The sequence below is a fragment of the Leguminivora glycinivorella genome, chromosome 11 (genome assembly GCF_023078275.1).
Source record: "Leguminivora glycinivorella isolate SPB_JAAS2020 chromosome 11, LegGlyc_1.1, whole genome shotgun sequence".
Classification (NCBI taxonomy): Eukaryota; Metazoa; Arthropoda; class Insecta; order Lepidoptera; family Tortricidae; genus Leguminivora; species Leguminivora glycinivorella.
In genome coordinates this window covers 14,558,752-14,702,930 of record NC_062981.1, presented here as the reverse complement: position 1 = coordinate 14,702,930, position 144,179 = coordinate 14,558,752, and the positions used below count along the sequence as shown (strand labels likewise).

The following is a 144,179-nucleotide window of genomic DNA, read 5'->3' as shown; positions in this document are numbered from 1 at the left end:
AACGCTTCCGATAGTGTCGGATGTAGGTCCGATAAAAAGCATTGTTCCAAATCCTCCATCCAAGTATGATTTTGTATCAAAAAGTATTTAAAAAATGTTTTATATTTAATAATTATAAGCACTATATTCCAAATATTATCTTGTAAAATTAAAACAACGGCATAAAAAATACTCAAGAGTGTCAGGCAAAATAAATAATTTTACATTCAATTATATCTACTAAAAGATGATAAAACTAGTATCCGCAATTCGGACCGATGCATTACAAACTTTTTTTTTCAATGGAAATTGTTCAACTAATTTGAATTTCGATCATTGGCAGCTGTTTAATAGACGACATTTTTGCCACGCACACTACTACAAACGTATACCTACATTATTAACGCACACAAACAAATATTATAGGCCGACAGCTGAATATTCTACGAACACGCGAGCGGGAGCGAGGCTACCGCGATTTTGGTGACGCAATCATAGACTAAAAAGTTAACCGCGCAGATGTGCCATTTTCATTGTTCCTACTAATGTGTTTCACCTCTAATAGATTTGCGAAATATATTTATTTATTTCAATTTGGAAAATTATTAGGTAACTACTTACTACTTTATGAATTATGTTACTATAATATAAAAAAAAAGTTAATTTGTTTATTGATTGTTAATAGTTATTGAGTAAAATTGTATTTTTAGCACGCTCACTTTTTGCTGTTTTCTTTGGCCTGGTCATGAAAAAAGAGAACAATGGACACGCTTTGTCCAAAAAAACTGACCGACTATATATATATATATATATATATATATATATATATATATATATATATATATATATATATATATATATATATATATATATAGTCCTCCTTTCGGCCGTTGTTGATCAGGCTGAAATCCGCATCAATTGTTGATCTGCCTTTACGGGCCTGTTACTAAGGAAGTTTTGATTTTATCGTGCTAATATTGGTATACATTAATTCTCCTCCTTGCAACGCTGTGCCTAAGTGTGCCACAAAGCCTCTAACTCGTCATGCACTGGCACGGCGGTTGTTGATCTTGTAACCGCCTTTTTTTTTACACACAATAATACTTTGTTGATCAATATAAACATTTCTTGATCAACATTTACTGCGGAATCTAGTATTTTGAAAACGGCGCGGCGCAACGGCAACGTCGCAAAAATGAAACGGAAGTATATTAAAGTGCGATGGGGCTACGTACGCAAGTTTACTGCGTTTTCTGACTCGGTCTGTCATTAGTCTATTTTCGTGCAGTGGACATGTTTTGCAGTTGGATTTGGGTTGGTTAGAAAAATGGAAGACACAACAAGTAGGTAAGTAACTTTAATTTGAATTAAAGACATTAAAGTACTATACATATTTTATTGAATGTTACCTTTATTTTCGTAATTTACGAATACAACTAATAAGTAATAACAAACATGCGTTACCGCGCGTGTGTTGGTGTTCGACGCACATCAAACGAGCCAAATAAGTAACTATTAAGTAAACAAATACGCATTAATATTGTATTGTATACCTACTTAGATATACAAACGTATTTTTACAAGCTTTTATTTATTTTCCCCTGTCTCGTTATATGCCTGTCTGTAAGTAATCAAATCTTGCAATTTAAATTTGATACACTTTGAAATTTGACTGAACTTTGAAATTTTGTATGCATGTATAACTAGGATGACAATGCAATATTATTATGACAAAGAGCTGATCTGATGATGGAGCTGGAAGGTGACCATAGGAACTCTGTGATGAAACAACCAAACACCGTCGTGTTTGGGTTTTTTAGAATTGCCTCAATGATTATAAGTTAACCATGGGAAGGAAAGTACAGTCAGCCAAAAAGCTTGTGTCAAAAATGAAATTTCTGTTAAAAAGCTTACTTGTTGTATGAAATGTCTAATTTTTAACCCCCGACGCAAAAACAACGGTTTGTTATAAGTGTGACGTGTCTGACTGTCTGTCTGTCTGTCTGTTTGTCTGTCTGTCTGTCTGTCTGTGGCATCGTAGCTCCTAAACGGATGAACCGATTTAGATTTCGTTTTTTTTTGTTTGAAAGCTGAGTTAGTCGGGAGTATTCTCAGCCATGTTTCATGAAAATCGGTCCACTATGTCGCGGACGGGGGTTTTTCAAATTTTTAATTTTGTGGTTATAATCGCTGTTGCTTTATAATCCTCTTCACAATCGAGTCTAGGTTAAAGATAGGCTTAAATTTTTGCATCTTTATGTAATTGAATAAGATGAAAAAATGTAAACATTTATCTTTGATCAAAAATATGTAGGTACCATGTACACTGCCTATTCGCAATTTCCGACTTATTAAACAGACTAAAACCATTCACTTTTTCTAGGTGCCTGTTCAAACACCAGGATTATGTCACCAATATTAGACCCTGATTCACTATCTGAAACATCTTCGATAGTGCCAATTGCGAAGGAAATTAAAATAAGTACCTAATACAGATAATACTACGTGATTACGCAATGATTCGGGATCCTGAATCTGAAACTGATGTCGATATGCAGGTGGGTACTACCTATTTATGCTAACTAACCTCTTAAAAGTAGGCACAATGCTATGTTGTACAGTTAGTTTGTCACTTGAATAAGAATATTTTATTCGCATATGTAAATGTGGTAAACAAGTGGGTATAGATATTATGGTGCTACCATAGGTACCATCACATGACAAAAATTTACTTTCCAAGTTTTTACATATGTATTTTTGTTCGATCCATGTATATTATAACCAGACATCAATAAAATAATTATAATAGCATTTTCGGCGGCCGGCGGCATTAGCGGCCGTGTTGTGTTAACAGAATAAAATTGGTATATAGACAATTCCAAAAATGGTTAAATAAGGTAAATTTCAGTGGTGGTACGGCCTTACAAGCCCAAAAGCCTGGCTTGTCTTAGTTAAAATGATTATTAACTACATACGTAAGTAAGACTAACAATTTTAAAGTCAACAAAAATGCACGCGTTACTTATTAGACAACTGGCGATGGCGCTAAAAGTTTTGTATGGTGCCATTTGCCTACTTGGCTTGGACTAACAATTTTAAACCCGACTTAAATACGCGCGCTACTTGGTTCGGGTAAATAGATCACAGGCACTGTAAAGCCTGGCAGGCCTATGAAGTTAGGCATCATGGTCTGTGAAATGCGTAATGTTGGCGCGTGAGCGGCGGCGGTGCTGCGCTGCTTCTGTGATTGACTTCGTTTATGTTTTCAGTTACTTGTTGAGATTATATTATTGTCATTATTGAGTGATTAGATAAATAAGTAGAGCATGAAGGAGGTAGGGCATACTGAAGAAGGTAGGGCATAGCGAATGATATTCCGCTTTGTGTGGTAGGGCACAGCACAGCGCATATCGTCTCGCTCGAATCTAGAGCAGAGCTTAACTGGGGTAGTACCTCCGCCTTACAGAAGACCGCAGCCAAATAGCACTAGACCCTACTCATAGTGTTGTGTTCCTGTCGGTGAGTAAGGCTGCCAGAGCTCAACGAGGGTGCGGTGAGCTGATGACGGGAGGACTTACGGAACTAACTTGTTCCGTCTATTGTCCTTTGAGTCGTCGGCAACCCGAACCCTCCTTAGAACTTGTACACTCCTTTTTGCTGTGTACTTAACACAGCAAAAGGGAATGTACAAGTTTCTAATGGGGTGGCAACGCGTATGTGACACTGTTTGAGTTGCAGGCGTCCATAGGTTACGGTGACCGCTTTACATCAGGCGGGCCGTATGCTTGTTTGCCACCGACGTAGTATATAAAAAAAAGTGAAATAAATGTTACAATTGATGAAGTTCAGCGTGATGAGCTTAAAATGTGTGCACGTTTTTATTAACGGCGAAAGGGTACGTCAAAGTTGGTATTTTTACCAAAACCAACGCCTGACTTGACTTCCTGGATATTTCTTACAGTCTCAAAATCCAATGCATAAAACACATTCGTTGTACTTACAGTCTTCATCAGATATATCAGGCCCCGTAGCCGAATTGTATTTCTCCGACGCCAAACGAAAACGAAACGTAGTCCGGCTCTGTCTCGCCAATATGCAAGAGCGATAGGGATAGATATCTACTAGCGTTTCGTTTCGTGAGCGTTTCGTAAGCGTTTGTGCCATTAGCTACGCAACCAGAGATGCAAAGGCCCTCACAAGACTCTAAGGCAGCGTCCACACTCATGAGACGCATGTCTTGCGGCGCGGAACGGACATCTCCGCTACGCCGCCCGAATGTAATTCAAAAAACGTCTCCTCAGTACATTTTGTATAGGAAGGACGTAAGACGCGCCCCAGGCGGCGTGGCGGCGGCCTGGCGTGCGCCGCACCGCCGCAAGACTTGCGTCTCATGAGTGTGAATGGTCCCTAACGCCTTGGTAATAGAGGCGTGTTCAGATATTTTTGAGCGCCTTCACAGCTCTGATATATCTGATGGCGACTGTAGGTTATTCTCATACAATAAATTATATTGTTAGTGCTAGGCTTGTATTGTAGGTACATACATAATTACATATTGTACTTGTAGCATACCTACTGTGTACTCGCCAGTTCACACTCCACACACCGGTTGGTGCACATTACACATTATGAGGAGAAAAAATTAAGTAATTAAAATGAATAACAAAACGATTTTTAGGGTTCTATACCTACCAAAGGGTAAAACGGGAACCTATTTCTAACACTTCGCAGTCCGTCCGTCTGTCACTGCTGTTGTATCTCATGATCCATGATAATTAGTCAGTTGAAATGTTCACAGATGATGTACTTCTGTTGCTGCTAAAACAACAAGTACTAAACACATAATAAAATCAATATTTAAGGGGGTTCCATACAAAAAAAACATTAGTTTTTTTCGCTGTTTTTTTATAGATAATCGTATGGAACCCTTTGCGCGATTTCGACTCACACTTAGCGAATTTTTATTAGGGTTCCGTACCAAAAGGGTACGACCGTCTGTCACCAGGTGTAGGTATCTCATGAACCGTGATAGCTCGACAGTTGAAATTTTTACAGATGATGTACCTATTTCTGTTGCTGCTATAACAACAAGTACTGAAAACATAAGAAAATTTATAATTAAAGGGTCTTTCATACAACAAACATAATTTTATTGCCGTTTTTGTAGATAATGACACGCAACTCTTCGTGCGCGAGTCCGACTCGCACTTGGCCGGTTTTATATTTAATAGTGTGGCTCAGAAATACGAAGCTATATCTTTAGGCTAGCCTTTTTAGGCAACCCTAGGCACGCCACGTAAATATAAACATAATGTTCGATTTCGGTTCGATTCGGATTCGAACTGAGGAGCTTCAGCTTCATAGGCAGCGTCACTACACACTAAGCTAACCGGTCGTCTAAACCCAATTGTTCTTTACTCGTTCATATACCGGACGCTCTCTCTGTCGGTTCCAGCGGGAGAACAACAATTTTAATGTACGAGTAGTTTCTTTTTTTCGAGAGCAAGTTAAATATAATCTCTAATATAGAGATTTCAGGATTATCAATATTTCTAAATTTAGGCGAAGTTTCTGACAATGAAGTAGTCTCCATATCAGATTTAAATTCAATCGACCCTATGCGCCTTGACCAGGTAAAAAATATTTTATTATTAGGTATTACCTATCCTAGACATAACATGGCATAGCAATAAAAAGTCTAGTAATTTAAAAGTGTATTAATACCTACATAGTAATAAATGGTAATTTTTATTTTCAGGGGACAGAGGATTATCCGGAATTATTAAACAAAGAGAAGAAACCAAGAAAAAAGCGAAGAAGGGCATGTCGCACCTTAACTTCAACCCAAAAACTCGATTCCAAAACTGATACACAGGATTTTTCTCCCAGTGATGGCTCAGATTTTGACCCGGATTCAGCCAGTCGATTTAGTGATGACTCAATGCATTTTATTATTACTTAGCAATATGCATTTGTAAGAGAACAACTCCTCGAACTGCTGCATGACACTTGCAGTCGAGGGTACCTTGCAAATGCATACTGTTGAGTGACACCGTCTGCCGTTCCCGCCTGCCGCTGCCATCGCTGTCTTATGTGTTTAAACGTGTTATGCTTAAGTCCATGTAATTACCACTATCCACCGCCCTACTCGGCTGTCAATGTTGGTATAATAAGACCTCAGATTACGACAAAGTTTTTTCTTGCATGTCACTCGGAATGCGTTAGCAGTGGACTGTAGCAAAACACTTAAACATCTACAATGGTAACGTTATGGCGGGTAAAAACACTATTTTTACAGTTTTGTTACATTTTTCTGTGAAAAGGGTGTCTTATTCATCTACATAGTGAAATAATAAAAAAGCACTTTTAAAATTGTGTCGCTAACTTCAAACTCGGGTAAATCCATTCTGCTTTAAGGTTGATTATGTATAATAGTTATTTGTTTTACAAGGGGCAATGTAGTTGTTTAACCGCACGTGCCAATATTGATACCTGAGCAAGCGAAAGATTCCAATATTGAACCGCGAGCGTAGCGAGTGGCTCAAAAAGTGGAATCTTGAGCGTTACGAGGGTATCAAGGCACGAAGGTTAAACAAACTTTGCCACCGAGTGAAACACAAAATTTTTCACTACACCAAGACTATGAAAATGTGCACTGTAAAACATCAAAATAAATAAAAAATATCAATTTATTTACCGTTTATGATTCAAATTCATCATTTATACGTGAATTCTAACACCCAGCTTTAGACATCAAGTTAAAATTTGTATGAAATTACTTTGCACTCTTGTGGATAAAATGCAATTTTGCTATCTGTTTTCGAATAGCAAAGAAAGCCTTTATCAGTTGGTGTGGTGAAAAAATATTTATATAGGTACCTAATCTGAAAAAGAATCAACCTTATAGCAGAATGGATTTACCAAAGTTTGAAGTTAAGCGACACAATTTTCATCCATTCCCTACTAGTAATAAATAAATACATCTCTGAATATTGGGTTAAAATTGTTTCGGTTGAATTGAAATTCTAATAAATTAATAAACAATGAGTAACAAAATTTGTTTTATTAACCAAGGGCCCATTTCTCGAAGCTACAAGTTGCACACAAAGTTACAAACGGTTGTCAATGTCTAATATGACAAGTTGGAAAGAGATCCGACTTCCGCTTGTAACGTGTAACTTTCTGTTTTGAGAAATGGGCCAAAGTCGTCTTCATGTCTAGGTATCTTAACTGTAGACTAAGGGCCAGCCACTGATTAATGTTAAATATGGCGGGGTAGCTCTCACTCCTAAGAGAACAGTTAAAACCATCTATACGATGAATTTAACCACAAAATAAAGTTTTAATAAAACATAAAATTATCTTACAATAAAACTAAACTATTAAATCTAAATTACAATTACAGACGGTTTGGTGCAACGTACCCTTAGGGTGAGTAGCACCAAACTGTGAAAACTTCTCATACACGAATGAAAAGTTTTGACAGTTATATACGGGACGACAGCTGCCGCGCCATATTTGACATTGATCAGTGTGTTAAAGTGTGTTGGTACAACTCGCCCTTATTGACCCATCGTCCGTCATTCCACCGCCGATTTCGTTGCTCGTTGTTGGGCTATCCGTCGTTATAGCAGGCTTGTTGCTCGGCGAAGAGATCGGCCTTTTGCTGGGCTAGCTTGGAATGAGAATGCGCATAGTCGGTCGCTCAGTTTCCTGGGTGGGCTCGTTGAACAATTCAATGATTTTAGGGTTTCGTTCCTAACCTTATAGTTTTGTCATGTCCGTCCGTCTGTCCGTGTTTCATAGCCACTTTACTCAGTAACCATAAAGCCTACGTTGATGAATTTTTACACGAAGGTGTGTTTTGAGTGCCGCTACTAGGATTTGTATATAAATAATGAAAAAAAATTAGGGGAGAGGGGGCACTTCATACATGTAACTAAGTATTTATTTTTTTTGGCAAATATCCTAGTGTGGTAGGTACATTATTAAATAATCGCTCTTTTTTATGCCAAAACTCAAATTACGATGACAATAATTTAGTTTATTTTTTAGTAATGATCACTCATTCAACCTATAAAGGTTCAATAACCTCGCCGAGAAATATTAATCCTGTCAACAAATGTTGATCAGATGGGTTGTGACATCAGGTAATGGTTGATCCGTTGGCAATAGTTAATATTAACAGTTTTTGTTGATCTGATGTATGACTGACTCTGCATACAGATGATGCTCGATCAGATCTGATATCTGATCAACAATAGGTTGTCCCTTCTGGTTAGGTTACGTTAAGTCCAAATAAATAATATTCACCTTTTTAACACGTATCACGTGTCTTTTTATTTTAAATAGTATTTTTTATAGTTTAAAATCCTAGCTAAAAAGTTTTACTGTAGGGCGATTCTCAGGGATGACGTTTGGTGCCTGATTTCGGTGCTGATTTTTATTTACTACTTTATTGATATGTCAGTTAATTTAATAAAATCTAGCCTAAATTTAAAAAATATTGGTGGTGGAGGCCTGCATTAGAACCTTATGGTTTGTAAGAAATCTGACATTTTTATTTCACCGAAATTATGTATGGGCACTGTAATCAATTTGCTCCACTGAATTCAATTTTTTAAACATTATTCCACATTTCAACTTAATATATAACGTATTATTCAATTTATATTTTGTCATTTTAATTCGATGAAGGGTCATGTAAAAAGGCTCATAATCGCGCAATTTTACTAAATTTAACATGGTAATATGCTAGTCATTATTGAGTAGAGAATTTTGTACCCATAGTATGGCTTAATTTGCTTAGAAACCTAGTTATATGTTTTAACAAAGTATATCGTAGTATTTAAGTATGAAATGTTACAAAATAATGAACATTTAATCAGTTTACAACGTGGCAATTGAAGTCGGTGGTCACTTTTTTTGATATCGATGGTCAAAAAATCCACCAAAACCACGGAAATCAACTCCACTGATATCAAATTTTATAACTTTTTTGGAGATAACTGCAATAGCTTGCACGATACAGAGATGTCATAATGACGTAATTACATACTTTCAAGAATTTATTAGTACCGTACATAACGACAAATGCACCTAAACTATGGGAGGAAATTGATCCACTGAATGTTAAAAAACATGGGACCAAACCCTGCGAACGATTGAGAAACCTTCAAAAAGTCCCCTTTTTAAAACGGTACTTCATTTCCTCTACACTGAATGGTTAAAACATAGCTAAAACATAGCTAAAACATACTTTATGTCCCTGATCTACTAATTTGTAAGAGTACTGTCATGTTTAAAAAATTACACCGAAATCAGTCACACACACGGTAAACACCGCCGGGACACATGGTAAATTTGTCTTTGCTCGATGAGTTTAGCTAACATATTATTTTTATGCAGAAAATATGATAGGTTAACTAATACCTTATACGTGAATATCTGTAACAACTGCGATTAACAACTCCATCTTGAGTTATGATTTTTTGTTTTGCAAATTCTGGGTGCGGGACACGCCCACCGACGGTCATTTTTCGCATTCAATATTTTATTACTTATATTATAAAAATAATAAATAAACAATGTTATAGTGCACCAAATAGAATAGAGGCTAAAGATTATGCCTGATTTTATTCAGATTTTTAGAACAGTCCGTTCTGACGTTTTTTGCCCCGGACACGTAAACACGCGCCTCCTGAGAAATGCCCTGTAAATATGACAAATAACATTTAATCACAAAGTAGAAGCCTACTTCCCTTAGCCGTCAGGCGGAAACGAAAACAATTAGCCACAGACTTCCTTAAACCAAAGATTTAGGGCCAGTTGTATCAACCACATTTGACAGTCACATCATCGCATCGCAAAAGGCTTCGTCATTGCTTATCTTTAATTAAAAGTAGGCAAAGGGACGGATGCACCGAATTTTAGCTGGCTCAAACGCCCCCTTCACTAAGTGCTAGTTCAGACACAGCGGAAAGCGCTTCGCTTTTTAGTCACTTTTATTGTTGTTTTGCGTGGGAGCACTGCTGTCCGGAACTCGGCCTGCGGCCTCGCGTGCTTGGGAGCCTCTCAGAGACGCTCCAGGCCTTCGGCCCTATGCGGAGCTCGGCTTTCGGCCCTCGCTGGGTTTCGAAGCTCAGCGTTGGGCCTGCGGCCCGCCGCTTCGCTTTTTAGACACTTTTATTGTTATTCTGCATGGGAGCACTGTCTGACCGGAGCTCGGTCTGCGGCCTCACGTGCTTGGGAGCCTCTCAGAGACGCTCCGGGCCTTCGGCCCTACGCGGAGCTCGACCTTCGGCCTTCACTGGATTTCGAAACTCAGCGTTTGGCCTCCGGCCCGCCGCTTCGCTTTTCAGACACTTTTATTATTGTTCTGCGTGGGAGCACTTGTAGTTGTCCGTCCGGAGCTCGGCCTGCGGCTTCGCGTGCTTGGGAGGCTTGATATATTGTTGGATAGGTATTTAAAAAGGAATAGGGGTTTACCGAAATCATTTTTTGATATTGTTAATATTTTCGGAAATAATTGCTCCAAAAGTAAAAAAAAATGGTGTCTCCCCGCTAAGACTAATATGTATTCTGTGGTTCCATTTATAATTTACGGTTGTGTAGAATCTCTGCTACAACTATTGCTTTTTAGGGTTCAGTAGCCAAGATGGCAAAAACGGAACCTTTATAGTTTCGCCATATCTGTCTGTCTCTCTATCTGTTTGTCTGTCCGAGGGTAATTTCAGAGACCGTTTATACTAGAAAGCTGTTATTTGGCATGAATATACAAACGTCCCACTTTGTCGTTTACCATTAAGGCGAGATTTACTTGTATTTTTATATGAATAAACTCACCAAGCGGCTTTATAGCAATCGACAAAGAGGGACGTTTTGCTGTGCACACTCACAAATAGTTATTAGTTATTAGGTATGTGACTTACTCCTCCATTTATTTGTTTACGGTCTCTCAAAACAAATGACTGGCGCGCCTGTGCTGAGGCACGCACGGCCTCGGGGTGATTATTAGGGTTCCGTACTTAAGGGTAAAACGGGACCCTATCACTAAGTCTTCGCTGTCCGTCTGTCTGTCACCAGGCTGTATCTCATGAACCTATTTAGACAATTGAATTCTTTACAGATAATGTATTTATGTTGTTATAACAACAAATACCTACTAAAAACATAATAAAGTGAATATCATATATATGCGGATAATGGTACGGAACCCTGCGTGCGCGAGTCCGACTCGCACTTGGCCGGTTTTATTACTTTACGATATCGGCACAGAATAAGTAATAATACTACATAATATGGGCATCGGTTGCTGACAGCGTGATAGTAGAGATTACATACCTAGGCCGTTTAAGTGGGAAATGTCTCGGATACCATGTAATCGTCGGCTGAGGCGAAGCCGAGGTGGACTAGCATGTGATTCGAAGCTTTCCCATTTACCGGCCGAGGTTTGTATAGGTACTATTTTTCCGTAAATCCGCCGAACGATGTGAGCTGTAGAGGATACCTACTCGATCAGCTGATCGTAAAAACCGGCTCCATATTGGAATGACAAGGCCTAGGCCGGGAAAGTTGTACGAAATTCTAATGTCCTCTTCTGTTGCCATGCTCTAAATGGGTACTTCCGAGCCTATTTTTAGGCACGTAATGACAACATTTCTCTGCATAAATACTTGAGAATAAGTTATTTTCCCCTCACTAGCTCGGAAACACGTGTTTTGTCCTTTAATACCATCGGGTAAAAACGCATTTTATCCACTAGTGGACAAAGTAATTTGACCTTGAATAGAGGCAAATTTTCTGCTTTAAAATTCGGCAAAACGGAGTCCGTTCGATCTGACTCCTACTTTCCGGGGTGCAGCAACCACTATGTTCAGATTGTGATGTTATTGAGGATGTGTACCACATATTAATGGAATGTGTGCGGAATGAGCCTTTTAGAAGCCAACTTAAAATATCCTGTAATACTTTTACAAATGTTGGTGGCTGTAATAGTGCCCTGGCTTTTCCATTGTCGGACGAAGCCCGAGCACTATTCAAGCTAGTTAATATAGGCCTTATTAATCGTAAGTAAATGTAACTATGTGGGTTATATGGAGCGACATAATCGCTAAGCGATAAAGCTCTTTAATAAAGATTAAAAAAAAAAAAACTTTGGCACCTTCATTGAGTCTAAAGCACAAACTGCGGCCAGAAAGCTGGGCATCCTAAATAAGGTGAAGTGATACTTCACACCTGGACAGCTTCTAACACTCTATAAAGCTCAAGTCCGATCCTGTATGGAGTATTGCAGCCACCTGTGGGACGGCTCAGCCAAATACCAACTCGCTGCTTTGGACTCAGTGGAGCGCAGAGCCAGGAGGATGATTGGCGACAAGAAGCTAACGGCCAAGCTACAGTCTTTGGCCCATCGGCGGAAAGTCGCTAGTCTGTCGATGTTTTACAGGTTGCACTTCGGGGAGTGTGGTCAAGAGCTACACGAGCTTATTCCACCGTCCCCATTCTACCATCGGACTCTTAGACGCACGGCCGGTCTCCATCCTTACTTGGTTGATATTCCACGAATCCGCACGAAGCGCTTTGTTTCTTCTTTTCTTATGCGCACTGCCAAGGAGTGGAATTCCTTGCCGGCGGCTATATTTCCGGGCTCATATAACCCGGCAACCTTCAAATCAAGAGTGAACAGGCATCTTCTGGGCGAGCTCACTCCATTGTAGGCCACGTCTTTGCCTTGGGCTAGTCTGTGGTCAAGAGTAAGCCCATTTATAATTTAAAAAAAAAGAAGATAAAAGTGGGTTAATCTAGTTATATGTTTTACCACCTGTAGAACTACTGGAAGCAGTGATAAACGCGTTTTTTGCGTTGTACTTTCCTCGCTATAGTGAGGGAAAAAGTTTTTCCTCTCATTAGCTTGGAAACACGTGTTTTGTCCTTTAATACCAGCGGGTAAAAACGCATTTTATCCATTAGTGGGTAAAGTAATTTGGCATTGAATAAAGTCAAATTAACTGCTTTAAAATTAATAAAAGTGGGTGAATCTAGTAATAAAGATGATTTACCACCTGTGGAACTAGTAGGAAGCAGTGATAAACGCATTTTTTGCGTTGTAGTTTCCTCGCTATAGTGAGGGGAAAAGTTTTGTGTTACACTCTGGTGCAAATGTATTTTACTTCTCGAATGTTAAAAAACTCGCAAGTTCAGGATTCTATTCTCGAACCACTCCCTTCGCTCGTGGTTCAACTATTGAATCCTTTCACTTGCTCGTTTTTCAATTCCAATTTGCCCCCTTGTATAACAAATAACTATTGTGTTACACACGAGTGCAAATGTATTTTACTTCTCGTGTAAAATGTATTTATTTCCACACTCGGCATTACAATACAACTTTGCACTCTTGTATAATAGATAACTATTTCACCACCCCAACTGGTAAAGGCTTTCTTTGCTATTCGAAAACAGATAGCAAAATTGCATTTTATCCACAAGAGTGCAAACTTGCAAAGTAATTTCATACAAATTTTAACTTCATGCCTTAAGCGGGCTGGTATAATTTACTTATAAATGATGATTTTGAATCATAAATATTGAATTATTCAATGGATTTGATTTAGTTTCATGTTTTATAGTCAGTATTTTGTTCGTGTTGGTGTGGTGAAAAAGTTTGTGTTTCACTCGGTGGCAAAGTTTGTTTAACCTTCGTACCTTGAAATCCTCGCAACGCTCAAGATTCCACTTTTTGAACCACTCGCTACGCTCGCGGTTCAATATTGGAATCTTTCGCTTGCTAATATTGGCACGTGCGGTTAAACAACTACTTTGCCCCCTTGTAAAACAAATAACTATTAGGTACGTAAATTCTATCAGCAACATAGATAGTAAGTTAAAATGACTTTGCACTCTTGTGGATAAAATACAATTTTGCTATATGTTTTCGAACAGCAATGTGAGCCTTTACCAGTTGGTGTGGTGAAAATAACTATTTTGGTTGTTACCACTGTCGACTACATTGAACACTGCGTAAGAATTTAAAAGATTTTTTTATGGCTACGATTCTAACTACATATTAGAAGGTGACTTAGTATGTACAATAGAAGGATATTGATTGCAGAGAATAGTGGCAACAGCGCACAATAGCAAACAACCAATCGTGGAGAAGGTGTTCCCTGATTGGTCCATTTGAATCAGATCAACAATTGACGGAGTGGATTTGTATAAAAAATGCTATGAATAGTTCGTAATTTTGCCGGCAGATGGACAGCAGTTGTTGATCCGATCGGAGCCACATTTGTATGCCGAGTCATACATTAGATCAACAAAAACTGTTGTGATCAACAATTGCCAACGGATCAACAATTAACTGATGCCAAAACCCGTCTGATCAACATTGACCGAGTGGAGATATCTATATATATATATATATATATATATATATAATATATAATATATGAGTATATATTTGTATTTTAAAGAAGAAGATAAATCTTCAAGAAAAGAGCGTACACCCATCTTAAAGGCCAGCAACGCACCTCCAACACCCCTGGTGTTTCGGGTGTCCATGGGCGGCAGTGATCGCTTACATTGTATTTTTTAAGTTGTAAATAAATAATTTTGACAGGCGGAATATAATAATGTGCCACATCTGATGGTGGACTTACTACTCTACGCGTAAATTACCGCTTCGCGCACTCCGCGCATTTGTCAGCTTGTGCAGAGTTTCCGTCTGGCAACGTCGCCTATTAAATAGTACGTAGTACATATATCTCAATGAACGGAACGCACACAATCGCACCGTTTCGTTGGCAGTATACTGTAGATAGTGTAGATAGTGGCAGCTCCATCTAGTGACAATATGCAATAAAATTTAGGTAGCTCGATACTGTCGCGCGCAGGTTGTTCACGTTGTTGCGTCATAGTCAGTAGCAATATATTACGTGATATTATTTCTTTGAAAATTTCTAAAATAATGCATTAAATTTGTGTTGTCATCGATGTTTGTATTTAATTTATAATGTACTTAATTTATGACGCTTCAAATACCTTTAAATCTATTTGATAAAAAAATAATAATCGTCAATCGTGACACTTGGCGCCATCTATGATTTCTATTTGGAAATAATTTTGCACTGTTCCGGATGAGACCCCATGCCTGTGTGTTGATGATTGATTGATGAACGCTCTAAGGAATAAGGGCTCTTAGTGTAGTGGTTATGCCAGTCGACACTAGATGGCAGCATTAAAAAACACTGGGTTACACTGTATGACATTTTTTCATTTCAACATTAAGTAAATAGCATTCGTTATATTATAAGTAAATAGTATACGTTAATTCGTCGCTCAGTTTTGCCGTGAAGGACGGACAAATAAATAGACACACACACACTTTCCCGTTTATAATATTAGTATGGATTAAAATAAACATTAAGTTAATAAAAACAAAATGCAGTATTATTGTGTGCTACTTAAAACTTTCCTTGTTAGTATAAAACCCGGAGTTCTTAAAAAAAATAAGAAAGTAGAATCTTAGAGAAAGAAATAAGCAGGTAAACAAAATCAAATAATCCATACTGATTAAACTGGAAAGTGTGTGTGTGTCTGTTTGTTTGTCCGTCTTTCAAGAGAAGCCGCGGGCAAAAGCTAGTAGAACATAAAAGAAAAAAGTAAATAAAAATGAAAAAAGATTGCGTGAGCCGAGATTCGAACTCACGACACTCATGGCGCAAACGATTCCACCTAGAAGTCAAACCCGCTAGACCATTTGCACATTGTGGAAGACGGCGAATCTTGTGATTCTAATCACCAAAATGCTAGTGCCGAAGTTTCGCGCGATGGATACGCGATGACCTTGAGCCATCGCCGTCGCATCGCGTCGCATCGCGTCGCATCGCGTCGCATCGCGTCGCGTCGCGTCGCGTCGCCCGTCGCTCACGCAAGACGGAGCGTTACAGCGTTGATCAATCTCATGTTACAGGGAAAAGTTAACTCAGATATCATTAACATTTTATATGGAGCGAACCTGTGTGCACTCACAAAAAAAGACGGTGGTATTAGGCCCATTGCGGTAGGTACCACCTACCGCCGCCTGGCGGCCAAAACTTGCTGCAGGGCTGTAACAGATACACTAAGGACTTACTTCCAACCTCTTCAGTTAGGGTTCGGCTCAAAAGGCGGGTGTGAAGCAGCGGTACATTCCCTACGTGCTTTTACCTTAAGTGGGGAAGGCGAGGTCGTACTGAAGGTAGATGTTCGAAATGCCTTCAACTCAGTCGATCGAGGCGCCTTGCTGACACAGGTTAAAGAAGAAATTCCTGAATTATATAACTTTATCTGGCAATGTTACCGATACCCCTCCAAGCTACTATTCAAAAATAACCTAATATTCTCTTCTGTAGGATGTCAGCAAGGCGACCCCCTCGGTCCAGCGCTTTTTGGTTTGGTCATCCAACCAATCATTAAGCGTTTAAATTCAAAACTTAATGTTTGGTATCTCGACGATGGTACCCTGGGTGGCAAAGTCGACGAGGTTGTAAAAGACCTCGAAACTCTTATAACGGAATTCGCACAGATAGGTTTAACGCTAAATTTTTCAAAATGTGAGCTTTTCTGTTTAGACAATTTCCAAAAAGACACAGCGATTCGAAAATTCCAAAATTTCGCTCCTGAAATTAAAATTTTAGATTCAAGTTCTCTTTTCTTGTTAGGCTCACCCATTCTCGACGACGCCATCCCAGGGTACATCAACGATAAACATCAAAATTTTAGTTTTTTCGGACCGTTTACTTCAAATTAACCCCCACATGGCTTATACTATTATTAAATTTTGTTTATTTGTCCCTAAATTTTTGTATGCGCTGCGATGTTGTCAATTTTGGAAAAAATACCCCCACCTTTTGGCAAAACTGACACTGGTTCCCTGGAAGCTGGGTCGGCCCCTCGTCTGGGATGCCACGTGCGTGGACACTCTCGCGCCGTCCCATCTTCCAGGGACCTCAGCAAGGGCTGGCGCTGCCGAGGCGGCCGAGCAACTCAAGCGGCGCAAATATGCAGCTATCGACAGTGGCTGCATGTTTGAGCCGTTTGGGGTAGAGACGCTTGGGCCGTGGGGTCAGGGAGCGCACGGCATTTTCACAGAGCTGGCCAAACGCCTAATAGACGCGTCGGGTGACCAGAAGGCTGGAGCATATCTTGCCCAGCGCATCGGCATTGCTGTTCAGCGCGGCAATGCCGCCAGCCTTCTGGGCACTCTACCGGCCGGCTCTGACTTAGGTTCTATTTTTTATTTATAGGGTTTTATTTTATAGGTAGATTTAGTTTAGTTATAGTTTAATTTATTAGTTCATAGTGTAGTTTTATTTGTATTAGTTTAATATGTACTTTTAACGTGAAAAAAAGATATTTCAAAAAAATCTTTAAAATCGAGGTTCCGCTCTCGACTCTTTCCTCCTTCAAAACTTAATCAATCGGAACGAAATTTGAGAATCTGAATAAAAATGTAATAATCTATGTCGGACCGTTTAGCTTTTTTGGTTAATTGTTACCAATCTTGAGTATCACACCTTTTTTTGCGCCACAATGAAAAAGGCCGTTTTTGGAAATTTTTGATTGGCTCTAGAGTCATTAAAAAGCAGAATATCAAAAAAATCAAAACGGTCCGACACAGATAAAAATAATAACAATCTGTGTTGAAAAATCATAGCTCTATCTTCAAAAACCTGGGAGGAAATAGTCGAGAGCGTTTGTATGGAGAATTGACCCCTACCGTATCGTCTTATCTTTTCTCTGTGTGTTTCAATTAATACCTTTGTTATATTACTTAACAGTAAACAGGCTGGTTATTATTTATAATCTCCTAAAACCTTTTAAACTTAAAATTTCGCATCACCAACTAAACAGTCCTCTTTGTTCCTTTCAATAAATACCAAATCCAAATGTAGTCTAATTTTACATTCTACACTAACAACGTGAATAATATTATGTATCTCGCTGTACCTATCATTAATCGGCCGTCAGCCAAACACGCCAGGACAGCTGAAGCGTGAACTCATTACAGGCCTGAAACTACATCTTATCGGCACTTATACTCGATTACAGTGACATTACAGCGAAGGGAACGGAGCGACAGAGTGCTTTCTTTATAAACAGTTATCGAAATATTGTTCCCAAGTACAAACGAGATAGGTATTTAAGTCATGCTGAGCATCTTTTAGTAAGTACATATACGTATAGAAATAGGAGTACCTATAAAGATGTAGTGCGAAAAGGGTTACATTCGTATTTTTCCGGAAACGTTCGTATTTTTCATGCTAGTTCAGTCAATGTTAGTACATCTTGTATTGAGACTGACTGAAATATCATGACACGTTCGTACGTTTCTGTAACAATACGAAGGCAAATCTTTTCGTACTACATCTGTAGGTACCTAAATATTGGCTGCTTCAAAAATTACTGACCTTGACACTTTTTGCCGCATAATGTGGTTTCGTCACACTTTGCCTATGCTCCTTTGCATTCACCATATAAATTATTGCATTTGACTAAATAAACACCCTGTACACGAAAGAAGGAACAGCTACCCTGAGTGCTTTCGTTGCATCGGAAACACTTACGTGAATTCAAAGTTCGTAGATAGGTTACTGCATTCTAACACTTGTAACTGTGGAGGGAGCGCCCAATAAGTCGCCTAGAGTAGAGTACAATGCGATGCCGACGCGCGTAGACGCGACGGAGCGCGCGCGCGCTCCTCGCGCCCTTAACTTATCACTCCTTATCTACACACGTTATCATTTACTCATCGCGGACGATCGATTCACTCGCGAATATCCCGCCTAACATGTGAGATTTAATTATGATCATGATCAGGAATATTGTGTTTAATTTGTGTGTTTATGTGCTATTGGAATACGCGAGTGGACAAGGTGAGCTCTGTTGATAGTGATAAGATTTTCTTTGCTGAAATTAGAACGTGATAAGAACTGAAATTGTGTTAGGCGTGTTTGTTTAATGTGATATTGACATAGTTTAATGAAAACTGGTAAACTTTGCGCTGTTTATCTTTTTTACGAAGCGTACTTATTTAGAATAACAAATTTTGATATTGTATTATTTATGTATTACATCGACACTAATTTTATTGTAAGAATAGGTAGGTATATGATTAAAGTCTGAAGAACACGTGTTCAAATAAGCATCTTTAATCGGTTTTACAGTCTGAAATAAAACTCGTTCTTATCTACGTTGCTTCAAAAGGAGTGATTTATTTTACACCCATGTCTAAACTAAAATATACCAAAATAGACGAGACGAGGCGCCAGGGCACCTGCCATGGGCATTCGTTTACGGAGATAGGAGAAATGCTAATAGAGATTGACAGTTATTTATAAAATATGGAACTGGAAGGGCAATGTGCTCGGCCTATGAAGGGTTTTATTTCCGCGTAAAAGATGGAAAAATACGATGAAAACCACAGAACTTTATTTATATAGAAGAAACAAGTTCATCTATTTGTCCGGGCCGAGCGTGTCAAATTTTGTACTGAATTTGTTTCTTGCCTGTAATTTTAAATATGTCTCAGGCTCTTGATTGTTCATAATTTTTGTGTTGTTGCAATTGAATATCACGTAACGAGGCATTTTTTATGTTTTGATTGACTTCAACTTACAAAAATTACGCCCGAAAGCTAAGCTGCGATTAAAGCGGACAACTCAGTGGATACTGAGTTCATAAACACGCTAAGTACTTATACGTTTGCGATATGGTTATATGACATGTGTGATGAAAACTCTATTTAATATCATCATCATCATCCTCCTTGCGTTATCCCGGCATATGCCACGGCTCATGGGAGCCTGGGGTCCGCTTTGACAACTAATCCCAAGATTTGGCGTAGGCACTAGTTTTACGGAAGCGACTGCCATCTGACCTTCCAACCCGAAGGGTAACTAGACCTTATTGAAATTAGTTCGGTTTCCTCACGATGTTTTCCTTCACCGAAAAGCGACTGGCAAATATCAAATGACATTTCGCACATAAATTCCGAAAAACTCATTGGTATAACTTAATGGGTATCGAAAAACTCATTCCTTAACATATAGATAAGATATGTATGTACAGTTCATGGTCAGAAATGTCAAAATTTAGCTAATAAATATTTTCTATGTAATAGACACTCTTCTCTTTTTGTTAAGCGGTTACAGAATGGTACTTACTTCTGAAACGTTATTAAGTTCCGAAAAATTCATTGGTGCGAGCCGGGGTTCGAACCCGCGACCTCCGGAACGAAAGTCGCACGCACTTACCGCTAGGCTACCAGCGCTTCTTTTAAAACTCTATTTAATATGTAATCATATATCTGTATTTTTTTATTGGGTAATATATCTAAGTAGGTACCTACCTATTTTGAAAGTTTGCGTAATTAAAAGTAGAGGCAGATATAGTAATGAAATGGACATCGTAATTTGTTATTTTTAGAGAAATTGTAAAATTTTCTCATCGATACTAACAAAAGTAATCAATCAAAATATTTGTTGTTAGTCATGAGTCTTTACAAAAATGTTATTATAACCAGAGAGGTGTCTTAAGAGGGCTTTCGTGTTAAAAATAGTGAAATCGCAACCGAGCGCTCGATCATACCGTGTGTGGTATCAAATTAAAGGGCTTTGCGAGTAGTTTATAAATATATATCACATTATAGAACTTTTTCTACTTGGTCTAACAAAATATGAGAAAATGTCCAAAAGTGGTAATAATTGTACCGGTGAAGGCTCGTTTTCAAAAAATTGGCAAAAATCAATAATAGCAATTTATAATCACTAAGGCATAACAGCAATTTAAGTAAACGTTGCAGATTAATTTAGTACAAAACTTACTTCGATGTGATGTAGATTTTCAAAGAAATTGTCACTTAATTTTAGGTAATTTCTGAAAAAAATTTAATTCGTCTTAGGCTAGTTTACTCTTTTTCAAAAACTTAAAATAAAAATCTAGTCCGAAATGATTATGGTACAGGATATACGAATTATAAATTTACCCGTTTTAATATTCAAAATTGTCCAAATTTTACAAATAAGATCGACTGATTCAGCTCTATACGTGCGTTTTTCTAAACGTGCATTAGAGAAAAAATCATAAATAATTTATTGAGTTAGTTTTCAAAAATCCAGTCTTATAAAAATCAAGATAATAAGATGCTCTAACTGGAACTTGAATTAAATAAATCTATTGGATAACGGAAAGTGTAGTATTTCACCGACTAAAACTATCAATTTTACATTCTTTTGACTTTTTTTTGAAAGCAGCCTTAATGCTCAATGAGATCAGTATAATTAATGTTACACAATTAGACATTACAAAGCTGTCCTACGTGAGGCAGGTACTAAAACTACTAAAAGCTACATAAATACGGAATACTTTATAGAATATGGCAACTTCATGACGAACCTCTTGAGATAAAAGTGGGACGGACGGTGACCTACGGTCCGCCTCAGAAATGCACCAACTTTAGCAGCTTTTAGGTGAAGGTGAGGTTTAGGCTTTGGTTTAGGTGACATTTGTAGTTTCGTAGTGTATTCCCTTGTCATACCATCTAAGCCCAAAGGGTCCTATCTGCAATAAGGACGAACTTATGTTGTAAGTTCAGAAAACATCTCACCTCGGGCCCTCCGATATACACCGTGTTTTTTTGTTTTCCGTTAAATTCGACACGTAGCTAGGTTCATTATCAGGAACCACCCTGTATGTCACTTTTAGTTAAAAAAATATATATATAATTTTCATACAATAATAAATGTATTTATTAGTGTGAGAGACCCTTAAGAACAACATTCAAGTTAGTGTCAAGTGATTGACGGCACATTATTATTATAGGACATTCTTACACAGATTGACTGAGCCCCACGGTAAGCTCAAGAAGGCTTGTGTTGTGGGTACTGAGACAACGATATATATAATATATATATACATAGAAAACATCCATGACTCAGGAACAAATATCTGTGCTCATCACACAAATAAATGCCCTTACCGGGATTCGAACCCGGGACCGCGGCGCAGCAAATGTCAAAACAAATAACATTAGGAATTGGTAAAGGCTTGTCACACACGTGTTCAGTAATTATCTTTTTTTTTAATAACTCGATAACCGTAACAGTTAAGACGCTATTAGTTTCTTAAAGAAATTAATTGTATTTGATCTAAAGAATCTTCCCTTAAAGTTAACGGAATTCAATAAAAACAGGTTGTATATGATGATGGCGACTGTAATGGAGAGACTCGTGTAACTGTATAATAATTTACTGCTCAATAATTTTGAAGCAACAGTACGCGACAACAATACGACCATTATTGATTGTTATAATTTACACTTTTGCCGGTTAAAACAAAAGCAAATCGATACTCGATAGAACATCTGGCCAGTAACAATAATTAAAAAGAGTAACAAAATGAACAACTAACACGTAACACACAAAGGAAGCCTGTTTAGTTGACTAACGCACATATAGGCGATAGAGAGTGTGAATGAAAGAAGACGCTCGCTATTTGACAGTTTTTGCCACGGGGCCGCGAGAAGAGGTTGTGTCATACTGACGTGTGACGCTAAACCTAAGTGAACTCCAATCTCATTTAGTAGTTTACGTAATAATTATGGCAAACAGGTGAAAGTTATGCATTTCAAATTATTGTTTATAGTTTTCTACATGACTTCTGAGTACTTTTTACGTATTGTTTAGCCTGGAAATGTGTTTAAAGTGGAAATTAAAAGACTGCGGTGAAAGGCGCCATTTCGTGAGTAGATTCTATTACTGTGGTATACCACGGTAATAGTTAAAGTAGTGATATTAGTTCTTTTTGCTTTATTTTAAGTATATGTGATCAGTTATATAATGTCTTACAGTTGTTTCAATCTTGATCTATTCACGCTATCAAAGAACTATTTACGCGGTATGAAAATTATTCAACAAAACCTTAATTTTTAGCAAAAACTTCATGACTGATTTCGTAGTTTCTATGAAAACCGTTAATTTGTCAATTTTTTAAACATTGACATAAAGTCTGATGCTTACTTACCAGTTATGTAAACTTGGTTTTAATATAAGGTTGCAATATTTTATTTTGATTTGTAATGAAAATACATCTGTATGACTTTGTTTTTATGGGTCGGAATTAGATTTTATAATACTCCAATTTATGCCTATTACCGATGGTACGATCAGATAACCCTCGGTAATAGAATATATAAGAATCTATTACCGATCCATGCAATATTTGTTTGGGTCGGTAATGGGTTCCTATAGAAGTATCTATTACCGAGCGACATATTAGTCTTGTATCAAAATATGACATTTAGTGTACCGTAAGTACAGATTTCTTAGGTGAAACTGAGTCTTCTGTGGGTATTCATAAAGGAGGATAGTATAGGTATATGTATTTGTCATAATTTGTATATTCAACCATCGGTATTAAGCTCCGAATTTTGAGATGGGTTTCTATTTACCGATGGCAGAAAAACACTGTCATTCATACCCTCGGTAATGAAATCTCAATTCGCGTTAATAGAACTGCAACCTAGTCATTACCACGGTAATAGAAAATTTAGGTATGTTGGCTTCAATAATCATTTTATGACATATAATAAACTAAAATGATCCTAAAACTCTTCAAAACTAATAGTTCAATAAATACTCTTCCATAAAAAAAATATTTGTGGTCGTTAATGAGCTTTGATACCCTTAATTTTTTGGTATCTTTTGAAATCTGCCTTAAGTACCACGTTAATAGGCGCCATTACCTTAATTGACGCGTTTAATGAATCAATGGGTGTTATCACCCCAATCTAAACCTTGTACAAGCCGTATGGGGCACGTGTTATGTTTCAATAAATTATATCTATTAGGTATACATATGATACATGTATTATTTTTATGGTTTAATTAGGTAGTTACTTTATGTTACTTTATGATTAGGTAGTTGTTGGGCAGTTTCCGCAAATATTGTGCTTATTTTTGTGATAACGAAATTAACGAAGTAGCGATACTACTCTAGCTCCTCTACAAAATCTAGCAATGTCTACAAGTAAATAAACAGAACGTTTATATCCAACAGGTTTAACTACAGTTCAGTCAGTTTGACTATTGCTCCTCCTCCTTAAGGCATAGGTACGAAATATTGAGAGCATGGTTTAGGTTTCTAAGTGCCTCCTTTAGTGTATTTGGTGACCCTAGATATACTTATTCCTTTATCATTCTACCTGTTTCCCCTTCTTCCATGCAAGCTCTGCACATGGTGCTATTTTAAATAGGTATTTAGGCCATTTTTTTAAAGTTGTCCACCCCACTTTTTTTTTGGATTTGGAAATTTTTATGTGGTTTCCACTCAGAATCGCGAGCTCATTCAATTCTGATAGGAGAAAAAAGTGTCCCAAGGTTTTTTTCCCATTCCGTTACCATTTTTTCATACGTTTTGTATGGCGGTAACGGAATGGAAGGTTCGAAAAAATGTATGGAAATCTTGGGACATTTTTGTCATGTCCTATCAAGATCAAAAGACCTCGCGATTCTGAGTAATAATCGCGTAAAAAATACCCATGTTACAAAAAAGTGGGGTGGACAACTTTGAAAAAAATGGCCCATTTATATTATGCCGGTGTTTGTTTAGTGGGCTATGTTCGGGCGACTGAAGTCTAAAATTCTCACGATGCTGAATCTCTCTCGGCATTGACTCTGTAATAGTAATAATTGAGAAGACAAAAAGAAGATTAGAATTATTTTAGTATCATTGAAAAATACTACACACTTAGGTATATCCAAATATCGACGTTATCAAAACAATTGTAGATACACAGTCATGTGTGAAAATAAAGTGTGCACTCAACCGACACGAGAATATTTAACGGCGACCTACTTGCACCGGTATTAAGCATTGTTAAATTACATTTAGAAGTAAGTTCAATATGTGTAAGTAAATTAGATATTAGGTATTTAATTAATGCCAAAAAGGGTCAATCCGCGGCGAAAAGTAACATGAGTCATAATTTTATGGCATTCAATTTATTCACGATACAAGTTCAAGTGATAATCTATCTCTAAATTAGTGGTAGGCACTTTCCCGTTATATTATGCATAGATCCTTGCATTTCCATATGGACGTAGTTACGCAGAAACGTTCCAATCCATCTGAAATTGTCATTGAAATGAAAGTCTTTTGTTTTTCATACAAGGTCTAAAACTTAATGACAATTTCATGTGGATTGGAACGTTATTGCGTAACTACGTCCATATGTAGTTCAAATAAACAATCAATGAAGTCGTGATTCACGTTACTTTACATTGTTTCACCTAAAAGGTTTTTCTATCAATTAACTACAAAACTGGAGCCATGATGACAATAGTTGATCAATTTATTGATTATGGAAACATTTACGTGATTTTAATTTATCTTTTTGTAGCGTTTGTAATCTTGCTTAGTCCACTAGACTGAGTAAAACTTGTAAGCTTCAATCAGTCCAGGCCCCGTAGCCGAATGGCATTTCTCCGACGCCAAACGAAAGCGATACGCCGCTGGCTCTGTCGCGCCAATACGCAAGCGCGATAGAGATAGATATCTACTAGCGCTTCGTTTCGTGAGCGTTTCGTGAGCGATTGTGCCATTCGGCTAGCCACCCAGGTGCCGTAGCCGGATGGCATTTCTGCGACACGAAACGAAAACGAAACGCCGCGAAAGGTAGTCTGGCTCTGTCGCGCCAATACGCAAGAGCGATAGAGATAGATATCTACGAGCGTTTCGTTTCGTGAGCGTTTGTGCATTCGGCTACGCACGCTGTAACTTTACTCAGTTTGTCATAACAAGGCAGTTTTACGATTGTCAGGTTTACTAATCCAATTGAGTGAAACTACAGAACTAAGGCTTACAAAGCATACGAAAATAATTAGAACAGTGTTGTTCACCACTAAAGTAGAGCCGCAATTACCTGTCTTCGGTTTTGTCGTTAATTTGGGACGCCCATTTAACGAACAATTTATTGCTTTACGCGATGTCGTTAGCTCCCAATAGAGCTTCACTTTACCATCGTTTAGGCTGGTTTAGTACTAAGTGGTGTAGTACCTACTGGCAATGATGTGTTATGATAATTTTTATATTCTTTAGGAATAATTGGTATTTTAGAACTCTCAAACTAGATTTAGTAATTTTACTCCGTTATTTATTTTTAGCACATCCCAGAATAAATATATGTAATAACAAAAGTTTATTTTACAAACCGCAGACACATAGCTAAGGAAAGACAGTTTGCGGCCTAGATTTGATGAATTTGTCTTTTTTATGATATCTATCCAATCTATCCATCCAATATAATTTGCTTTACCGTAGTAATATACCTACTCGATTTCATCGCCGTGTGGCAACAGGCCCCGTAGCCGAATGGCATTTCTCCGACGCCAAACGAAAGCGATACGCCGCTGGCTCTGTCGCGCCAATACGCAAGCGCGATAGAGATAGATATCTACTAGCGCTTCGTTTCGTGAGCGTTTCGTGAGCGATTGTGCCATTCGGCTAGCCACCCTGGCATCGCATTTTACACGCGCGTATTACTACATTGTCCATTTGTCATTTGCCTAGTTTCTACATTTCGTACGAAATCTTTTCACGACAAGTTATCTCCTCGAATACATTTTCACTAATAAATCTGTAAAAACATTTCTTAGATGGGCTCTGTACATTAAAAATAATATGTAGCGATAAAAATAAACTTATGGAATCAACCGTAAATGTTAATGGCAGATGGCAGCCGTCGGAATTAATTTGACTCCTCATGATGTAACATACAAAAAAACCTACAAAATGAGGGCAGCACCAGTCATGAACCTGGTGGATACTAACGCTAGTTCTTCATTATAAGAGTACACAACTACACACTGGTAAAAGTAAACACAATGCCATCTGCTCGCACGACAGTCGCCGATTGGTGACGTCACCGTCTGCCAGTTACTGGATCAATCATTAGCCTCGCACCGAGCTCGCACCTCACCCCGTCCCCGTACGCCCACACTCGTACCTACCGATTTATACATTTGAAGTCAAATGAAATCGCAATGTAATGAATCTTGCTTACGAGTTCTCGTACGGTGTAAATGGGCCCTGACGCAGGGGTTAGTAGCAACTGGGTCTAAGACGCAAAATATCCACAATATTTTTTTTATCTTACTTTAAAGCGATATCGACGGAGCCCCGCTTACGGGGCCCCCACTCTGAGCAATTTGGCCTTGGACCGTTAATATTTTGAAGATATCAATTACCAACGAACCTAACCTAGCTACCTATATCTGGACATTTTGCGTTTTAATACCTAGTTCATATTAAAGAGTACTTATGTACAGTACGCCATCTTCTTGCACGAGTCGTCGATTTGTGACGTCACCGTCTGCCAGTTACTGCATCAATCTAAATCATCCATACACCTCACCCCACCCACACTCGTAAATTACGGTGACGGTACGTAAACAACGTTACCGCAACCACGTGCACGTATACCACTTGTGGATATACACGGTGTAACATGAGGTAACCGAATAATTTTAACAGCGTATTCCTGATCATATTAGAAGACTAAAATGCCATAAGCCGCGCACGCTGCAGAACGCCATCGCGAGTGCAGACTTCTGGCAGTTCTGGCCGAAGGGTGTGGTATTTCGGTGTGGCGGTTCCGGGGCAACCTGCCGAATCCTACATCGAGTCAGACGACGCAACGGAGTCACGCTGTTACGTTGTCGCCCAAATCTAATGTTTAATTTGTATTATTTATCGTTTGTGTCTTGTTTTGTATTTTGTAGTTTCACAGTGCATTAGTGTAAACTGTAATGCTGTGTTACTTTTTTGATTAAATAAATAAATAAGTAGGTACAAACTTTTCTAGATTTCGCCTACTTTCAGAGTTATAACAAATAACAATTACTTATTATTTCTCAGAACGAAACGCTATGTTGATGGCGATGATGCCGTTATTGGACATACCTAATCTAACTATCCTCATTGATAGATGTCAAAAAATAACTAGGTAGTAACTTATTCCAAAAAAGTTTTTGTTTTAGAAAAAAAAATATTTTTTATGTGCCACTTTTAGTGATAATATAATTTACTTTTTATGCGAAAATACATTTTTTTTGGCGAAATTTGCTTGTAACATTTTATTTTTATTTTGCCCTCGGAAATGCGTAGTTAAAATCTTTCGGTTCACTCATGTTACACCGTGTATAGGGTTTACTTATTTAACCCTTTCGCTGACAGTGCTACGCTAGTCGACGTACTGTCAGCGAAATAGGTTAAGTTGTCGATATTTTTTCCTCGCAAAGTCTGTAAACCTACCAAGCGAACAGATTTCATTGCCGATAATTATTATTTTTTTGTATCGTACCTATTATATCTGCATTTTACCTGACTGGCTACGGAGGGTTATTAATGCATTTTGTCACTTTATCAAAATATATTAGTACTTAGTGCATTTTCACATTATCCGATCCGATATCGGATGTCGGACCGATATCCCATATATTTATGCCGCCATCTTTGATTTTTTCCTTTGAAATCCTTCCTACATCCGATATCGGATAGGATAATGTGAAAACGCACTTAGATAAGTAAGTCTTCATATTATAAATGTAAGCATTAAATAAAATGTAGGTACAGTCAGCCAAGAAAGTGGTTTACCTGGTTTACCTGGCCAGGTCGGCCAAGCTCACCCATGTCATGGGGCCCGCCGTTTACAACAACTTACCTGACACCATCACTAGCGCCCAAAGTTTAAGCAGTTTTAAATGTCGCCTAAGACGCTGGCTTGTTGAGCACCCGTTTTATGATTATAACGAGTACTTAAATTATCACGTAAAGGATAGTACGTAGCTTATTAAAAGTTTATACTTTATCATTAAATTGATTGTAATTAATAATTATTAAGGATATATTTAAATATATTATGTTCTGTATTATAACGTGTAAATCGGCTTTACCAATAAATAACTTATGACTTATGACTTATGACTTACCACTTTTCGACTCTCTATTTCAAACACAAAAGGTCGAAAAGTGGTAAACCACGTTTTTGGCTGACTGTACACATTACTAAAACATGCTAAGGTATGAAATGAATATTATCATCTTAAAGTTTTAACTGACTCATATTTATCATTCTCAAAAAATATTTACCTAAAACGACTAAAGCCACGTAAGGTTAAACTGCCTCTGTAACTGTATTAATTAATTTAATACACATGATATTTGTTATCTCACAAATTGCGTGCATACGGCATCTATTAAATATATGTCTGTGATCACCACACTCTATTCGGTGGTTGATTTCACTTCCGCGCGGACATCAAGTGGAGACGCGGCTAAAATAGACAGTCCATATATAAACAGTCTAATTTAGAGAGAGGCGACATGCCTTTCTCGCTCCATTGAAACGTTGAATTTGGTTGGGATTTGGCTCATCAGCTTTACACATAAAATAAACCTTTTGCTGATGGATCTAATTTGGTGGAGATTAGAAAGTGTCTTGTAGTTTGTTTTAACTACATGGTTATTCATGCCGGTTATAATTTATTAAACAGTGTCTTCAAAAACCCAGTCAATTTTAATTGAGCGAAGTAATGTTTTGTTTAAATACAAAATATTTTTTTTTTTTAAATAGGTCATGAAATAATCTGTGTTTGCTATAGTAGAAATTCTGTCTTGTAGTCTCATAAAAGCTGTTCAGTTTAGGGCCACTTGCACCAACGAAAATGGAGGGTTAACCCGAGGGTTAAACCACCATTTTATATGGAATCTGACAGATAGCCCACTAACCCTGAGTTAAGTGGTTGGTGCCAGTGGGCCTTAATGTTGCAGTCTTCGCAGCCGCATGGTTTTATTGCAATATGTTTGTTTCAAACGAGAATTATCACATCAATTATTAGTATTATTACTCTAATGTCTTTGAGATATATTTTCTATCTCTATGAGAAACAGGACAATACTTATTGGTAGGTCGATGTTATTAAGTACTAAAAATACTAAATTAATTATAAATTACCGTCAAAGGCCCGTCTTATTGCTACTTACTGCCTGATCCGGTAACCTTATTGCGATGAAAAACAGTAGATCAGCGACCAGTGAAGAGTACTGAGACCACAGATGTCATAATACAGCGCGTAAACGTAATAAGGGCGATAAATGAAACCAGGCGTATAGTTCAATATTGTTATCATTAATTAAGAGGTGTTTTTGATTTACTCTTAATTTTCACCCCATAATGAATTTTTGAAAAAAATCTCAGCAGCAATGTACTGTAAACGTGGTTGCGATGACAATCAATGACAACTGTCAACGACCGTTTAACAGGAGTGTGTTTGCATTACGTTGCGGGCCGAATTAATTTGTATGTATAAAAAAAATATTTCAATTTTAAGTAAAAGTTATCTAATTATATTTTATACGTCATATACTCACCACCGTTAAGAGGTTCGCCCGTATTAGGTTTACACCCTGTATACCATAGATCAAGCAAACGTAGGTATCTACTTAGCGTGTCAAATGAACTCAGTAAAATCAACTGAGTTGTCCGTCTTTAATCGCAGCTTGCAGCTTTCGGGCGTCAAGTTTTGTAAGTTGAAGTCAACAAAAACATGAAAAATACAAATAAAAATAATTAAAATGTAAATCTTAAGTATTACCTACTGTTAACAATCTTTATATTCAGTAAATTATCTCCAGTTCTTTTTTTTTTCCCTAATTACTTAGTACATATCTACATTGTAGTACACCAACTCATTTGTTTATGTCACTGTTTGTGTTCTAAATATATAAATAAAAAATGCCTTGTTACGTGATATTTAATTGCAACAACACAAAAATTATGAACACTCAAGGGCCTGAGACGTATTTAAAATCACAGGCAAGTAACAACTTCAGTACAAAATCTAGCCGCCATACAAATAGATGAACTTGTTTCTTCTATCTAAATCTAATTCTGTGGCTGAGACTGCTGACTGAGGTATTAAGTTCAGTCGCTTTCAACTTTCAAATATATCGGAGCAGTGAAGTCGCTCACAAATATCCGAACATCTCTATTGCCAAGAAGTTAGCGTGCGTGTTCCGATATTTCTGATCACCTTGTCCGTTCCGTTATATCTGATGCCTTTACTAGAAAGCAGACTTCGTTTGCTTAAAATTAACGAGTGGACTTTGTGATTTACATTTGCAAACACATGACGGAAAATGTAGGTCTACGCGTTAAGTCTGTGGCCAGTTATAGTACCTACTTGGCTTGTGACGGAGTTCAAGACAAAATTGGTCATAATTCAACTAATTAACTTTTATTTCTTTAGTTATTTATAATATATGAACTATAATATATGAACAGACCAAAGTTTATACAGTAAGGTAGTTATTATCACTACAATAATTACCTTACTGTATAAACTTTGGTCTGAAATAAAGATTTTTTTATTAGTTATTATTTCAAACAAGCCAGCCAAGAAAGTAGTTTACCACTTTTCGACACTTTTTTAAACACATAAGGTCGAAAAGTGGTAAACCACTTTTTTGGCTGACTGTACATTACAGTACCAGCACCGGTACTTTAGCCAATGACACAATACGCTTCGTATTCGCAAAGACATATTATTATATAACTCCGTATAGACAGATAAACTCTAAGAAAAAAACGTACCTCAGTGCCATACAGGAAAAGGTACGGTGGCCAAGATGGCGTTACACCTTTGGGGTACGCTCAGCTAGATTGCACTAATATTAATATTTGACATTTTAACACATATTATCAAGCTAAGAATATGGGCCAAATTGTCAAAACTGAGGTTCAAAAGTTTTAAGCCTGTGTCAAGAGATGGCAGTATATGCACTGTGATTACACATTTTACTTCGACAGTAACTCTCTATAATACTCGATCTTCTTTGGTATTCGTAAGCGTTTGTAATAGTTCCCTCGATATCGCTCTTCTAGGTACAGTCAACCAATCAGAATCCTAGGCCACTGTAGAACCCTTTCACAGTAAAAGTCATACTGACTTCTATATCACATAAAGCACGGTGTCAATACGACAGGGTTCAAGAGTGGCCTAGGATTCTAATTGGTTGACTGTACCTAGCCAACGTCACAATTAGTAAGCGTATCGTAGCTAGCTCTCGCTCTTCTGCGGTGGCGCGAAAGAGCCAGAGTGCGTTTCGATCACCACGTAAAGTCAACGATTGTCTCGTCGGCTAGGTCGGCTATATTATTGTGAAAATACTGTGAATGGTAGTTTATAAGTTTCTCCTAGTTTGCGTAGCACATGAATATATGGCAAAATAGATGGCATATGAATGGGCCAGGTACTTTACTATGCACTTCGGAAGCATTGCTCACGGATACGACGTACGTATAGGATTATTTGCATATAACTAGACCCTTAGTTTTGATAATGCTACAGTATCTCCCTAAGGATGAATGAAATGATAAAATAATGTTTGTTTATTGAATGTTGTCCACTAGGTATGTGCCGATTTGATTTAGCTATGTATTGTAAACCTACTTTTTTTTCTTTTTTTTTAATAAATATTATAGGACATTCTTACACAGATTGACTTGAGGCCCATGGTAAGCTCAAGAAGGCTTGTGTTGTGGGTACTTAGACAACGATATATATATTAAATAAATACTTATATACATAGAAAACATCCATGACTCAGGAACAAATATCTGTGCTCATCACACTAATACGAGTAAATGCCCTTACCGGGATACGAACCCGGGACCGCGGCGTAGCAGGCAGGGTCACTACCGACTGCGCCAGACCGGTCGTCATACTTACTCTTCTATTTGACAAGCTTTTTGGTCTCTCGACATCGGCTCACAAAATGCTACCTTGATGGAGCATCCAATCCATTATACTCGTATGTTTACTAAAATAAAAAATAGGTAGTTTGGTAATAAATAAAAATCAAAGATTGTTAATAAATAGTTATTTGTTTTACAAGGGGGCAAAGTAGTTGTTTAACCGCACGTGCCAATATTGATACCCGAGCAAGCGAAATATTCCAATATTGAACCGCGAGCGTAGCGAGTGGTTCAAAAAGTGGAATCTTGAGCGTTGCGAGGGTTTCAAAGCACGAAGGTAAAACAAACTTTCCCACCGAGTGAAACACAAAATTTTCACCACACCAACACGAACAAAATACTGACTATAAACATCAAACTAAATCAAATCCATCGATTTATTCGATATTTATGATTCAAAATCATCATTTATTGGTAAATTCTATCAGCTGGCTTAAGGCATCAAGTTACAATTTGTATGAAATTACTTTGCACTCTTGTGGATAAAATGCAATTTTGCTCAATTTTGCTATCTGGTTTCGAATAGCTAAGTAAGCCTTTACCCGTTGGTGTGGTGAAAAATATTTTACTAAGTATTCAAGGGTCTGAATGCTTCCATACAGTTAATTCAATGATTCCAATAAGCATAGCTAGATTCTAATATAGCTTTGAAATCGAAAGTAACGATATTGCCACTCCGAACATTGCGCATACCTCACTCAATCTTGCCTTTATAGATTCGTATCTTTGTCAGCATTTCCTCTTTACTAATAAATAGAACCATAATATAATCAGTTATCATATACCAATCTACGCAGTGGGGACTGGTTCTAGAATACTTTCCAAATGTAATGCGATGCTTGAAAATGTGATCTAAGTACTTTATACCTACGAAAAAAAAAACGGGCGTGCTCTACTGTTTTACGGTAATTGGATGGTGCTGGTAGTCTTCGTTTGTTAGTCTTATCATTTTCGTAGATAGGTATCTACGACTCTTTGCTCACTTACCCCGTCTCTGTCTTAGTAAAAAGACAGCCTTACCTACTGCGAAGATGTAAGGGCGTTATCATATTTGGCGAGTTGCGAACTCGCTGCGCACTCGCCTTGTTTTCAATTTTCAACTCGCCAAATGTGATAGCGCCCTAAGAATCTCCGGTTCGATGTCCAAAGAGTGTGCTATACGTGATATTTACTTACTAAGACACCAGGACACCACAGTTTCCCGTAGTCTAATCGGAACATATATTTTTTACAGTGCCTCAACAAATACAGAACAAACTAGTCTGCATCGAGCATGACTCTTGCGGGGCTTGTCTGTCCGCCGCCTCGCACTGCCGTTGGTGTGCGGACCCGTCCTACAGCGCTCCTGCCAGGTGCAACGATGATGAGAGGTTAGTATCCTTAGGCCTAATTTAGACGACGTGCGAACTCGCATGCGATTTTAGTTAAACATTGCGGGCTTTTGAGGTTACATCGAATTTTGCACAGCCATCAAATACGGCAACGTAATAAAACTCGTATGCGAGTTCTCGTACCGTCTAAATGGGCCCTTATACTGTGAAACCCTGCAGTTTTGTAATAAGACATGTCGAGGCATTAGACAAGGAAGAAAAGAATCTAGCGCTCACCAAATTGTACAAATGTTTTCAATAGGTACCTAATGTTATGAACTTATGACGATTTCGGGATCCATACTAATATACTTATACCACCTTATACTAACAATAATATTATAAATGGGAAAGTGTGTGTCTGTTTGTTTGTCCGTCTTTCACTGCAAAACAGAGCGACGAATTGACGTGATTTTTTAAGTGTAAATAGTTGAAGGGTTGGAGAGCGACATAAGCTACCTTTTGTCTCTTTCTAATTCGAGCGAAGGCAAAAGTTAGTTATAAAGGAAACTAAATCCTTCTTTCACAAATCTAAGGATGAACACATACTTAATGTTGACGTAATTAATGAACTTAATTAAATAAATGCAGTCATCAACATCTGCTGTGCAGTTTGCAAAATTGTTTATTATTTCAAGTGCCAAAAGCTTACACTTATTCATGAGTAGTTAATAAGCCGTGTTAAAAAAGATGTTTGAGTTTGATGTATGATGTAAGAAATCATCTGCAGAGACCAAAGTTTTTGATGTTGTTACTTCTCCAGAAAAGGATTAACTGCGCAAGATAATTCTATTAAGTAGATATGTTATAATTATAACGGTACCACTATTTAGATAATATGACCTTTCTAAAGCTTATGTCAAACCTTTCTGTTATCTTTACGAGTCTCTCGTAGATATGTTGAGGATACGACCTTAATATTTTTAAGCTTTTTCATCATCATGCATCTATTGTAAGTACAACATTACATTAGTTAGGTAAATTGATTTCGTGATTTATAGCAACATTTATGTTTTACCAGATCTAATAAAAAAAAGTGTTTAGGTATTTGTATTTCGATTCTTTTTCATCTTTGTTCTGGGAAAAATGAAGCCATTAACTTAATTTGTTAACGTTGACCTCAATACCTATCCTCATTACCATTTTATGAGTCGTATTTATGTTTAGTGGCCAATTATCATCCTTTTACTTACTAACGTCTACATATTTGGAGGTGACCATTTATTTGGATATGTTTCCGGTTTCTACTTTTCTAGATCCCACAGCTTTTATGCTAATTAGGTCATTAAATCCGGATACTAATATTATGGGAAAGTGTGTGTGTCTGTTTGTTTGTCCGTCTTTCACGGCAAAACGGAGCGACGAATTGACGTGATTTTTTAAGTGGCGATAGTTGAAGGGATGGAGAGTGACATAGGCTACTGTTTATCTCTTTCTAACGCGAGCGAAGCCGCGGGCAAAAGCTAGTTGGTATATATTTTATGCAAACGAATACGTATTAGATCGTAATGATTCATCATCATCACTGATCTGACAAAGAATTAACCAACGGTGAAACGGATTTCTTTAGCAGACTTTGTTCATTTATCATCTGTACGGTCTTTCTCTCATTGAATCAGTATTGTCAGAGTAGGTATATTACCTGCTAGTTCTTGCCAATGACCAGCCCCGGTGCCTGCTGTAGTCGCAGGATCTTGGCTCGGCAGATGACACCACAGCGGCAGCAGCCGTTGACTGACTGCCATCTGGATGGTCTTTAATGAAGTTGCGCTAGCAGACCACACTGCTATGCGGGCATATTACCTGCCAGCTCTTGCTAGTGACCAGCCGCGGCGCCTGCCACAGGATCTTGGCTTGGCAGATGACACACCGTAGCGGCAGCAATCGTTGGCTGACTGTCATCTGGATGATCTTCACGAAGCAGCGGCGGCAGACCACACTGTGATATGATGACATATTACCTGCCAGCTCTTGCGAGTGACCAGCCGCGGCGCCGCAGGATCTTGTGAACATGAAGAACCTAAGTTAATAACTGATGAATTATAGCAAAAATGTACAGTCAACCAATTGGAACCCTAGGCCACTGTAGAACCATGTCATTGTGACGTTATACATCAGATTGTAAGAAATCTCTTACTGCTTGTCATTTTGACATGGTTGTAGAGTGACTTAGGGTTCCAATTGGTTGACTGTACTTATCGTATCGACTGTTTAATGAAGGTGGACCACGCACGACCACTCATGACAGCATAGTCATGCAAATCAACATAATTAAACGAAACGCAGTCCTTTTTTATTCTCAAAGACTTAATCAAGGATTCCCGACAACACTATGTTTAATTAACATTGATAACTCCATGGTCTGAAACAGCAGGCGGGCACAGCGGGGGAGTAATTACCAACACTAATGGTCAATTTGTTATTTAGTATTAAGCTTTTAACACGTTACGTTTGTCGACGACTCGTTATCAGATGAAAAAGCTGCGAGATAAGAGTTACAAAAGCGAGTCTTTTATTGATTTGATAAAGGTTACATTAGCGTTGGCGCATTCTTTGGATCTCCGGTGAGGTTTGATTGTGAGGTCCAGTTTTGTTCCCACGTTCGTCGGACGATGTTCGCTGACAGTTGAGCTGGAGTAGTGATGGGAATTATTTTGGATAGGTATAAAGTACAGAAATGTAAACAAAATGTTCATATCCAAATTTGACGATATTGTTTTTTTTTAATATATATTTTATGTGGTGGGTACTTGTTTTAAATCTACGACTGCTACTACTTGGGTATTTATTAAATAATCAGTCCACAACTTTCACTGTGAACTGCAGATATTTTTGTCATTTTTTTTTATGCTGTCATCGTATCAATATTTTCTACACTTTTGGGTGAACATTTTGGGACTTCCGGTGCGAACGCCATCTTGTTTCGTGCCGTGAATAATTTATTTTTCTTTTACTCATTAATATTGTTTAAAGATATCTTATTATCGATAGCTTATTATGGAGTAAACTAATGTTGTAGCGAGAAGCTGATGAAGAATTAATCTCGGAACGCGTTTAGCCTCTTTTTTGTCGTCAACGGCCGGTAGTCCACGTGCTCTTGTAAAATCTAGCTATCAATTTACAAGTGCTAACTCACCGTACACTGTCGTACTTACCGTACAAAAATTATTAATAATTAGCTCATATCACCTTGACACTGGCGAAATAGTCCCAATGGACTGAAGCCATTTAATTTTAAAAACTGAACTGAACTGGGTGAACATTTGAGGATAGCCTCAGGAGCCCACTTCGCTATGTTTATTCCGATATATATGTTCTTAACTCTTGTACCCACAATCACTGTGAATGTTTTCAACTTTTTCCCTTAAATTTTCTGATCCGAGGTAGCATTTTCGCGGGAATACCTCGAGTTTGTCGCATCACTAAGTTAACTTTCCAAAAAGGCAGCATCTCCCGTAGCCGTGATCAACGTGATTGATAAATGGCTGTATGTTACACGCCTTAAGTATTCGGAGTTTCCGTGACATACGTGTAAGGCAATACGAGTCGGATGAGTAGTTTGGTCGTGAATAAAGTACGTAGGTACCAGTGGCGGCTGGTGAAAATTTCTGCCAGGCAACACTGAGCAAAAAGAAACGAATCTTTACATTAGGTACTTTACTAAGTAATCAATTTTAGGCAAGCCTGTGGGAATCGGCTTGTATGTATCAGGCACTGCTGGTAGGTATGCTACAGTAAATAACAATTTTTGAGTTGTTACTCCAGGTTACACTATTGAGAAGTAAGTGGGATTAGAGTGCTCAACAGCTCGTCTTATACTTACATACGTTTTTTAAATTTTGATTCCCTTTTTTTCGACGTACCGGATTTGACCGCTCAGGAACCCCTTAGGGACTGGTACATCACTATTCCCGATGATCCAAAAAGGGCCACGAACAGCGTGATTGATTATTGATAGCGCTGCTTACACGGCGGACTCGGATGAGTAGTTTTCAATGGTTTGTTCTAAACACCGTGGGCTCATCGTTTCGTCATGAGCCTAATTTCTGTTTGTCTGTCCGTATCGTTGGAAACGTGAGAATAAATTTGGATTTTGTGGCTTCATCCATCTTCTGTCATCGTGGCTACGGTTTTATAATATAAATAACTTGGACCACCATAAAAGTATATTGACTTGAAGTTATTTAAATTGTTGGGAATTGCTGGCTTCATTGGTTGTTGATTGAGTGAGTGTACAGTAAGGTAATAAAGTAAAAAACATAGTACTTAAGTATGTCTTAAATTTGTTTTTTTTCTATCATGCAACAAACGTCTGCAAGCTATACTACATATTTTTAAATTAAATAGGATGTCTTAAATGTTTGATGCCGACTCTACTACAGCTCTACGTGTAGGAATATTATACAAGAGGCTTGTCATAAGTACTCAGGTTCCCACTGTTCCCAGTACATTGTTTCTATTAAAAATAAGTGTCACCCTGTTAAAAACCTCTTTAAAAACGAGTAATTAAGTATACTTTAGGAGCATGACTCAATAGCTTCTTTTCCCTACTTGAGCAAGGTTACCTGCATCTGTGGCAAAACACTTGACTCACTGCCTTTGACACATTATTTTTTAGATAAGAAGAAAAAAAACAGACGAGAGAGACACTTTTTTAATTTCAAATATTTTAATGTCTTTCTTAGTGTTGGCTTTGTTTTTAAGATGGCTTACCTACTTTAGACATCGGTGTCAGGTTGAATAGGTACCTAGTCCCAAGAATTATCAATATTTTATGCATAAGCGACAGCTATTGATCAATATCAATTGATGTTTCTCACTCCATAAAACTCAATGGTAGAGCCTAGGTTCAAACTCACGACCTCAGATTTGAAAGTCGCACGCCTTGCCGCTTTTCTACCAACGCATGCCCCCAGGCTCTATGCAAAATTGATAATGCAAATTACTCAATGCTCTCTTTACCTTGCATGGAATCAAGGATAGTCACTATGGAATCGAGGTCGTGTTTTTTTTTGTGTTGGATGGTTTTATCATGGTGCGAGAACTCGTTTCAGTTATTCATATTTCGATATTTTATTGGTGGGCTGATTGTATCTAAACTCAATTTTACAGTCCGCAATATATCTAAAATCTTATGCGAGTTTGCACGAAATCCTAAGACAAAATTTCACACATATGTAAGTGCGGAAGCTAATGGGTTTTATTACATATATCCCAAGCGGTTACCGGTTAGTTTAGTAATAAAAAAGTTCTCATTATAGGCCGTCAGGAAAGTGAAGAAACGCCCAAATATTTATTAATTACTAGAATAAATTGGTTGGTCGATTTATAACCTACCTCCTAACGAGCATTGATACCGGAAGCGTGAATAGATTTTTAATTAATTGTTAATTTATGAAAACTAGTAACGATCCAATCGAGCTTTCATTAATTGTTAAAGTTTCATCTTAATGTGGGCGGTTAAAAGCCTTTTGAGGTCTTTGGCATACTGACGAAGGGTCTTTACAATTAAAACACTCATAAAATAAAAACAAAGGTATGAATTAACCTAATTGCTTACCTTTTTATGCCTCTAAATGCCGTGCCGTTGAGAATGTTGAGTTAGTTAACACGTTCACTGCGGAGCCGGATTTTGTGAACTCCCTCTCAGTGCGTTACAACCCACGAGAGTCCTGTATTGAGCTTTCTCTCTGTGCGGTACAAGTCAATTACAGCTTGTAAGGAGGGTTTCATATTTTACCTAAAATACCTTTACCAGATACACATTTATTAAATTTTATTGAAACCATATTTAGTCTAATAACTAATCTATACAATACTGTCTTCGCCGAAGTTGATGACTGTTCGTTTAGATTTTATAGACGAATTAATTAACAGGTCAAAATTGACTTGTACCGCACCGCCAGAACAGGCATAGGTAAAAATGTCGATGATTTAGTAGTGATGTGGAAAGTAAACGAAACCGGCCGCTCTAGGCGCCAAACCATAGGAGGGCGCCAAATTGTCAAATGATAAAAAAACGGCGTTATTTGCGAGTTTGAAAAAAACTAAGAAAAGGCGCTCTAAGTAACTAGGTACGTTTCGCTTTACCCTGATTGAGTAGATCGGGCCGGCGCTGCTCATCATCAATCATTTTGTCTTCTGCTTCCAGTCTAGTGGCCAGCGGCTGCAAAGAAGACATGATCCAGAAGCCAGCGAAGCCAGTATGGCAGGTGGCCGAGAATCGATCCCTGCAGGATGTGGACTCTGATGACGTGGCAGCTGTGGTGCAGATACAACCGCAGAGGGTACGGCTGTCGCTCAAACCTCGTAAGTTAGATTTAAGTATTTGAGATTTTACTTGTGTGTCAAATCGAAAGATATCCTAACTCGTCATCAGTAGGTCATAACAATGTAGTTTAATAGGGAAAAACGTCTTATGTGAGATTTGAAATCACGGCGACTGTTTCAAGCCTCATCCAAGTAACATCGTTCATAGAAGTTTCTCCTTGCCTTGTTAAAGGTTAATTTAAATTTGGTAAGTGTTTTTCGATGTTATGATGTTGTAGTTAGAAAAAATTGCCATAACAACACCTGCCGTTACTCTACTCCTTAGGTACAGTAGATGAAGTCTTACTTATCTTATACACAGATTTTACTTATTTTATTTTTCCTTTCTGCAAATTTAGAGTTCTTAAACCATCAAACTTTTTGGTTAACCCTCCGCGGAAGTTGATACATATATGTAAAAAAATCTTATTGCTTATAGGAGAGACAGTGAAGGTGAAATTTTCATACAGACCAGCGAAGAACTACCCGCTGGACCTGTACTACCTGATGGACCTGACGTGGTCCATGAAGGACGACAAGGAGACGCTGGTGTCGCTCAGGGACGACCTGCCGAGCATGCTGAAAAATTTGACTGATAATTTTAGGTATGACCTTTGACACAGTATAAAACCAGTATTTAATCATTCTTCTAACAAATTTTGCGCCGCGCGGTTTGTCCTTGAGTAGCGCTCGCACGCAGTGAGGTTCAGCGAGTACATGCGAAACCGGAGGATGCCGGTCGCGTCAGTACGGGCCGCGCTGTCGTGTCGCGCGCGGCGCGTGCGAGAGAGCCAAATACCGATCGCGTCGCCGCTGCCGGAGATTAACTACTGAGTCGTCCTTATAATGTGCCTCTGAGAACCTAGCACACTAGCGCACGAATAGTGCGACCGCTAAAGTTTACTAAAGACAGCCAGTTGGCCATTGGTTTGGTGGGCCACTCAAAAACTATCCCGAATAATTTAGTCCTTTAACTCGATTTCCTGCGGTTATCGATTATACCAAATAATGAATTATTTCATAGGAATAGAACCAAAATAGAACTCATTTGAATCATAGTAAGAAATTTTCTGCTTTGTCGGTCCTTCATTACTGAGGATCGCGACCATTTTTCTCCATCAGTGTCGATATTAGGTACTATTTAATACTTAGACCAAGTACTACGTAGTAGGTACATAATTAATATAATTACAAATGGCGCTATAAAATCTGCCATTAAATGACTGGCCCTAGAATCATAGGCGAAGGTAAGTAGGCAACATGATGTCATCTCCTAGAAGAACAATTACTCATTAATCTATTTATTTACTCGTACAATGAAGTACTTAGAATACTAATCATCCCTACTTTGTTGTGGTTTTCCTTGTGTTTATAAAATATCACCGTAAATTTTTCTTTATCATTATCACGAAATCATGACGAATACGTGAATGACTGATTCTCTGATTATTTTTAGTGTACCTACCTAATCTACCTATAGCACAAATTTTTTAGCCTACATTACTTTTAGGTGTTTGAAATAAAGTTTAGGTACATCATCACACTTACCCAAAAGTTTCACCTGCTTATTTACTGTCATTTGACTTATTTATTTGAATTGAATTGAATTGAAAATTTGACGACCGGTCTGGCTCAGTCGGTAGTGACCCTGCCTGCTAAGCCGCGGTCCTGGGTTCGACTCCCTGTAAGGGCATTTATTTGTGTGATGAGCACAGATATTTGTTTCTGAGTCATCGATGTCTTCTAGTTCTATGTATATACGTATATGCATTTATATATTTAAGTATGTATATCGTCGCACTCATAGTACAATCTTTGCTTAGTTTGGGGCTAAGTTGATCTGTGTAAGTTGTCCCCAATATTTATTTATTTATATAGAGGTACCATACACCAAAGAAAAAGCGATCAAGGGCACTGGTGGCAAACAAATCAATTTTTTTTTATAAAATAGGTACTTAATTTGATTCGTTCCTTAGTTATTATTTTGAATTTTACTTTCAGATTAGGTTTCGGCAGTTTTGCAGACAAACCAGTGCTGCCTTATATCAATATCGATGAGAAACGTCGAGAAAACCCTTGCAACGTGGAGGAGGAGAAGTGCGAACCTACGTACAGTTACCGGCACCATCTTTCTCTTACTAACCAGGTAAGTAGGCACCTAGTAGACGTGATATTATTACATACAAGGTCCTAATTTATTAGTTGCAGATATTTTAACACATGATACTTTACATTAAAATAATTAACTTTAAATATAAATTAAGAAATCTTTTCATGTAACTTTTTTGATTTCATTTTCCTAACAAAAAAATTAATTATAATTTCGTCTAAAAAAAATCATCATGTGCATTATCACATGTCACAATAACACTGTCTGTCATGTCAACAACTGTTTGTTGTAAATGTCGTAAAGGTTCGGCGGGAAAACTGCACATGTCATTGAAGTGGCCAGTTACAGTTAAGTGGTACGTAAAAGAGGTACTAGAATCTGTTCAATGAGTTTTCATTTAATAATCACATAAACAGGGTGTTTTTACGTAGCAAATTTGTTTTTCCGTTTTCTCCAAAAAATTCGAAAAGTGGAAATAAAAACATCGTAAAAGCTATAATGTTTCACGGTTTAATATACTCCAGAGACCGAGTACTATCAGCTGTAAAAATATCTGCATCTAATAAATTAGGACCTTATATTTTTCTATGATATGTATTAGGTTCATAGGCCGGTTTCTAGCAAGAGCACAGTCTGCACAATTGATCAACATCTTCCTTGCTTTATCCCGAATTTTTACCACAGGGAGCCTAAAGGCCGCTATGGATATACTGTGTCTTATTTACTTACCATTAAAGGTCCTACCACAATGATGTTTGCCATAGCAGCCATATGTAGAGCATGCGATAAATTCAGTAAGATACAGCGGGGAAAATCTCTCTGGGGGGCAATTGTAACTGGTCCATTTTTTCCATTATTACACTATGATGTTGAGTTCTACATGTATCCACTGAACACGCCTACCATTAACTCTATTTCATAATGCAAACATTGTAAAACATCTAAAAAATGGACCAGTTAGTTACATTAATATAGCCCCACAGTCGAGATTTGCCCCGCTGTACCTTACTCACTGTGATTTCCTAACGATTCTAAGCAGCGGGCCGATTTTTGAGTCTCACGCGTTCGAATTCAGAAAATTGTCACTGAAAATAATAGGCAAGTCACCGTCGTTTTCAACCGGTATTTTAGTGACAGTGAGACTCAAAAATCGGCCCCCAGCGCTGTCATGTGGTCGGACCTTAAGTTTATGCCGATATTGTCGATGATGCTATAAAATATCTCAAATAACTGCTTAGGTACGCAATGAAGTTAGAGAAATGAATTTTATATTGAATTATTTTCTACTATGTCTACTTACTCTCTGGATTCCGGTAGGTATGTTAAGCGTTGCACTCGATGACTCGACACACTCGCTATTTCAACAAAAATACCTTTACGTCAGATTACGTCATGTCAGTTTCTTATTCAATTATATGATATTGTGTGCACGTGCTCGAATCTACTATCGGAAGAAGTACTTAATTCCCATGAATGTAATCAAATAATTGAAATCCATTTTATCAGTTACCTGACATCATAGAGTCTAAAACGGGAAGGTAATGGATAGACGACATGACCAAAGAACTCTTTAAAAAGGCTCGCTCGAAGTCACGCACATAGCTATCAGAATTTTAATCAGACAACTAATTTATAAGCCTGTCTAGCAGTTTAGCATGTGACGTCCCTTATTAATAATATGGAGTACACGCCAAATATAATCTAATTTATTATGAGCTGCCCCATTTGGCAACGGGTCAGCGGTTCTGTTTAGAATTTTGCACTTTCGCTAACTAAATATTAATTTCATCAATCCTTGTAGGTAACGTATATGTTTGTATATGTGGCTTATAAGTACGATTTTATAAAACGTACACTGAGAGAAATTTGCATTGTGAATTTAACAAGTTCGACTTGTTGCGGGTTTATCCGTTTGAAACAAAGTATTTTAGTAAATGGAATAAATCACAATATTGATAATAAATATAAGTTGAATTTGTTCGAACAAGGTGAAACTTGTTAAAAGATATTTGATTGAATCAGCCAAACATATCTTTAAAACAATATGCGTCATGTTGCTTTTATAAAATCGACTTGTTGATTCAAATATATTGTTGATTCAAATTACGAGTAGGTAACTTATAGAATGTACTAGTTAAACTCTGTACCCATCCTCTGTACAATGGTCAAAAATGTATAGCGTCAAAACTTTTTTTCTGACCAGAACTCGATATATGCCCTAAACGACCCACTTTAAATATTTTTTATTACCCAGGTGACTGACTTCATCAAGAACGTAAATGACAGTAAAGTGACAGCCAACCTGGATGACGCGGAAGCACAACTAGACGCCCTAGTCCAGGCTGTAACCTGCGGAGAAAAAGTCGGCTGGTCACTACACAGCAGGAAAATAGTCATCCTGTTGTCTGATGGGCTGCTACATACGGCGGGAGATGGGAAGCTTGGTAAGAAGCTATTTGAACATGAACATCTACAACATCAAGGTTACAGCCACCTTAGATGATGCTGAAGCACAGCTAGACGCCTCGGTCCAGGCGGTGACCTGTGGGGAGAAGGTCGGCTGGTCGCTACACAGTAGAAAAGATAGTCACACCGCGGCATAGATACCATAACGATATCATCGTAAGAGTTTGTGCATTTTGCTACGTACCCTGGACTGGTTGTGACTGCAGGGGAAAGGCCGAATTGCTTGAGTTTTATTCATTAAGGAGTACTTTAGATCAGTTACTGAATATAAAAGTTACGGAAGTAGGAAACGTCTTAATACTTTAATAATCGTTGCTCGTTGAGAATAAACCACTCGATGACCCTCTGTTAGGTCAGCTTTGAATAATATGACGAGAGCTTTTTCTCGTTCATTAGAAAATGCATTAGAGTATAATTTTCTAAGCTAAATATTAGTCATGTTAGCGTAACGAAAACTAAATATTAATTCACAATCCAACACGTGAGGGATATGCAATCGTTCAATGAGGGAAACTAATAATGAGTGGTAACGTTACTGTCGCCCGCTTACCTTTTGTACTTTCCAATTTCAAGCCAGAGAGCAGAGTGCAGAGTTCCTCGAGCTGACTTATTCTAATGTTTGTGTGTTGTGCAATATTCTATAAATCTCATTGTTATGGTTTCTGTGCTTGCTCAACCTAGAAAAGTCACCTGTATAAGATCAAAGTAGGTACAGTAACAGAATGCATTATAGGTGCAGTCGAAGTCAAAGACAATTTGGCGCCTTAAATATTATTGCAAATGAGTAATTAGGTACGAGAGTACTTGCGTTTTCACATTATCCGATCCGATATCGGATGTAGGACCGATATCCCGTACATTTAAGCCGCCATCTTTGATTTTTGCCTTTGAAATCCTTCCGACATCCGATGTTGGATCGGATAATGTGAAAACGCACTAAGTTGTTAACTTTTAGACTTAGTTTTGATGTCAACGGTGCATAATACCTATTTACCTACTCAATAAAACATTAGTCTAAAATGTACAACAGTATAAGTCTATGATAAGCGCCACTAAGTTCCCTAGCTGTAGCTTATTATGCTACCGGCTTTTATAGATGCTATAAAAAGCTGTATTTGAGCCGCTTTCTCATCAAGTAACATGACACTAATCTGAAATTATATTCAGGTGGAGCTATCAGGAAAAACGACGAACAGTGCCATTTGGACGATAATGGATATTACACCGAGTACTCCATTTATGATTATCCGTCGCTCGCCCAAGTCTATAGACTCTTAGATAAGTACAAGGTAAATAATGTTTCCTCTCCGGATTAAAGCTTTAACACAGAGACCAGCCAATGTAAGCAAACTGAGCCACTGTTTACGTCGTTATTATCTCGAATAAAGATGTGGTTATTTTTAGGTGAACGTAATATTCGCCGTGACGGAGAGAGTGAAGGATCATTACGACAGCATTCACCAGCTGATGGCCGATTTCACGTACGTCGCTAAGCTCGAGAGCGACAGTTCGAACATATTGAAGCTAGTCAAAACGGGTTACGAAGACATCGTGAGCGTCGTTGACTTTGAGGACGACGCCAGTGCAGGGCCCGTGAAGGTCAAGTACTTCACGGACTGCGGAGTGAAAGGGGGCTCGCTTATAGAGTCCACGCGGTGCGCCGGCGTCGAGTACGGCATGACGCTCAACTACGAGGTCCATGTCACATTGGAGTCATGCCCCGAATACAAGAAGGTACTCAATTAATTACCATCAAGTAGCGCCTCTGCTTAAGTATTCTGTGGCAGAACGCAGCGCATTATTGTTGCCGCGTATCAGTTCCGTTACATCCCTCACGTGCGTGCGTATGCTTTGAAGATGCACTCGAAATGCACACATCAAAATTATTCTATTCTGTTATGCATTAACGCGTAAGGCCGTTTTCACATTATCCGATCCGATATTGGATGTCGGACCGATATCCCATACATTACAGGCGCCATCTTGGATTTTTTCTATTGAAATCCTTCCGACATCCGATATCGGATCGGATAATGTGAAAACGGTATAAGCAGTAGGAAATGTTTCATTTCAAGACAGCGCTAATTATGTATTCTTATCAGACATATCTACGTGCTCTTTCGAAATGCAACTGAGGCTAAGGACCCTACTGCATAAATATTTGTAGGTACCTATAGCCTTCCCAAATCGGAATAGTGGAGCCATGAATAGTTCACTGCGCCATAAAAGTCTCAACTCCAAAAAAGGCTCATGCATGTAAATTGCGCTCATAGACCAAACATAAAACGGGGCCTCTTAAACTATTAAATATTCAATTTTACATACAATGTAAGTAGTAACAGTAAAATGTTAAATGCAAGCTATGGCATCCAGGAAGCGTGGATCAAACCATACGGAAAAAGATGCACTAAAGTTTACGATTGGGTGTTAACACAGATTGCCCAGACACACTGTGGCTCAGTAGAGTATTCATATGTTTGTTTTATTAATCGCCGTAAAATTTCAGTTAGATACAGTAAATCATAGCTTTTTGTTATGACAGCTTTATAATGCATGTGTATACGACTAACAACAGAGGCAGTATTTTTCTTTTGGATCAGTTGAAGATTGCTTATTGACTACACGTGATATCAACATCTTGTGAGATGACTGGGTGGGATAAGTGCTACCCATAAAAGATGTTTTTTTGACACCTACAATTTCGAAGTTTGTGTGACTCAACTTCGTATAGATAAGTGAAATCGTATGTTTTAACCGCCTATTGCAGATCAATCTCTTCACTAAAGCTATTATGAACATTATGGTACGAGTTTGAGCGCTAAGTCTCAACATAACTAGCTATATGAGAGTCACAAAGCCATCGATAGGTACCTATAGCATGTTGAATAGGATAGAACAAACTAGTACAAGGTATACTTCGATATTTTTAATAAACACCGTGTCGCTTCATGAGTTTGACATTGTACCTACTCAAAAATTATATATTAAATAAAGATACATTGTATAATTGCAGTCAAACCAAATGATACGCATATCGGAGAGTCAGCTAGGGCAAGACTCACTGACGCTGGATGTGGAGATCCAGTGCGGATGCGAATGCGAGACCAACACGGATCCGGATTCGCGGACTTGTCCGGCCAACTCGCACCTCGTGTGTGGCGTGTGCCAATGCAATAAGGGATGGTGAGTACCTACACAACTAGTCAACTACACAGTAGTAACAAATGTTTCGCATATCGGAAAGTCAGCTAGGGCAAGACACAGATACTGGAGGTGGACATCCAGTGCGGATGCGAATGCGAGACAAGCACAGATCCGGATTCGTGGACTTGTCCGGCCAACTCGCACCTCGTGTGTGGCGTGTGCCATTGCAATAAGGTATGGTGAGCATACAATAGTCACACATGTTACGCATATCGTAGTAAGCTAGGGCAAGACTCGCTGACACTGGAGGTGGAGATTCAGTGCGGATGCGAATGCGAGGCAAGCACGGATCCGGATTCGCGGACTTGTCCGGCCAACTCGCACCTCGTGTTCGGCGTGTGCCAGACTGCCAGTGCAATAAGGGATGGTGAGTACAAATACACGTCGTCTTATGGGCATGTCCAACATCAGCGCTAGCGGCGGCCGTTAGAACTAATTTGACACTAGAGGTTTTATTTATTTAAATATAGAAAAGCCGACACGATGAGGGCAGCATCAGTCCTGCACGTAGCGAATAGAGAATCACTGTCAAAGTTAAATGTGTATAATGAAGAATTTATTATATTATTTGTATGTGCAAGATCGATAGAAATGCTGATAAGTTCATTTTTAAACGGTTACGCATCTCATAAAATACATATGTGGAATGTTGATTTATCAATATTTATTTGTCCTCGTACCTAATTGTTTATGTCGAGGTAATGCCACTAATTAATTACCATCCTGCACGATAAAACATCAGGCCGTCCCTATCGCACTTAGAAAATAGTGCGCAAGGGACGGATGTTTTATCATTTATCGCGCGACCATGCTTGCCTGTCTGATGACAGGATCATTCACGGTCAGTAGCAAAAGTAGGTATCTAAGGGCCATTTGCACCACCCGCCCAACTCAAGGTTAGTGGGCTTTCAACTGTTAAATTCCATATAAAATGGTGGGTTAACCTCGGGTTAACCCTCCATTTTCGTTGGTGCAAGTGGCCCTAAGCAGCTGAAGATTTACAATTACTTTACTGCCAAGTAATAAGGTTAATATTCTGAGCTAAGATTTTGCATAGTTTTAAAACGATATTCTGCGACCTAGGGGATCCAAAGCCCTACAACGGGAAGTACTTACAATGTTACGACACAATTTTCTTTCATGCTTTAAAGACTGTATCGTTAAGTATGAAGACAACTTTGAGTAGCCGTATTTATTTGCTATTATTTTTTTTTCTTATAACAAGACATGGGCTTAATAAGGCACATAATAAGGTACACATTTTGTCCTAGAAACTCGACGTAAAGCATATGGTTTAGACAGTATTGACTTAATCCTCCCGAGTACCAATTACGATTCCGGACAAATGCTACTAGAAAATTCACAAAGTGCGTAAAAGACGATACAATTGTGAAAAAAAATTGTACGGTGCGAACCTCAACGACACATGATCCACAAAGCAGAATATCTGGACATAGTCTAGCCACTGTTATTTTAAAAATATAAAGTTCAGGATCTGTGTATGGCGGTCTTTTAGAGAATGTGGCATGGTGCTTACTCTAACTCCGACTTTGATGTCGAATTTGACTATCATACACTGTTTATATCGATCTGGTTTAGGCACTGTTCAAACACCACGAATATCAATTAGACTTTGGCCTATGGCTAATTTTTTTATCTGTTTCTCTTATCCTGCTCTCATCAAAAATTTACGGCAATCCGGAACGTTGCTCAAAAATGCGTTTTTTTAAATTATATAAATTCACCGCATTCATTCTGCAAGTACCCAATTGAAAAACCACGAAGAGGACTCTTAAAGAATATATTTTCGCAGCATATTAACCTCTGTTTGTTGAAATCGTACAAAGAGTCATTGAAATATTCTCAAATTAAGCCAGATAGGGGTTGTCCGAAATTTATTTGCTAGACCTTAATGAAAGTACCATAAAGTCCCTAAAATAAAAAAAATATCAGACCTTCTTATATTAAATAGTGCTTACCAATACCTTCAGATCATACTCTCGGAACATAATAATACAAAATTATGCACATGTCAACATTTAGACGAGGTTTGTTTTGTCCTTATACTTAACGATACAGTCCTTAGTAACAACTTGAGTTCTTGAAAGACCACAGTACGAGTTGGAATATTAGCCTTAAGTTTGAAATAAAAGGGTTGTATTTTAAACTATGGTAGTGAAGCTAAACGCTTGTGAACGGTTTTGTTAATTAGACAGCTTTTGTAAACAAGACTGGTGGGCACGTAAATTTCACATAAGCACCAATAATTTTCTGGCTTACAGGATTTTCTAACACGAAACAAAAGATTTACTTGATAATATCAAGAATGTTTGTTTAAATTTACATATGTATAAGGTTAAAATAGAACCGGATTGTTTGTATACCTAACCAAAAATCCTACTCTTCACTATCCTAATTGTACGCTTCCGCCGTCAGTCAGTGCCCTAACATAAGTATACACTTGTCTACACAGTTACTAAATATCACAACATAAAGGGTTAGTTTGACACTTATTGGAAGTTGGGCACTTGACCACAGTATAATAAAGAGTACTATCGTACAGTATGGCCACTCCCGCTCCCCGCTGAAAGTGCCGCCCACCCCCTGTCGGTTACCTGACAGTTACCGCCTGTCAAAAACGCGAACAATCGACCTGTCATATCTCACTCATACAAGCATGGTACGCGTTCACCTACACGAGTTTAGAATGTGTGCTAGGAACGCGCCTCTTTCATATATTTGATCGCCAGTGTCCGAGATGTGACTTGACACTCTCTACTTTTCCATTTTTGTTTTTTTGCTCAGATTTCCTAATATAAGAAACTACTTATTCCAACTTATCCGTATTTTTACTACACAGGTCTGGTCCCTCATGCGATTGCTCAATAGAAGATGAGGAGAAGTCCATGGCTCTGATCGCGCAGTGCCGCGCTCCGAACGCGACCAACTACATCCCGTGTTCAGGAGCTGGCGACTGCATCTGCGGCATCTGCAACTGCGACCGCGGCTTCCACGGGAAATACTGCGATTGCAAGTCTTGTGAGATTAGCAGGTATGTATCATACTACACTAGCTAGCCTGACTTTTTCCGCTTTATAGAAGACGAAGAGATCATGGCTTAGATCGCGCAGTGCCGCGCTCCGAACGCGACCAACTAGAGGTACATCCCGTGTTCAGGAGCTGGCGACTGCATCTGCGGCATTTGTAACTGCGACCGTGGCTTCCACGGGAAATACTGCGATTGCAAGTCTTGTGAGATTAGCAGGTATGTATCATACTACACTAGTTAGCCTGACTTTTTCCGCTTTATAGAAGACGAAGAGATCATGGCTTAGATCGCGCAGTGCCGCGCTCCGAACGCGACCAACTAGAGGTACATCCCGTGTTCAGGAGCTGGCGACTGCATCTGCGGCATTTGTAACTGTGACCGTGGCTTCCACGGGAAATACTGCGATTGCAAGTCTTGTGAGATTAGCAGGTATGTATTTTTATCTTACACTAATCTAGGTCCTCATGCTTTGTTGAAGATGAGAAGTTCCATAGACGTCTGCTGCGAGACGATGATGTATCTGTCAAATGTGGTTGATGCAACTGGCCCTAACAAAAAAGAAGCCACTTGTTTGCAGGTTACATCTACATGACATGACACACATATGAACTCAATATTGCTCATAAATTTTCCCCAGGCGCTTGGTTTTTAATCATTTTATTTAACTAGACGATCAGCCAAACATGCTCATGAATAATGTAAGATGTATGAAAATTCAAAATCAATGAAGATCACCACTTGCTTAGTTCAAAACATTGTGAGGTAAACTCTTTCACGCTGTATTTGGTAATAATCTCAAGTCAATTAAACCTTTATTTCCAGAGAGAACGACATGCCATGTGGCGGCGTCGGTCGCGGCGCCTGCGCCTGCGGCCACTGCGTCTGCGCAGAAGGCTGGACGGGCAGCGCGTGCGACTGTATCGATAGGAACGACACCTGTATAGCGCCGGGGGGAGGGGAGGTGTGCTCGGGGCGAGGGGAGTGTGTTTGTGGTGAGTAAGGGTAACTTTATGACCTGAAAAGTTACGCGTTTCAGAGAAAAATCTAATTATGACTAACGAAAATATGGACAAACGATACATTATGACTTAAGAGTTTATGGGAAACTGAAAATGAAATGAAAATGAAATATTTATTTTTCAAGTAGGCATATTACAATGCGCATATGAACGTCAAATAAAGCTACGCCGGCTCTAACCCTACGCCTCACTCTCGAGAAGATTTCAGTCCCCCCTCGTTGGGAGGGGGGTATCCACTATGGGACCGGCAAGAAACTCGGCGGGTCACTTCTTTTCAAAACATTACATCTTATAATTAACATGCATTACTTAAATAACAAGATAAAATTTAACATGCAAAAGTATTCATCAAAAAAATATTAAGAGACTAAGTAGGTAGGTACTCTATGGAAATTAATTTCAATAAATTATATTGTAGGTAGTTTAATAATACGTCGTTCTTCTTCAGAGAAAACATATCAAATTGTCACAGAAGAAAAGATAATATAAATAGCCACAGTAGGAACCAATAGAGACCCGTCCAAAGCATACTGCATAGAATGTTGAGGAACGACATTTGTTCGTCAAGCAAATATCTTCCTTCGAGGTGACGGCCTTGGGACTTGGAACACGAGAAATGGGCTTGAGGTGACTTAGAGAGGTGCCTCTGTGAAGGCTGGACGGGCAGCGCGATCGACTGTATCGAAAGGAGAGCATTTCTTTGTTTTTGCCATTTTAATTTTTTTTTTACTAAAAAAATAGGGAATTTTAGGTCAATTGTACTAACAATCACGAGTACTTTCAATCTCACTGTGAGACAAAAAGTGTCCCAGAATTTCCATACATTTTTGTTAATTTCCTCTTTTGTTACCCCACACAACATGTATGTAAATGGTAACAAAATAAGAAAAAATCGTATGGGACAATTTTTTAACTACTAGGATTGAAGAAGCTAGTGATTCTGAGTAGAAATACCATAATTTTTTTCAAAAATATCACATTTCATAAAAGTGGGCACTTGCATCGTGCCGGGGGGGGGATGTGCACATGGCGGGGGGGGGAGTGTGTTTGTGGTAAATAATATCATGGACTAATTACACCTAGACCGCCAATTCCCTTGCGGCATCTAGCTACATCTATCGTTCAGTAGCAGAATTAGTGATCAAGGTGGTGTACTAAGGGAGGAGGTAGATGATATGAGTAAGAGACAGTTAGTCGGACATTGGAAGAAAAGTGGTCCTTGTAGCTGGATCAAAATCCTCAACTGAACTTAATGGTTATTGGTTATTGTAGATTTCTAAACCACCTCGAAGTTTGTAATTTATTGACGAAATAATGAGCATTACTCAAATTTTTCAGGACAATGCGAGTGTCAACCGTCGGAATCAGGCAGCAAGTACACTGGCGCGTTCTGCGAAACATGCGCCACGTGTGAGAACCCGCTTTGCGCAAACGCAGAACCCTGCGTCACCTGTTACCTGTCCAAGAATTGCACTGAAGTGTGCAACATTAGAGGCAGCAACTATACTGTGGCTGACAAAATCTCAGAGACAGGTATAATTTAACCGACTTATGTTTTATTTTGGCGTATTTTTTTCACGACTGTACAGTAAGCGAAAACCCATTCTGCGCCAATGGCATACTATTCAAAGACCTGCGGGAATAGCACCTTTGTGTGGTATAGGCTATCGCATCGGTGAGTCCTTATCGCGCTTATAAAACATGCGAAAAGGACGCAGCGACGCTGTAGGCCATATCACGCGACCGTGCTTGCCCGCCTGATGATATAACAGCAGAAATGTCAGTAGCAACCAGTATTTCTGAGTCAACAGGCCCCGTAGCCGAATGGCATTTCTGACGTAGTCATCAATACGCAAGATGGGATAGATATCTACTATCGTTTCGTTTCGTGAGCGTTTCGTGAGCGTTTGTGCCATTCGGCTAGGCACCCTGATGTAAGTAATTAGGTGAAGCTACCAGACATGGCAGGCATTTCAGTTTGCCTACCGATGTACCGACACGGTGATATTTGTTAATATACTTATACTAACGCCTTACTAGAAACTATTAGCAAAACCGCGACAGTATTATATGTGAGTGTGCACGGAAAACGTCCCACTTTGGCGATTGCTATAAAGCCGCTTTGTCAGTTTATTCATATAGAGATACAAGTAAATCTCGCCTTAATGGTAACCGACAAAGTGGGACGTTTTATACCACAGTATAATAAAGAGTACTATCGTACAGTATGGCCACTCCCGCTCCCCGCTGAAAGTGCCACCCACCCACCCCCTCTCGGTTACCTCACAGTTACCGCCTGTCAAAAACGCGAACAGTCGACCTGTCATATGTCACTCATACAAGCATAGTACGCGTTCACCTACACGAGCTTAGACTGTGTGCTAGGAACACGCCTCTTTCATATATTTGACCGCCAGTGTCCGAGGTGTGGTTTTACTAAACAGTTAATAAACATATTCATGCGTTGATTTAATTATAAATTCATATATTTTTCTCTGATAAAGTGGTATTCCTGCTAATCCCGACTCGACCCGATAAAAGCCTGCAATGTTCCAGTTGCTATTACCTCAGTCTCAGTGAAAATTAATTATCTTCATCACAAACTTATTTACTGACTAGTCATCTCACCATCATATTTTTTATAAACAAACGTTATCAAGAAAGTGTCATGCACGTTTGACTAATGATGGCAGAAAATAGGTTAATTATGATCAGCTACTCTGTGGTCACGTTAACGAGTCGAGACCCTCTTTAATCGTCACGGTAGCATAATGCGGTTTGTGGTGAATAACTGTTACATTAACTACCTTTCACACTATTATAATTAACTTCATTAACGAATGCTGAGTTGATCTTGAGAAAGTTACATCTGGATGTGGTTGTATTCGTATGTGGTGCACATCAAACACGTAGATATTTTCCATTTTATAGAGAGGCACTTTTTGAATACTAGGGTAAACTTGCCTCATTCAGTGACATGCTTAATTCGGTGATACAAGCTTTGAAGCACTATTCCAAAAGACGATTTTTGGTTGTTTCACCGAATTAGGCGTGTCCTCGAATGAGGCGAGTTTAACCTACGTCAGTAAGCAAACGAGAAAACGGTCTGCTTGATCCTTTAGTTGCTCCAGAGGTGTTAAATACTCGTAGCCGACCCAGCATTCGTTGAGCTCTAACAACCTTACTGCTAGGAACTACACTGTGCACTACAAGTAAGGTCTAATGTTGGGAGTACTTTCCCAAATGGCGTTTTCTGCAAGTTTCCAATCGTAGAAAATGGCAAATTATGTAATGTAATGTGTTAACATTTCTTTACAGTCACAGAAAGCAGCGACCAAGTCTCCTGCATTCTCCGAATAGAAGAGGGCAGTCAAGAATGCGAATACAGGTACACCTACACTGCCAGCACCAAAGACATGGTTGCCATGGAAATAGTTATCCGTTCCAAGCAATGCGGGCAGCTCACCAGCGCCAAGCTTATGACCAGTGCTCTGATCATCATGGCCTGCGTTATAGCGGGCGGTATAGTCATCATCATGGGTATAAAGAGTGCACAAATAGTTTCAGATAGACGGGCGTATGCCAAGTTTGTGCAAGAAGCGGAGATGAGCAGGTTGCATGCTCAGGAGTTGAACCCCTTGTATATATCGCCGATCACTGAGTTTAGGTTACCGGACAGTTTTCCTAGGGATAAGAATGATTAGTTTTAGAATTTTGAAGTATGTGATGGATATGGTTTGAGTATTATTTTATGTAAGTATTCTGTTTTAAAGTTACAGATACAGGAGAAGGATGTATAAATTGCGCGTTTCAGTTAGAATTTAAGTACAGAACAATAATCATTAATTTCTACAAAAAACATCAATTATGTATGTACCTAGTATTAACGACGTACAATTATTTATCAAAGTGACTATATTCTTAAGGGTTTCGAGATTGCCTTTCTGTGTACTTACATAATATATTTAGATTATAAACATATTAAGTTGGTCAAAGACCAGCTCAAGAGTACTTATGGAACCAAAAATATGTACCTATTCAAGTTTCAAGTAAGATATTTTAGAAATAATTTTAATGTTGAGAGTTAAATCCTTTAGGTGCTTACAATTAATAGGTTATAGTTACGTGTTACATTTGAGTCAATATTAAAATAATATAGGGTAAACCGAGGTGAAGAATACGTTAGCTACGGAACAATTTGGCCAGAAAACATGAAGTAAAGATTCTTTGCTTTCTTGATAAACACTATGTACCTATACGAAGTAAGTCGTCGATCAACTGACGGAAACACTAATTTTCCCCCCGATCCCTCGGTGATCCAGATTGCCCCGGTCTACCCTATGTGTTCAACGTATTTTGCTAGTCTTTCGCATTATGTACATAAGATGATTTATTGAAGTATTTCCTAGTTATGCCATATTGTTGATTAGCTTTAAGACTATCCATTTCATTTCGAGTTTGTTTCATTCATTTTGAATGGAAAAGTATATTTAACGGAACGAACCACAATACTATAGAACAGATACATTTGTATTTATTGAAGTATTACTGCTTGTTACAATATATTTTTCCCCTCACTAGCTCGGAAACACGTGTTTGGCGGGTAAAAACCCACTTTAATACAAATTAACAGCGATAAAAGTAGGTGAATCTAGTAATAAAGATGAATTACCACCTGTGGAACTACTGATTTAGTGAGGGGAAAAGTTTTGTGTTACACTCGGGTGCATCCACTTCTCGTGTGTTAAAAAACTATTCTATTGTGGGTAAATTCCACACTCGGCGTTAAAATTTGACCCACTAGTGGGTAAAGTAATTTGACCTTGAATATAGCCAAATTTTCTGCCTTTAAATTGATAAAAGTGGGTTAATCTAGTGATGAAGATGTTTTACCACCTGTGGAACTACTGGAAGCAGTGACAAACGCGTTTTTTGCGTTGTGCTTTCCTCGCTATAGTGAGGGGAAAAGTTTTGTGTTACACAAGGGGGCAAATGTATTTTACTTCTCGTGTGTTGAAAAACTCGCCAAGTTCAGGATTCTATTTTCGAACCAGTCGCTTTGCTCGTGGTTCAACTATAGACTCCTTTCACTTGCTCGTTTTTCAATTCCACACTCGGCGTTAAAATACAACTTTGCACCCTTGTATAACAAATAACTATTATTGAAGTTGATAGTTTATGATCGTTACATTTATCGGTTAAGAGTTACCTTACTAATTTAGATATATGCGGTATTCTTAATCTACATATGTACTTAATGACAATTTTAACTCTTAAACACTTCACCCAGTTTCTACCAAAATGTAGATAATTTGTTTAAAAATAAAACACGCTAAAACATTTAATTTATATTTTATTCCCTTTTTTCATCATATTACAAAAATATTTTATATTGAACAAACAGTTAACAGGTTTTTGCAATAAATGCAACTTTACAGGTCCCTCTACTATGTAGATAAACAAAATTTACAGCAAAATGTGTCATTCAAAGAACAACCCCCCCTTTAGCACAACTTGCCTTGTCGCGCGCGAGTCCATACATCAAGCGCGACTTCAAGTATGGTATCGCGCGCGACAAGGCAAGTTGTGCTAAAGGGTCTGAGAAGCATAACATGACAGGGGCTAGTCGAGATGAAAATGAAAACGTATTTGTAGAAAACGATATTTGAAACATAAATTTGATTTTCGAATCTGTCGGCCGATATTTATTTTATTCGTTTATAGTTTGTCATCTTGGCTAGTCCCCCAGGTACGTCTTGTACGATGCGACAAATATTTCTCAAAAAACAGATGTTACCCCCTGCTTAAAAATATCACGTTCCTTTCTGAATATAATTATTTATTTGCTATACACCATATTTTATGCCAATAATGTAACAGCCACATTTCCGCGTTATATAGTACATTATATACATTCGCTAACACGGAAGCCCTTTAACACCCGAATTAAAAGTAATTTATTGACATATACTAAGCCAAAATTGAGCAAATTTCAAATTCACGTTTACCTTACATACTATATAATATATATTATATTCAGTAGGTATAACAAATACGTTTAGTAGTAATATACAGTAGGTACAACATTCGTTGAAAACAACTTAAAAAGTAATTGTGACAAAATTTAAGGAAATAATTTCTCCCTCTACCCACAGTTCGGTAGTCATAGACCTACGTTATTAAATTCATTCTTGTAAAAAAAAGAACTCTGTTTATTTTTTATCGCTATCTGCATTTTTCGATTTAATCTCGAGAGCAATTTCACCCTTAATGATTTCACCCCTAAATTTCACCCTTAGTCCGTTTTCACATTTCCCGATCCGATATCGGATGTCGGAAGGATTTCGCCTGTAATCGATATCGGATCGGATAATGTGAAAACGCACTTAAGTATGAAAATCAGAAGCAGGTGTTGCATATTTTAATGATCTACGAAAGAATAACACCTTACTTATACTGTAGTTTAGCTAATAAGTACTTTATTATTATTTGTATTTTAGTGGGCAGAGCTTATTTGTTAGTACATTTGATAATAACGTATTAAAAAGGTAACTTAATTATGGAATGTAATTAATACCGATGTCGCTAAAATATCGTATAAGGTAATAGCTATCACATCCTCGTCGTTTCTTAGTTTGACTAAGTACCACAGTAACAATACACTACATTACTTAACCTATAAGTTATAGTCGAAAACTCGGTAAGTAAACAGACATAATTCTAATAGCGTATTTGCAAAATCTGGACGTCGTCGTCTTTGATAATGATAAAATCAAGTCATAATGATTCTCTTATGGCCAGTTGCATCGACCACAGTCTGACCAAGAAGACTAGAAATTAAAAAGTGGCAACATTGTATGGTGTCATCTCATTCAAATCAATAAGTGTGAGAAAACGGGACGACTTTGTTGCCACTTTTAATTTCTCCTCTTTTTGGTCAGACTGTAAACAGACACATCACGTCACGTCATGCATCAGAAGTCTATGGAAATTCCCATACAAAAATTATACATATTATGCTAAATTCGGTAACAGACGGTTTGGTGCCAAACACGCCAAGTGACGTGCGCGGTTACATCCCAATGTCACGAGGTTCAGTATTACGTACAGCGTATATGATACATTTCAAAAACAAATACCTAAAACGAATTGAAGTCAACGATCAGATTTTGCAACTTACAGGAAGCTCTATCAATATCACAGACACTAGGAATGTGACTGAAGTGTCAAGTTATCGTCATAACGACAGGGTTCCCCGCTATAAGACTGCTCATGAAGCCAATTATTGGCTTCGATTTCTTATTCATATTTCAGCGATACAGATTGTCTGGCACAACCTGCTTGGCCTCGCGCGTAAGTCCATACTTGAAGTCATGTTAGATGGACACGCGTTCGAGAACATTTCCAAACTCTGCATCCTACAGATTTTGGAATGTTGCCATAAACAAAAACGCCATCCAGTAGCGTTTATGGTTTATCTTTATATATTTACTCTACTCATTAAAAAGCTGGTCCACACTTTTAGAGTTAACGATAGGTAGATTAAAATCTAAAAGTGGGATCAGATTTAAAAGTACTGTACAATTTACAAACAGATCTGAGGATATTTTAAATACTGCCTTACATAAAGGATATACACAGTACAGAACAGATATTGTCATTTTTATATACGGATAGTATTCTAAGGTCCCGTTATAATTACAGTCGCATTGTTTTGAAAATGTTCACGACAGCATTAGATCATCAGTTTGTACTATTGAACTTTTATACCAAAAATCAGGTGTTTGTCGATGGCACTTTTCTGTACGGCACTGATCAACAAATGATCTTGTACAAATTTTGCAATAACGGAACCTTAAATACTTTTGAAACGCAACATTTGAATTACAAGCCATTTTGGTCAACAATTGCTATAACAACTTTAAGATTACCTATGAAGTATTAATCCGGAAATTTATAAAATCAACTGACACAACACACTGGTTAGTTACATTAAAGAAAATATATATGATCTCATAATAAGTACAATAAATATACAATAGAAAGAAAGTAAACTTACTTCCAGGTAATTATCCATTCAACTACAACACACTTTTCCCGAGAACAAATATGGAACGAAATTATTGCATCTCAGACGTTCGGCGACCTGTCGCACCGAGTACTGATTTTGCGCCGGAGTGGCACGTGGCTCCTAAACGGCGACACAAGCGCCACCTAATTTTGCCAACATACGCTTCGCTCCCTTTCCCCGCTGTCGGAGATCGGGCTACTGCGTACGTTTACCCACTGCGTTCCGTTACCCCGAATGACTCTACTCTATTACGGTACGTTTCAAAATACCTGTGAGAGACTTTACGTACCAACATGCAAACTTAATGTAATCGTCATATGTCAGCCGTCTCTAGACTTTTGACAAACCGGCGGTCGATGAGTTTGTTAGTTATAGGTATTTTGACCAATGGCATTGCAAGTAACGCTGCATCTGTAATTAATACACATTAGGAAAAAATCTTACCTCAGTTTGCCAGTGTTGTGGCTAAATATCATTTAAAGATAACTTGCAGTTATAAGTAGTTATCCATTACTGGCCAAAATTGCTATATCGCGACGACAAGAAGAACATTATGCGTTTGTTTCTGTGAATAATTGTAACAACGGTTTGGGGTTTTGGTATTGGGACCGTGCGCGACGACAACGCCACGTGACAGTGACAATATTGTAACCGCTGCCAAGCGAGAAGTAAGTAAAAATTGTGAAAAAATTAATGAAATCTTGTGCTATTTTACTACATTAGACAATTTTGGACGATGGTGGTTACAACATTATCGCCAATAACATTAAAATCGTTGTTTTCAGTGAGAAATTAACAAACTGGTGACTAAAACGGGGTTTCGTGCCATCGCTCACGAAATCATTTTCCAACCTGAGACGATGAATAAAGGCAAAAAATTGGTGCTAGCTGGGCATTTCCTACAGATTGAAGACATTATTCCACCATTTATACCTATGTGCAATAAAGTATAAATAAATCATTGGCTTTTGAAATAGTTGATCAGTTCACTGCTATCCTGTCATTTTCATAGGCTAACTATAGGTATTATAAATATCATTGCTGGGGTTTATTGTAAAATAAAAACAAACTAGCTATTATAACGTTTAATTATAATATACATTACAAAAACTTGTTTCATTTACTTGAAAATATTGGAGGTTTACCAGATATCACATCAAATACAGTTCTCAGGAATTTTATTTAAAATGTGATAAGCCTTCAGTCGATGGACTACTTCTGCTTCTATTGTTCTCGTGCTCCTTCTTCCCATTAAAACCTCGATATTTACGCATTTTCGTCAATCCGTTTCGATTTGTAAACAGGAGCACAGATGAGGAAACAAATAAAATGATTTTCGAACACAACTGGGATTGGCTTCCACGTCGGCTATCAAATGATTACGCATTTAAGTAAAACTTCAGAGATTGAGACACTGAACTTTCACTTAAACGGTGGTTTCTTTACCACGGTCTTGGAAATAGCTAGTTTAATTTTCTTGTTAAACAAACAAATTTTACTGGCCTTTGTTTTTACTATATATTTGACAGCGCAAGTCAGCGACTAAGCAATTTTGGCCGCTGTTCGTTTTAAACCCGGCACCCTGCCACGAGATGAACTATAATCTGTTAAACAAAGGCCTTTGTTTCATTATTCACGTGTCCCGTTTAGTGCTAAAAAAAAAGCAACTATCATGATAGTAATAAGGTTCAAATCCATAAAAAGACCTTTTGGAGATAACACGTTTTGTCATCTTCAAAAAAAGTTACCTGCATACTGCAAAACTGTTTAATAAATTTGAACCTTATTGCTATCATGATAGTTGCTTTTTAACTACACTGAGACTTTAGCACGTGCTGTGGAAACGGGAGCTAGCCGCCGGGAATAATAGAAACAAAGGCCTTTGTTTAACAGATTACGGCTAAAGCGAAAAGTTCATCTCAGAAAATTCATACTATACCAACATAAGTATCTCGGTAAAACCCCAAACCGTTGTTACAATTATTCACAGAAACAAACGCTATGTTCTTCTTGTCGTATCGTAAATCGAATCCGGTTAAACTTCAACTTTTATGACAGCTTTAACTAGGGTTTTCCCGTTTCGTTTTCAAACCTTTTTGATAGTCTCTCACCATTGCATCGCGATATAGCAATTTTGGCCAGTAATGGATAACTAATTATAACTGCAATATGTAAATAAGCTCGTAGGCTAATGTAGTTCTCTTTATGATATTTAGCCACAACACTGGCAAAGTGAGGTAAGATTCTTTCCTAATGTGTATTAATTACAGATGCAGCGTTACCTGCAATGCCATTGGTCAAAATACCTATAACTAACAAACTCATCGACCGCCGGTTTGTCAAAAGTCTGGAGACGGCTTCATAAGCTACGTCCATGTCATTGAATAATGAAGTGAGCCACGATTTTTTTATTAATGTCATTAAGCTGCAGGGCGGTTTTTGAATCTCGCATACGGGATTTTGTCACTAAAATACCGGTTGAAAACGGTGACTTGTTTATTATTTTCGGTGACAATTTTCTGAATTCGAACGCGTGAGACTCAAAAATCAGCCCGCTGCATTGATTACAGGCATAGCGTACGGTCAACGAATTTGAATTTGATACCTAGGTCTCTTTAGAACCCCTTGACACCGTTTATTTACCATAGAAGTAACTTTGACGTTTACTGTTATAACGTCCTACAGTGGCCTAGTATTCAAATTGGTTGCTGTACCTGTAATAACATTGGTCAAAATATGTGAGTGTATTGATCACAGGTACATGATACCTGCAAACACCTAAAGACTTGACGCACTAAGCGGCTAGCCGCGTGCGGTTGCGACAGGCCGCATAGTGCGTACAGTATTTGCGGCTCCGGTTTCAATCATTCTTACTTACCGGCTGTGCAGCTGGCCGCTACGGTAGTGCGTACCTAGTCTAAGATACCTATCGACCTGGAGACGGCAGATTAACCTACGTCACTAAATAGTCCATTCATCAATATCACCTAACTCCACATGCCTCGTCAGACGCGCCGGTCGTGTCGGTGCGGCGGCGTGAGTGTCATGGGGCGCGCGTCGGGCTTGGCGGGCAGCGGCGGCGGCGCGGGCCTGGCCGCCGACTGCGCGGGCGTCGCGGGCGTGATCGGCACGGCGTCCGGCACCAGGCGCCGGAGGAACTCCGAGAGGCATGGCCAGGGGACGAGCCTGGAAGGAAAGAGTCATATGGTAGAGGCAGATATCAGCAGGGTTAGCATGATTACCGCGAGAGTATGTCACCGCGAGATAGACTACCCGTTTTTATCTCATTAGTTTTAGAAGAAGACGTGTCATCTATCTCGCGGTGACATACTCTCGCGGCAATCATGTGCTAGGCCTACAGTGTGTAAAAGGCCTGTGAGGTTTAAAATCGTGGACTTATGCAAACCTACTCTTACCCATGGAAAACAAAACAGCCGACGATTAAGTATAGGGATGAAAATGAACATTAACTATTCGAGATCAAGAAAAAGAAATTGATTATGATTGTCGTTTCACCTACCAAATATTATAAGCATTTAAAACGTATATTATTTTCTGTTGGGGTAGCTACAGCCAAGAAAAGAAGAAAATAAATCGTACGAAATTTGAGCTAAGATAATGTCAGCATGCCTCTAAATACAGTCTAAGTATTATTTATTTATTTAAACTTTATTGCACAAATTTACAAAAAAAGAGTACAAATGGCGGACTTAACGCCTTGAGGCATTCTCTACCAGTCAACCATTGGGCTAAACAGAAAGCTTAGTTTGGTGCAGGATTTTAAAAAATTAAATAAAAAACACAAGTCAATTCATACTTATCGCAATAAACCTACTTATATACATATAATAAATACATATTCCGAATAAAATAAAATATATATTAAACACAAATATATATTATACATAAATATATATTATACATACATATATAAATAATTTCGTACCTATGTGAGACATAATACAAATACTTAGTCACGAATGTATTATTCATTATTATTAAATTAACTTTACATTAGTCTAGTAAGTTCAGTAGTAGTTTGGCTGTAGAATACTTAACTAAAATGTATGCCAGTAACTAAAATATATTCGTTACTTAATTTAGAAAATTGCGGGAGATTCCATAATAGCGGCAATAATTACATTGGACATCATAATGATGGGAAAATGTAAGAATATCGGGCTAGTAATTGCCATTCCGTGTCTTGATGTTGAATTGAGCAAAAACAAATAAGTAAGGTTATTTTGCCTTCTAGCAATAAATGTACCTACAAATACCTATCAGTTAACATTGTACGGTCAACCAATTGGAACCCTATAGGCCACTCTACAACCATGTCAAAATGACAAGCAGTAAGAGATGTCTTACAATCTGATTTATAAAGTCACTATGACATAGTTAGAGTAGAGCACAGTATAATAAAGAGTACTATCGTACAGTATGGCCACTCCCGCTCCCCGCTGAAAGTGCCGCCCACCCCCTCTCGGTTACCTCACAGTTACCGCCTCAAAATGAATAGACAGCCTATATTTCACTCATATCTAGTACGCGATCACCTACACGAGCATAAATTGTATGCTAGGAACGCGCCTCTTTCATATATTTGATCGCCAGTGTCCGAGGTGTGGTTAGAGTGGCTTAGGGTTCCAATTGGTTGACTGAACGTGTACCCTAGTGGCCAATCACTCTCGCTCTGTGGCGAACGATACGCAACTGTCTCCCAGTAATGCGGAAAGCGATAGAGATAACTACGATACCGTAGTGTGAACGATTGAACAGGTCCAGGCCCTGGGGGCCGATTTTTGAGTCTCACTGTCACTAAAATACCGGTTGAAAACGGTGAATTGCCTATTATTTTCAGTGACAATTTTCTGAATTCGAACGAAGTGAGACTCAAAAATCGGCCCCCTGGAGGGTGATTTTTGAATCTCGCATACGGGATTTTGTCACTAAAATACCGGTTGAAAACGGTGACTTGCTTATTATATATTGTCAGTGACAATTTTCTGAATTCGAACGCGTGAGACTCAAAATCGGCCCGCTGTAGCCGAATAGCATTTCTGCGACACGAAACGCCACCGGCCGTAGAAAGGTAGTCTGGCTCTGTCGCGCCAATTCAATACGCAAAAGCGATAGAGATAGATAGCTACGAAAGATATATTATCGAGTATCGTAAGCGTTTCGTGAGCATTTGTGCATTCGTCTACGCACGCAGGGTTACTTGAAATGAGGAAGATTACTGACGTAAAATGCGAATCAAGTGCATAGAATCTCTTGACACAGGCTTAAAACTTTTGAACCTTACAAGAATTTGTATTCTTACTTTTTTACCTTATTGCATTGTAATAAGGTGAAAAAGGTGTATATCATCATCTTTTTCTGTAATCGACTTTATCTGTCTAGAGTTCTTAGGTCTTTGCTTGTCGATATCGCAGGCGCAGGGTATAACTGCGGCACTGCGCTATACGTAGGGAGTTAGGGATCGTAAACGATTTTGACATCTTGTTTACAGATTGTAGATGTATTCGAACTATGTACTCGTAGACGCACTAGTCGCTTTGCATTTACCGTTAATGTACATAAGGTGCATTAGGGTAATTCCGAATGACAGAAACGCTCGGGTAAATTTCGAAAAGGGAATCTTGATAATGATGGAAATAATGGTGATTTTTATGCGACTTTCGGAATTACCCTAATGCACCTTACGTACCTAATAGGTACTATTGACGAAAGGGGAATCTTGATAATGATGTGAGTAACAACCTAATGGTGATTTTTATGGATCGGTGACTTTACCAACAGCGCCAATCGCGTTTGACCCTAATGAGGAAAGAGGGCCACCTTACCTACCTAATAGGAGGGAATACTATTGACGAGGCATTAAAACATGTAGATATACTACGTACAACAACAACAACAACATACTACCTTATAAGATATATGTCACCGTCTACCGCGCCGTTTAACCAACGTCTCACAAGTCACACGGTGTTTATCTACCTATGAATACGAGGTCTAGGTCAGGTTAAGTTCGCTGTCAGTCTTCCTAATGATTTTTTCCATGACAGACTGTTTTGACCTTTTGTGTCTTCCGACTTGCATATTTCCTTGTTTAGGTAATTCCCATTGTTTTTCTGTGACAATGAACTTGAGAACCATGAACGTATGGTTAGAATCCACCATGTCAAAATATTGCTAACATTTATGTATAAAATTATGTACACTGCGAAATGCGTGGAACGGAATATTAATAATAAAAATGAAGAGGCACACTGACATTTTATCCTGCCAGGCGGCGCCTGTGTCACTGTCATTCATATGTGAGAGAGAAAAAACATATCATCTTCTCGCTCTCACGTATGAAATTCTTTATCTGTGCAATGGACTAATAGGGTGGCGCCATCTGTAATAACCTTTGAGTGTGCCTCCTCATTATCGTAAGTTGAAGTTTATAGCATGTTTCATAATAAAATTCCTGCATATTCACTGTTTAATTAAGCACTGGTGGCCCAGCGGTAAGAGCGAGCGGCTTTCGATCCGGAGGTCGCGGGTTCGAACCGGCGCACCGCCATCATTGCGCTACGCTACTAGTAACGCTGCGCTTTCAAAACGCGGGCGTGTGGCCGAGCTTTTACTGTATGGGGTAAAGTGTATTGTAATTTACCATTTGGAGTTGTAGATGAGGGCGTCAAGACCGCTAAGCTGAAGTGGGACTGGGCTGGACATTTCGGAAAGGTGTGCCAAAATGATTACAAACTGGGACCCGCGAAGCACCATAGACGGGGCAGGCCGGGGTTCAGGTAGGCCAGAGATGGCGGGACGACCTGGACGCATTCTACCCAAAATGGTGGGAAAACGCCGACAACAGGATCGAGTGGAGATAACAAGAGGCCTTTGCCCAGCAGTGGGACACAAAAGAGGCTAATTAAAAAAAAATACCATTTGAAAGGCAGCAGGTAACTGAAGTAGCCCGGCATGACGGCCATGGCCTCGTTGGTGCGGATGGCGAGCACCACTCGGTCCGCCACCTCGTTCGCGTTCAGCTGAGGCACGAACCTGAAATAACATTTCCACTTTTAATGACAACCATATTTATTTATTTATTTATTAGTAAAAACATGTTTACATGACATTACAGTAAAACCAATGCGTCACGAAACTTATTTAGATGACAAAAAAGAGAGAAAATAAAGAGAACAAAATTAAAAATAAAATTAAACAATTGATTTGGGCGATGACGTCACAGCGTGGCTCCGTTTATATAACCCGGCGACCTTCAAATCAAGAGTGAAAAGGCATTTTCTGGGCGAGCTCACTTCATCGTAGGCCACGTCTTTGCCTTTGGCTAGTCTGTGACCAAGAGTAAGCCCATTTATAATAATAAAAAAAATTGTTGCTTATAAATGGTGTAGGTATCCGTTACTTTTCATGGAAGTGTCAATAGGACTTCTACTTGCTGACTTCGCACGCTTTGATCTCAAAAAATCTGAAATATAATTTTTCTATGATGGAAAATGAAAATGGCATGTAAGAATTAGAACGTTCTTATAGCGAAAACTCTCGATCTTGAGAGACTGGTGGATCAAGAGTTTTAATTTTCTCTCTCTGCGGCTGTGACCACCGACGGTTTGAGCCCTGCCCCGCTTCTGGTGACACGATAGGTTAGGTTTATACATAATACTAAGGTACAGGTGGCGCCTAATATGGTTAAAGATAGTTGATGTCATTTTTTAAATATACCTAAACTTGCATGTTTGTTTGTGTTACTAAGGAACGTGCATAGCTGGGCACCGTTAATCAAATAGTTAACTTCGTTAATCGCTAATCCGTTACTAAAAAAGTTAACTTCGTTAATCGTTAAAGCGATACATTTCGACAATTTTAACGTAAGTTAAAGTTAATCGTTAATCCGTTAACACGTGAAGAAAAATGAACTTTTCTTTAAATATTTAGTTGCATCAGTATCCACTATAACGTATTATATTTCTGTAAAAGGCCGAAGTACAGCTAGCCTATTGAACTCTAGGCTGCACGTGGAAGGCAGTGATCACCTGAGCTACTGCCAAGAGCTGTGTCAGGAGAGATGCTGGCGGTGACGGGACTGTTGTGGCACTTTGGGCGGTAGAGGCTAGGGAAGCGAATGTGGTCGTAAATAGGGCTCGAATTTGCTGCCCTATCACTACAACAGTCGCCATGGTAAAGCCACGTGAAGAATACTTTTTAGGTAATATTTCGGACTTTTAGCAATCGACATCGGTGAAACCTAGAATTTACCGGCAAATCATAGGATTTGCCGTACTTCGGGCTTTTATAGTAGCGTTCAGAACGTGTTTTTCGCAGCGCAGATGGCGCCTTTGCCCTACTAGTTTAACGATTAACGGACTCGGAGAAATTTAACGGAAGTTAACGAGTCCGTTAACATTTTTTCAAGTTAACTTAAAAGTTAATCCGTTAATCGAAATGTTAACTTCGTTAATTAACGATTAACGGATTAACGAGTTAATGCCCAGCTATGGGAACGTGAATACATAATTAGAACCGGGCCGTCTTTACTTGGGTGCCTAAGGGTCACTTGCACCACCGAAAATGAGATTAACCCACCATTTTATATGGAATTTGACAGTTGTCAAATGACAGCCCACTTGAGTTAAGCGAGTGGTGCAAGTGGCCCTTAGTATCATGTATTAAGATGTAATTTTTTTAGACTAAAAACACGTTATTATAAGATTTATAAGAACTCTGAGTAGCGAAGTATCTAAGTTAAAGCTTTAAGGGGGAGGTATGTGCGTGCCATCTTATTAGCTTGACAATGGAGTCATAAATCATATTGCATTTAACTGTTGCTGCTGACGGTAATTTCTGAGGACATAATGAAGACAGTATTGCAATCCTTTCAAGGTGCAGATACTGTTACGCCTACCGATGTTTTACAGTATGTAATTTTTTTCATTTAGTCATTCATGTAATTCAGTCATTCTCTGCGTAGTGACTTCATAGATCACACTGAACAAAACGATCAACATATATTATGGGACCAAAGCTAAATACCTACGCAAAAAAAATCTGTTAGACATACATTTTCCGTTGACGATGACGTTATGTTAACCGATGAATTAAATAAATCATAAAATCAATGATATGAATCCGAAAAACAAAACACTAAAGAAAGGTAGATGATAGATTAAAATAATAAAAGAGCAACGAAGATTGTTAAATCAAAAGAAAAAATATATGTAGGTAATAAATATCAACCCCATTGTATGGTACTTAACATAACTAATTACCGCTTCGTCACAATAAAATGTTAATGTCTGCAATGTACGTCATCATATGACGTAGGTATAAGCTTCAGTAGCATTGCAATCTTGTTAACAAGTATTTCATTAATCTTAAATGAAGTATAAACTTCACTAAATGAGGTAATCGCCTTGGTGTAGTAATTTTAAGGCTTGAAAATTGGAGAATGGTAATCGTTCACATACCTTTAAAGTTCGTCGACATATCTTATGGCCTCTCGAATCAATACGTTTACGTACAGTCACCGTCATAAATAAGTGATGATTTCTGTACCTTGTCACATTAAATTTTTCTTTGAAATGTCATACGAAGTTGTCAAATTATTAAAAGCGACATGGTACAGAAATCATCACTTATTTTTGCCGGTGACTGTACATACAATTTTACTTCTGGTAGTACGACCTTTACAACCAGAAGTCAGAAAGTGTAATATGATCCATAAAGAAAATAAGTTGTTATTGCCAATAAGCATAAATATTACATACGTATCTTTGTATGAATTGGGGTCAGGAAATGTGATATAGTTCAATTTTGCCGAGGCCAATTTTAATGACTGGTTTGTACTATATTAAAAGATTTATAACCGGGTCTATCGCGAATTGATTTATTTTTCTTTAAATATTTTCGATGTTTGGACACAGGTTAAAATGGCGGTAGGTTTGTAATTTATAGTGAAAATTTGCGTGGCGCTAAACTTATAGGTACTTAAATAATTATGTTACTTTTCAGAAATCATCATAAACGATAAAACATCTGGCGTCCTGCACGGGAAGCATATAGACGATAAAAATATCAGGCCGTCCCTATCGCACTTACAAATAGTGCGATGGGACGGCGTCCTGCTTCCCGCTCTTACAAATAGTGCGATAGGGACGGCCTGATATTTTATCATTTATCGCGCGACCATACTTGCCTGCCAGTATTCTACCTGCTCGAACATATTCGTAGACTGGATTAAGTACGGGCAGATGAGCGTTGTGGTCACTCCCTTAGGCCTTCGATTCGACGCGCAGTGGCCACGATCGCTATTTTCACTTTACCTACGTTATTTATGAACAGTCGGGTTTTCTACTTGCCTTGAGTTAACCTGTTCAAACATGCCCGTAGACCGGATGAAGTACGGGCAGATGAGTGATGTGGTCACTCCTTTAGCCCCTCGAACCTCCAGCTCCAATCTCAGGGCCTCGTCGAAGCCGCAGGCAGCTGACTTCGACGCACAGTAGTCTACCAGTTTGGCCACTCCCACGTGACCAGCCATGGACGCAATGGTCACTATGTGGCCGTCGTTGTGGTCGATCATCTTGGGCAGGAAGGCTTTTACCGTCTGAAAAAGGAGTGGAAACTCTAAGGCCATTCTCAATAAAGTGTGCTCCGCGGAGCCCTAGGGCTCCGCGAAACCTCTCTGGGGGTTCCGTGTGAATTTTGGTTGTCTGATATGCGACTTCAACTCTCTTCCATGAAACCAAAGATTCCCCAATTGTAAAAATAAAAACAGTTTCATGTAATACCTCACATTAGAATCTAATGATTAGACTTTACTATTATGTTTAAGACATTAAAATAAAGATTTATTTAATTTAAGGGTTCCGTCAGATATTTTGCTTTCCAAAAGGGTTCCATGGGAAAATAAGTTTGAGAACCACTGCTCTAAGGGAAGGATACTACGTAGATATATGTATAAAGACTAAGGGAGGGGTGGGGGATGTTTCAAGGTATACTACAGAATTAAAATGATTAGTCATTTTTCTCACAGTAATTACGCAATTTAATTACTCGTAATAGAATTTTCATCCCCTGAATTCCTCCATTATATTAGTCCATGGCTGTATACCTACGTATAAAGTCCGTCTTCATTTATAAGAGATAATTTATTTCCCAGTCTATTGAAATAGGTGTCAACGAGTTAAATAAACTAGCTCTAGTGTTCAGATAATTGTATATTAAGTAGGTAATAGGGTACCTAAATGTTTGAGACTATAAACGACATAAATCTACGAAAAGATTCGATCAAAGCTTTAAGAAATAAGATTAAAGTCTTATAAGCAATAAAATTTGAATGGGGTAACATTTGCTTTTCATGTAAAGTAGTATAGTCTATCCGCTTTTCTAAGATTAAACACTCCATAAATATAGTAAATGTCTGATTAATTAGATCTTATCGGACATGCAGGCTTTACTTAATTCGATTCTTCGAGATGTGTTTGAGACAGTAGAACATTAAATTTTTTCAATTGATTTAATGTATCGTAAAATGAATTGAATAGGTAGTCATACCTACTCAGGGTTCAAAACGCTTTCTGCTGCTCATCATTTTTCTTACTTTCCAGTAAAAGGACATTATTTTGAATAGGTAGGTTAAAGCTTTGCTTACCCATATATGAGCCAGAACATTGACGTCAAACGTCCTCTGTATGAGGTAGTCCGGCGTGTCTAGCAGATATTGCCCTGACACAACGCCAGCGTTGTTTATCAGCAAACTCACCTGCAGCAAAAAATTGAAAAAAAAAATTACATCTCCGGCAAGATCCGAACTAGTGACCTTGGAACCTCGCTCTGTCCAACTGAGCCCCAGCCACAAAACTTCTACGACCGACTTCTACTTACCTGATTTTGTTCAATAATATTTTGTCTAACAAAATCCCACAGACTTCGCTGGTTCGGTCACCTATTAAGAATGGGAGAGGCTGCTATATAAGAAGGCGTATCTGGGAAGACCACTGGTGGCCGCCCGGCGCGGCGGGTCGGCCCAGATACCGCTGGGAAGACAGTGTGATGGCGGATCTGTGGCAACTACAAGCCGATGATTGGCAGGAAGCTGTGCAGGAATAAGTGGCGTGCTCTCGTTTTCGAGGCCAAGATCCTCTTTGGATCGCAGAGCCATATTAATTAGTTAGGTGGTTAATATCTTGTCTTCTATCAATTAAAATGTTACTAATAGTTAGAGTTTTGGAAACGAGCTACCAATACCACTAGATTCCAAATTGCTAGCGCTCGTTTTTCAAAAATAGCATTTAACCCTTTTCAAATGGAGAAATCGTGAGATTGAAATCAAAAATCGGCCCCCAGATATGTACGAGTTTATCCAGGCCTTCATCAAAGTCTTGGGTTGCGTGTGGTTTTCATTTAACTTTAATTTAACGATTTGTATTGCTTCTTTCTGCCTGATAAAAAAGTAAACAATCGAACAGTTGCTCAAGCTCAGTTGCACCTGACAACAATAGTCTACCTTTATCGTGTTTATTGCCGTCAAAATGCGCCTTGACAATGTAACAGTTCGTGTTGGATGACGACAGAGATAATGCCAATATAACCGGTTCAGGCGCAAGCGCACATCTTTTGTGTACGCTACTACGATAGTGTTATTCTCATTGATACTATTGAACAGCGTATAAATTACGAATAGGTACCCACTGCCTGTAGGTATATATATTACTAGCTTTCGCTCGCGTTAGAAAGAGACAAAAAGTAGCCTATGTCACTCTCCATCCATTCAACTATCTCCACTTAAAAAATCACGTCAATTCGTCGCTCCGTTTTGCCGTGAAAGACGGACCAACAAACAGACACACACACTTTCCCATTTATAATATTAGTATGGATTAGTATGGATATACTCTTTTCTTTATTTTTTTACCGATTTCTACGTTTTATTATACAACCATTTTTCAGCTAACCGCAAAATACCTCTAGTTAGCATATATAATTTAAATCATGTGATCTAAATTATATTTGTTATCTAAATCAATAAATACTGTTAGCTTGTCTGAAATATAATCATGAAAACATTCGCTGCCAGCAACGCGTAGGTACATAAGTCCTACTACTATCGCAATTCGCGGTGGAGTAAGTGCGCCCTTTGACGACGTCTGCCAAACGGAACATACATATTAGAACTATTATTGCCGTATACATTAAAAGTGGCTACAATTTTTTGCGTTGCAATAGTCCAAATGTCCCATTTAGAAAATATCTTCAAAAGGCCCTGGTTGACCCTTATGCGCTCAATGTCATACAAAATTAATACCACCTAACAGTGATTTCTTTAAATACAAGATATCAAATTAACTTACTCTACCGACTTCTTCATGAACTTTCTTGGCAACTCTATAAATGTCTTCCTTATCGGCCAGATTTACCACGTACGAGTAGCAGTCTCCTCCGATACCCTTCACTAGTTTTTCAGAGTCTTCTAGTCCTGAAACAAACAAAAAAGAACATTAAATAAAATCGTAACCAATTATTTAGCTTAAGAGGGCTTTCATGTGAAAAATAGTGAAATCGCAACCGAGCGCTTAATCATACCGTGTGTGGTATCAAATTAAAGTAGGTTACAAATATATAACATATTATAGGACTATTCCTACCTGGTAGAACAAAGTATGAGAAAATGTCCAGAAGTGGTAATAATTGTGACAGTAAAGGCTCGTTTTCAAAAAAAATCCAAAAATATATAATAGGAATTTATAATCACTGAGGTATAAGAGCAATTTTAGTAAACGTTGCAGATTATTTTTGTACAAAAATAACTTCGTATATACATCAGATTTTCAAAGAAATTGTTACTTAATTTTAGGTAAATTCTGAAAAAATTGAATTCGTCTTAGCCTCGTTTACTCTTTTTCAAAACCTTATAATAAAAATGTAGTCTGAGAAGATTGTAGTACAGGATATACGTATTATAAATTTACTAGTTTCAGTATTCAAATTTGTCCAAATTTTATAAATAAGATCGAGTAATTCAACGCTACACGCGGATTTTTCTAAACGTGCATCAGAGGAAAAATCATAATTAATTTAGTGAGCTAGTTTTCAAAAATCACGTCACGTCTGATAATAATCAAGATAATAAGATGCTTTAATTGAAACTTCAATTAAATATATCTACTAGATCAGTGTTTTTCAAAGTGTGGGTCGCGACCCCCAGGGGGGTCGCGGCACTTATCCTGGGGGGCCACGAAGTTTAGGTTTAAGAGATAGGTCCTTATGACTGGCTGATTTGATTTTTTCTAACTTAATAAAGTCAAATTCTTATTCCTTTTTTTGTTTGTTGAAAATGTCAGCTCACATAAATATGAAGTATCAAATGGGATCAAGCCATTATTTGAAAACCCAGAACGCACCAATTGAAATGGATACCAACTCCAATTTATTTGCAATCTATCAGACACTAGTTCCAAAATTTGCTTCTTTCACCGGGACTTATTCAAAAAAGGATTCAAAATCCAACTTTCTTAAGAAATATTTTGAGAGTTGGTTTTTTTCACTTTGCAAGCTCTCCACCATAACAGAAATAAGAATTTCTACGTTCACGGAGATATCTGATGATGTATTTTGAATGATTTTAGCTATGCCAGGGAAATAATCAAATTACATATTGTGTAAAGATGTTGTCCGCAACTCTATTTTTGCTAGAAATCCGTTAACTTTATCTGCTGTAATTATGTTCTCTCATCAAAGATATCGCGGCAAGATACTCGTTTGCCACTTTCAATAGCCAAACATGGTCAGAAAATAAAGCTGCAAATCCAGTTTTGTTATACTTTATATAGCTAATATTTGGCAAATAAACGAGGCATGGGGGTCGCGAAAAAAATTAAGGGGTCATAAAGGGCCGTGACACCATAAAGTTTGAAAACCACTGTACTAGATAACGGAAAGTGTAGTATTTCACCTACTAAAACTATCAATTTTACATTATTTTGACGTTTTTCTTGAAAGCACCCTAAGAACGCTTGGCATCAAAGGGATTTTGGTGTCAATGAGTTGACACTATTGGTGGGCTCGCATGTCCTTAACGAAGTAATATATTATGTTTTAACGACCGGTCTGGCCTAGCGCGTAGTGCCCCTGCCTGCTAAGCCGCGGTCTTGGGTTCGAATCCCGGTACGGGCATTTATTTTTGTGATGAGCACAGTTTATAATATTTGTTCCAGAGTCATAGTCATCCATAGTCGTGGACGTTTTCTATGTATGTATGTGTTTGTATATTATATATATCGTTGTCTGAGTACCCACAACACAAGCCTTATTGAGCTTACCGTGGGACTCAGTCAGTCTGTGTAAGACTGGCCTATAATACTTATTTATGTATATGTGTATGCCTAGGATTGTATGTTTTAGATTGTTTTAGTACTTATAGTTATATTTAGTTCATAGTTTAACACATTTATCTATTTTTAAGATATTTTATAACTTTTGTAATGTCTAGGTATTATAGTTTAACACCTAGGTAATCTAGCTATATTTTATAGCTAATATAATAATGATTTCCTATAGCTAATAATAATTTCATGGCGTTTAAGAGGCGTTAAGAGAACAATGAGCTAAGCAACGAGAGTTATGAAACAGCTAGGCATAAACCTTGGTCACTAGACAAACCTTACGAAATGCCTATTAGTTTCAAAGACTCAAGATCACGTAGACAAATGTCAATACTTTATGACAAACGGACGACCACTTTGAAACCGCCTTTTCATATAAACATGGTTGTAAATATCTATTTGATGTAGGTACCTATATAAAAAAAAGATTTAAAAAAACTTACCAAGGAGCAGAGCTGCTGCTTCATAAGTTTTTTTTTTATTTTTATTATGAGAATAAGGAACGTAAAAAATGTAGGTAAATATTAATACATTTTTTCGCCTCAATCAAGTCAATCAATAAACAAAAAAAACAAAAAATGTATCATGTTTTGTAATCTAAAAACACAACATTTCGTCTAAAATATATTGTTCAGAAAGCAGTATACAGGGTGTAAACCTAATACGGGCGAACCTCTTAACGGTGGTGAGTATATGACGTATAAAATATAATTAGATAACTTTTACTTAAAATTGAAATATTTTTTTATACATACAAATTAATTCGGCCCGCAACGTAATGCAAACACACTCCTGTTAAACGCTCGTTGACAGTTGTCATTGATTGTCATCGCAACCACGTTTACAGTACATTGCTGCTGAGATTTTTTTCAAAAATTCATTATGGGGTGAAAATTAGGAGTAAATCAAAAACACCTCTTAATTAATGATAACAATATTGAACTATACGCCTGGTTTCATTTATCGCCCTTATTACGTTTACGCGCTGTATATGTATATAGAAAGCATTTTAATGCTTCCCATTAGTGAATCAGCTGCAACGAGGTCAATGGCACCGACCTGCGCCGTTCGTCAAAATCTCACCTCGCAATTTCTTGATCATAATGATGATGATCTTTGAGAGGACAGGGGCGGTCCGAAAACTTTGGTTTACTTTCGTCCCTGGATACAACGTATAGAAAATATTTTTATGGAACTATAAATATGTGACATCACAACTGAATATTTATACATTCTAAATATATCAGAGAAGAAATTAACTGGCATATCAACGCTCCGCGGAAACAGATAGACAGACAGATCGTGTAGAGGAGCACTAAGGATTTTTTTTAATTCTCCTCCTAAGGCGGTGAAATGGGGTCCAGATTTTGTTTGGGAAAACAAGTTTATTTTGATTATTTTACTCAAAACCTCACAGGGCTATTCCTAAACATATATGACTTTAGTACGCGGGTGAAGCCGCGGGCTAGCAAAAGCTAGTTTTCATGTAAATGTAAACAATTTTTGGCATTAGATGTTTAAATTGCCTGGGACAGATCTGGAACAAGGCTTTTGAGGGGTTAATCCGCTGTCTTTAGCACTAACTGCTTATTGTTTGTTAGACTAGCGTGTAGGTAACATTTCGCTTAAACACGGAAAGTTCATGAGAAGTTACAATGCCTAATGGTACAATATAACAATCCTTTTTATTACATGTATCTCAATAAAAGATAGGTGTTAATGAAAATTAACATTGACTTGCGAGTTGAGAGTTTACAATCTCAGTCGTCCGTTACTTTGGGAGAAATTTGATACTTTAGCTTTAAGTTTTCAATTTGAAAACTTCACACTTTGTTGGAATACATACAGTATTAAGTATCTACAAAATGTTAAGAAGAAAGCTGGCGATCGTTTCTTCTTAAATACTTACAAGATTCTGCAAATAAAAGATTTCTTTCTTTCTTTCTTTCTTACAACCGTAGCTTCCATTTATTTATCTGGGTATTAACATCCATTACAAACCCATTTTTTCAAATGGTCATAATTGTCAAAATAATGGAAATTCTAAAACAAACGGAGCATAACCGAGATTGATATAATATCGTACGATCATTATGTTTGTACCTAGTACCTACCTACTACAAAAAGTGTCTAAATATTTTCAATATCTTAAAATCCCTCCACTGTCATCTTATCTAAAGGGGTGTTCCTTTATAACAAACTAGCTTTTACCCGCGGCTTCGCCCGCGTAATAAAAGTATTCATTAAGATTTTCATTTGGATCCGTAGGGACCGTAGATTTCTCTGTAGGTATATTTATCTGCGATTATTTCGATTGCACATAATACTTTTGCTTGCAATGATTGTAGAAATATTACACATTGACCACACGATGGTAATTCTATATACGCTGGGGAAACCTTTATAAACATCCCACATAGCCCGTATTTCGACACTATGATCGGTGGGTAAAAAGTACTTTTTTCTATTATCCCTTACAATTTTTTACATTTTGCTTATACTTATCGCAAACGTAATCTTCAAGCAAGCAAACAACGATCGTCTTAGAGCACATTGATTGTAAGAGACCGCCGACCGATTATCCGTATCCCTCTAACGATACCCATATTATCCGTATCCGTATCCGTATCGCTATCGCTAACGCTATCGCTAACGCTATCGCTATCGCTATCGCTATCGCTATCCCTATCGCTATCCCTATCGCTATCCCTATCGCTTTCCCTATCGCTATCCCTATCGCTATCCCTATCCCTATCCCTATCCCTTATCAAGATGTTTAATGATATAACACTTTAAACATTGTATCCATTCTATTCTAATATTATATAATGCTCAATGGTCCTTAATGTAATTTAAAAATGTATTACCATATTTAGACATATCAAACTACGAATACTAATATAATAATTTTAATTTTAATATACCATATAATAACTATGTACCTAAATCAATTGTGACGTGTAATATGTAACAATATTATAAATAAATGAGTATGAGTATGAGTATGAGTAAGTTCTCGCGCTTTGTACACATATTTAAAGTCACATACAGGTCGAACGCGATTAATTAACATTATTTTTACCTTTTTTCCCAACGTTTCGGCCAGGTTGCACTGGCCGTGGTCGCGGAAGACTGACGTCCCGGCAAAATGTCACCGGAGATGTAAACAACACAAAACTACCCGATATTAATTTATATAAATGTTCGGGGTAGGCAAATAAATATAATCTACCCGCTTTTAGTTAATGTTTATTTCCCACCATGTTTATTTTAAAGGTAAAAATAATGTTAATTAATCGCGTTCGACCTGTATGTGACTTTAAATATATGTTTAATGATTTCTTATCAAGTGCTAATATATAAAGTTTCATGGTTTTATCATTTAAAATTAAGAAATCCCATACAAACTTTCAACCTCTTTTTCAACCCCTTCATCCCTTTTTTTCGAAATAAAAAGTAGCCTATGTTCTGTCTCAGGGTCTAAAGATTGTCTGTTCCAAATTTCATCAAAATCGGTTGCGTGGTTTAAGCGGGAAAGCGTAACAGACAGACAGACAGAGTTACTTTCGCATTTATAATATTATATATAGTATATATAGTATATATAGTATATATAGTATATATAGTATATATAGTATATAGTATATATAGTATATATAGTATGGATGGATTAGCTTTTTCCCGCGGCTTCACTCACGTTAGAAAGAGACAAAAAGTAGCTTATGTCACTCCCCATCCCATCATCTATCTCCACTTAAAAAAATCATGTCACGTCAATTCGTCGCTCCGTTTTACCGTGAAAGACGGACAAACAAACAGGCACACACACTTTCCCATTTTATAATATTAGTAAGGATGTAACGTATAATACCTATCATTGTAATGTTTTAGAATAATTGTCATAATGTATTAAAGAGTACAATAGAACAATGAAAACTGAAGAACATACAATCGAATTGAACACCTCCTTGTTTTGAAATAATAACGTCCTGAAAAAAGCTGTAAAAACTGAAACGCTTTAGGTAAAGCTAAATTAAATCGAAGGTTATGTTTATGTACCTACATAGATTAGTGCCAATTAATACCTAGTATACTGATTAATTAGAATTTACATTTTCTTAAGTTCAGTTCAACGCAGTTCTAGAACCCTATCTCACGAGACTCATGAGTCATGACACCGTGTTTTATTTTTTCATAGAAATCACAAATCAAGTAATGTTTAGGCACTGTTCTACTGTGGCCTACGATTTAAATTGGTTGACTGTACGGTCAGCATCAAAAGAAGCGGATCTAATAACGTTTGAGAAGTAACTACCATTCTGTAACCGCTTAACAAAAAGAGAAGAGTGTCTATTAAGTACATAAAAAATATTAGTTAAACTTTTCTGACCATGAACTGGGGGCCGATTTTTGAATCTCGGCCATTCGATTTCGTGAATTTCGTTCAATAATATCTCCACTACTAGCGATTTAAATTCTACTAACAGAATCGAAAACGAGTGTCATTACCACTAGTTTTAAAATTACTAGCCGTCCTATTTCAAAAATAGCATTACGTCGTTTTCTACAGACTTTCGAACGGCGAATTCGTGCGTTAGAAATTCAAAATTCGATTCCCTGTACATATTTATCTTATCTACGTTAAGAAAAATATTAAGGATGTCAGATAGGAACTTTTGGAACGTTGTTTCATCCGCTACAATTGATGCTGACCGTACCTACATAATTATAATTATGACCACAGTCCGCAACACACTGTTTTCTTTTAATATGGTTGAAGACCAAGTGATTCAGCTCAGATAATGATAGAAAGTCAATGTCTACAATGTTGTAGAACATGTGACGATCAAAGACTACCGACGCAACGTATTATTAACCCGCAGATACGAGCATGCATAAAACATCGAACTTTCTATATGAAGAAAATGCAAATAATATCTATTGTTTCGCTGTTAATTTTGAGTCAGGTGTCATTTGTTAAATAACATATGCGATTTTTTCATCTGTATTGATGTCACATTGTGTGACCGCCAATCACTTTGGCCTCCTATAATTAAGTCGTCAATAACATATTTATATGATTAAAACAATAACATAATACCTAAGAAACTTCAATTAATGAGTATCGAAAAAGTGATTGACTTCTAACATTGTACCTACAAAATTATTGTGATATAAAAATAAGCTATCTTGTCTAATTACATATGATTAAATTATAACTGCTAGGTATGTTTCGTACACTATATTTAAGTAGCGTATAACCAACCTAAAAATGCATGCAAATGAATTTGCCGGCAACAGTTATAGTTAAATTGTTTTATAGTTGAAGATACATAACTCACCATCATATTAGGGTGTTGTGCCAAAAGGGTACAACAGGAGCCCTTAAGTATGGTGCCGACTCTCTGTCTCTCTATCTAATTTGATGCTACAATATACTCGTGAATATAGGTATGTAAGTACCATATTCACTCTTCACTACCGTTGCTATCCAATCAATCAGTCCACCAATCAATAGAATACCTTAGCGGGTCACCAAAAAAAAAACCTATCGAAAGTGGTTCGAGAAAGAACGCGCGCGTAGTGCGATTGCGCTGCGGAAGCGCTTCCTTCGGCGCAAGCGCGCGCTGGCATTGACACACTAAGCAGGTTGTGATGGGCAATCTATTGCCATTGCCACCTTTAAGGTATACAGATTTTTTTTTTCTCATATTGGAATGATGAATAAATTCCATTGAGGTGCTCGAGAATACTCTACAATTCATCTATTTTTAGGGTTCCGTTATGGTGCGAGAGTGCGACTCTGTTTCGAATTCCTTATACAAATTAAAGTAACCAAATTATAGGCAATTTACATTTACTTATTCATAACCTTCAAGTACTTGCATAATTATAGATTGAATTAATGCAAACGCACTTTTGAATATTTTTAATCTTGAATACCGATATTTGGTTGGTCAGCATTTCAAAATCAAGCAAATTTGGTCTCGTCATTATGGTCAGAGTCAAAGATTTCAAAGGGATAAGTCAATTCATATAATTTCTCGTTCGACGAAACGTTACAACGCGATTAGTCGCATCTACGCATCGCGTCGATCGCGCGCGAGATTCGTCAACGCTAGGCTTACATTCGTGCGAAGCAGTGTTATTGACACGAATGTACTGGCACCAATTTTAGTGCCCACATGCCTCGTCCTTAATAAGTAATAATAATGTCAATAGTCAAGTGTTGTGACGTGCCATCTCTGTCCAGTCAGCAAAGAAAACTGCTTTCGTCGGCTTACGCACGTGAGGCGTTCGCGAGGCACGTGCAAAATGTCTAAATTTACTTTTATCTATCGTGCAAGTCATAACAATAATTATGGATTTTTTTTTTTATTCATAACAAAAGTTACATACCTTGTATAATATGAAGAATATTTTCATGTGAATTTCGTAGCAACTGCGTGTTATGGAGTTTTTAAATACAAATTAACCAAGCCCCATGGCTCCAGATCAGTGGCGATTTCTGCACCTTGTCATATTAACGTCTTGTTTGAAATGTCATACGAAATTGTCAAACGATTAAAAGCGACAAGGTAAAGAAATCATCCTTCTTTATGCCGGTGACTGGTGATTTCGGTGTATATATCAATGTCTCAGTACTCAGACACCGATATATACATCTAAATAGAAACCATCCATGACTCAGGAACAATATCTGTGCTCATCAAAAAAATATTTTCCAGCAGCCTTTTGAACAATGATCTTGAAGTTCAGAACACAAATACTTTCTGATATAGATACCTACTCGCAAATTAAATACAACATTCATCTTATCGTCCACTTCATCCATATCTGAATTCTTTTTTAACGACTTACCTACATCACAATTAGAAATGAGACGTCAGCCCTATCTGACATACTATGTAAACCATTTTAATTTAATTTTAACGATCATTCTAATTCAATTGAGAGTAGATAGACCTACCTTATTAATAAAACAATTTCGTCGTGCCCTAAAAATAACACGCAACGGCAAGGTATAGGCCGTTTTATTATTCCTTTCCAACCGGAAAAATCGGGGGTTGAATTGAAATTAAATGGCCTCAGTCCATTGGTGGGACTATTTTGCCAGTGTCAAGGTAATATAAGCAAATTGTTTTAAATTAAATTAAATTTTTTTAACTTTGATTTTGGTACGGTAAGTACGACAGTGTTCGGTAGTTGGCACTTGTAAATTGATAGCTAGATTTTACAAGGGCACGTGGACTATCGGCCGTTGAAGACAAAAAAGTGGCTAAACGCGTTTCGAGATTAATTCTTCATCAGCTTCTCACTATAACATTAGTTTACTGCATAATAAGCTATCGATATTACACTTTAAACAACATTAATGAGCAAAAGAAGGAGAAATTATTCACGACACGATACCGCTAAGATGGCGTTCGATTTCGAACTGGAAGTCCCAAATCGGGGGTTGCTAACTTAATTTTGAATATTAATGTCATGTGTTAAAATTGACAATTATATATGTTAACAATCCGCTAACAACCTCACGATCGTATCAGCTCGGATGTAAAGGGCTAAATCGTAGATTTGTCAAATCTGAACGTCATTGACGTCATTGTACATGATACGTAGGTATGTGTAGTGCGACGGAACAAGTGTAAAACAATAACAACAACAACCAGCCGGCCTAGCCGAAATAACAGTCGTTGATGCTACGTGCTACGTGTTATGTCGCCACTACAGAGAGACAAGAGAGTCGCTTTCTTCATGATCACGCCATCTACAATCGCTCCCACGAACTAGTTCGCTCTTTTAGGTCTTTGCTCATTTAGTTCAGTCAGACCAGCGACCACTACGGTAGGAATAAAGATCAGAACGAATGGGATCGTTTATACGAATATTACAGATAATAACAATTCCAGAAGGTTGTAAGTAACGAATCTTAATATGAAAACGACGTTTTTGTGTCGCTTTGCTAAATAGCTCGTTCGGTCTCACACACTCGTTCTCGATCCAAACCGCTCGCGCTCGCCGATCCTATACTGAAATAAATGAGCAAAGACCGATTCACAGAGCACGGAAAGATTCAGTTCATTTCGGTCATTGATGGGATTTTATTCCTAACAGTTCATAGTTCGTGAACGACACAAGTCTACAAGAGAGGGAGCTTAAGCGACTGTGACGTTGGCTAATAAGTACCCAGTTAACTGTAGCGATCTTTTTAACTGACTGTTAACAGTAGTCAAACCAGTTATAAACGTCAGACTGTTTGAATGTGTTGTTTATTTCCGTTTCTTCATTAATCATTTATTAAAAGAACGAATTAATAGAAATAGCTTACTCTATTTTTAAAACGACACTCGTCATCGCGGCTAATTTTAGTTTAATTTATGTATTTACTAGCTATGTTTTATTTACGAGTCATCGAATCGATATCATATGTGTTTCATTTTGTAAAGTCCTATGTTCTGACGCTATTATAATCTGCAGGGCTAGCAAACGATTGGTGCTATATTATGTCGCCTCGACATAGACTGCCAGTCCTTATGTCACTAACACAGTTGGATCTATGTCGTGGCGAGATATTTACAATCCAATTTACTGAGGATATTTTTAAGTCGCTATATGATTTTACGTTAGTGCGTTTTCCCATTTTCCGATCCGATATTGGATGTAGGATTCTTGCCATCTTCGACATCCTTCCTACAGTTCCTACATCTACATATGTGCAAACGTTCTGATGCAGTCTCAAAAACAAAAATATAAATGTACCTAAATAATATTATTATCTTGATCTGATTTAACGTCAGTAAAATTAATATGTTTGTACACTTGTTTCGTATCGTAAGTAGGTACGGTGTTGACCGTAACAGTCCGAAAGCTCATAAAAGCTTACATAAGTGTGCATAACTTCTGCCGTAATTAATACTTGTAACGCTACTATCGTTTTTAGGAAGGACAAACACTTGACCTTAACCAAAAATCTCGGCCAATGTGAACTACCTACGATCGGATTTTATGATACATTAATTCAGTGCATTCTTTTCAATTAAGACCTGGATAAACAAGCTGAACATTATGCCATTGAGTGTAATCTTAATCGATGATCATCTCTAAAGTAAGAGGATATTATTATGTACCTACTTATACATTTTGAACAGACGCGTTTCATTGACAATTCACTAAATAATGTAACTTTTCTGGGTCATATACAGGGTGTAACAAAAATGGTGGTGATCCGTTTAAGGGCGTATTCAGTATCGTATTCTCATCAGGAAAAAGTAGGATAAAAATTTTTTTTCACAAAAATTTTTTTTATCTTTGTATGGAGATTCGACCGATTCGTGCGGCCCGGCTCATACAAAAGTGAAAATTTTTTTAGCGAAAAACAATTTTCTTCTACTTTTTCCTGATAAGAATACGATACTAAGTACGCCCTTAAACGGATCACCACCATTTTTGTTACACTCTGTATGTAGTACTGACAGTATTAGCGACGATATATATATTGTTAGAATAATGTACGACAAATTGTGAATGTCTCTAATCTCTAATCAATATCTCACCAACTGTTTTCTACATTCATATACCTACAGCAGAGGCATCTATAGAAAAGCAAAAGTATCTATAACAGATAAAACAACATTTAAAAAGTGTCATTAGCACTGATAGCATGGTCGCGCGATAAACGATAACAGGCCGTCTCTATTGCACTTACAAATAGTGCGAAAGGGACGGCCTGATGTTATAACATTCATGCTTGCCGGCCAGGTTTGCATTGAAAAGTATTGGTAAGTACCTAGTTATAACTGTTCTACACTCCCAAATTTACGTTATTAAGCTACCATTAAGTTATAAGCATTGGTACCTACTGTTGATGCTTAGTCTGATCCGCTAGTTAAAATGCTAACTGTACAAAGTCTCAACACTACACTCAATCTTGAACCTCATCAGTGTAAGTTTCTACAAATTATTCTCAATAAACTAATTATGTTATAGAATAATAATTTACATGACTGGCGAGATTCGCAGTAATAGAGCATACGGTAAGAAACAGCAGAAGAACGTTCGAAAGCGGTAATCCAGGGGTCTCTAGCAAACAGTACGATCATTGAAGCTCCGTGGCGAATATGCAACTGGCTCTGTCGCAGCAATAAGAAGAGCGATAGAGAGATAACGGAGCTTTAACGATTAGTACACTTGGCTACAGGCCTTGGTGGATTGAAACTGTCCGGCGATTACGCTGTGGTCAAAACGCACGAGAATTTTAATGAGAGAAACACGCTCGGAAACCTACGCATGATTTTATTCACAAAAGGATTATGCAAGTTGCATAAATATTTACCGACGTATACTTAAGTACTTAATATATTATGTAGTAAAAAATGGACTAATTGATAATATACATATTCCATATTCATTTGGATCATAGAATGTCTTAAGAAGTACAAGTAAAGAGAAAGAAGTTTGGCCAATTTGGGTTTAGCGTGAATACTGTGAATAAAAGAAGTAGATGATTGTGACTCTTTAGGTGTTAAAATTTAATAGCCATTTATTTTCAATTGATAGATAGGTTTACAAGGCCTAAAAAGTTTCCGTTTGTTTTTAATGAGGAGGCACACTCAAAGGTAATGATAGATGGCGCCACCTTATTAGTCCATTGCACAGATAAATAATTTCATACGTGAGATCAAGAAGATGTTTTTTTTTTCTTTCACACATATGATATGAATGACAGTGACTAGACACTTGCACAGGCGCCGCCTCGCGGGATAAAATGTCAGTGAGCCTCCTCATTTAAATCATTCTCGAAATGTGAGTCTTAAAGAAACTTTTTAATGTCACCCAGGAAATTCCCAAAATAATTTACATATTCATAGGTAATTCATATTAGTTCGAAATGTTGTTTGTGAATAAATTTTCCATATTTTTAGTTGCTATCTGAATCAATAAAACTAACAGGACTAGGTATAAAAGAACATCCTAGAATTTCTAAAATGGCAAGTAAATGTTGTTGACCTCGACTGTGAGCAAAAAATATAAAACGAATTATATACGGCATGTAAACAACCTTACAAAAAGTCTCCTTCGTGTTAGCAAAAACAAAGACTTGTTTTATTTGGTTCAATTGGAGGCTTTTGTAACCTGTTTGGCAGTTTAAGCACTAGATTAAATATGGAGTCTATAAAGATTGATAAGTAATTAGAGTATCGGCCAAAGAGCTGGCCTGGCTACTTCCTCGTACAACGTATCAGAACTAGGAAATGTCGCTAGCATCCTTTGCAAAATGCCTCAAGGTCCTATTTTATTTGAACTGGCTAATAAGTTTTAGGTTTAGTCTTAGTTTCTACCTATTAGATAATATATATATTAGGTTTTCAATAATTTTCACCTATTTACTATGTATAATTATTATGTCTGTCTAAGGTGTCCCCAATATTTATTTATTTACTTATTTATTTATAATATGCACTATAAATTGGACCAACGGTAGATATAAATTATAAACACCAAAATGAAAAAAAAAAGATTTAGCAGAGATACGAGTACCTACCTAATCATATTCTTTTAAATTATGCAAATCGAGGGATGTTTTGCTACCGACTTTGAGTTTTTATTTATCGTGGTATTTTTTGAAAGGAGTTTTAAGCAACTTTAAATCACTAAAATGCAAGTAAGTTTGAAAAAAATATCTACCATTCTACGGATAGGTAATAATTATCATTATTAGCAAAGCAACAAAATTACTGTCCCACGATATAAACTGTCCATTATTTTATTTAGGTAATTGAATGTTCCATGCAAACAATTATGAAGATATTCATACACATTTATATCTACCTGTTATTATTATAAGTACTTATTATAAATAAGTACGTACATTATGGTCACATACAATAATTACAAAGTATGATAAGACAATGACTAGGATTTTATTATTGTTTTTAATTTGTGCAGATGGCAAATGCATTATGTATTAAGGAACTGACACTGACAGTGTTTAATTCAAGTTTTATTGCTTCTTCTTTCCTATGTCTCACTGAATTGATTGACTAATGATGTTATTTATGTAGAAGCCTACACTACACAACATGCTGTTAACATACATACATAAACGCGCGCCTGTGTTCCCAAAAGGGTAGGCAGAGCATATAAAAATGCTCGAGTTTTAGAGCCACTCTTAGCAATTAAGGGGTTGAAAAAAACTTGTGATACTGGCAGTGATACGTTACTGACGCATCGTATACACATCAATAAAATATAAAATTGACCCCATTTCCCACAGTCGACTTCTTCTACACCCATTAGAGGAAAGGGGGTGGTACAGTTCTTAATCCAGGCGGGGTGACAGTTCATTATTAAAGAACAGAGTAACATAAATGTTTCGAAAATTATGTCCATATGTCTGTTAGTAGCGTTGGTCACTTTTTGCAGTTAGCTAGGCACTAATAGGTACCGCGATACTAAAAAATACGAAGCAAAGATTAAATCAATCGAATTAGTCGCGTAGGCATGGAAGATGTCCAAAATACTTGTCGAATTATAACAAAGATGCAAAACTAAACGTCTCTAAAGGCTGTGGCTAAAGGTGACGTACAAAACACCTTCCGCACGACAATCACACAATGGTAACTACAGAATTTTGCCCGCAAGTTAGTGCTACCCGTTGCACTCTAAATGATACCGTTAAAATAGGACGGGTAGTTCTCGCGGGCGAGAAGTCGAGATACTGTCGCGCGTGTGTTTGTCCTGCTGTTAGCAAAGAAAGAGGTCGCATGTCGCATCACCGGTCATTGCAGGCTTTGTAACATTTCTTATGCTTCTGCTTATGCTTTTTATTTAAATTAGTATGATTAGTTATTTTTTACGCGCCTATTCTATTGTATTCGTAATACAACATTGTGTATATCGCATTGCTAGAGGTTGTTTACCTTTTTCAGTATTTGGGAGTGTTAATACTGGCTGGTTACTTGGACGATTATTTTTTCCGCTACAAGTTTGACGTTGTTTGTCAGTTTAATCTTAATGTTTATCATAAGTCATAACAAATTAAACTCGTACGTAATTACAACCTTGTTATTTTGAATATTGGATTTAAATTTGCTTACTGCAATTACCTGTCCAATCTGAAGTTGACTGTGACAAAGCTTTAAAGCGTGCTTTAAAGTGTTTTACAGTGACATCTTAGCTGTCTATTGGTAAACCTTATGTCGTTGCAGTAACGTACACAAATAAATAGTTTTATGGTTTATGATGGTAGTTAGCAACTATTTTATTGAGTGTAGAGCTAAAAGTCAAGTAGAGCTGTTCAGAAAATTAAAAATTCAATTTAAAAAAAGTAACCATCAGATTAAAAGATGAATACTCTAGATGAGTTTAAAAAAATAAAAATCAGTTGGGGTGTCTGAGGTTTTTAGTGATACCGGAAACACGTTGTATATGCTACTGCTATCACCTGTGACTAAAAATACATGGACATTGTGACGGCATTCAGAGTCTATTTATCAAAATTAAATGGCCATTTTAAATTCTAAACACAAAATACGTGACAGAATATGTTAGCACACTGGGTATCACATAGTACCATATACAGCCACCAATACCTTAAAATGCGTAATATAATATATTATAATAGTTACCAAATAACCTGTCTTCTTTTTTTTTGTATTGAAATGTAGGTAGTAAAACTATTTTATTTTTTTTGTAATTTAATGAACCGGTATTAAATTATTAAATTATGTACTTATTAGGTAATAATAAGTTTAGGTATTGCATGTTTAGCTGTAGTTCACTGGTAAAAGACACCTATGTAAGTTGTGGTTACCTATAATTGGATAAGCATCAGTTTAGACTTTTGTAACTAGATTTAAGAGCATGTAAGATGTATTATCTGTTGGTAATCCTAAATAAATAAAATTAAATTAAATTAAACCATTAAAAATTCATATCCTGCTTTACTTTATTATTCATTTTTGAATCCGTCCGGTCATCATTTAAGTAAGTAGCCCAAGAGAAAGCTACTATTTCACATTTGTTTTTTTATACATTCTATGCAAAAAATATGGTGAGTTTTGACTATTGGTCGTTTGGATTTTACAGTAAGATTCGCAGTTTATGAGCTTTCTCTCATTTCTCTCCAATTAAGTCTGTTCGTTTTATTAAACAATTAACATTTTGATACTCTTTCTACAGGTAACATAATGAAAGCCCGTAACTAAAGAGGTATTCGATATATACTAGCTTTTGCCCACGACTTCGCTCGCGTTAGAAAGAGACAAAAAGTAGCCTATGTAACTCTCCATCCCTTCAACTATCTATATTTAAAAAATCACATCAATTCGATGCTCCGTTTTGCCGTGAAAGACGGACAAACAAACAGACACACACACTTTCCCATTTATAATATTAGTATGGATTTAGTATGGATTTGGCATGAATTTTCGAATGTGGCGTTATATCTGTAGTCACAACTGTCACAAGATTGTCTCGTTTAGTCTTTGCAGAACTTTCGATTGATCCATGGAACATGGCGGATCGTTCTCCAAATATGTATTTTTTATTTTTGCATTCTGTTGTTTAATGTATAAGTTTGATAGGATATTATGCAGTAAATAGCCTACGCAAAGGGTGCAGTTGATGAAGAATTCGTTTGGAGATGCGAATATCCAATTCTACGGACATCACTCGGCAGTTCGTGGTCCCGGCCGCCATCATGCTTTGTACTGCTGCTCCAGCTATCCTCCAGTGCATCGCGCAGGCCTCGTTCGCAAAAAAACTACTTATACTGTTTTATATATCTCTGTAATTTACTTGACATTGGCAAAGTGCCCTGGTAGCCGAAAGCCATTATTATACGAATTAAACAAAAATAGTCTTTGCAATGGTCGGCTCGACTTTTTATTTCATTGTACACCCTTTGTTCGTCATCAAAAAACAGGTAATTTCTGACGCAAAAGATAACAGAGCAAACATATCCCTTTTCGGAGCATTGACCAAAAAAGGACACTGAAAATGAAACCGGCGAGCATTCACTTCCTTTACAAGATGAAATCTCGGCAACACGTCAATGTCAACCTTGTCAATGTTTCCCACAGATCACCTCAACTACTAGACGAAGCATACAAGCCAACGCAAAGTCACTACACGTACAGTGTGATGTGTAACGATAATACGGGCGAATCTCTTAATGGTCATCACCATTATGAGTAATAGAGGACATAAGAAATGTAATTAACAACTTTTACTTAAAATAGAAATTAAAATTTTAACCGTAAAAAATATTAATTCGGCCCTCAAACACACTCGCTTTAAACTCTAGTTGACAGTTGTCATGACTGTCATTGCAATCATGTTTACAATAAATTACCTACTGCTGAGAAAATTTTGTGGTGAAAATCCAGAGTAACTCAAAAACACTTCATCATTAACGAACACACGAATGCTAGGTATATCTGGCAGGCAAGCATGGTCGCGCGATAAATGATAAAAACATCAGGCCATCCTTATGACATAATTTGTAAGTGCGATAGGGACGGCCTGATATTTTATCATTTATCATTTATCGCGTTTTTTTTTAGTATGGGAACGCAACCGCTTGATCCAGTTGTATCACTGTCAACGTTTACAACCAGCGCTTGTGGTTACAATTTTGTAATATTTATAAAAAAATATTTTGGGTCAAATCTGGACTGTTATACTTTGATGCTACGAGTATACTCAAAAAGTGGTACATATTTTGATTTTACCAGTGAAATTGTACATATTATGTCTGATGACCACGCTCTCATTGTAATGCGGTGTGTGAACTCGAAGTCTGTGATGTTTCCTAAAGGCATAACAAACAAAGACTACTCAATATGTGTTTTGGAGACAGCTGTCGAGAAACGTGAATTTGTGTGCCGTATATCCATGTAAACATACGGCACTAAGCGGACTTGACAAAGAGAAACTGTCAGTTTATTATAGTCAAACTTTCGTTGGGACCTACCTGGGAAAACTGCCAGTAGGAATATTTTTGTCCCGTCAATATTCTAAAAGTTTTACGATACCTTTAACCCCTCATATGCCCTACTTATATAAAATTTGATCATTGAAAAACTGACCTTGACATTGAAAATATTAGGTACCTAATACCTAGGTAGATTAGAATACCCATGCACGGAACTGTGCTGTGTCTAAGCATACGAGGAGTTAAGTTTGAACTGGTTTTAGCTTGATTAAATTAAATCGTTCCAGATTTTTATAAATTTGTACATTATCAGAAACGACCGAATGATAGAAGGTTAGACAATACGCTTTTGTAAAAACTTCTAAATATGCAATTTGCAAGTTGCAACTTGTTGCAATTGAACTCATGTGCTATAGTCGACTTCTACGACACCCACGGGAGGAAAGGGGGTAATGAAATTCTTAACCCATCACTACACGTGCGCTTTAGTAGGTAGCGGTGTCAAAAACGCCTAGTTAAAGTCATAGTTTAAAATCCCAGTCATATTTAACGCGCATATCATAATTAATGTTGTGCAATCGTCCTCGGCATGTGGTGCAAGTATGTGGTATGTCGTCAAGGCTTTATGTTTGTTTGAACTATTTCGTTAGGATGGCCCTCTGAGTATTCAACCACTTGGACAAATCTTAATTCTAAACCACCTTTTTCTACTCGTCGACTGTAATCTGTCAATTAGGACACCACAGACTAAACTATAAGTGCTAACTTTTCAGTGTTGAATACTCTATGCCAGTTCCGACTCAACTATAATATCTCATTATAGTTGACTTTAGTTAACTGTAATAATTTCAAAAATAGAACTTCATACAATTTCTATACTAGGCTTAGAATAAATTTAAAAGTGGAAAATGTCTGCCTTGGGTGAGACTTGAACGCCTAGTGGCATCGATTGCAGACGTTTCTGCTAATCAGAAGTTAAAATTTCTATACTAATTTGCGATACCTGGCAAATTTTTCTGCATCTGAAACACATTTTTTTTATCTGTCGCGTTATCGGCCAATCAGAGACGGTCGTGGCCTAAACATGGTACTCGACTGAAAAGCTTTGTATTATATCACGATTGTATAAAATACTATTATATTCGACTCCTTACAACTCGAGTGACGTCACTCATAGAAGCAGTTCAAGTAAAATCATTGATACAATGATACATATTATGTAATAAGTTTCCACTAACTTATATACCTATGTACTTGATGGTGTTTATTGAGTTTTTTTATGGACAGAATTGTATATTTTTTCTTCTAATAAATGGTATAATTATATTTTCATTGATTGGCTACCTTGCTTGGCTAATTACTAGTCATTAAGCGTTATTAATATTTTACTTATGAATATGTTGATGTAGATATGTTATCGTATCTAAACGATGTTGAAGGCTTTTCCGGATATCTGGGTACATAGCCAACGTCAGAATCGCTTACATTTCGTAAGTGTATCGCAGCTAGCTCTCTTCTATAGCTCTTTCATATTGGCGCAATAGAGTTACATGACGTTGGCTAGTCAAGTTATCTGATAGAAGAAAGAAGACTTGCCTTTAGGGGGCCACATCTAGCGTCTCGCGAGCGTAGCGTCGGGCTAACTGTATGGAAAAAGACGCCGCGTCGACGTTGCGTCGACGTCGCGCCTACGTGGCGTCACGCTTTGCCATACAGTTGGCCCGATGCTACGCTCGAGAGACGCTAGATGTGGTGGGACCCTTAGGAAACCGATTAGACCGGAAATACTTAATTTCATAAATGTGGTGCAATTACCTATATGTTGCATAATTTAAGCATAGCGTTCATCGCCGTGAAATTATGTACATAATATATTATATTTATTTTTATATAAATTTATTTATATAAATACTCCAAATGAGAAAGTGTGTGTGTGTCTGTTTGTTTGTCCGTCTTTCAAGGCAAAACGGAGCGACGAACTAACGTGATTTTTTAAGTGGAGATAGTTGAAGGGATGGAGAGTGACATAGGCTACTTTTTGTCTCTTTCTAACCCCCCACTTCCCTAAAATGGGGAGTGGAAGTTTGTATGGAGCATTCCGCATTTTTCAAAATTAACTCGAGCGACGGCGCGGGCAAAAGCTTAGTAAATATCAACTCATATGTATTCTGTGGTAATATATAAAATAATCACCTACGTAAGTACCTACAGGGAATAACGATCCATACATAAAATACCTATTGTATAACATGTTGCGTAAGTGTAGAAATACCTCAATAATTGTGATCATGATTCCGGTAGGAACGCTTGCATCCGACGAAGGACGCAAGCCGGTTCGCTGCACCGACCTTGCACTTGAGACGTTGCATAACGGACTCTCACTTTATGCCTTGCTTGCTGTTAGAATGAAATCGGTGCAGTTAGTTAAAGTTAAAAAAAAGAGGAAGTTGTTAATATTGACGAATAAATTATGAATGAAATAAATTAAATAATTCATACGTAAGGACGTATTAATAAAAACTGAAATTGTTGTATATGAAGTTAAAATATTTACAGTATTTATATGGCGTTTATTTCCACACTGTAAGGTCGAAACTTCAAAGGGTCATAATATTATGTAGGTACTGCAAAACGTCGTATGATACACGTACGCGGAGTAAATTCGTGTCGATTTTAAACACTCCCTTCGGTCGTATTTTAATTTATCGCCACTCGTTTCGAACTTCTATCCGTTATGTACTCGTATTATTGTGTACTTTAGAGCGTATTATTACATTGTAAATAATATAATAATGAAGAACGTAAATACAAAGAAGCATCATGTGCTCTGTGCTCATTATAAATCACGTACTTATTTACTAATGATTCGTGTAAACATAAAACCCTTTAATTCAGTTCAGTGCACTGTATGTACCAAACAATTATCCATGCTAATAATTATAAACGTGTATTTACTTGGTTGTTGTTTATCTTTGCAATATTTACACTGAGAGAAAATACAACCAGTTTTCATGTTCGTTCAACAAGTTTTTTGGTTAAAATAGCGCCTACGTGCTCTTTGGTTCAAACAACGAGCTACTTGTCATTTGATTCGGCAATATATTTTAAACATACGTTTGGCTGATTCAAACGGATAAACCGCAACAAGTCGAACTTGTTAAATTCACAATGCAAATTTCTCTCAGTGTACTGTGCATAAACCTAACCCAATCTAGACTATCATTTTATATGTAGATTCAGCCTACGTACGTAGCTAAATACACAAAAGCTTACGATAATACGAATATCGTTATAGAGCTGGCTCTCTCTAGACCGGCAGGTCCCGATATTTTAATTTCTACCTCTCTTCTACTAACCATTTTAAATTGTACTAAGAAAAATGAAAACGACTGATTTAAAAAAATACATTTCACCGTTTAATTATTTGTCTGACTCTACCTCCATACTGGAAAAATAATTATTGCAAAAGTTAGCCTTGCTCTGCTATACTTATGTTTTTAAATTACTTCGAATTAGCACAGTGCTCAATTAATGTAAAATAATATTAATAACAACCTAGTAGGTAGTAATCAATCGCCAACTTATTTCGATAAAGGCTAGGTTTCTGCATAATATTTCCTCCATATAATTTGTTACAAATTCCATATTTAATGACACCAACTGGACGACAAAAATGTTCAAAACATAGATTCCAATTGAAAAAGTATTATTATAGGTACTGGTATTATAAGTTTAATTAAAAAAGTAAGCACCTATTTCACATAAATATAAACGAAACTAGTTCTAATTGCCAAGTTTTGCATTGAAGGTCGGACTTTACGCTTTGCTGGGCATGGTTCGAGATTGAAGACAGAATTCTGCAACGACTGTAGGTATCTTTTAGATACCTAATTAGGGATTAGGAACGCAAGCTAATAGATCGGTAATGTTAACAAGACGAGCGATGCTGATGGTAATTATTATTTAATACTTTACTAGCTTTTTCCCGCGGCTTCGCTTGCGTTAGAAAGAGACAAAAAGTAGCCTATGTCACTCTCCATCCCTTCAACTATCTCCACTTAAAAAATTACGTCAATTCGTCGCTCCGTTTTGTCGTGAAAGGCGGATAAACAAACAGACACACACACTTTCCCATTTATAATACATATTAGTGTGGATATACCTACTATTTTTGATTAAATTTACAATCAAACGAACTTGTAAACATTTGTAAGTTCTCAAAAAGCATTTGCGCATTTGCCTTATGCTTAAGCGTTAATATGACAAGCGTACCTTCTGCTGGAGAACGCCACATTAACTAGTTTATAAAGTATTTCGGAACTTCAACAGGAGGCATTACTCGTTGTAATTGTATACGTTGAAATTATCAGAAAAAGAAAATATCTTTGAATACGATTAGGTACAAGTGTATATTTATCTTTACTAATATTTGTTGTTTTGATTAGACCGCGTGTAGTTTATTCAAGCAGTTACGAGTACACACCGATCAGCTGTTGCAAAAGCATCTCCGGCCTTAGGACAGAGTGGTAGGGCAAACAGTAGGTTGCGACAGGCGAGCTAGGCAGCAAACATTTAACGAGCATGCTAGGGTCTTTAGCCAAGAATCTAATCCTTGACGCTCTGTTGCGAACAAAACGCAATTCTGTCACACCAATACCGAAGAGCGATAGAGAGAACTGCGATATCCGGAGCGTCAATGCAATGGTTACATGTCCTCTTGGCTACAGGCCTAGGATACTAATCGGCGCATACGCATACTCGCGCGGCCCCGACGCGACATTGACTCTGGACTTTTCGTAATCGGGCCCGAAAACCTGCTCGAAACTTGAAACCAGTTTCTTTGCCATAAAAACGTAACAAACGTCGCTTGACCGCACTCTGAAGTCGATAGCGTGCATCGTCACACTCATAGCATAACGAAGTAGGTACCCAAATGTCAAGGCGATGTTCGTTTATTCTTCTTTGGGTGACTTGAACCAATGAAGAAACTCGATAGAATACACTGGCACTAAGTAGTTGATGTTGCATTGATGACAGTAATAAAGCGCTTTCTATGAATTACTGCACAAAATTAATCAACATGCATCATTATTCTGCTCTAAGTACGATAATCTTCTTGAGGCCGCGCAAGATTGCATCCACATTAAAATGCAATTTTACAATGACCTTCTGACATGACATGAAAATACCTTGCACTGATTGCACTACCATAGCGTGCCATCCATTTGTAGGTATTTTGTAAAGAGATCTCCGTTCATATCTAAAATATTTAACGCATAATAACTACAAAAAAGATGAGAATTGAGCTCTCTAAAATGTGCTCATTCGGCACAGGATAATGATAGTTGAGTTTATCCGTTACGTAGGATTAAATAACGGTAATTATAGGAGGATGCGTAAGTGTTGCCTTCGAAACGTCCATCTTATACAAAAACGAAACCGCGAGATATTAAAAATCCGCTCCGCCGAATTAAGATTCTTGGATACCGTTAGAAGTTTTAACAGTTATTGTGGCCAGTTGCAGGTATAATTGGTGGGTGTTGGTCAAAGTTGCTAGTGTATTGCAACGTTCTTGCTATACCAAGCAGTGGATCCTGCAGTAATCAAAGCTTCCGGTGCACGGCAACCTAACCGTCACGTCGTGCGGTGTCGAGCAGATGGAGTGGAACAATCAGTGGTTTTAGTTTGACCGACTCGAAGCGTGCTAATGATTGGTATATAGCTATTGGAGCACACTATAGTAATTGGACACTTCATATTTATGCAGATATATATCCATCTGGTAATAGATGTATTTTATTGTTTAACGCGTGTCTTGACCTACGCATACCTACTTTGGCACATGATCAATTAGAGTCGGTTGCACCAAACCGGCTGTCACCGCTTTAGCGTTCGCTAACTTTTCATTTCATGTTATATTTCTATAGTCTTCTACTGAATTACGTTAAAGTGTCCGTTAACTGTGGTTTATACAACTGGCCCTTAGTATGGTGTCGCATTTAATAAGAGACGATTCTAAAAATTAAAGTATTTTTAGAAAATATATTTTTTTTTATAACAAGTAGCCTAGTAACGCACTATACATATAAATTACGATGTATTTTCTTTTAAAGTTGAGACTATGGTGTCAGTGTCAGCATTTTATAACTATAACAATGCTAACCGTAAATACAGTGATGACAAGTTTTTGCAAGTGGCCACTATACATACATACACTAAGTTATTTAAAAAAAGTTCAAAGTTGACCGGTCGCGGGTGGGCCACGTCAATCATTCTGTGGTCATCATTAGTTTTAACGTAATCATGAATTGCGAATTGTCTCGCGTGAAGCAATATCATATTCTACATGAGGTGTTGCAAGATTCGCATTGTGCTGATATTTGCAGTGATAGGATGTGGATGGAACGCACTTTACTTTACATATATCTCGGAGTTGGGAAACCAAGATAAATTGCACTTTTGCAAGTGCAACAATGCTGGATATCATTAGAAATATATGACTAACACATTGACGAAAAGTAAAAACGTTTGTCTTGGTTTTTTAACCCCTGGTGACAGTTTGACGTGTCTGTCTGCCTGTCTGTCTGTATGTGTGTCTGTCTATGGCATCGTAGCTCCCGAACGGATGAACCGATTTTGATTTAGTTTTTTTTTTTTGTTTGAAAGGTGAATTAATCGGGAATGTTCTTAGCCATGTTTCATGAAAATCGGTCAACTATGTCGGGGTTTTTTTTTTAAATTTTAATTTTGTGGTTATTAGGTAAAGTGATAGCTATAGGTACGAGTATGTTTGCATTGCTATCATTGAATGCTCCTAATGTATTGTATTTCTTATATGTTATTATTGATATTAGTAAGAGACTCGTCGGTTAATGAGATTTTGTAATAAATAGATCAACGTTCGTAATTCAATTATTACACTAATGAAATCGTGAAACATAAATCTATAACTTCCGACTAAATGCAATTTAATGATTTATTCATTTCATAGTGATGTTTTTGTTTTCATTGCTTTTTCGGTATTATAATACAAACTTCGATTAAGACTTTGATTCGCTTGAATCATTAGCAAAGTGTGACTCCATAATGATAATATCATATATGTAAATAAACGTCACATTACGCAATTGCATTTATCAAGCATGTCGTCAAATAACTCCCGCTGATTACAATCAACACGTACGTGGTACGCAATAAAAGTAATTACTCACCTTGTTTGTTAATATCCCATAACACGACTTTGCATCCCAATCTGGCGAGGCGAAGCGCTATCAGACTGCCTAGGCCGCCGCCTCCGCCCGTGACAACCGCTATACCCCCCTTCAAGTCTTTCTTAGGATACCCGACTATATATCTGTATATCCCTGTGATGATATGTCCGGCGGCGAGCAGAAGGAACCATATAATGTCAAAAACGGTCTGCACTATAGTGTACTTGTTTCGCATGCATTCTGGGATCTCTCTGGTCAGAGGGCCCTCCCTCATCCCGTTGATGTATTCTTGGGTCTCCACGGACATCTTGAAGGGGAGGTTGTTTGCTAGAGGGAGCTGCAGTCGCTGTGCATTACTTGTGGGGGGTGTCTTTGGGTGCTAGCTCGGCTGGCACATACTTCACTGGATTTCACTGGCATCTAAAACCAAAGAAAGAGTTCATATTAGGAAGGTAATTATAATAGGATCCAATAATTACGTAAGTAAATAGTAGGAGTTTCAGTAAGTAGGTATGTTATGTATTGTTCGGGTTGTTAGGGTTCATTTTGGAGTGAAGGTGTTAGAAGAAATTAAAACAGGTCCATACGCTTATGACTATTTATTGCAACTAAAAATGCAGCGGCGGGTCGGCTCATCATCGGTACATACATCGATACAGGTATGTATAGGTGCGTATAGATAATTAAATTTTAACTAAACATACCGCCCACCAAAAACAACAGTTTTTAAACTAAGCCTCAAAATGAGCGAAGAAAAAACATTAGTTAACTTAAAACCAAGAAAAAAAACATCGTAAACTTTAACCACTTAAATGAACTACATAAATGTCTAAACTTTGATTAAGGTTACGTAAAGGCCTTAAGTTAGCAAAATATAACAGTTATATAAACAACATTAGCTTATCGTTATCAAAAAACTTTAGGTAAGTTTTTACTCATTAGATACAGTAACAATTTTTAACCTATATCTATCTCAGCTTATCTTAACAAACAATATGTGTAGGTACATTTTTGTCCCTGATGGCACAATATAAATCTATGACCGAGCCTTAGAAAATATTATTATATTTTACGAACAAGTTAGCTTGATGCTAATTACGTGCTAATAACTAGTCAAGCTAGGTACCTACAAATGTCTACATACTTAATAAATGTGAAAGAAGTAAACAAAAATCCCATCACCCAGCTACTCGGTTGCATTCTTATTATATGTTAGCTAGCTACTTTGAACCTTATATTCATACAAATAGAATATCATAGTCTGCGATGCTTACAGTTCCGAATTAGTTCGTTTTGCTTCTACATAATGCAAACTGAGCAAATAATATACTGACATAATATACCTAACTCCGAAATTAATGAAATATTGCTTTCTGTTTTGTAATTTTACATTGTGTCGTAAGTGTAAGTTTATATCCACATTTTATACAGTACTTAAAACTATAACATACTTAACATTATTTTTCTTATCCAAACCACAACTTGTTTGCTAATTTAATATAACATGATTCAACATTAATGGACTGTATGGATTTGTTTAGATACTAAATGCAAACTAGTGTTAGCCAAAAATAATAACCTTTTAGTAGGTAAACAATGTTTTATGGTTAGGTAAGTACGAACATAGAAACTTGTTATCATCTTAAGCATTTTTACAAACTGTTTAATGCACACACTCGAGAATTAAATCTTACACTAACATAATAAGATCTATATTTGATCGACATCTGGTGTTGGCAAAATAATATGAAGTGGTTTATTTCTTAAATGAGTAACTATTAAAATCACAAATTACAAGTTACGTCTATCTATAGGTGAGTATGCACATGTATTGAGGTACACAGCAGAAAAAAGTTTTTGTAATTATTCTTTTATTTATACTACAGATTATACCTAACTTTCATATTCATTTGGAAGATTAGAGGTTTTACCTAATAAATAGGTATTTGGGTATTTTTAAACTTACTTTATCTAACTGACCGCCCACCCTCTTGTACCTACCTACCAAGAATGGTAGAACATAGTACCTACGTTTAGCACGCGTGCGATTTATAAGTGAAAGGATGGTAAGCGGACACAGTAGTCTATCATTTTAGCGAGTCCACTAATTGTCGGGGTGCTTTGGTAAGAGTACCAACTTTGACAAGGGCCTTTTTAGAAGGTTGTTTCCTTTACACTGCACCGTGACAACTCGCACCAGCTGATCAGATCCTGGATGTAAGGCTGTTATCTTTCCTAGCAGCCATTTTGCAGGCGGCATGTCATCCTCTTTAATTACAACGATATCTCCAACAGTTGGGGGGTTAACTGTGTCTTGCCACTTGTATCGTTGTTGTAAGGTGTTTAGGTATTCTGACTTCCATCTTTTCCAAAAATCTTGTGTCTGTTTTTGTATAAGCTGCCACCTGGTTAGCATGTTCACATTTTTGTTTTCATAATTTATATCGGGTACACTAGTTATTGGTTCTCCAATCAAAAAATGACCAGGGGTAAGTGGATTCAAAGTATCCAACGTTTCATCTAAATGTGACATTGGCCTTGAATTGCAGCAAGACTCTATTTGAGCCAACAGAGTGGCAATCTCTTCGTAGGTCAGCTTTGTTGTTCCATTTATACGGTTTAAGTGTCTTTTCACCGAACGTACCCCTGATTCCCAAAGTCCACCGAAATTTGAAGCCTTGGGGGATTAAAGTGCCAGGTCGTGCCATCATTGGCTAATAGTTCCGCTATTTCCTTAGTCACATTCGAGGTGCTCTTTGTAAAGATCTCCCTTAACTCCTTATTGGCCTTTACAAAATTAGTCCCGTTGTCGCTCCAAAGATGTAAACAGCGGCCTCTTCTGGCAACAAATCTACGAAAAGCTGCAATGAAACCTTGCGCTGTGAGGTCCGTTACAGCCTCCAAATGTATTGCTCGGGTTGACATGCAGATAAAAAGGCAAATATATCCCTTTGTCGACGTGTGACCTCGACCCTTCGAAGTCCTCAACTGTACAGGTCCTGCGTAGTCTACTCCACTGTTCAGGAACGGACGATGAGGAGTGACTCTCGGGGCTGGCAACTGTCCCATCAGTTGCTGTCGAGTTTTAGCCTTTTCTATTATGCATGTCCTACAATTGTGCGTCACTTTTCTGACAGCTGCCTTTAGACTGATGATCCAATATTTGCTTCGTATGTAAGTCATCATGGCTAGTATGTCTCCGTGCAACGTTCTAACGTGAGCTTCTTTTATCAACAGGGTTGTGACATGCTGTTTACTGGGAATGATGATGGGGTGCTTTTCTTCTTCTGTTATGGAAGAATTGTTGAGGCGACCACCGACCCTCAATAAACCATGCTGATCTAAGTACGGAGTCAGTGTGATTAAAGAACTCTTTGGCTTAAGTTTTCCAGTTTTCTTCAGAGACTTGATTTCATCTTCATATATTAAATATTGGTAGTATCGTATACATCTTATTTCTATTTCTTACATTTCAGCTACTGTCATATAATCTTCTCTACCTTTCTTGTCTTTCCAATTTATAAATCTTCTGCACTGAGCTAGCACTCTCTTCAACCTTGTCATGGATGAGAACCTTTCCCATATAGGAGTATCACCTAGGTTAATATGGAACGTCTTCTTCATTTCTAAACTTGTTGGCAGAATGTCAACTCTAGTGAACTCAACATTTTTTTCTTTTAGCCACTCTGGTCCAGTCCACCATAGTCCATTATCTATTATCTCTTCTGCTCTAATTCCCCTAGACGCAAGATCGGCAGGGTTGTCTCTTGACTGAACATGTCTCCATCGGTTGTTGTCAATTATTTGTATGATTTCTGAGACTCGGTTGCCCACGAAAACTTGCCATCGACTTGGCTGAGACTGTAACCACGCTAGAACTACCATCGAGTCTGTCCAGGCAAAAATCTTCTCCATTGGTATCTTCAGCAAACTTGACAGCTCATGTAGTAGCTTCGCAAGCAAGACGGCGGCGCACAATTCTAATTTCGGGATACTCAACTGTTTCAGTGGCGCCACCTTCGTTTTTGCTGACACCATTGTAATGTGCACTTCATCATCATCATCTACGACTCGTACATAAGCTACTGCAGCGTAGGCCACGGATGACGCATCAGCGAAGCCATGAAGTTGTATATCCTTGCAGAGTGATGTGATGTTCATCCATCGTGGGATTCCGATCATTTGCAGTTTGTTTAGCTCATCTCGGTAAGTAAGCCATTCGTTTACTAATTCGGCAGGTAGTTCTTCATCCCATCCATGATTGCAAAGCCATAATTTCTGTATCATGACCTTAGCCGTTATGACTACTGGAGCCAGCCATCCTAAGGGATCGAAGAGCCTCGCTACATCTGACAAAACTAACCTTTTTGTTACAGGGTGCCTGAGTTCCGGTAAGTTGACAGTAATTTTAAAGATGTCTTCGTTCCTGTCCCAGGTAAGTCCAAGTATTTTTATTACCTTATCTAGCTTTATTTCCAGACTGTTGACTATTTCTTTACTGTCACTACCTTCCTGTAAGTACTTTAACAGATCGTCAGAGTTGCTTGACCACTTTTGCATGCTAAATCCACCTGCCTTTAGTATCTTATTAACTTCATTGCATATTGTCTTCATTTCAGATAAATCTTCATGGCCAGTCATCAAGTCGTCCATGTAGAAGGAGTCTTTCACCACTGCTGCACCTCGTGGATACATGTTAGATTCATCATCAGCAAGTTGAAATAGCGTCCGTACTGCTAACCAGGGTGCCGCGGCAGTTCCAAAAGTGACTGTTAGTAACTGATAACTTTCTAAGATGCCAGAAGCTTCATCTCGCCACACTATCCGCTGTAAATCGGTATGGTTGTCTGTCATTTTAACTTGTCGATACATCTTGACTATATCACCTACCACACAGATTTTGTGACATCTCCAGCGAATGATAAGGCTGCGTAGGTCAGGTTGCATGGTATGCCCTATGTGCATACTGTCATTTAAGGATCGACCATTGGAGCCTTTTGATGAGGCATCGTATACTACACGTACCTTTGTAGTGTCCTTGTCCTCGCGAATAACAGGGTGGTGTGCTAGGTAGATAGCTGCTCTTTCATCTTCTGAATCTCTTTCCACTTTCTTCATGTGGCCTAAAGTCAAATATTCAGTGATGACCTTCGTGTATTCTTCTTTCAGTTTGTCGTCTCTCTGAAACTTTCTTTCTAGTTGTTGAAACCTAGCAATTGCTTGTTGCTTAGTTTCACCACAGTGCTTTATTGTTTCTTCTTTTGTTTGTTTCAGAGGAAGATGTACTTCATATCTACCTGTTTCATCTCTTACCGTTGTGTTTTTGTAGATTTCTTCACAAATTTCTTCCTCCTTTGACCAAGCCTTCTTGGTTATGTAAAGTTCGGTTTCTAATTCCCAGAATTTTCTTAGTAGATTGTTATCTTCCTCGACCTGCCGTGTGATGTGAAAACTCCTTACCTTATGAGACCTGTTTGCCTTGACCTCAATATCACCGGACAAGATCCACCCTAGACGGGTGTGCTGCGCGATTACGTCACCTGGCCCCCGAATCAAACCATTATCTATTATCTTCGCATAGATTTTCGCACTGAGTAGAATATCTATCTTACCTGGTACGTTGAAGGTGGGGTCAGCCAGTTGTATATCCTTAAGCTGTGGCCAAGAGTAGCCTTTAATTTCCCTTTCTGGTAACAAACGCGTTATAGACCTCAATACATATGCATTGTTCACATTAAATGAGAAATTTGTATCATATCTAGACGTAATCTTTAAATCTACTAAATGCTTAAGAGATGTGCGATTACCTTCACCAACACCAAACATGACGCCGCTGATCTCATTCTTCTTTAGACCTAACAAATCGACGACTCTTGATGTTACTAGTGACGCCTCTGAACCTGGATCGATGAGAGCACGGAAGACGTGTGACTGACCTGAACTCGATGTGACGTCTACCAGTGCTGTAGCCAACCATATATTCTCACCAGGCTGTTTCCCGCTTGCCACATGTGCTGCAACCTTGGTAACGAAGCTTTCTCCGTTTGTGTGCGCAGGCGGTTTCTCTTTTGTTGTAGTTGTAACCTGTTGTTGTTTATCTTCACTTATATTCTTCTTTTCTCTATGTAACAAGGAGTGGTGTTTTCTCTTGCAGATTTGACATGTCGTTCGTTGTTTGCATTTAAACACGGTGTGATTAGGTACAAGACAATTGAAGCACAGGTTGTTGTCTTGGACGAAGCTATATCTCTCTTCAATAGGTAACTTGCTGAACTGCTTACATTGATAGATGTAGTGGTTTTCTTTGCAGTAGGTACATTGCAGATCGTCGTTGCTGGCCGTTGTGTGAAATGACTTCGGTTTAACACTCGGTGGTTGTTTGTAACTTCTATTTGCAGGTTCTACCATCTCTAACGTGCGAAACCGTGTTTCCAAAAAGTGCTTCAATCTCTCAAACCCAGGTAAGTCATCGGATCTATCTTCACTGATTGTCTCTTCCCATTGTTTATGACTGCTGACATCCAGCTTAGATATGACAACAAACACGACGATTGCATCCCACTGGTCAGTAGGCAAACCCAAATTCTTCAGCGCATTTATACATTCAACTGTAGTATCTAACAGCTGTTTAATGGCAGAAGATGATTCTTGAGATAACGCGCGTTGCCCAAAAAACTTCTTAAAAACTGTATTCGCGATATATCTCTTGTTGTTATATCTCTTTTTCAGAATCGCCCATGCCTCGGCATAATTTTCTCCAGTGATTGAGAATTGACGTAATAATACTTCAGCATCACCCGTCAAACTACTTTTCAGGTAGTGTAATTTCTGTACATTCTCTAATGACGAGTTGTTGTGAATTAACGCTAGAAAAAGATCGTGAAATGATTGCCACTCTGTATAGTTCCCATTAAAAGTAGGTATGGAAATTCTAGGCAAACGGACTTCACTATTGCATGTACTTGAAATACTCACAGTGTTTCGATTGGCAGTATCTACCTCTCTGATTTCAGATCTAAACTTCAATAACTCCGTCTTCAACTCCCCTTTGTATGTATAAAATAATTCCTCAAACTTGTCAAACATATCTTCAGCGAAGTACGGAAGTAATTGTCTATCTTCAATTGAAACCGATAAAAGTATTTTCTCGTGGACTACCTTAAATTCCTTCCAATAGGTATCCAGAGTATCCACTCTCCCTTGTACATATCCAATAGTTATCCTCTCTTTAGGCGACTTTTTGTAATTGCTATACGCCTTTTCTATCTTTTCATACGTATCTTTCTGAAGTAATATACGCTTTTCTGTTTGCTCCATTGTGTAATTTCACTGCCAAAAAATAGCTAATTAAATACCGAAATCACCAAGTTCTAGAATGTTCCAACGCGGCACTCACTTTTTACCATGTAGGTAAGCGTATAAGTCCGTAGGTAAGTTCGCGCTGCATGTAACCACTGAATGTCCACTGTTAACTTATTTTGCCGCTACGAATGTATGAATACACTATTTCACTGTCCTTTAAAACATGCCAAATCACTCAGTTCATTTTACTTCGAACAATAAACGGTTGTAGAAATATTTTGTTGTAACTTCTAAAATTACCAGTCCTTATCGTTCTTTCCGCTTTATATCACTTTAACACATTTTTATCCGTTTAATTGTCCACTTTTTTCCACTTATTTGTCCATATTTATCTCCAAATTACATTAAATTCACTCCGCGAGATAGGTCACCGTAACTAATATCCCGGTCGATGGACCATATGTTCGGGTTGTTAGGGTTCATTTTGGAGTGAAGGTGTTAGAAGAAATTAAAACAGGTCCATACGCTTATGACTATTTATTGCAACTAAAAATGCAGCGGCGGGTCGGCTCATCATCGGTACATACATCGATACAGGTATGTATAGGTGCGTATAGATAATTAAATTTTAACTAAACATGTATGTATATGTATATGTCGGCGAATGTCCACGATTCGCATGGTCATCGAACGTTAACACGTCCTCACCATATATACTACCATGTTTAGAATTCTAAGTATTTTTATAGGCATTTATTTTTTATTTTTCAGTAGGTAAATTATCCTGCATATCTTAAGTACCTACTAAATATAAAATTAATACCTCGTTACTGATATTCGATGTACCTACACTATGTGAGAAATTAATCTAATCGTTGTTAGGTAATACGTAGGTTAAAATGGTCAAACGTGTGTTTCCAATTTCCATACAGTATACTACGAGTAAATATATAAACAACAAAAAATGCCTTGTGCAAAACTGTCATAACTATAACAGCTAACCTACAAATATGTAAAAACACGTAACAGGGTCTCATGTTGTGTTTAATTAATTATTAAATTATGTGCCTTGGTTTTGGAAATGAGATAATAGGCCTTTTATAAATCTGTCACCTGTAAATAATTTTTTTCTGTAACCAACATGGAAGTGATTATACAATTTAACGGCTGAATTGAATTGAATTGAACAATGCCTATATTTTCATTAATCACTGATATGAATGAATACCAACTACGTCTACAATAAATGAAATGGTACTAATTGTTGTAAATAGAGTATCCGACTGACATGTGAGCTAGATCTAGAAGCTAGATAGTTCTAGTCATATTGCAAAACTTGGCCTGCTAGGGTCGAAGTCGGACGTCGGAAAATTCCGCCTAGTAAAGTGGTGGGGGGTGGGGGCCCTATTCCTTCCAGAATTAGAAAGATTTAACAAATCATCTCGTATCCGTATACCTAAATTATAAACTTTTTTGACAGTGAGTTATTTTTGGATGTCATATAACTACTTACGTTATCAATCCTATTTCGACTTATCCCTTAAATGCATAGTGATGTATATATGCATCATGTATTTTTCTATTGAGAGCATGTCAAAATTTAAATTTGAATAAATCTTTGTCAAGGTTATGCATTTAAGGGTTAAATAATAAATACTGAATACCTAATTTATATCAGCCTTGATTTTTCTAGTTCTGGGAGTCTGAGTATTTTTAACACGGTCTAGACAGAGACTACCTACATATAGGTCGTGTGTACACTACATATGTATATGTACAGTGAAGACACAGAGAATCTTGTTTGTATTCACCAATGTCGCTGAGAAATTGTTTGATCCACGTTGCTTCCTTAGTAGCTGCGCAAGCAGCCATAAATTCAGCCTCGGTCGTTGAGAGGGCCACGGTTTGCTGTCTTTGACTAGACCAAGTTACTGTAGCCCCACTTTTTATAAAGACATAACCGGTTACTGAACGACGGGAGTCTAGGTCATTAGCATAGTCAGCATCACTATAACCGGTAACTTCGGAGGACTCATTAGACTTTTTGTAATAGAGACCGTGGTCTTTAGTCTCTTTCAAATATTTGAAAATTCTTTTCACCGCATTCCAATGTGTTTGATTATAGCAATTAAGAAATCGACTCACCAGGTTGACGGCAAACATTATATCTGGTCGACTCACAATTGCCAGGTGCATGAGGGATCCCACTGCTTCTCTATATGGCAGACTCCTCTCAGGCTCTTCTTCTCCTTTTTGCAACTTCATGTGAGGGTCGACCGGAACACTGTTGGTATTAGCATCATGCATGTTAAATTTATTCAACATTTGCTCTATGTATCTTGTTTGATGAATAAATATATAGTCATTGGACCTTTCAATTTGCATCCCAACAAAATTGCTAGGCTTATCCAGAATCTTAATTTTAAAAACTTTATTCAATTCGGTAGTTACTGTTTTTAAAACTGTTTCATCTGTCGAGAATAATAATCCATCATCAACATATAGACATAGATAACATTTCTTATTATGAACTTGACCAATATAGACACACTGGTCAGCTTTACTATTGACAAAGCCAAACTTTTTCAACACTGAATCAAATTTGCTGTTCCAACATCGGGGCGCTTGCTTTAAACCATATAATGATTTGTTAAGTTTACATACCATATTTTCTTCATGAGGAAGTCCTTCTGGGGGAGTCATGTATATGGTTTCTTCAAGCTCACCATAAAGGAAAGCTGTCTTGACGTCTAGTTGAACCATTTTGAGGTTTTGTTGAACAGCCACAGAGAGTAGTAATCGAATAGAATCATACCTTACAGTTGGTGCGAAGGTTTCTTGATAATCAATACCTGCTGTCTGTGCATATCCCTTAGCACACAGGCGTGATTTGTAACGCTGACCTGTTGGTTCTTCTTTGACACGGAACACCCATTTGCATCCTATGACTTTAGCATTTGGGGGTTTTTCTACCAATGTCCAGGTATTGTTTATCTCATGAGCATCCAATTCTTCTTTTATGGATTTTCTCCACTTTTCTGCAGCTGGTGACTTGATCGCTTCTTTATATGAAGCAGGAACATTTTCCGGAGGTATGGCTTTTAAGCACAGATAAGTACTTTCTTCTGATCTCTTAGTACCCTTATTCTGTCTAGGTCTCAGCTCCATCTTATTGACTATCGGTGTATCCAGAGAAGTATCAGGTACATAGTCACTATCTGAGGTGGATCTGTTTTCACATACTGTATCATATGAGGTGTCAAAACTTGAATTATCTGTATCACTGACACTTTCCTTTGACATCTCATGAGTATTATTGTTTTCTGCCGAATCTTTTGAAGATATTTCAACAGGAACATAATCTCTCTTGACAGTAGACTCTAGAAATATAGCATCTCTGCTCTTTATCACTGTAGTAGTCCCCGGTACTATAAATCGGTAACCTTTAGAATGATCACAATATCCTATGAAAATCATTTTGTGTGCTTTGGGATCCCACTTCTTGCGTTTCTCCTTGGGCAGGTGGACCATAGCTTCACAGCCAAATATGCGCATGTGTTTCACATTTGGCTTTCGTCCAGACCACATTTCTTCAGGAGTTTTGAATGATAATGACTTAGTCGGAGAGCGGTTGATCACATAGGCAGCGGTGTGAACTGCGTCAGCCCAATATTTCTTTGGTAAGTTGGCGTTCTGAAGCATACATCTTGCTCGTTCGACTAAGCTTCTGTTCATTCGCTCTGAGACCCCATTGCTCTCTGGGCTATACGGTGTGGTTGTTTGGTGTATGATACCTGCACCTTTCAAGTAGTCGGAGAATTTCTTGTTGACATATTCGGTTCCACCATCCGTACGAATCACCTTGATCCTGACATTGAGCTGATTCTCTACTACATTTCTAAATTCTTTAAATTTTTCTAAAGCATCTGATTTGTTGTGGAGAAAGTACACATACACTTTCTTTGAGAAATCATCAACAAATGTAATGAAGTATTTGGCTCCACCAAGCGACGGAGTTTCCATGGGCCCACATAAGTCAGAGTGAACCACTTCTAGTAAACTTTCAGCTTTGGGGCCTTCACTTTTAAAAGGTAATCGGGTCTGTTTACCTTCCTTGCATGTTATGCATGTCAGATTTTCTATTTTCTCTGAGAAATTTACATCTTCAGCATTTTCAGTCATTTTATTTAGACTCTGAAAGTTAAGATGTCCCATTCTCTGGTGCCACCGGTAAGTATCCTCTTCTTTTTCAACCTCAGACATGCATGCATAGCCTTTTTCAGGCATATCTAGCCGGTACATGTTGTTGATGTGAGTTCCTGTAGCTACTATCTGACCTCTCTTGTTTGTTATAGTACAGCCTGTGTCGTAAAAATTCACTCTGCCTCCAGTTTTTGCAATCTGACTGACGGAAAGAAGATTGTTAGCCAGCTCAGGAATATACAGTACATTTGTAAATAGCACTTTGTGCTCCTTGGCTTTATCATCACAAGTATCTAAAGTTACTTGTCCAGAGCTATGCACAGATACCACTTCTTTGTTGGCAACTTTAATATTCTTTATCACAGGGGTTGTCTCATTTTGTAGCAAATTTTTATCCTTAGTAAGATGATAAGCTGCTCCTGAGTCTATATACCACACATCATCTTGACTTGTTGTAGCTATGAACACTGCAGCGTATGACGCACTGCTTGACCTGTGACTATGATGCTGTGCATTCTTTGGCTTTTCTTTGCACTCTGGGCTTTTATGGCCATATTTATTGCAAGAATAACACCTAGGCCCTTTAGTCTGCTTCTTGTTACTTCTATGTGTCTTCTTATTAGCAAGAAATACTGTTGAATCCATCTCAGTACATCTGACATCTTGCAATAATTTTGATTTCACAGAGTCAGAGGTAATTTTCATGCCAGAGCTTTCAATAGCTATGATCATAGGCTGATACGATTCTGGTAGACCGGAGAGTAGCAGTGTTCCGAGCCATTCATCATCTACTTTGAAGCCTATGTTCCGGAGCTTATGTGCAGTGTTCATAATTTTGCTCACATATTCTTCTACATTTTGACATCCATTTAACGAGGTATTACAAAGATCACGCAGCAAGCCGACTCGGCGTGTCAGCCCAGAGTCGTCGAACGCACTTGACAGTTTCTCCCATACTTCTTTGGCGGTGCTGGCCTCCTGAATGTGCACATAATTTGTAGGATCCACAAGAAGAATTATCTTTGATTTTGCTTTTGTGTCTAGTTTTGTATCTACTTTTGCACCTTCAGCCGGTTCAACACAATCCCACAACTCTTCGTGTTGAAGATAAGTTTTTACTGCAAATCGCCATGTAGCGTAGTTAGCACGGCCGGTTAATTTTTCAATTAATGCCATTTGGCTATTCGATGCCATTTTCAAGTGTTTTATTGGTTAACACAAACGAAATAACACTTATTTGACGAAATAAAAACTGCAAGTCACTGATTGTTCTAGGCCGATTTTTATGTCCACAAATTATCACTTTTTCTGAGAGTTATTGCACTGTCTTCTTTTCTGGGCTTTACTGGGCCCTAAACCTGATGAATTAAACGAGAGTTTACTAGAAATAACGTTTAATTATAAGCTAATTTATAAAAATACACTCGTAAAACATGTGTCACAGAGTAGCCGCTTAAACAAGACAAGTGACATGACATTGACGTAAGGATCGTCAAGCGCGAGACGGATTCGCAAGGCGCGAAATTCGAAATTGACATTTAACACTAAGGAATTACCTAGTTTAAAAATAACATATTTTTAACACATAGTGTAAACTAATGTTAATTTTAAAGTAACTCGCTACGGCTTCATTTCATTAGTGAATTTGAAAAACATCACATGAGCTGAGCATCATATCATTTCGTTTGTTAAAAATTGTAAAATCATTATGGGACATAATTTAAGCCTGTGTTTACGTCCGAAAAAAGTGAAGTGTTTAAATTTGTTTACTTAAGGCTCATAAAGATATTTGGATGGTTGTAAATAAAATGGAATGTCGGTATGCGCGGGCGCTCGGACGCAGTGTGTCGCAACACTGCAGCGGGTGCAGCTCGCCCGTAGGATGTGGCTTGACCACTCACTAGAGACATTAGCGCCAGCGTTTCTCCTCGGGGTAATCCTGTTTACTCTTTAGGGTAAGCATAATCCTCCCTGTGTATTAAGGATGATACAGATTGACTTCCACACAACTACAGCTTGTCTTATTGCACGCCAATGCAACGTCGGCGTGCAGGTCTGCGTCTCATATAAGTAGAAATTGGGTTGGAAGTCGACACCCGTCTATGTTGGCCCTAAGATCGCTGCGCGTCCTCTCTATGCCTGATTTGAACGCTTGGCGCCGCTGTCGTCTCTCGTCTTGCCTTTGGGTCCTAATAAAACTGAAGGTATTCAACCGTGTGACGGAGACACATCAGTGCCGTGAAAAACCAGGAAGGACCCTGGCGTGGGACGCTACGTGTGTTCCACGTTGGCGCATAGATGGGCAGCGTTCCTACTCTGGGAAGGAAATCACTCAGTTTTATTTTTACCACAAGGGCACGTGTGGGAAATACATATTAAGTCAGCATGTTTGAAGCATATTTCTATCCTTAAGCTACTTAGATTGAGCAAAGTAATATCAATTTGTTTAGAATTAAAAGGAAGAACCTACAACCATTGAATTGATTGAAGAGCCATCCGTTGGACCGAAACCGCTAAAATGCGAGCTCGTTTTAAACCGTCCGGGGTCTCTTTGGCGAGTACCTTGTACCTATCACTTATCAATCTTATCGTGGTACATCCGACCTGAACTCTTAGCAATAGGTGATAGTTAAATCACTAAATTGATACAAGTCTGTAGAAAGTAAAATTTATTTTCCGCTTCGTTTAAGACCACGCCTGAGCATCCGGAGTCCGTCCACACTCGTCAAGAAGGTCGTCTTAATATCGCATTCCATCTCAAGTGCGTATAAACGTTTGAGAACACTAATAAATTTGAAACCGCTACTTAAATTAAAAAATAAGTTTATACGATGTCAAAAAATATTCGTAGCTGTTTGTTTAGTGCATATCTATCAACTTTTTGTACGGATTGTTGTTGCTCTTTACAACAAGGACAATGTTAGTTTTGAACCTACAAATTCAGTAATAAAAAGAAGTATTAAATGTAATATTGTCTACGGTTAAAAAAAACTGTTGAAACGCGTTAAATCATAAAATGAATTTATAAGTTTTACGAGTATACCACATCGACGTTTCAAACTCTCCAAAGAATTCGAAACTTCGGGATGTGTTATATATAAATTATGAATTTATTGCACTCGATATAAACAGTTTTCATAGTTTTATTTCATAAGTATTAAATGGTAAATTGGTCTTAGCTGGATAAAAAAAATATGAATGATGGAAATACTATTTCAACAATTAAATGGTAACGACGTTATTTAAATTAATTATGTTATCACCATTTTTAGGTTAATAAAAAATAATTAATCAAAGGTACTTACATATTTTACGTCACTTTCAGCATGAAAATGTCCCAGATGGGTACAACAATAAAATAATTTAAATCAAATGTGACATTGCATTATCAATGGCTATTAAACTTTGAATGATGATTTGTGAATAAACTATTTCGACGTGCGATAATTAATTAATTGTCTTAAATGTGTAGTGTAGTTATCTATATCATTCATATGTCAACATGTCTAAATAAATATGCCAATTTATTTAATACTGACAAACAAATCACCTAACAATAAAATATTAAGACAGTTAAAGAGACTCATCAAACTTTGATGAGTCTTTGATAACTCGGACGCATGTAAAGCTAAATAAAAAATTGTTTGTCTGTAAAGTCGGTTTACGGACGGTAGTTTAACGTGATAACGTGAAACATTACAGTAGTATAGACAGGGGCGGTCAGAGTATAGCAAAAGGGGCCCGATTCTGGGACTTTTTTCACGTTTTTTTATTTATTTATTTATTTATTAAAAATACACAAAAGTTAACAGTATTTCACCAAAGCACTTATGTGGTAATATAGTAGTAGTAGTAGTAATACACTTTATTGTACAAAGATAAGAACACACACAGTAAAGAAAAAAGAACACACACATCATTTGTACAAAGGCGAACTTATCCCGTTAAGGGATTTCTTCCAGTTAACCTTAGAGCAGTTAAAGGAGATTGGATTGGTAATATAATTATGTACATGTTAAATTGACATAAATAAAAGCAAACACACTTAAAAGTTAAACTATGGTTATTACATTAATAACCTAAGGAGTGTATAGTCTATGAACCTTAAGAGTTTTCTGTAAAACACACCAACACTATCAGCAAATATGTCAATATCGTCTGTCTCCAACATGATGCGGTTAAGAGCAGCTCGGGCTCGAGCGGTGCGCCGGCCGCCGCGAACAGGCGCCGCCGCCGCCGCGCCGGCACCGCGCCCGGCATGCCAACCACCACATTCGCTCTTGGCACTTGCAGCCCCATTCTCTCAAGCACGGATGCGTCATCTACTCTATGGTGAAACAGTTGGCGGTAATGCATAATATGCAGCAGTTTCCGTCTGGTTTCTAGAGTTTGAAGACAAAGATGGATACATATATGGGTAATATCCGTACAGTCGTTTGTAAATCTGCCTACAGAACTTCCTCTGCACTCTTTCTAGCATAGTGTTTTGTTCTCATTAGAAAGAATGCATTAAAATAAGCATCTTTTATAAATTAAAGTTTTTTTTTAAACCTACTAATTTAGGAGTTAGAGTGGTGCAAAGTTGCAAAATTTTCCCGTAGCATTACTAAGGCGCCAGAGACAGAAAGCGATATCGACGGAGCCCCGCTTATTACAGAAACTGCACAGAATAGGAGCCTTCGTCCGTTTGAAGATACCTAACGAACCTAACCTATACCTATATAAAAGTCGTCATTTTGTATCCTAGACCGTTTGCGAGACACGCGTTAATTTTATTAAAGTGCTAGTGCCATTTACTAATCTTAGAACCCTAATATCTCAGTAAATATTAATGGAGAAGAAAAAGTTTATATAACAAAACATCCTTATTTAAATTGGTTATATTGGTAAAAAAAATCTCTGGCGCCTTAGTAAATACTATGGGAAAATTCGCAACTTCGTACTGCTCTAACTCCTAAATAAGTAGGTTTTTCAAACAACTTCATTCTATAAAAGATGCTTATTTTAATGCAATCTTTCATGTTTTTAAATTACAAACACTCAAAAATAATAAACACGGGCGCGCCATCTGTCGCAGCTGTGGTGCTTTACTCAGGCCTCACGCTACAACCATACCGACTTTTGTGTCAAAGTGACAGTCAGCAATGTCAGATTCCACATTGGTCATTAATTTTGGAATCAGCACCCCCTAAAACCTATTTTACGACACCCATGATGCCTTTTGTGTCAAAGTGACAGTCAGCAATGTCAGATTCCACATTGTTCATTAATTTTGGAATCAGCACCCTCTAAAACCCATTTTACGACACCCGTGACGACTTTTGTGTCAAAGTGACAGTCAGCAATGTCAGATTCCAAATTGGTTATTAATTTTGGAATCAGCACCCCTAAAACCTATTTTACGACACCCATGACGACTTTTGTGTCAAAGTGACAGTCAGCAATGTCAGATTCCACATTGTTCATTAATTTTGGAATCAGCACTCCCTAAAACCTATTTTACGACACCCATGACGACTTTTGTGTCAAAGTGACAGTCAGCAATGTCAGATTCCACATTGGTCATTAATTTTGTAATCAGCACCCCCTAAAACCTATTTTACGACACCATGACGACTTTTGTGTCAAAGTGACAGTCAGCAATGTCAGATTCCACATTGTTCATTAATTTTGGAATCAGCACTCCCTAAAACCTATTTTACGACACCCATGACGACTTTTGTGTCAAAGTGACAGTCAGCAATGTCAGATTCCACATTGGTCATTCATTTTGGAATCAGCACCCCCTAAAACCTATTTTACGATACCCATGACGACTTTTGTGTCAAAGTGACAGTCAGCAATGTCAGATTCCACATTGGTCATTCATTTTGGAATCAGCACCCCCTAAAACCTATTTTACGACACCCATGACGACTTTTGTGTCAAAGTGACAGTCAGCAATGTCAGATTCCACATTGGTCATTCATTTTGGAATCAGCACCCCCTAAAACCTATTTTACGACACCCATGACGACTTTTGTGTCAAAGTGACAGTCAGCAATGTCAGATTCCACATTGGTCATTCATTTTGGAATCAGCACCCCCTAAAACCTATTTTACGATACCCATGACGACTTTTGTGTCAAAGTGACAGTCAGCAATGTCAGATTCCACATTGGTCATTCATTTTGGAATCAGCACCCCCTAAAACCTATTTTACGACACCCATGACGACTTTTGTGTCAAAGTGACAGTCAGCAATGTCAGATTCCACATTGGTCATTCATTTTGGAATCAGCACCCCCTAAAACCTATTTTACGATACCCATGACGACTTTTGTGTCAAAGTGACAGTCAGCAATGTCAGATTCCAAATTGGTCATTAATTTTGGAATCAGCACCCCCTAAAACCTATTTTACGACACCCATGACGACTTTTGTGTCAAAGTGACAGTCAGCAATGTCAGATTCCACATTGTTCATTAATTTTGGAATCAGAACTCCCTAAAACCTATTTTACGACACCCATGACGACTTTTGTGTCAAAGTGACAGTCAGCAATGTCAGATTCCACATTGGTCATTCATTTTGAAATCAGCACCCCCTAAAACCTATTTTACGACACCCATGACGACTTTTGTGTCAAAGTGACAGTCAGCAATGTCAGATTCCAAATTGGTCATTAATTTTGGAATCAGCACCCCTAAAACCTATTTTACGACACCCATGATGACTTTTGTGTCAAAGTGACAGTCAGCAATCTGAGGTACTACATATTTGTAATCTGAAAGTAATCAAGTCAATAATTTCAGTTATTTTAAATCGACTATGATTCCGAATTATTGGTAATAGTAATTATTGTATAGATGATTAGTGATTCCTTTATATGTAATGGTAATTTACCGTTTCACTTGATTACATTACAAGTAATCTGACACCCAGTAGTGGATTACAAAGTAAAATCAAGTAATCGTGTAATCCGGAATCGATTACGATTTGCCCATCTCTGCGGCGCTGCTGCAAGTTTTGAGACAGAAGTATATGCTAGAAAGAGATGCAGATATTTGCCACTCACTCTTACCTATAGTTGCGTCTCAAACTTGCAGCAATAACTTGCTTAACGAGAACAACACACGGGCGCGCCATCTGTCCCAGCTGTGGTGCTTTACTCAGGCCACACGCTATAACCATACCGAGCGCATCGATCAGCCGCTTAGTTCCAACGCGCGCCAATAGATGGCGCAAAAACTATATTGCGAAACGGGACAATGACGTCATCTTTTTCGTGCATGCTGCCCGTAGTAACGAGTTATTAGACGTTATCACGTCAAAATTAATATTAGTACACTGATATTTAGGTACCTTAATGGTTGGTATTGGTACCCGTCAGAAGGATACCCATCAGGAAATTATCAAAACTTTAAATTTGGACACTTGAATAAAGATTTCTTTTGTAGTAGGTATAAATAATTAAAATGTCAAAATTTTAAAACCTTATTTAAAGAACCAAAAGTAAATAATTATAGCGTCATTCCGAGTTGTCGCCAATTTTGACAGCCCTGTCGGTGCAAATTTTGTTACAAAACATCATGACTTTATTAACCACTTTACATAATATAAGTATAACATTAATACCTATATCATATCATATTGAAAGACATTTGAAGTTAAATCTTGTGTACTTACTACTAGATTTCGGCACACCTCGGACAACTGCGATCAAATATAAGAAACAGGCGCGTTCCTAACACACAGTCTAAGGTCGTGTAGGTGAACGCGTACTATGCTTGTATGAGTGAGATATGACAGGTCGACTGTTCGCGTTTTTGACAGGCGGCAACTGTGAGGTAACCGAGAGGGGGTGAGCGGCACTTTCAGCGGGGAGCGGGAGTGGCCATACTGTACGATAGTACTCTTTGTTATACTGTGATTTCGGACAAATTCGAATGCAGGCTTAGCAACTGAGCTAGAGTTAGACCACTTAGACCTAATAAACAAAGGCTTGTTTCATCAAAATAAAAATTGGACAAAAAAAATTGTTTCACGAAGGTGAAGAAGCGCGCATTCACCTCTCCTGTCAAGTACCGAGTTGAGCAAGAGCCAGTAGATTGTGAAGAAAATGTAGCAATTACAACGACAGCCTTGTCCGAACAAATTTACAACGAGCGAGTGGCGATCGACAGATTTTCATGGTCGTGAAACCACGACATATAACGCGCGTACCTTCGCTATAAAGAACTCAGTATGGACCGTTCTTGAATCATGAGCTAAATGATACCACAATAGCTTAAAAAGCTAAAAAGACGCTCTAACAGGTAATTCGTTTAAATATACGAGCAAATTTCGTCCTTATGGAAAGCGACAAAGTACATTTATTCCTATTTATGTACCTAAGTAAAAGAATGACACCAAAAATGCAAATAGTAGGTATGAGCATAACTTACGTTAGTAACTTATTATTAATCTGTGGCATAACATAAAACTGTGCCCCGCTACCTGATATAGTTTTCAAAAAATATCTCTTAATTAAAACATTACAACACACTTTAGTGCAGCTCCACATGACATGAGAAGTTTCATATCGAGCTGAACGCTTCCATATTAATCGTCAGATCAGGATATTTAATACCGGATTAATCAACCAGGCAGGCAAGTATGGTCGCTATTTGTAAGTGCGATAGGGACGGCCAGATGTTTTATCATTTATCACGCGACCATACTTGCCTGCCAGTACATAATCCATACTAATATTATAAATGAGTAGGTGTGTGTATCTGTTTGTTTGTCCGTCTTTCACGGCAAAACAGAGCGACGAAATTAACGAGATTTTTGAAGTGGAGATAGTTGAAGGGATGGAGAGTGACATAGGCTACTTTTTGTCTCTTCCTAACGCGAGCGAAGCCGCGGGAAAAAGCTAGTGAATTATAAAATCAAATTATGAAGCTTCAAATCAAATTATGAAGCTTCAAATCAATTTCAATGGAAATAAAAACATTTCAACTTAGAGAAAAACTTTAAAACATAATTAGCTATCGAATTAACTAAGATCGAAGAGAGAAAAACGTCATCTCAAGCCGTAAAAAACGTTAACGGAGAAGAAACATGAAGAATGTTCAAATTATATATTTGCGTCACTGAATCTCATCGATAACTCTGATATTGTACGTGCCGTCGGTATTACATAACAATGCATCAATGATAACAATAGCATAATAAGCGCATAAATATCACATATTGCCACAGATACACAATACAATTTAAATTTGACTATCATGAGTTCATTTGTGTTGTTGATTGCGATGTCAATGCTGTCAATGAAGACGCCATAAGAATGTTCGAAGCTCTTGCAGAATCGGATTGCATATAGTCTTTAATGGTAATGAATGCTTGGCAGAATACGATGTGGGGAACTGCATCGCGTTTTGTAAAATAATTTATGTGGTTTGCCGAAGAGACTTCCAAGCTTGAGACAATAATATATTATGTGTTACATAATGTTGATTAATAGTGAACATTTTATATCAAACCAAATATAAGTCAACAAAATCAACAAATTGGAAAAATATTTTTAGCATATTGTCATTGACGTAGTCGAGCCTACTTAAAGCAGAGATCAAAATATTTTTCTCAAACATGCAATGAAATATTGTCTTTACGTTCCTTAAAATGGGCTGGGAAGTATCGCTTTTTGGGCGCAACAACTCGAGAGGACTGTAAAGGGATTTCATATTATTTTTTAGGCCTAGGCCTGCAAAGTAACTTTTTTTTATAAAATATTGTCCTTTAGAGCATTTTTTTTTATTTCATTGTATGTTTGAGAAAAGCACTATACATGCCTCGGCGTGAAAACGGATTCCCGGCCTCGTATCCCTATCCGGCCTCGCTCGCACGCTCGCTCGGCCGTATATACCCACTTGGCCGGAAATCCTCATTTTCCCAGCCTCTGATGTAATGTACTATTTATACCTTCTGGTTGTTATTTTACTGTTACTATGAGGTTAAAGGACAATGACGTAAAATAGTTATTTTAAATTAATTTATTTTGAATGGAAATTTGAATAGATATGTATGTCAGCTTGTCAGGCACCATCAACAAATAACAAACTGTCAACAAATAATTTTTAAGAAAAAAAAAACCGTCGCCTTTCGGGTTCTGGTGAAAGCTACTTGCGAATGTTGGATTATGTAGAAATGTGTAAGTATTTTTTAAAACTGCTTTTAATGCTTTAATTATTAGATGGAAACACAAATGAATATACGTATAACGTTAAGGTTTGAGGAGTTTCCTCAATTCCTCATGAATCCGATTATATTATAAGAAATCGAAGCTTGACAAACTTTGACTTCAAAACATATGCTTAACAAACATAACTAAATAAATGTCACTGTTCTGAACTTAAATGCATGCTTTTTTTACAAAAATACCAAAGTCACTATGAGTGTGCCGTTCAGGTTTGAGGAGTTTGGTTCTGGCCATCATCAGCAGTTCCACTGCACCAAATGTCACTGTTCTGGACGAAAGTGCATGCTGTTCTTATAAAAATACCAAAGTCACTATAAGTATGCCGTTCAGATTTGAGGAGTTCGGTTCTGACCATCATCAGAAATTCCACTGCACCAAATGTCACTGTTCTGGATGAAAGTGCATGCTGTTCTTATAAAAATGGCAAAGTCACTATAAGCGTGCCGTTCAGATTTGAGGAGTTTGGTTCTGGCCATCATCAGCAGTTCCACTGCACCAAATGTCACTGTTCTGAACGAAAGTGCATGATGTTCTTATAAAAATACCAAAGTCACTATAAGCGTGCCGTTCAGATTTGAGGAGTTCGGTTCTGACCATCATCAGAAATTCCACTGCACCAAATGTCACTGTTCTGGACGAAAGTGCATGCTGTTCTTATAAAAATGGCAAAGTCACTATAAGCGTGCCGTTCAGATTTGAGGAGTTTGGTTCTGGCCATCATCAGCAGTTCCACTGCACCAAATGTCACTGTTCTGGACGAAAGTGCATGCTGTTCTTATAAAAATACCAAAGTCACTATAAGCGTGCCGTTCAGATTTGAGGAGTTCGGTTCTGACCATCATCAGAAATTCCACTGCACCAAATGTCACTGTTCTGTACGAAAGTGCATGCTGTTCGTATAAAAATACCCAAGTCACTATAAGCGTGCCGTTCAGATTTGAAGAGTTCCGTTCTGGCCATCATCAGCAGTTCCACTGCACCAAATGTCACTGTTCCGTACCTAAATGCATGCTGTTCCTTTATTAACACAAAAATCACCATATGTATGCCTTTCAGATTTGAGGAGTTCCCTCGATTTCTCCAGGATCCCATCATCAGAACTGGGTTCTGAGAAAAATGGGACCAATCTGTATGTATATACATTCAATCAAAAAAAAATTTTTCAAAATCGGTCCAGGAACGACGGAGATATCGAGGAACAAACATAAAAAATAAAAAAAATAAAAACATACAGACGACTTGATAACCGTCCTTCTTGAGATATGAGGCGACGGTTAAAAATACAAACATTGTTTTACGTTAACAATGCTTTGTTATCTGTTTAAAGTCATTTGAAAACTGTAGGTATACTGTTGAATTTTTTACAAAAAGTTTTTTTGAATTTTTTTTTAACTATAATAATGTGGTAACCTAAGTGTTTTTTGGTCTTACATATCCTTTATCTATCGCCTCCATGGTTTTTCGTGTGTTAACTAAAAACCAGGTAATGAATTTACGAAATGTTAAAACCAGGGATGTAACAGATGTGGTTTTAACGGAACCGGAAGCGGAAGCGGAAGTTTTGAATTTAGTTTAACGGAAGCAGAAGCGGAACCGGAACCAGAAGCGGAAGTTATAGATGTTAAAAACGAAATGAAAAAATACCACATAGGTATAACATAAACCAATACTAATTAAATTACCTAGAACTTTTAGGTGTTTACTGTTCAGCCTGTAATCAGCAGTTTGTAATCAGCCTTTAGGCCCACTTAGGTTTTAAAAACGAAAAGAAAAGTTACCTGATATTTTATCTTAAGTATATCATTCATTACAATCCAAAAATTTAAATCACCTTGAACTTTAAGATGTTTAGTTGTTTAGGTAATCACTAAAAACACATAAGAATCCTTTTAAACCTTTATTATGCCGTAAAAGGTTTTAGAAACGAAAAGAAAACTTACTCGTAGGTAGTATAATACAATCCAAAACTAACCAGTAAAAATTATATGTGTAATTGTTAGCACACAATAGGCTACTAGACTCGTATCGAATTTAGAACATCAAGTTATTGTTTTCTGTAGTATTTGACTTAAGAAATCAATATTTATAGCTTGCGGGCATTAAAAGTGCGTGATGATTGCGTATTTTTAATTAAAGATGTGTGTATGTTTTTTTTTAATTATGGACTCCGAAAACGGTGTTGGCCAATGGAGTGACGTCACATAATTCAGATCAACTATGGAAATTAGAGGTAGTAATCTGATCTCCATAGAAGCAACCTCTATTGTATTAAAATTCATAGTCGTTGACGGGTGTGACAATGTGAAATATTTTTTTCTAAATATACTGACGTCATGTCATAGATATTCTATAGATTTATTAATCTATAGAATATCTATGACATGACGTCAGTATATTAGTTTAGTAGTTAGTGTAGTAGTGGCTGATGTTGTTTTTGCCTGATCAGTGATCACGTAAAAGTAAACTTTAAATAATTTTTTTGCGGCTTTTTAAGTCGTAACAAAATATGGTACTATTTTTTTTCGTTTCATTAGACAGTAATTAATAATATAAGACCACAGTATAAGACATACTTTGAAAAAGGGTCAAGTAACCTAATTTTTAAATTAAATGGAGTGATTGTAAAAAAAAGTAAACTGTATTTAATAAACAAATTAACAGCTTTATCTCCCGGCAGTTTGCTTCTAAGGGGATCGTAGATAAGCCCTGCACCACTGAATAGTTGTTCACTCGCTACTAACTAGGTGGACAGGACAAATATTGGCGCGCAATGGAATGCAGCGATTGATGTTTAGTATCGCAGCACGTGGAAACGGAGAGATGAGCGAATGACAAGTATAGACCTGTTGGTCTTTGATGTACGCCGCTCATGTCCCACCGTCGCGCTAGGTTCCGACATCCGTTATAACTTCCGTTTGAAAAATAACAGAACCGGAACAGAAGCGGATGTGTAAAACAAAACGGAAGTTCCGCAGAAACGGAAGCAGAAGCAGAGCTCCGTTACATCCCTGGTTAAAACCAATAAATTCTCGGATGTGTCACCGGTGATGGACGACCCAGCGACCTACATTTTAAAAGTTTAACTACAAGTCGACGTTGAAATACACGCAGGAAAATATTACCAACAAATTTTATGCTCATGACTTCACCCCTGAAATGGATGGCCGAAAGTATGATGTCGATGTCAGATAAAGTTCAGTGTTATTTAATGTTTAGGTGGCCAAGTGTAAAGGAAATAATTTACTCTTTTACTACCATTTTGAATATTTGTGAGCATAAGTAGAAGTAGATATAGTAGGTACGTATTTTATGTAGAATTTGACTACTTTTTGTGACAGGGGGGTTTGTTTGTGTAATATAAAATAATTAGAATTTAATTTTTACTACCTATCTACGTCAATAAAAAGTCCCTTAGTTAGGTCACACCTCGGACACTGGCGATCAAATGTATGAAAGAGGCGCGTTCCTATCACACATTCTAAGCTCGTGTAGGTGAACGCGTACTAAGCTTGTATGAGTGAGATATGACAGGTCGACTGGTCGCGTTGTTGACAGGCGGTAACTGTGAGGTAACCGAGAGGGGGTGGGCGGCACTTTCAGCGGGGAGCGGGAGTGGCCATACTGTACGATAGTACTCTTTATTATACTGTGGTTAGGTTTCGAGTAACATTTATTATTAACACTGCATTTTTCATTAAGTAACACTGCAATTTTCATTTAAATAGGTAAGTGGCCGTAGTATTGCATTACATTCAAGAACACATCAAATATCACGCCATCTGTTTTAAGGGTGCTTTCGAGAAAAACGTCAAAATAATGTAAAATTGATAGTTTTAGTCGGTGAAATACTACACTTTCCGTTATCTAATAGTTATATTTAATTAAGTTTCAATTAGAGCATCTTATTATCTTGATACTTATCCCGACTGGATTTTAGAAAACTAACTCATTAAATTAATTATGATTTTTTCTCTGATGCACGTTTAGGAAAACCCGCGGCGTATAGTGCTGGATTAGTCGATCTTATTTGTAAAATTTGGACAATTTGGAATACTGAAACTGGTACATTTATAATACGTATATCCTGTACTACAAACTTCGCAGACTACATTTATATTATAAGGTTTTTCTACTTGTCGACTGTAATCTGTCAATTAGGACACCACAGACTAAACTATAAGTGCTAACTTTTCAGTGTTGGATACTCTATGGCAGTTCCGACTCAATTATAATAAGCTCATTATAGTTGACTTTAGTTAATTGTAATAATTTCAAAAATAGAACTTCATACAATTTCTATACTAATTTGCGATACCTGGCAAATTTTCCTGCATCTGAAACACAATTTTTTATTCCCAAGGGAATAATGGATTTAGTTTTAAAAATTAATACAATCCGTACAATACTTCAGGCAAAGGATGTTTCAATCAGCCAAGGATTTTTGTTGCACAACCAAAATTTGACTAAAGCTACAAAAGATATTATACGGTATGAAAACTGCAATTTATTTATATTTCAGTGTGTATTCTATTGTTTTGCATTTATTTCGTAAATTTAACTCAGATAAATCGTTATAGTTTACAATCTGACAATATGTTCTCGACTCGCGCTTGACCGCGTGCCAGCGCGAGGCGCCCACCGTTGTCTAGCAACGGAGAGTACAACAGATCAAAATTAATGAATGAATGAAAAATAAGTAAAAATTTAGTTCAATTATATGATTTATATGCTTTTTTGAACATTGCATTTAATTTATATGCAGGATTTTCGTGTTTGTTTTCGTTCAAAGTGTTTGTTATCAAAAACAATGGAATTTAATGTGAATAATCTGATATAGATGAAGATACACTACTGGTCTTTGCGCCGTCGTTGCGTTGAAGGTTTTGCCTTACGACTTTTTTTGTATTTTTCTCTCAAATGTGATGAAAAATATTGTGTGTAACTCAGGAGGTAAGGATATTAAATACTCGTGTCTATATTCACTCCAGCCTGCGGCTGTCGTGAATATATCAGGACACTCGTATTTAATGACCCCCTTATACCATTGTTGCACAATGTACTATTAATATGATACCACACACGGTATGATTAAGCGCTCGGTTGCGATTTCACTATTTTTCACATGAAAGCCCTCTTAATAAACCTACTATGATTAGTAGAAACTTGTATTTAAAAATCAATCAAAGTACATAGTTACTCATTCATTCTGTAGATACCTACTACTACTCGTACCTCCTCCATCATATCATCAGGGTGCGTTGCCAAGTCCACAAACGCTTACGATAAGATCGTTATTTAGCTATCTCTATCGGTTCCGTATTGGCGCGAAGAGCCTTACTGCGTTTCGATTGGCGTCTAGTGTCAATGATTGTCAGTTTGGCTGAGCCGACAGGTACTCCAGCGCATAAATGTGTACCAAAACATGAATGCATCATGACCGGCGCATACGTTATCGTCCCGCATCGTGATTGGAATATGATTAGGCAAGTCGCAGAGAGAATTCTGTCGGTTCAATCAACCACGATTGTTCCACTGGCCGCGCAAGGACGGCCGCAGACGGTTTTCCACAGAGCCACTCAACCGTTTCCGTTAGGTAACGTGATAGGATGAAATTGTCTCGTTGGGGTGTAACTGGTGTAAGAAGTGTCATGTGTGGCAATTAAGATAAATATGCACGCAAGCGTAATTAGAACTCCAAAGTGAATTATTTATAAAGCTTACGCACACTATAACAATTAAAATCTCAGAAATATCATGTGGCTTATTTTGACTGACCACTAATCCAGTTCTAACACATATTAATGGTATCATCTTCCGGACTGTGTCTGTGTTCTTAATTTCATAGCTGAGATAGTGCATTTGTTTTCAATTTATGAATAGGTAGTATGTCGACGGTCAATCGTAGTACCTATTAGACAGATTGTAATGTGCCGGTCTTTTTAATCCAAAAAATTGGTGGAAGAGGTTCATTATGTCGTCTCAGATGTCTCAAGAACAAACTGCCCAAATAAGTAGCGAGGCTCCATCGAGTCAAGAAACGAAGCAAAGATTTGACACGTCAAAATTTCAAGATACCTATGTCTCGAGGAATTTCACGATCTGCCTGATCTTATGATCGGCCGCCAACGCATACATAATTTTTTGGGTTGTGTTATTGCCAAACGAGTTTATGACCGGACCTGACTGACGCTCCCTGCATTCAGAGGGCGTTAAACTTTCACAAACAACCTGTCATCAACATGTCAAATTCTAAAATGGCTCTTGACCAAAATAAACCTGGTTTTTATAACTTAAGAGTCAATGAATCAATCAATACTAAAGTTGTAAATCCGATAACATTCTAGAATTGCAACGACTGTCATTGTCTTTGTAAGAAAATACCAATTAAACGAATGGTATTTAGTGTACTTACATAGGTAGGTACTTGTTTATAAGTACATAGACTATAGATGAATTATTATTATCCATTACGTCTCGGATAATAAACCCATACGAGATATATAACGACGTATAGTGAGTCGTTAATGACTGTATCACTATTAAAGCTGACACTTTGACACATGTTGTGATATTTATTAGTTGGAACAATAGCAAGTGTGTCCTGCCTGACACGTCGGTCAAATCATTAAACCGTATTTGATACTAGTAGGTATTAGATTAGCTACATGGTATATGCATTTGACGCTTAGTTTTGTGTCTACCGATACATTTGCTTTATATGTTTTATGTTATTTCTACTCAGAATCAGTAGCCTTTTCAAACTATTTTTCCTGTTGTGTTATATATACCATTTTTCATATAAGTAGTTTGTATTGTTGTAATTATTTTTGTTTAGGCATAACTTTTTCTTCGTAAAAGATGTTCCATATCCGAGATTTCTAACTAAATAGCAAGAGTCTTATAATAAATTATTCATTAAAAATACACAAACAAGGTTACTAAAGAGTAGTGGATTCGATGCCATAAGCTGTATACATGTAGGCAATGTAGGCATATATTTGTAATTCACTTTGAATTAAATTGCGTGTTAGATAATTCTTCACAAAAAAACAGCTGAATGGATTTAGTTTAGGAGATAATTTGGGGATGAAAGATTAAGAGATAGTTTTTACCAATTATTCAGATATTTATGATAATTTTCAGATATAATGCAGGCGAACTTGGGGGCAGAAGCTATAAACATAATAGTTATGATGATGTAAGAATCTTCTTGAGATGCGTAATATTATTTTCATCACATTTGCTGTTTAAAGGTCTCATTGCGTCTACGTGTACTGAAGCATAATGTACTATTTTATTCGCAAGGGAATAATGGATTTAGTTTTAAAAATTAATACAATCCGTACAATACTTCAGGCAAAGGATGTTTCAATCAGCCAAGGCTTTTTGTTGCACAACCAAAATTTGACTATTAAGCTATAAAATATATTATACGGTATGAAAAATGCAATTTATTTATGTTTTGGAATTATTTCAGTGTGTTTTGCATTTATTTCGTAAATTTAACTCAGATAAATCGTTATAATTTACAATCTGACAATATGTTCTTGACTGCGTGCCAGCGCGAGGCGCCCACCGTTGCCTAGCAACAGTAGCAACGGAGAGTACAAGAGACCAAATTAATGAATGAAATAAATAAGTAAAAATTTAGTTCAATTATATGATTTATATGCTTTATATTCAGGATTTTCGTGTTTGTTTTCGTTCAAAAAGTGTTTGTTATGAAAAACAATGGAATTTAATGTGAATAATCTGATATATATGAAAATACACTACCGGTCTTTGCGCCGTCGTTGCGTTGAAGGTTTTGCCTTATGACCTTTTTTTTATTTTTCTTTTAAATATGATGAAAAACATTGTGTGTAACTCAGGAGGTAAGGATATTAAATACTCGTGTCTATATTCACTCCAGCCTGCGGCTGTCGTGAATATATCAGGACACTCGTATTTAATGACCCCCTTACCTCCCTTGTTGCACAATGTACTATTCTTGGTTAATTATTTAAAAGAACATTCCAGTTGCATGTTCTATCATAATATTATAATTACCTATCTTGTCGGTCTTGAACTCCGGATCATTAGCAATTACGAGTAAGTGTATTGCTATGAAATAATAGCTAGGTATTAGATTCTATAAACATAGGTAAAACTCTGAAATTGAGAGCATACAAATTTGTAAGCAGGTACAGCTAAGTAAGTTAACTTTTAGGTTGGTAGGGTGTTGGTATTAGGTAACTTTGCAGCTGACTGTACATCTTACTAGTACCACTTTTATAATATTTAATAATGATAAAGATAAACTATTTATTTATGAAATACAAAAAAATTGAATAACGCAGAGACAGGTATCTCTACTGAAATTTCTGCTTACGCATATTTTATTTAAAAACATCACATTTGCCCATATGCTGTTGAGTCAACAGGTGTGACATCATCATAACATGATTTAGGCCTGATTTATACGGCGTGCAAACTCGCATGCGATTTTAGTTACATTGCGGGCTGTTTAAGTTAAGGTATCTGTACACTATTCCGGGATAGTAAAATGTGGTACATTATTCCGGGATACTTTGGTTTTTGTCGCAAAATAAGGAAACTATCAGTAAAATCTTAAGTTAATGCAATATTTAATTAACTATAGATCAAATAGAACCGAAAAAGTCGATTTTTGGATATTTATCTTATCTTTTGAAGCCATGAGGTACCTCCAAATGCGTCAGTCGCAACCACGCAGTGGTTTCTATGGGCGTGTTTGACGGTGAGCTTAACGCGGCAGCGGAACTTCGTAAGGGTTTGCTGTGATGATGGTAAGTTTATTGATATTAAATTTGTATCATAATTGTCTTATAGTTATTAAAAGACATTTATATCATCTTTTCAAGTTAATTTAAAACATATTTTTATTAAAATGCCCGCTCCCGGAATAATGTACACCATTTTGACGAGGTGTACATAATTGCGGGAGTATCACGGAATAACGGAAACACAGTCCGTAATGTTTTTGTGTCCTATTACTATTTACGGTTTAGTATATTTATATATTTGATGTAAATATATTAAGTAAAGATTACAGATTATAGTGACATAATTACGGTACATATATTTTTTAGATTTTAATCTCATAATTGAATACGAAATGTATACTCATTGAGTAATACGTGCGAAATATTAGACTGTGCCATCAATATTAAATTTGTTTTATTTCATAAAATTAAAGCACAAAGTTTATTTATTTCAATGTTTTGAGTGTAATTGTTATATAATCTTCCAATATACTAAGAAAAAAATCTTGTTTATGTTTTAATATAGCCTTTTTTTGACTGCCGTAATTAAGTACACGACTTTATATGAGTATCTTATTCCGGTATACTTATATAAAGTATATTAAAATATATAAACTCATAAAATAAGGTACAAAGACCCGGATATTATGTTCTTAAACTTCCTTAGTTAGCTAAAAATTTTTATACCGCATATTGGTTTGTCCGTCAGCCAGTCTGTCCGTCTACGATTTAGCTCAATCATCATTCGTACTAGAAAGCTAAAATTTACATGAGGACAATACATAATAGGATAGACATATATAAATATAAAATAGTACCTATGTAAACCGATTTCATCAAACATGGCTAAGAAGAACACTCTCGATTAATTCAGTTCTTTCAAACGAAAAAAACTAATCAAAATCGGTTCATCCATTCGAAAGCGATGCATTAGACAGACAGACAGTGAAACTTATAACACCCTGTCGTTATATCATATAATAGTTATACCGTAAAATATCATATTTCCCTTCCCATTCCAGCTCACCAAAATATTGCCAATTATAAAAAATACACTCTGTATAAGCATTTATCAAAACGATATGTGCATTATATATTTATGTAAACAATATTTTTAATTCGTTTCTTTACATTATGCTTCAACAAAGTGGACTTTAAAGATATCCCGTAAAAATGTACAACGACTCCCGGAATTAAAGCCATACCAAAATTGTATCCCGGAATAATGGGCAAACGAAGGGTTTAGTAAAACAACGGTAATTTCTATAAATTAGAAGTTACGATGCAAAATAGTGTCTTAAATCAATCGTAGAAGACTTATCCTCAAAATAAAATAGTTAACACCACTAGAAACCTCGCATTTTTGTTTCAAACCTCACTTAAAGTAGGAAACGTCTTAAGTTCCCGTAATATGGTACAGTTACCTTACATACAATTTTGCACAGCCGTCAATACCGCAATGTAATAAAACTCGTATGCGAGTTCTGGTACTGTCTAAATGGGCTCTTAAAATGAATAACGATGGTAGGAAAAATTTAAGAAACGCAGAGTGGGCTATATTCATTAAATACCTACTTACACATGTTTTAAATGAACAAATCTGCTGGTGTCTGCCCATAGAATATGACATCACCATTAATGTAGTGTAAGAATTCATGATATAAAGTAAGTATAAATTAAATCGTAACGTTTTTTATACAAAATTACGAATTTAAGTTAACGTGAGTACCTATTTCTATTAATTTATCTAAATCATTTTGATTGTTTTGCAAGTAATAATAATACACGAACTGACAAATAAAACTAAAAAAGAAAAAACATTAGTACCAACATTGACCATTGCCACACGGATCGGAAATTGCACAGGTACCGCGCATTGCTATTTGTTTTGTGTTCGGGCACTATTTCATTAGTTGTTGAAGGTTCGTTATTCATTCATCATATGGTGCAATTATCACAGGTACTTATTTTAAGTTTTAAAATTTTGTATAAAAATCCAATATAAGTAACTCAATTTTTCCATTGACTCTTTATTAAACATGAGACATTCTATTAACTAACAACACAAAAAAACTTCTATAAACAATGTAGATACACTGTGAGCACAATATATTCTAGAAGTAATTATATTTCACTTGTTGCAAGTATATATAATTATATACCGAGGTCAACACGTCCCGAGATTGAAGCAATTACGAGTATAACTAAGTCTACTTGTTAGTAAGTAGGTAGTAGAACTTCTCAATATTGTATTGTATACCTACCTAAAACATAGTAAAGAATCATACATAACATGTTAAAGAATCCATTGGCGAAACATTACATATTTACTTATATGTAAATATTAGAGACCAGGGATGTAACGGAGCTCTGCTTCTGCTTCCGTTTCTGCGGAACTTCCGTTTTGTTTTACACATCCGCTTCTGTTCCGGTTCTGTTATTTTTCAAACGGAAGTTATAACGGATGTCGGAACCTAGCGCGACGGTGGGACATGAGCGGCGTACATCAAAGACCAACAGGTCTATACTTGTCATTCGCTCATCTCTCCGTTTCCACGTGCTGCGATACTAAACATCAATCGCTGCATTCCATTGCGCGCCAATATTTGTCCTGTCCACCTAGTTAGTAGCGAGTGAACAACTATTCAGTGGTGCAGGGCTTATCTACGATCCCCTTAGAAGCAAACTGCCGGGAGATAAAGCTGTTAATTTGTTTATTAAATACAGTTTACTTTTTTTTTACAATCACTCCATTTAATTTAAAAATTAGGTTACTTGACCCTTTTTCAAAGTATGTCTTATACTGTGGTCTTATATTATTAATTACTGTCTAATGAAACGAAAAAAAATAGTACCATATTTTGTTACGACTTAAAAAGCCGCAAAAAAATTATTTAAAGTTTACTTTTACGTGATCACTGATCAGGCAAAAACAACATCAGCCACTACTACACTAACTACTAAACTAATATACTGACGTCATGTCATAGATATTCTATAGATTAATAAATCTATAGAATATCTATGACATGACGTCAGTATATTTAGAAAAAAATATTTCACATTGTCACACCCGTCAACGACTATGAATTTTAATACAATAGAGGTTGCTTCTATGGAGATCAGATTACTACCTCTAATTTCCATAGTTGATCTGAATTATGTGACGTCACTCCATTGGCCAACACCGTTTTCGGAGTCCATAATTAAAAAAAAACATACACACATCTTTAATTAAAAATACGCAATCATCACGCACTTTTAATGCCCGCAAGCTATAAATATTGATTTCTTAAGTCAAATACTACAGAAAACAATAACTTGATGTTCTAAATTCGATACGAGTCTAGTAGCCTATTGTGTGCTAACAATTACACATATAATTTTTACTGGTTAGTTTTGGATTGTATTATACTACCTACGAGTAAGTTTTCTTTTCGTTTCTAAAACCTTTTACGGCATAATAAAGGTTTAAAAGGATTCTTATGTGTTTTTAGTGATTACCTAAACAACTAAACATCTTAAAGTTCAAGGTGATTTAAATTTTTGGATTGTAATGAATGATATACTTAAGATAAAATATCAGGTAACTTTTCTTTTCGTTTTTAAAACCTAAGTGGGCCTAAAGGCTGATTACAAACTGCTGATTACAGGCTGAACAGTAAACACCTAAAAGTTCTAGGTAATTTAATTAGTATTGGTTTATGTTATACCTATGTGGTATTTTTTCATTTCGTTTTTAACATCTATAACTTCCGCTTCTGGTTCCGGTTCCGCTTCTGCTTCCGTTAAACTAAATTCAAAACTTCCGCTTCCGCTTCCGGTTCCGTTAAAACCACATCTGTTACATCCCTGTTAGAGACAATAAATATATTCAGGTATTCACAAAGTAATCTATACTTAGGAAATCCCCGTTTTGAGTATTTAAATATCATGTGCAGTTGACCATTTACGGAATGGCTTAAAATAAATTTGAATAAAGCAAATAATCGAAGGTCGCGTCGATAATGTCGGAGCAAACAGACGTTTCGACGGTGTTTGATGACCGTCTACGTCGGTGGCGATCACATTACTTACAAATCTTTGTATTCAAAAAAAAAGTTCAAAATTATTTATTTGTTCACATTTTGTACAAAATCTTACAGTTGCTGGAATAAGAATTCATTCCAAATATTATAAATATTAAGTTACCTTCTCATAAAATTAGGTTAAACGAATTTTCTCGAATGTTAAAGTAAAAAGTTCATGTAAATTAAAGTAAGTTTAAGTTCGAATACCATTTTGTAACCTATACATAATAACCTAACCACAAAATGAAAATTTTAAAGAAACCCCCAACCGCGACATAGTGGACCGATTTTTATGAAACATTGCTAAGAACACTCCCGACTAACTCAGCTTTCAAACAAAAAACAAAATAAATCGAAATCGGTTTATCCGTTCGGGAGCTACGATGCCACAGACAGACACACACACAGACAGAAAGACAAACAGACAGACAAACAAATAGACAGCCAGACAGACAGACAGACAGACACGTCAAACTTATAACACCCCGTCGTTTTTGCGTCGGGGGTTAAAATAATTGAACTTTGACTTATATTTAGAGAAGTTATTCGGGATATCAGATGTATTTTGGTGCCTTGTTTCATCCACTACTATTGATGCTAACTGTACACATTATCTTGTGTAAATAGTGAACAATTAAACCTTTCACTGAGCAATTTCTGTCTCAAAAAGGTCAAGTACCTGCGGAAATCATACACTGCAGTAAAACCACAGTTAAAATGTTGAAATACAATAACATCCGTATCAGTTCATTCACATTTACTTTTGAACCTTGCGTGTCCAATGTGCACCAACGATTTTCTGTTTATAACAGTAATATCAAATGTCAATGACGAAAACTCGTTCTCTTCTTTATGCCCATATATCTAGCAAAGACAGTATAACTACGTAAAAGACATATAAAGTCTAAGAAAAAACGTAGGTACCCCGTTACCATAATAGAAAAATGTATGCTCGTTTAGATGGCACTACACTTTGGTTGATGCTCGGCTGATGGCGCTAATATTATTATTTGTAAATTTTAATACATATTAAAGAAAAGAATATGAAACAAATTGTTGAAACTGAAGATCGAAATATTTTAACCTGTATAGCAAGATGGCAGTCAATCAAACGTGACTACAATAAAATACAAATATTCTATATTGTACACCAGTACCAAAAAAAAAACATGGCAGTCAACAACAAGCGGTTTTATCGTGACTACTAATTGGTGTGGTGTGAATATACGAATATACATTTTTCTTTTGGCGTAAGTCCTCTATATCCAGTCTCTTTGGTGTAATGGTTATCGCGCCGGCATCATTTAGCCGAATACCGTTGTCCGGCGATTTGGGCAGATCTTCCGTCTCTGTCTCAACTTTCTCTCCTGCTTTCACCTGCTGGACCACGTTTTTTGATGATAACAGTAATGTGTATTCTGTGCTGCGTTTTATAGCAGTAAAAATTACAAAATTTGCAGTTTTATGGGAAACATTTTGACTATTTTTATGCGTAAAAATGAAACGTGTCGTACGGTTTGCGAATACTTTTTTATGCTACGTCGGGGAGAAACAAGCTTACCTACGACTATAGTATGTAATTTCCATAGCCTATGGACGTCTGCAGCTCTCGACATGCGTGTTGCGGAACCTAACACTCTGTATCCCGTTGAGCTCCGACAAACTCACTATATATACACTTAGAAAGATACCAAAAGTAGTATATGCACTCTCCATCCTTTCAACTATCTCCACTTAAAAAATCACGTCAATTAGTCGCCCTATTTTGCCTTGAAAGACGGACAAACAAACAGACACACACACTTTCCCATTTATAATATTAGTATGGATACACGGTGAAATAAAAAGGACCTTTCAAACTTTGCATAGTGACTTTTGAGGTCATTATGAACAACTTTTATTATGGGACAATGCTGAAATTACAAAAATAATTATTGTCTATTTCATACATTTTTCCACTGTCATGATGCCGCTCATTTCTATGGAACAGCCAAATTTTTTTTCGCGATATCAGCATTGCTTTCATAATAACAGTTGTTCATTATGACCTCAAAAGTCACTATGCAATGTTTAAACGGTCCTTTTTCTTTCACCCTGTATAATATCAAAAAAATTGTGCCGTAAGATTTTTTCTTATTCGGATCATTACTATTTGCTGATTATACACGGAAATCACGCGTGTCCGAAAGTTTAGTTATCGCTTAACACCATGCAAATAATATTACGTGAACAAAAACAGAACATACGACAGTAAGTCAGGCATGGCACCTACATTTTGAGCTCTAGTAAAAGAGTTTATTATAGAGAAGTGTTACAATCTCGGGGTAAATTGATGAGATGATAGATAAAAGGAGTAATTAGCTTCTTATATTGTTATCTCAGGCAGTCATTAGAAGAAAATGGATTTAAATTATAGTAGGTAGGTACCTACGAAGTTAATTGGACCTTGTATAAGTTGGACTGTGATCCTCAGTCACACTTTATTCATATTAACAGTTTAATCCGACGCCGCATCAAGGTACGGGACGTAGGTAACGTCATTTCCAAATTCAAATGGAATTGGGCGGGGCATGTTGCCAGGCAGGTGGCAGGTGGACCAAAATGTTGACCGAATGGTGGCCGCTATCGGATGTAAGAAGCGCCTGGCATCCGTTGGCTCGTTGGGAAGACGACATTCGAAAAACTGCAAGGCACTTCTGGATGAGATTAGCCCAGGACCGGGATAAGTGGCGTACTTACACGAAGGGAGGCCTATGCTCAGCAGTGGGCGATTAATGGCTGAAATGATGATGATGATGATGAACAGTTTAATCGGCTAGATCATATCAATGAGGATATAACCTGTACTGACGTTCTCGCATTTATATTAACATTTTATCGTTTTATTTTCAAAAGAAACTTTTATAAGTAGGTACTTTGGTATCCAACAATAAATCTCTTATCGCGTTTAAAATAAAGCACTTGTTCGTGAATGGGTAAACTTTTTGGTATTTTTTTTTGATTTTGAGTTTAATTTAATTTTCCTGTTGACATCATAATATGCATGATCTTCAAACCCTAATAAAATATATCCTTATGAACATAAAATAAAAATCTTCTGCATCTTAAAAGTTCAGACAAGGAAAAATAAACTTTAGTGTGTCGTTTTTGTTATAAAGCCCACACGAAAGACAAAGAAAGATACAACTAAACTAAAACAATCAACTATTTCACGACTTACAAAGTTATCGAGAAGGAGGATAATATCTGGCTACTTAAGCTTTTTACTGCCAAATAAACCAGCATGCTATAAAATTAAACAATACAAAGACTATTATCGGTCATAGAAGTTGAGTACCTACTTATATTTTAATGCATTTCTATCATAATATTCATGCCAATAAGCCAATATATATCTTTTTCAGTACAGATGGTGTTTTTTTTACGCACTAGTGCGAGAAGTGGTTCATTATATGGCAGGTCGAAACTTCGGAGGTCCATCTGTACTGAAAAACGTCGTTCGATACACGTGCGAAAAGGGAATTCGTAACTCGTGTCGATTTAAAACACTCCCTTCGGTCGTGTTTTAATTTATCGCCACTCGTTTCGAACTTCCTCTTTTTCGCACTTGTATCGAAATGTACTATTAACATATTTCTAGTATTTACGATACCTACAATTTCTATCACAACCACAGAATATATAATAGTACAAGTACAGAAGGCTCACTCCTTTGATGTTCACAAAACGCCGCCATTCTAAATTCTTACCTAAATTAACAAACGGACCGCACGCGTGCAGACGACATTGAATTCTATTGCGCCGCGCGAAGGTCGTCGCCATTGAATGGGCCGCGAACTCGCGGCCGCCGGCATGTACTTGTAGCGCGGCGAAAGGATCGCGGAGTGAGCCGCCCCTGTCACAACTCATATTTAATCATACAATATCAATCTACGCACATTCCTAATCCTATTCCTATTTTTACTTCTTAAGGAATTTAACTAGCGAGCATTTCCGAAACAGTCGCTTTAATAACACAACTAACCTATCCACATCCCAAGCAATAACAAGCTATATGTCAATGGTATAAAAGTTTGAACGTGTGCATTTCTATCTTGCAAGAAGATCGATCAGCGGACCGGGCGGCCTTCTCTAGCGTTTCCCAACGCGCACGCGAACGACGGAAGGACGCTCGATACCTGCGCCGGCGCAGGCTCGAGCTCAATCGATTCCATTTCATCAATAGACTACGTAGTATGCAGGTTTATGGTTCTGACCTTATATACTTTGTTACCAGGAAGGTAACATGCTGAGGAAAACTGTAACGTAAACAATGTAAACATTTATTTTTATGGCTGTCACGAAGTTTATGGTGCCATTGGCGCTTAAATATTGTCCTGTTTCCACTTGTTGTATATTTTTTGGTAATCTAATATCCAATCCTAAGTAGATATAACACATCGTGAAATTTTAGTGGTTGTTTTCCCGAGGCAGGGCGGTTTGCTATCGATAGCACTTTCGATAATACAACCTTTAATACCTAAAAATACTCTAAACTCGAATAAGCAAAAAAACAATACCTAAAATACCTAAAAATACATACTCTAAACTCGAATAAGCAAAAAAACAATAGTAACGCATGCTTGCCCTTAGAGTTGGTCAAAGACGCCTAGTCTTACAAAGACGGCTTCCGCTGTGGCGAGGTGGCCTAGGGGTTCATGGCGCTTGGCCCGGATTGCTAAAAGACGCCGGTTCGAATCGGCCTTCACCACTGGTGGTGCTCGTCATTTTTTCTTTAATATATGACATCTTATTTCGATTTTTAATTTATATATAGTAGTGTGACTACATAAAAAACACAAATCAAAATATTTGTTAAAATAATTTGATTTGTTCCCATAGTTGCGAATAGTAACGCAATCAAACTGCAAGTAGACGACTACTGCAGTGCTACTACTGGTCTTAGGTCACTTTCGAGTTTCATTCAACGTATATAAATCTGGCATTTCTTAACATTAAAAATCACCTTAGTTGTGAACTGACACTTTACCAAAGGAATGATATCTGACCTTTCTTTCAATCGAGAGGAGGTTTCAGTTCTTATTGCGATTAGTCCGTAGTAGGTAAGTAAAAAAGATGTTCAAGATTTTCCTTTGCCGGAAGTAAATTGGCATTTCATAAACATTTACGTTTCAAAAACATATTGTTAAGAGCTGAACTTTAGACCTATAACCTCAGGTTTGGAATTACCGCTAAACTACCAACCGAAAAAAGAAAATTTCGTAAGTGTACAAAATAAGTTGTCAGTTTTACTTCTGTTGTTGTAAATTAAGTTTATAAACACTGACTGATTATAAAAGAGATATCGAGAGACCTTAAGTGCTTGTACAGGTGATCTAGCTAGTCTGCAGAGGCTAGCAAGTTTTTTATAATACATCCATTAAAGACACTAAAAAGTCAAGGCAACGTCAAAGTCACGTATATTTAGATTACACAACTGCTTCCAAAATCACCACTTCACTGACGAATATTATGACCTGTTATAACGAAGCCCAAGGCCTGCTAAGGCTTAGCTGTATAATTATCTTCAAATGTTGGAATATGCAAAGCAAAAGAACCTATTATTTACCGAGAAATCAGTTTACTAATAAGCAGGCTCGATACGAAGTATCCAGTACAAGCACAGAATATATAATAGTACAAGTACAGAAGGCTAACTCCTTTGATGTTCACAAAACGCCGCCATTCTAAATTCTTACCTAAATTAACAAGATCGTTTTAAAAGTTTATTGTGCTTTTCGGAGTGAGCCGCCCAATGGTACAAGTTACAAACCAACTGGCCAGCAACAAAACTAACAATTTCAAAACTATAATTCGATAGCGGGCTATTGTTTGATAATGATAACAATCAATATGAATATGACTCGCATATTTATTATTTTTTCTACACACGAATACAAAAAATTATAATGATAATAAATAAAAATAAAAAAAATATTTATTTATACTTATTTCTTTAATATTTCTTCTGTGCATTGCACAGTATCAAGTCAATGTAAGTCCCTGTACCTAAACCACATGACATGTATTTAAAAAATTGCACTAGTCATATCCATAATATATTAATATTTAAATCGCTACCTGAAATCCGCTGTCTAGTTATCATGTACTTGGCGCAAACCTTTGAAATTGCATTTTTGTTCGAAAGACCGTTCTTTTTAAACCGGTATTTTGGGGAACGCTTTGGCGTCCCTGTACCTGGTAAATGCTGAGTCAAATACTCTATTTGATATTTATTATTATAGTTATTGTTACAGAATCTGTGGATGAGATACATAGTCAGCCGTTTTTAGTGACGTAAAGATGACAACTCTTCTCCTCCTCTTAGTAAGTAAGTGCTATTGAAAACCACAGACGATTTCAGTACCGCGATCACAATGGACTTTGTGTCGATAACTATAAACAGCCTAAGACTTCAAATAAATATTTTTTTTTTATTACGACCGAAGGTTTAGCTTTAAATGAAGGTACCAAGCGCTAAATTGAGGTTAATAGATTTTTTTATTATTTTATTCAACTTGCCCTTGTTTTTATATTCCTAGGTTAAATTTTACTAACATGATTTTTAACAAGCTGTATCGGACATTACATTTATTTGAATCATTTTATTTAGTTATGGTTATCATGCTTCTCGCCTGCAAGTTTCATTGTTTACAAATATGTAATACTATTCTTTATTCGTCGTAGATTATTAATAGATAATAGATAAAGGTATGCATGCTTACATAAATACAACAAAATATGAAGGGACCTCAACTTTTTTAAGTATAAAAACGACTGAATAGGATCGCTACTACTAAATTTGTTTATATTTTCTTCTAGAAATAGTTATACTATCATAACGTCACCAATAACCTTTGTACCTAAACATAGTCTCAAGTTCATCTTGGATATTAAACGAGTTATATAAATTTGATGAGAGAAGGTTACGAAAGTTTTAAAAGTTTAGTGAACTTATACAAGTTTTATTATGCGCATTAGTTACTAATATTTTCTTTAAGTTAAACTAGCTTTATCTACGTATTGGAATCAATAAATATTTGGGGGCATGGACGATACGTAGTACAATAATGTCCAATAGTATTTTATACAATCGTGATATAATACAAAGCTTTTCAGTCGAGTACCATGTTTAGGCCACGAAGCTTGCTGAGTGGCCTAATAGTACGGTACGAGAATGAAAAGCTTAATTATATCACTATTGTATACAATACTTTTTCTATAAGTCAACATTTTCATCATCAATGGACGAAAAATATCATCATTCAAGTTAAAATTAATGATAGTAGCGTCATTCACCGTTGTATCAACATCGAATTACCTAGCAACCAATTGTTTATAATAACCGTCTCTGATTGGTCGATAACGCGATAGATTTAAAAAAAATGTGTTTCAGATGCAGGATATGCAGGATAATTTGCCAGGTATCGCTAATTAGTATAGAAATTGTATAAAGTTCTATTTTTGAAATTATTACAGTTAACTAAAGTCAACTATAATGAGATATTAATATAGTTGAGTCGGAACTGCCATAGAGTATCCAACACTGAAAAGTTTGCACTTATAAGTAGTTTAGTCTGTGGTGTCCTAATTGACAGATTAAATTCGACGAGTAGAAAAACGAATTTTGTGAAGAGCCTTTCCGTTCATTTTAGTCGACTTTTTCAAATGACAGAAATGTTTTCTTTTTATGATATAGGCAGCAGACGAGCATGATGGGAAGCAGTCGTCGCTGTCCATGGACATAAGCAACATCATGGTTTACATGTTTAAAAGGTTTCCGGTGCTCGACTTGCACAATGCCGAATAGTTGATATTCGGCTGTTACCTCTGTAGGTTTAAATATCAGTTATGGTCCTATCCGGATGGAATAAGAATATGATAAAAGACTGATAATAGAATGCTAAAAGACATCAAAGACTACTGACGAAAGTGATGAGTGAAGAATGAACGATGAGACGATCCAAGACGATACCATATTTTTCATGTCTTATACATTAGATAATCAATCTTCATGGCTTCATCATTGTTTAATGCATGCTGACATAGTTGCAAACAAGTTAAATCATAACAAGTCTTAATCATACTAAGTAGAATCAGCACCGACTTCGTGAACTTGACCTAGTGCACACTTGTCTTTGATTCGACGACCTGACATCAATATCCTTATGTAGAACGCATACGTTCACTTCTCAGCATTTTTTCAATTATTTATATTTCAAATATTGATATCATTGAAACCTTCTGGAACGTTGAATAAGTTCGCAGCACGTATAGTAGGTATAGTTTTTCACGTTTACATAACATGAACGTTGAACAATCAATGTAGCAGAATTTATAATAATTTCCTTCCGTATACGATGAATAGGGCATCTATTCATCGTGTTGATGGAACTAATTTCTGAATTAAACATTATCATAATTATAGTATGTAGGTAGACTAAGTAGTGTGCAAATGAGATATTTGGCAATATTATTATGGGTTATTATTATTTTATTATAATCATGGTAAGAAGGCAATTTACTTCTTTACTTCGTATTAATCCTATGTAATAAAAAATTAAGAATGCAGTACCTGTCGTTAAGTAGGTGTACCTTAGAATTATGTACCTAGCGTAAGTTGTTAACAACTGACAGTGAGTTAATTTTAAGTTAATTTTAACTCACTGTCAGTTTTGTGACGATAATTAAGCATGAAATTTCAATAAAAATATTGTTTTTGTGTTAGTAATACATAAACTTTAAGCGTTAATCTACATTCAGAATGTGAAAAAAGTAAATTTTTAGACATATTTTATGCTTAATTGTCGTCACAAAACTGACAGCGAGTTAATTTTTGTTAACGACTAACGCTAATAATTGGGGACCCAAATTCTGAAAATGCCCAAAGGAGTGAAGAAAATTATAGTTCACACCACGTTCACTTCACACTAATCATATTTTTGAGAGGTAGGTACTTACCTACCAAACACTTGAAAATATATCTATCATATTTAAAAATATACTTGACATATAGAAAGCTTGGACACGAGCAACTGACAAACTTGACCGCAATTCGGTAAAAGTTTACTTAAAAGTACTTATCTTGAGTCTCTAAGACTTTTTTGACCTTCGCGTCTCTCGTTTTTGTAAGTTGGCCGTGTAATGTGATGTGTCTCGGTTATATTATTTTAAGCTTTCCAAAATTAAACCCGAGCTAGATGTTGGATATTCGTTATCTTATCTCATCCCCATAGATAGTGTGAGGGAGTTTGATAAGTGTGACATTTTGTAACTTCATGATAAATTACATACAGTTTTTTTCAAATTCAAATTCTAGTAAGTAATATGTGTGTTTATATATTTCATCTGTATTTAAATAAGTTTATTTTTAAGTATGTTGTGAGAAAGAGGTAATCAGAATTTGATTATCTATGCTGAACTCATTCACTGAAAACTTAAGTGTACACTTATTTACATTCTCAAATTTTATGAAAGTATTTAGGGTAGAAGATTATTTCCAATATTTCTTTATTTAGCCAACATAAATAGTTTTCCTTTAATCTTATAAAACCTCCCGGCTCAGGTACATAGAATAGTTAATTCAATGTGAGACCGGCGAGAACCACGATCGCCTTGAAATACTTTCAAACCCTCGTGAACTATGCGAAAACATTTACCTACACGGCTACCTAAACATTTGCCAATGCATCCTTAAATGAAAACTCACCAAATATTCGATCACACACAATTCGGCAGCCGGTAGTCAGCTGTTCACTCACTTCTCACTAAGTCGTTGCTCGGTTGCTTGAATACCTTCAAGGTAACGAACACGATCGGTAGTATAATACCGATTTGTGGATTTTAGGCCTACGAGCGCACGCCGGGGTGTCTCGGTTCGACGCGCTACTCTGATCGACTGAGCGTACGAGCGGCGACCGACGTTGCGCGCGCACGGGGACTCACTGCAGACGACCTTGTCGCCAGACATGGGGTGACTACCCTAACCTCGATGACAATATTGGCGTAAGGGTGAGAATTTGTAAGCGGTATGACGTGTGGGCAAATAGAGGGTTTGTGGCGGCCAGTCGCGCATGATTTGCACGCTTCGCTGTATCTGCGCGTAAAAAAGTTGTACATTGTCATACGCACAAAGGCTTTGTGCATGTTGAAGTTTTTTCTGGGAATATTTTCGTCTTTCGTGACATGTATTTTTTCTGAGACCTCTTCAGATTTTTGTATGTTGAAAAATTATTTAATTTAACTTCTTTTTAATTAGCCAAATGTTTGTTATTAATTTACTACTTCACTTGATGTAAGCATTTGTCAATATATTAGGTCAACTATAAACTGAAATAGATAACATACACTAAAGAAAAAGCTATTCCCGGCTTCGCCACCAGTGGGCTTGATCGCTTTTTCTCAGTTTATAATTTATATGTATATAGTAGTGTTACTACTTAAAAAAACAAATAAAAAAATGATTTGTTCCCTAAATAGGTACACTAATTTTATTAATTCCATTTAAGTACTCATTTTATGAGTGAATTTATAATAAACAGGTACTCTTTAAGCCATATATTTTTAAATTCATTATT

The 144,179-nt window shown here is 37.2% G+C and overlaps 2 protein-coding genes and 1 long non-coding RNA gene across 3 annotated transcripts; 2 read left to right on the top strand and 1 right to left on the bottom strand.

Moving 5' to 3' along the window:
* The first annotated feature begins 887 nt into the window (after window positions 1-887).
* On the top strand, window positions 888-6,421 carry LOC125231162. Its single transcript, XR_007177597.1, has 3 exons — window positions 888-1,326; window positions 2,363-2,537; window positions 5,738-6,421. It is a non-coding gene; the product is annotated as an uncharacterized LOC125231162 (long non-coding RNA).
* Window positions 6,422-18,671: 12,250 nt separating this feature from the next.
* Window positions 18,672-56,954, top strand: LOC125231266 (integrin beta-nu). Its single transcript, XM_048136662.1, has 13 exons — window positions 18,672-18,893; window positions 34,068-34,203; window positions 40,355-40,512; window positions 40,952-41,117; window positions 42,514-42,658; window positions 44,877-45,066; window positions 46,256-46,377; window positions 46,493-46,822; window positions 48,102-48,271; window positions 51,153-51,344; window positions 52,164-52,333; window positions 53,699-53,893; window positions 55,679-56,954. The coding sequence occupies exons 1-13, from the start codon at window positions 18,824-18,826 to the stop codon at window positions 56,062-56,064; spliced, it is 2,430 nt and encodes an 809-aa protein (XP_047992619.1). The 5' UTR covers window positions 18,672-18,823; the 3' UTR covers window positions 56,065-56,954.
* A 5,639-nt stretch (window positions 56,955-62,593) lies between these two features.
* Window positions 62,594-143,551, bottom strand: LOC125230945 (estradiol 17-beta-dehydrogenase 11-like). Its single transcript, XM_048136246.1, has 7 exons — window positions 143,312-143,551; window positions 98,981-99,400; window positions 73,799-73,923; window positions 72,100-72,210; window positions 70,805-71,052; window positions 67,371-67,487; window positions 62,594-63,617 (listed from the first exon to the last, which is right to left on the bottom strand). The coding sequence occupies exons 2-7, from the start codon at window positions 99,285-99,287 to the stop codon at window positions 63,437-63,439; spliced, it is 1,089 nt and encodes a 362-aa protein (XP_047992203.1). The 5' UTR covers window positions 99,288-99,400; window positions 143,312-143,551; the 3' UTR covers window positions 62,594-63,436.
* Window positions 143,552-144,179: the final 628 nt, after the last annotated feature.

Excerpts from the sequence above, each read along its gene's own strand:
- LOC125231266 (XM_048136662.1), top strand. The coding sequence starts at position 18,824 with ATGATCATGATCAGGAATATTGTGTTTAATTTGTGTGTTTATGTGCTA. Across the intron at positions 34,204-40,354 it reads AGGTGCAACGATGATGAGAG|TCTAGTGGCCAGCGGCTGCA; the intron begins GTTAGTATCCTT and ends TTCTGCTTCCAG. Across the intron at positions 40,513-40,951 it reads ACGGCTGTCGCTCAAACCTC|GAGAGACAGTGAAGGTGAAA; the intron begins GTAAGTTAGATT and ends TATTGCTTATAG.
- LOC125230945 (XM_048136246.1), bottom strand. The coding sequence starts at position 99,287 with ATGTCCGTGGAGACCCAAGAATACATCAACGGGATGAGGGAGGGCCCT. Across the intron at positions 73,924-98,980 it reads ATGGGATATTAACAAACAAG|GACTAGAAGACTCTGAAAAA; the intron begins GTGAGTAATTAC and ends TGTTTGTTTCAG. Across the intron at positions 72,211-73,798 it reads TTCATGAAGAAGTCGGTAGA|GTGAGTTTGCTGATAAACAA; the intron begins GTAAGTTAATTT and ends TTTTTGCTGCAG.